Raw genomic sequence first — 101,527 nt, 5'->3', positions numbered from 1 at the left:
TGGTGAAAGGCAGTTCAGTTTGTGTGAAGTTCTGTCCTCAAACATAATTTTTGTCTGTCTTCAGAGTGTGCAATGAAGTTCACTTCCTGTGTAGTTACTATAGTTAATCAGCAGCGCTATTTTCTCTGTTCCAACTCAACACTAGATTAGAATCTCGTTTTCCAGTATGATATTATAACATATAGCATGGAATTTAAATATGAATTATCAATATTTGATTATCTTATCACTTTTATAAAATCCATGCATCTAAGATCAATCCATCATTTCTGTCAATGAAGAGAGGAAGGAAACTGTGAAAAGGGCTTTCCTTCGGAAACAATACTCACAGACACAGACAAATACACGTGTTCTTTTGAGTATGTGGTTACATGAAACTGAGGCATGAGTAAGAGCTCCTGGCAGTTCCTCTTCTGGAAACTTCTCTCTTTTACCATTCAGTTATCTCAGTTTGCCCCCATGTGGTATGTGTAATTATATACGAAAGGGTGCCCCCTCTCTTTGATCATAGGTATTGCATTGCATTGCTTCTTAAATTTGTCATTTAGAAACACCTCTTGCCGGAAAGTGTTTGTGAAGCTAAGTAAACACTTTTGTTATAATTCTACAATGGTTTCTGATTCTGGAAGTTCAGGTAATATTATTAACTATACTTATAACTACTAAAACTGTACAATGAAAAACAACATGAACATTACTATGATTATGTTTATTATGTTATGTTTAAATATATATATATATATATATATATATATATATATATATTAGGTAGACCCGCTTTTAAAGCAGGAGGTAAATATACTGGATAGAAGATTTATCACATCTGAAAATGCCCCTGAAATCAATGATTGCTTCCAAGGTTTCTTTTTGGTGGAGGATACATCCTCTGCTTGGCGAGTATTTTGCTCGTTGACAATTGCTGAAAAATAATAAAGGGGACAACAAGTATATTTGAGTGTTGACGTACCTTGTTTACCGACTGCAGGGGTCTGGTTCTGGGAAGGTGTTGAAGCACAGTGCTTTTTCATGTTGACCTTCTTTGAATGCTACATAACAGTTATTTGCAGATCATTCTACTTAATTAATCAATACCATATTCATAATTAGTATTGTTATTTTTATGACACATGTATCTTTCAGAATAGTTGAAACAGATAACTGAATGCTGATCTCTTCTTTTCCTTTTCATCGGTCTGGAAGCCTAGCCGGGCTGGCCTTGTCACTGTCAAGTGCATTGTCTGAGGACAACTTGGTCATGGAGGAAGGTGACATAACAGATAGGTTATCCAGAACCTGACTGAACATTATATTGTCTAACAGGTTTTCTGTGTCACGATAAACCTGTGAGGAACTAGTTGAGGTGGCAGAAATGCTGTGGATAAGCATACATAGATTGAATCTACCACAAAATGAATTGAACATACATAGCTCCTGGGTAAGGATCTTGAATTCAATGGACAGTAGAATGATTGTGAGTGTAAATCATTCTACTGACCATTGAATTCAAGATCCTTAGCCAGGAGCTATGTGTGTTCAATTCATTGGAGGTTTACAAGTACTGATATATTACACAATAGTTTATTTCTGAATAGATATTTATTGGTATCACTACGCTCTATTATTTGTATGAACTTGTTTTTAGCTGTACCTCTTGCTTCAGACCTTATTGCATATTTTCCTGTTGGTTGGTTTATGTTGTCCACTCCCCCTTTTTTCTGTTTTGATTTAAGTTGTCTGTACATGATGTCTCTTTTGTGCACCCTGAAGAAGGCTTTTTATTGCCATGATATTCTAATAAAGGAGTTTTTATCATAATCAGAGAAGAGTGCCGTGGATGTTTTTGAAGTGCGGTCATACAGTGGGGAGAACAAGTATTTGATCCACTGGTGATTTTGCAGGTTTTCCTGCTTACAAAGCATGTAGAGGTCTGTAATTTTTATCATAGGTATACTTCAACTGTGAGCATCTATTAAAGAAAATCAAATTTTAAAATAATTAATTTGCATTTTATTGCATGACATAAGTATTTGATCACCTACCAACCAGTAAGAATTTCGGCTTTCACAGACCTGTTAGTTTTTCTATAAGAAGCCCTCCTGTTCTCCACTCATTACCTGTATTAACTGCACCTGTTTGAACTTGTTACCTGTATAAAAGACATCTGTCCACACACTCAATCAAACAGACTCCAAGCTCTCCACAATGGCCAAGACCAGAGAGCTGTGTAAGGACATCAGGGATAGAATTGTAGACCTGCACAAGGCTGGGATGGGCTACAGGACAATAGGCAAGCAGCTTGGTGAGAAGGCAACAACTGTTGGTGCAATTATTACAAAATGGAAGAAGTTCAAGATGACGGTCATTCTCCCTTGGTCTGGGGCTCCATGCAAGATCTCACCTCGTGGGGCATCAATGATCATGAGGAAGGTGAGGGATCAGCCCAGAACTAGACAGCAGGTCCTGGTCAATGACCTGAAGAGAGCTGGGACCACAGTCTCAAAGAAAACCATTAGTAACAATCAATCAATCAAATTTATTTATAAAGCCCTTTTTACAACAGCAGTTGTCACAAAGTGCTTTACAGAGACTAATAATATAGCAGCGTAACACCTTGGACACACTACGCCGTCATGGATTAAAATCCTGGATCAAAACCCCTGCTCAAGCCAGCGCATGTCCAGGCCCTGAAGTTCTGAAGTTTGCCAATGACCATCTGGATGATCCAGTGGAGGAATGGGAGAAGGTCATGTGGTCTGATGAGACAAAAATAGAGCTTTTTGGTCTAAACTCCAATTGCCGTGTTTGGAGGAAGAAGAAGGATGAGTACAACCCCAAGAACACCATCCCAACCGTGAAGCATGGAGGTGGAAACGTCATTCATTGGGGATGCTTTTCTGCAAAAGGGACAGGATGACTGCACCGTATTGAGGGGAGGATGGATGGGGCTATGTATTGCGAGATCTTGGCCAACAACCTCCTTCCCTCAGTAAGAGCATTGATGACCCGAAACATACAGCCAGGGCAACTAAAGAGTGGCTCCGTAAGAAGCATCTCAAGGTCCTGGAGTGGCCTAGCCAGTCTTCAGACCTGAACCCAATAGAAAACCTTTGGAGGGAGCTGAAAGTCTGTATTGCCCAGCGACAGCCCCAAAACCTGAAGGATCTGGAGAAGGTCTGTATGGAGGAGTGGGCCAAAATCCCTGCTGCAGTGTGTGCAAACCTGGTCAAGAACTACAGGAAACATATGATCTCTGTAATTGCAAACAAAGGTTTCTGTACCAAATATTAAGTTCTGCTTTTCTGATGTATCAAATACTTATGTCATGCAATAAAATGCTAATTAATTACTTAAAAATCATACAATGTGATTTTCTCGATTTTTGTTTTAGATTCCGCCATTCACAGTTGAAGAGTACCTATGATAAGAATTACAGACTTCTGCATGCTTTGTAAGTGGGAAAACCTGCAAAATCAACTGTGTATCAAATACTTGTTCTCCCCACTGTAAGGTTATGTCTAAAGCTTCAATTGTCATGAAATTATTCATACCCTGCTGTCCAATGAGCACCGCTCCTACATAGTCTGATGCCAAAGCAGCACTCTTCCTTCTAAAAATCAGTACTTGTGTTTAAAATATCTAGGCTGTTATTTACAATGCTAATCAAGCCTGAATGAAGGTTCCCATTAACCACAAGTGAGGCTTTGGTTTGAAACTCCTCAGTACATAGTTTGTCAAAACGTAGAGATACATGTGACTAAGTTCCCCGTGTATTGACAGCACAGCCATAAAAAGATGAGTATGATCCGTATGCACCAAGGTTGTCCAAAAGCTTGGACACGTCTGCTGTATCTTCTATTGGACACGTCTGCTCTATCTTCTTTTAGGATGCTGAGGCATTCCTCCATGGATTCCTCAGAGTGATACACAGTGAGGATCTGACTAATAACCTTCTTGGTGCTAGATTCAAGGTCTGGCTGGATCTTCTGGGAATCACTGCTACACACCATCTGGTCATCTAAACTATCATGCATTTGGTTAGAAAGACACTACACAGTTTCTTAATATGTATAACTTGAAGACTCTGGATTGTCACACAGACCCTTCTGTTGGTGGAATGGTCCTCCAGACCAAATGAAGAAGTCAACTCAGAGAGATACTGCTCATAGACTCAGATGAAGCAACTGAACCAGTGAGATTACTCAAGTCAGCCAAGATGCCATCCACAAACACGCTAAAGACATTTCAGAATAACTCCCTTCAACAGACAATAGGTAGTCCTTCATCACCTCAGACTTAGATAAGACCAGAACCTGGTTGACAATCTCTTCAGCGGTGTCAAAGAGGACTTGGTGTGTATAGACATTTTGGAGGAGAGACTGTGGCACAATGTTGGAACCAGCGTTTAAGTGGCATCACAAATGTATCTGAGAAAGCTCCTTTTTCTGACATGTAAGAATCCGCCTCAGGGCATTCTTCATACTGTTTATGGCAACCAACAGTGCAAGACCAGATCTTAATTTGATGAATTTCAAGAAGGACCTGCTCTCTCTGTGGTGGAGAACAGGATGACCTGATGGACTGGGTGAGACTGTGCGTCTTGGTATTTAACAACTTCGTGGCATCAGAATAATTATGGAGTTACTTTCCAAAAGTTTTCCCATTTCTCTTATGCTGGGTGTTGATATAGATGATGTAGGTACAGAACAACAAGACGCGTAATAGAAGAATCTTCTTATAACGTCCCTGATCGAGTCAATGGCCTTGGTCTGAAACTCCTCAGTGAGTAACCTGTCCGTACCTTGTGTTTGTATTTTTACAGAGACAGGGCACATTAATCAACGTTTCAGTAAAACGGCCAGTTTTAGCCAGCTGGCTAATGTTCAACCGCTGTCCCTGGTTGACAGACTAATGTGTGTTGACAGACTAATGCTTTATTTTGTGACTTTGACACTGATATAACAGCCTTCCAATAAGTCTTATGCGTGATATAGGCATTGGAGGTGTAGTGCATATTCCATTTACAATGTCCAGACCTTTCCTTTGAGTTATTGCTCAGTTTATTATTGTTTACTACAGTTTATTATTCCCATTCTGTATAAATACAGTCCCATATAGGGTAATGCCACCTAGTGGTACAAAAGTAGATTACACAGCAATTAAATGGTTTTTACAACTGAGGTTAGACTGTCCATATTTTAGCGTTTCATCAGAACACTTAACGCAATGCTAATACTTTTGTATTGTCAGATCGGTTTTCTGAGAGCTGTCCTCCTCCCCATTATTCTCCCCTTCTTTGTCACTACAGATCAAAGCAGTGTCACTAAGGGCTGTCGTGACCTGTCCAATTAAATGTAATATGTCTGCCTCAACATCATCATTTTTTAAAACAATGTTCTGCTCCCCAACGCTCTGTCCATTAAGGAACGTTTGAAACACAATGGAAGTACCAGACACCATCACCTTGGTAATAACTGGACCCTTTTGCCCAGTAGAGCTGGGAGTGGAGGGCAACAGAGATTATGGAGTTGACTTTGTTGGACACATTGCCAACAATAACTCGGAATAGAGTTTGTGTGTCTAGCTGGGCTTCTCTTTGGACGACAAGGAAACTGCTTAGCAACTCTCTGAAGGAATCTTTTACACCAATAAGGAGACTGTCCTCAGTGATTCCAAAAAGGTCACTGAGTGTCTCAGATGATTTGAACCCACTGTCTCCCTGAGTCCTTGGTAACCCTGTCTGTGACCTTTATGAATACAAGGCAGACAATATAATAATCATTTTTGACACTTTTGTCATGTAAATACATCATTCAGTAATCAATCAGTAAAATGTGTCATTACATGTTATCCACATATCCAAATATATGTCCTCCACATTGGTTTCAGAAATATCATGTTACATAATTAATGAAGTTACCCATTAGAAGAGGACCTTGATGAGGGGATTGAAAATCACTTGTTTTTGCCACTCTTGCAGATCTTAACATTGCTCCTTCTCCTCTTGGTTGATACTGAAGAAACAGGCTTATATATTCGAACAAAGCGGTCAACTGCCAGCTCGGTGTCCCCCAGGACAGCCTCGGACACAAAGTGTACACTCTCCGTAATCATCCCTGCGAGTAGTGTCTTCATCACATCATCCAGCAAGCTTTTGGTTATTGATCCGGTAGAGGCTCTCACCCAGGCTACCCTGCCACCCTAATGCTAATGTTGATGATTTGTAAATCAATCAAATGTATTTATAAAGCCCTTTTTACAACAGCAGTTGTCACAAAGTGCTTTTACAGAGACACCAGGCCTTAGACCACAAGGAGCAAACAACAGTAGTGTTGAATTTCTGAACCTAAATCAAGAGCTTGATGTTATTGATACATTCTGAAGCAAGTATGTTAAGGACATTTACTATCCTCAGAAAAACTTGTAGAGGCTGAAAAGACATTCCCAATCTATTTTCTCACCTTTTATCAGAATCTTGCTCAGTCTGTGGCAGCAGATCCTTATTATACTGCTGATGTGCAGTTTAGGCCGATTTGTTGGTCATCATATTGATTAACTAGTACAATAGATAGGTTATGTAAACAATAAGGCATGAGGGGCGTGGTATATGGCCAATATACCACAGCCAAGAGCTGTTCTTAGGCACGATGCTGCACATAGTGCCTGGACACAGCACGTCTATCGCCTCTAATACATCATTGGTAAGGCACATTCACTAGTAGGAAATGGGTCAGAATGGCTTTTTGGACATTATATTTTGTGTATATCGATCAGTGTAAAGCTCGATTGGCAGTCCCAACTCCTGATGCTATAACGTTAGGTAGCTTTTTCAAGTAAGCTGAGGCGGCCTAGAAGAGTGAATGACTTACTGAGTCCACCCGTCCCTGAATGACTGGCTGTCTGCCTCTTGCTAAATAGCATAGTGGTTAGCGACGCGGGGTACAGAACAACAGGTCCCGCGTTCAATTCCTGTAACAGTCACCATAGATTATGCCTGAGGTTCAGGACAGACAAAAACTTCGCTGGCTGTAACTCTGTAACTTATATAATTCAATGATGGCATTTATTTTGGAAAATCTGAGTTAGCGCTGCTAGAATAATATCCTGCTGCTAGAAGAACGGCCATCACTAGTTTACTGTTATATTGCGACTATTTCTGGTGGATTTTCGAATCATGACTTAGCATTTCTTCAGGATAGTCAAACACTTCACTGGCTACACGATTCTCTCATCTTTTCACTTAACGTAAAAGTCTGTTATCGTCACCTATATTGATACAGTAATTATTGTATCAATGTCATTCCCGAATGGGAGATAAGCTGTTAAAACGGCCAGTGGCTGTTTGTTGATGAGGTCAACTTAATAAGAAAGGTTACTAAGTTTAAGACAATGCGTAATGGTGTCTAGCAACATATTACTGGCTAATAAGCTTTTAAAACGGCCTGTAGCAAAAGTCATACAGATCATAGATACTATTTGTGGAGAATGTAAACTTCATAAGAAACTTTACTCAGTTTAACCCTCACAGAGCCATGCGTCAGCTGATAGGCCCAAAATGAATACTTGTACACTGTTTTCTGAGTGTCTTTTTTACTCCCTGAAGCTATGTCCATTTTCAACGATGTATAAATCATTTTCAGTGCTCATTTCAGGTGATGAAAGATTATTTATTTCCCTGAACCATTTGGAAACGCCAGTTTTCTGCCCAATTAACACAATGGTTAATGGTGTCTAACAAAATATTCAAACATTATATAATGTGAATATGCTATACTGACCTCCGGCAAATGGTTGGCTCTGTGGTGTTGTGGTTAAAAACACAGCCTTTCACTTGAGCGACATAGGTTAGAATCTTGAGAGAGCAGCCATGACCAACAATTTCTATTGCGGGCCGGCTGAACTGGGCTTGCCTGGTTTCTTGTTTACAGTGGGCTGCATATTACATTTGACACAACATGCCTTAATCTCAGTATAAAGGCCTTGTTTTATAGTTCAATCTTACATCAATTCATAACAATAATCAGTGCAGCCCTACATTTTACATGTAGAGGGGTTTTATAGCAGTTCTGGACCAGAATTTCCTTCAGTAATGTATAATGACATAACCATACAATAGTAATCCGTGGCTCAACAAACCAAAAACGTTATATTCTAGATTTAACTAATTCTGGCCTATTTAACTTTAATTAAACAGGAGATGGACCAGGAGATTCAGGTGGTAAAACAGAGGTTAAAACATTCCAAATATAGAGAATGTACTTTGTATAAACTATAAATGTTATTAGTAATTTAAAATGCATTTAAAAACTTGCAGCCTAGGGTGGTTGAGTGGTCTATTCCGCTGCCTCAGGTAGACATGCATTACCATAGTAAGGGTTTAAAAATGTCCCACTGCTCTTTCAGCAAAAACAGTTTTTTTTATCTTTCAACACTGTCAAATAAAGAATATAAATGCCCAGAAGAAACAGGATACTGGCTTCATTTATATACTGTAAAATTAGACAATATAAAGTTGTTTCCACTCCCGTTATGATGAATTGCTATATTGTAAATATATGCAAACACAAAAAAAGGACAAAGGAAAATTGTAATAGGCCTTAGAATAAGGTTCTGCCACAATACCTGGGCTCAATTACCTTTTACACTGAATTACAGGAAGAAGTCATATTATTGGATTTGGACTGTGCAAATCAAGATGATCATATATATATATAAACATTTAATTGAGGTAAAATTGTTTCAAAGAAAAAATACATTCTTAATCAAGAAGTAAATACATTTTTAAAAGAGATGTGTCACGAGAAAAAAATGGCACTCTGGCGTTTAGTGCATTTTTCCTCCTCTCCTTTTCAAAATAAAAACTGTGCGTTTTACCCCTATGAAGTTTAATGAGGTGGGAGAACTCCGCAGAAATATGTTTAGAAAGCACTTGCTATGAAAATGTCTCACTTAAGCATATCTGGATGACTCACTACAGATGGGTTTCAGTACCCTGTCAAGTGTTACGCTGGAATAAACAATGTCAGGTGTATGATACAACATTAAAAGCTAGTAACTATTTACATTTTTGAATGATTTTCCATCCTTGAAGTACACTTCATTTGCACTAGAGGGCGTCTTCGTTCTATGGGACATCTGATATTGGTCTAGGGAGCCTCACACACATACTGTAGATATATGCATAAATAGTTCTGGCAGCTTAAATCGTTGTATTTTGTGTTTACATTGCTTAATTGGCCTGAATATTTCAATGTCCTACCTCATATGTCCACTGTCAACTCTAGCCTAAAATTTATGCTTAGATTTATTTTATTTTATTAATCTTTACCAAATCACCTAAGGGGTTGTGTTTAGGTGAAGCAGACCCTTGCCCACTGATTATCAGACAGCGGTAGCAAGGGTTGTAAACTGGGGTCTTATCACAATGTTCTCTTTGTGTCATGTCTCCTTCTTCTCATAAGTATGCACTCTGGAGTTTAAGAACACTACTTCCTTTGACTGTTTGCAGACAAATTTAGCAACATCTGTGAAATGGTGTCCCTGGGAGAATCTGGACACAGAGAATTGATTGTGCTCCTTTTATTTTTGGCATCTGTTGGGCATTTTACATTTCCTTGTGGTGCAGTTTTGGCCCTCTTAGGACAGCCTTAGTGGAGATTTCTGTAGGCCTCTCAGCACTGCAGCTGTGATGTGTCTCCCCTCTGAAACACCATATTCCCCCATTCTTCTGTTTGGAGTAGGCCAAAAGAGCCTGCCCTGCAGATGTCAATTAAGTCATTGTTCGTTGTGATAGAAAACACGTACCGTAGTGTTTGACATAGAAGTAAAATAACAAAAATATATTGTTGTAGCAAGTTGTGAAAAGTATTTTACCCTCTTTCTCGGACACTGAAAACGTCATTGTGTATGTATAGTAACCTAAAAGCATGTGCACTGTGTTGTATCAGTGGTTTTGCTTTTATTAGCTTTTTATCAAATGCGTGTTGTCAGAAGGCCCCTTTATCATTGTTTGCAAGTAAATCTATGTTTCTCCTCTCCTGCCTCTCTCAGTACAATTCACATTGCTTTATTATTACGACATTACAATGCACATATTCTCTCTCTGATTCGCTCGCTTTCTCTTTCTCTCTGGTTCCGTCTGTCACCCTCTCTCTGTTTCCCTCCCACTTGTCACTCTTTCTCTCTCCCTCTCTCTGTTTCCAGGGGACCACTAACACTCTCTCTTATTGCCTTTCTCAGTCAGCTGAGGTCCTGGACTATCTGCAAACAACACCAACCTCCACCAGGCAATCAATGTCTCTTATTCCCATCTCAGGCTACACGTTCAAACACACACACACACACACACACCACATCGTTAGCAGCAGCAACATGTCTGTGTCCATACGACGCACTCCACAGCCTTGGCTGATGTCCACAGAAGAGGTCAGAGGGAGACCCTGCTATTGTTGACTCTTGTTGGTATATTCATAGTTGGGCATTTTACAAGTACAGCTCTGCTGAGCTCTACTGTTCTGTATTGTCATTACTTCATTTGTGGCTTCTTGTGGGGAATAATAAGTTAGTTGTTGAGTCCCAGCACCTGCATTACATCTCAGAGGGGAAGGCCAGTGATGATAGCTATGTGAAATTATAATATTATGTTGAAAAAAGATCCTTGGAGATAAACTGACAAAGGCATGCTTTTACTAATAATGTTATGAAGATTGTTTTGAAACAAGCTTTTTGTTGAATACGTGCATATGTTGCAAAGCGATAGACTAATCACTTAAATATTTTATATAATACACATTTATTTACATGTTTCTTCCTGCAAACGTCAACGTTTTACATTAACATTAAGCGTATTACAATGATCTTTCTGGAATTGTTTCAATAACTTTTTTTATATTTAATTTACTCACGCTGGTCAACAATCCTGCTTAAGCACTTAACGTGATAACACAAGGAGAACTATAGCCGTGAACAACACAATTGTGAGCATTCCATTGTTTGACGTGTGCTTCTCTTTTCATTGTGTCCTTGATGCGAACCCCTGATATGGCTGAATGACGTCCTGTTGATGTGTTCTGTAAAGCCACTGTGCATCTGGAGAAACCTCCATGGAACCTCTCCCCAAGCTGATGTCATCCTCTCCAAAGCGACGTGTGGACTCCACCCTGTCAGCTACGGATTATCTCATAGCCTATCTATCGTTTATTGAGTGTAGAAGGCCTAGCTAGATTCTCAGCCTTTTTTCATCCCTTATTCTGTCCTGGATAGCTGGATATATTAAAGGCCTATATCAATAGCTCTAAATCAATATTTCCAACTTTTCCAAATGATGATATAGGGAAATGGACTTGGACTAAGTTTGTAATAAGGCTTTGGAAAAGTCGAAGTGATTGTTATAACGTTGTTGTACACAGGCTATACGCGTTTTCAACGAGGGAACTGCGTACCAGCATGCAACTCCACAAAACAAAACATCGACTCCTTAACCACAGCTTTTGGCACGCCCAAGTAGGAGGCTTGTCTCTGAAAGAGGTCATTGTGTAGAGATGTGATTGTGTCTGCGATGCTGTGTGGAGTGGACAAGACTCTGTACTGTATTAGTTGGTCAGCACTGCAGGGATTAGTTTCCTACACAGACGGGGATTGCTAAGCCTGAATCATGCTCATCGTCATACAACTAACTGGGAGTGGAGCCGAAATTGTGCAAGATACAGATAAGAGATTTCTTTGGACCTAAAGATTGCTCGGTTGTTGCCCGGAGTCATGTTCCCCGCAAGTCCACCATTCAGTTATAATGCTTCACGAGGACTCGACTTTTTTGGAACCATCGTGATTTGCTGATGTCCACACGTGTTTTTGTTGAAGTGGCCAGGCTTGGATAAAACTGGATCAAAAGCTAAACATTTTCGCGGATATAGTTTTTTTTTTTTTTGCTTGCTGGGATTTGCTTAAAGTCAAGGAGGAAGGTGTGGACGATAGTTTTAGCTAGTTGTGATCCAGCAAAAAACATTCATAGACATGGGGAACGCAGGGAGTATTGACCAACAAACTGATTTCAGGGGACATAACATGCCGTTGAAACTGCCTATGCCGGAGCCAGGTGAATTGGAGGAGAGATTTGCAGTCGTTTTGGTATGTTCACAAGGCCTTTTATTGAACTCTGATAAGTTAAAAAAAATGCTGTCTTTCGGTCACGCCATGCCTTACTTGCGCTTGCACAGACAGCTGTGTTGGGCTGACCACTATGGTTTACCTATTCCCAGCCATTCACGATCATCCCAACTCATGCCCGTTCATCTTTGGAATTGACTTAGAAAATAAATCGCTATCTACCAAGGTTGAGGAGTTGAATGCATTCTAATCTCTCTTTCATTATATGTATATATTGTATACGTCACCTGGGAAACATATTTCATATATTTCTGTACATCTTTCTCTACTGTTGCTCTTTATTTTAGTGGAGGGGGAACATATGCCAAAGGCATCTACACTGGTTCTATATTTGATGTGAAGGGCACCTGTGTTTACTTAGAACCACCTGCACAATTGTCTTGACAAAATGTTTTGATTTAATGTTGCTCTATTTATCAACAATTTCATTATAACATGAGAGACAAAACGCTCTACTGTACACGTCTCCATTTTTGAGTACTGGAATGGGTATGGGTATGTCTTTCCTTACATACCAGGCACAAAATTGAAAATTCAAATGCGATGACAAAGGAAACATTTTCTGGTGAGCCACTGCTACTCTACTTCAGTGGCACTGTACAGCACACTCTTACAGACAAGGCACATGGAGACAGAGAGGGGTGGGGGCTGGTGTCTCATCCGAGAGCTCGGGACTCTAAAGGCCCCGTTTGGAAAGGTTCTGTAGATGTGGGTCAGACATTGTAGTCAGACCAAGTGCTCCACTAAATGGAGGCTCTGCTGTGGGACCTGACTGTCTTCAACACTTCACTTAAGTCTCTCACTGGCCGAGGTTATGCAGTGTCCTGTGTTTTCAGAGCAACTGTACCTGTCAGAAGGATTGGTTCAAGAAGATTCCTTTTAATAGGCAATAACTGTTACAAAATCTGTTTAGTTTCTAAGCTAAGGACTGTGGCCTAGTCTGTAAGCTGAGTGTGCTGTTTAAGCCATTTGTTCTGTTATTAGCCTAGCTAATGGAGCAATTTTTTTTTGTGGGAGTCACTAACGCGTATCACAGCTTTCACGTTGGGGCGTAATTGGTGCGTGTTCCAGCCAGATGAATCTCATTCTGTTTTGCATGAAAGGGAGGCAGGGACCAAACCTCTGGCTATTAACTGTACAGCCCAAAATGGCACCCTATTCCCATATAGTGCACTATTTTCACCTGAGCCCATTGGCCCTTGTCAAAAGTAGACTAAGCACTTTGTAGGGAAAAGAATGTCATTCGGAAAGCAGACAGGGTTGACGTCACAATGCCGAGGCCACCAGAGGATTGGAACCTTCCTTTGAATCCTGTCTGTTTTTAGGATCACCTGGCTGCTTTTCAATGGTCTGTGAACATCACCAAGGCCTGCTTGCCTTTAACGCCTTCCTGGTAGTCTAGAAAAGCAGGCTTGAGGAACACAGTTAAACCGCCCACATGGGACTGCTTTACTATAACAAACCAAACGTGCTGCTCATTACTCATATTTATTTCCCTCTGTAAATGTCTAGGTCACTGGTGGACTAATATATGTATACAGTATCTCACAAAAGTGAGTACACCCCCCACATTTTTGTAAATATTTGATTATATCTTTTCATGTGACAACACTGAAGAAATGACACCTTGCTACAATGTAAAGTATTGAGTGTAAAGCTTGTATAACAGTGTAAATTTGATGTCCGGGGTCGTTATCATGTTGGAATATTGCCCTGCGGCCCAGTCTCCAAAGGGAGGGGATCATGCTCTGCTTCAGTATGTCACAGTACATGTTGGCATTCATGGTTCCCTCAATGAACTGTAGCTCCCCAGTGCTGGCAGCACTCATGCAGCCCCAGACCATGACACTCCCACCACCATGCTTGACTGTAGGCAAGACACACCTGTCTTTGTTCTCCTCACCTAGTTGCCGCCACACACGCTTGACACCATCTGAACCAAATACGTTTATCTTGGTCTCATCAGACCAAAGAACATGGTTCCAGTAATCCATGTCCATAGTCTGCTTGTCTTCAGCAAACTGTTTGCAGGTTTTCTTGTGCATCATCTTTAGAAGAGGCTTCTTTCTGGGACGACAGCCATGCAGACCAATTTGATGCAGTGTGCGGCGTATGGTCTGAGCACTGACAGGCTGACCCCCCACCCCTTCAACCTCTGCAGCAATGCTGGCAGCACTCATATGTCTATTTCACAAAGACAACCTCTGGATATGACGCTGAGTATGGGCACTGAACGTCTTTGGTGGACCATGGCAAGGCCTGTTCTGAGTGGAACCTGTCCTGTTAAACCACTGTATGGTCTTGGCCAGCGTGCTGCAGCTCAGTTTCAGGGTTTTGGCAGTCTTCTTATAGCCTAGGCCATCTTTATGTAGACTCATACATTGTAGAGCAACAATTATTTTTTTCAGATCCTCAGAGAGTTCTTTTCCACGAGATGCCATGTTGAACTTCCAGTGACCAGTATGAGGGAGTGTGAGAGCGATGACACAGCATTTAACAAACCTGCTCCACATTCACACCTGAGACCTTGTAACACAAACGAGTCACATGACACCAGGGAGGATAAATGGCTAATTGGGCCCAATTTTGACATTTTCCCAGGAGTGTATTCACTTTTGTTGCCAGCGGTGTAGACATTAATGGCTGTGTGTTGTGTTATTTTGAGGGGACAGCAAATTTATATTGTTATACAGGCGGTACACTCACTACTTTACATTGTAGCTAAGTGTCATTTCTTCAGTGTTGTCACATAAAATATGTAATCAAATATTTACAAAAATGTGAGGGGTGTACTCATTTTTGTGAGATACTGTATATGTTTCCAATTAGTTAACGCTGCATAGGTGAATCCCTGTCTAAAAGAACTGTGGCCACTTTGGGCCTGTCACTAAAGCGGCGTTGATGAGAGAATGTGGGAGAATCACATAGATTGTTCCCCGGCATGGCTGGCATGTTACTCTAGCCCACTGCCTGGATGATGTCTTTACTGTTGCCACAATGCGAAGCATGCAGCATTAGAGAGTCTTGTGTTTTAATCGCAGCACTTAGGGTTATTTACCGCTATTTAAACCCTGTTGCATGTCAGGAATGCTTGGTGCCTGTGTCTCCTGTAATTGGCTGGGTGAGAGTGTGACACAAATGACCTGGTGTCTTCACTCAAACCACCATGCATCAGTCACTGATAGGTAAGCAAGGGTTTATTTAAGGGCAGCAGTGCTGCGTAATAGCATCATGGTTTGGACGCTGTGACCATTCGTTTTTTTGCAAACCCGCCAAGTCTTTCCAATACCCCTAAGTAGGGGTAGTAGTATGTAAGAAAAATTATTAAAAAAGATATCCCTTCCTGAACTGTGATGCTGTTTTGTGCTAGGCCTAGGCCTATATTATATAAGGCCTTTATTGTGGTTAAGAGGCAATTGTGTTCGCAAAGGAGCTCACTCCTAATGTGAACATGAATGATCTCCAGTAGGTTTCTGGGAAGCTGCTAAGGCCTGGCCTTGCTCATATTTTAAGAAACCAGGTAGATTCAACCAGTCTTTGTGAAAGCATTGACATCTCCATTGGCTCTGTGATTGTCGAGCCAGGACTCCTGTGTCCCATGCACAGCTCAGCTCCCTGCTGGGCTTTTGTAGGAAGGTATGATGCAGCTTAATTTAGATTTATTGTGTTTGAGGTCACAATTTAGTGTATCAGCAGTGTAATGTTGTCACACAGTCTCATAAAGGGCCTAATTGCATCTACATAGCAGTGGGCGGAGCCTCATATGGAAAACATCTTTCTTTGTCTAGCTATCAGTACTACCTAGTCAATGTGGAACAGTGGAATATATTGTATGCTTACTTTTATTGTAATCTTAAGAAATAAGTCAATATTAAGAACAGATTTAGTGCACTGCAGGTAGTCTTTGCCTGGAAAAGTCAAGGCTGGCTGCTCGCTGATTCCACTAAGCCTAGCCTAACTGTTTCCCCTTACAAAGCAAATTGCCCTCCATTGATACAGCTGCAGTAGGGGACTTAAAGAATTCCTAGAGTGATGGCTGATATTTAAACTAGATATAATTGAAATGCAAGGCCTCTGCCAAGATAAAGCAAAGTATTTCTCTAGCATGACCTTGACCATGAAGAATAACTGGTAGTCTGTATAGCAAATGTCAGTTATAAGTAAACCTCAATCAACTATTTTAGCCTATGCTACTATTGATATTTCATATTGATTTAATTCAGTAGAAGTAATTTAATTTCCAAGTACACAATTTTAATCAAAGAGCTGTTTTCACCTTTTCTCTTTCTCTCAATAAAGTCCATTTGAATGTTTTTTAATTAGTCAGTTTAACTAGTCAGTTAAACTGATTCGGTTATAGTTTGTCTAATGTACCTCCCCGTTTCCAAAAAAGTTGTGACACTGCGTAAAATGTAAGATTGAAATTGAGAAATGTTATTGTTTCTTGAAAAATATGTGACCACTTGGGACAGAGGCAACAAAAGACTGGAAAAGTTGTGTAATGCTAAAAAGCTGGTGGAATATCACACAACTAATAAGGTCAGTTGGCAACAGGTTAATAACGGGATTGGGTTTTAAAAGATCATTCCAGAGAGAATGGGTTGGTCAGAAGTGAAGATGGGGACGGGTTCACCACTCTGTGAAAGACTGCGCCGGCACATAGTTTGGGCACAATAAAACTCTATCATGCAAAGAAAAAAACATATATATACAAGATCCAGAGTCCAAACTCATTTAAGATGGACTGAGGCAAAGTGGAAAACTGTCCTATGATCTGACTAATCAAAATTTGACATTATTTTTGGGAATCGTAGACGCCACGTCCTCTGGACCGAAGAGGAGAGTGATCATCTGGCTTGTTCGTGATGGTATGGGGGTGCATTAGTGCATACGGCATGGGTGACTTGCAGATCTGGGAAAGCACCATTAATGCTGAACAATATATACAGGTTTTGGAGCAACGTTTGCTGCCATCCAGACAATGTCTTTTTCAGGGAAGGCCTTGTTTATTTCAGCAAGACAATGTCAAACCACTTCCGCATGTTTTACAACAGCATGGCTCCGTAGTAAAATAGTCTGGGTGCTAAACTGGCCTGCCTGCAGTCCAGACCTGTCTCCTATTGAAAACATTTGGTGAATTATGAAATGAAAAATATGACAAAGTAGACCTCGTCCTATATCAAGCAAGAATGGGAATACATTTCATTTTTCAAAACCACCACATTTGGTCTCCTCAGTTCCCCAACGCTTACGGAGTATTTCTAAAAGAAGAGGTGGTGAAACACAGTGGTAAACAAGCCCCTGTCCCAACTTTTCTGTAACGTGTTGCTGGCATCAAATTTAAAATGGGCGTATATTTTTCAAATTCTTTCCCAATATCTTTCCACAATAACATTTCTTAGTTTCAACATTTGATATGTTGTCTTTGTACTATTTTCAATTAAATATAGGGATAAATGATTTGCACATCTTTGCATTCTGTATTTATTTGCATTTTACGGAGTGTTCCAACCTTTTGGGAAACAGGGTTCTAACTGTAGTCTATTCCAAGTCCCATGCAAAGCATTGGTTTCTTGCATTTTCTAGTTAGTCAGTTGTGCCATGCTAAATGCTGTGCTGTCTTCAAGCATGAGGAAGACAGCACATTACAGTACACTGCAAAGCTCTGTTTTCATAGAAAATGTACATATCCATTTTCTTGGAACACCAAGGAGGGAAACGATAGGCCTAAGTGAATGTTTGGCATTTGATAATATCTTTCACTTTGGAGCATATCTGGAAGCTCTTGTCTGGTTGCCATAGCATCCATTACATGAGTACTGATGTGCTAATGAAATCCCAGAGATGGGTCTTACTAGACTAAACGTTTGGAGAACACTAAACCCACATGTTTTCCTGTCAGTAGAAACAAGGTTTAGCCCTAGATTTTCTCTTGAAGGGCAAACGTTTTTTCCCCATTGATTTAACAATGTGTAATTTCTCATCAAACTTGATACAGACAATTATCATACGGGCAAATGTAGTTGGATCAACAAAAACACAGTTGATTTTGTGTCTTGTGAAATGCCCTGTGTCTGGCGACTGTTACTATTAAATCCATTGAAAGACCACCAACCCTCCCCAGTGCATGTAAGTCACATGTAATGTGTATGCTTCACCTTGGATCTCAGGAATTTGACTCGATACAACAAAAATGCGGCCTAGTAGCCCTATTGACTCCATTAAAAATAACCATGGGCTTCTCCTGGAAATACTGTACTCATAATGTTAAAAACGTTGATGTATTGTGTTTTAGACTACTGTATACCCTGAATTGCGAAACAGGCAGACAGTGAAGTTTGAGGCAGTTATGTTGACTTGCTGAAATGCCATATGGAGCTGAGAGCTTAGCTTTTGTTGTAGTTGGAGTTCTTAATAGTCCGCCCAGATTACAAATAAGCTGCTTTGTTTAAAGGCAGCCAAAGGACTATGATCTTGTTTTGTTATTCTACCCTGACATAGGTTAAATCTACATTTTGGTTAACTAGGGCCACAGTTTGAAAAAAGTGTAATCTCCCTTTGGTTCTGCATCTATCAATTCGAGCTTCCTTGGTCAGCCAGCTAGGCCCATTCTAAATTAGCCCTTTTTAAGTAGGCATTGCTCACTCAGTATAGCCTGTGTTTTAAGAAAAGAAATGCAAACAGGGGTGAATTAGAAATAAATGAATAGCCAGCATTCTTTACATTGTTAATGCTGACTCTTCATTAAAAAGGAGAATAATGGCTATTCTCTGTGTAGCAGAGGGCTAACAGTAGCTGGGTCCGGTACAGCAGAGCCAGGGAACAGTGCTGCTCTTTATTCTTTAGGAGGATGGAGCCTGGCAGTAACCCCAGACTGCCAGGCAGCTAGGCCTGTGGCCGTCCCTCCTGAGGCCAGGGGCCATGTCCATCCCTGGCCCCTGGGATTGGATGGCTACTTCCCTCCAATCACTATTGGGGGGGTGGGTACTTGGTCATTCAGGAGATTGATTGTGAAGCAACAGGCGAAATGATGTCGCAACTCCGGGATGGTGTCAGAGACTGTGGTCCCTAATTAGCCGTGGCAGCAAGGAACACCAACTGTGACTGGAAAGAAGTAGTATGTCCCCGTGATCCAGCCAACACCCCATTGGCCAGTCAAACCCGTCTCAAGTCTTCGGCTGTTGTGTGTGGGTTGTGCTTTTAAAGACTTCGCTGCAGGCAGGCAGCAGAGCTTGAAGGCCTAAGTCTGTCTTCTTCCGCTGGCACTGAATTTGCTGGTACTGTGAGGGCCATCCTTTTGACTGTGTGCAATGAGTGATGTGTCTAAATGGTTGGGGGCCTCAATGGTTATTTTTGGGCCCAATTAGATTTTGACATTTGTGCCATAGTGGTGGTTTTGGGTATTGACTACTATTACATGATACTGTCGCTGGTGGTCAGAGAGGGTTAGGCTAATGTTTTGCAGGGTGTAAATGACATCTACATTTGCAAAACATGTAGCATAAATCTGGGCTATAGCTTACTAATATACATTTGTGTAAATTAGCCAGGAAATATAGCAACCCTATGTGACCCCTACAAACTCAGTTGTTGTAGCTGGCTGTAGAATGTGCTCACCTACAAGTGCAAAGGTTATTTCCTGGTTGAACAAGCAATGTGATGACAAGCAGAATAATTGCGATGTGGACAACATTAAATTGCGCGGGAAATGAAATAATAAAAGATCATAACTGCCTTCATTGATTCAAACTAGACTCACTTCCCCGTCTCTTTTTTAACACAACAACATAGCGCTTAACATTTTACACTGCAGTGTATTCTCACATTACGCATTAGACTAAACATAACCTACAACTTTATATGTGGGTGTGCATTCTGGATTCAGGTTGTCCCCCCCCCCTCGTGCATGTAGTCTTTTGTTTTGATTCTTTCTTGGTCGTTGGTGTTCCCCAGTGTAATGGGCAGGTGGAGGGTGAGGCCAGTTACACATGGTCTGGCTCCAGTCCTTTATGTTGAACACAGCCTAGTTACAGCCAGGTCCCCTGTGTGGCCCAGCAAAGCGGCTTGCACAACAACAAGACCATAACAATAGTCACTGTTGGCACCCTGCCCCTGAATTGAACTGCATCACAGAGTTGTCCTGAGTCCAAGGTGACAGCTGTTTGATACAGCGCAACACAAGACACTGTTTAGACGGGCTCATGTTCAAGTGTGGGCGTTTGGTTTTGTTTCATTTTTAAACTCAAATATATCTGTAGTTCTGTGATTAAAGAGAACTATGTTCCTTCTTCCTTTAAAACAGTAAAAAACATTTTACACTGAGGTCATTCAGATAAATTGCTATCTGTGTGCTGGCACCAAGAGGTGTGTTATCCTTTGTTGCCATTTTCATTTCAAGGCTGTTTGAAGAGCTTATGTCTGACTCTCTATTGGCCGCAACCTCACTATATTTTCACGATGCCCATGTGCCAAAAATGTATCTGTTATGAATCGATTCTTACAATTCTGCATATAGTTATACTATATTGATTTTGTTATAATGATATAATGTTCCAAATATGTTGCTCAATGTTCACTGGCTCTTTCAAATAGTACCACACCATTTACTCTTCATTTAAGATCGATGCACAGCGAGTCTTGAGATAGTTGTTGAAGCCTGATACTGTGTTTAATGTATAAGGAGGGTTTTGTATGGTAATCTATCGCCAGAAGCAACATCTGCAATTAAAATGGGATGTCCAGTATGCCTTGGCTATTTGAATGTCAGCTTTTGGGGTAGGCCTCAAACAATTCAGCAATTTGTTGATACAGGTCTGAAGACTGATTTCTCCCGCTTGGGCTTGCACTTTATCACACCCAGTGAGAATGGCACTGACGTCAACATCCTGTTAGTGTATCAATTATTCTATGGGCCCATGCTTTAGTATGATATTTCAAAAGTACCATGTTATCAAACTACCACCTGTAAATCGCTGTGTGATACGGGTGCCTTTTTTGTGTCAGTTATCTCTGTATGGATAGAGGCAGAGCTGTGTTTCTTACTGTTTGTAAAGATTTCCTCAGACTTCACTTTTTAAGAGATGAATGTGTGTCTCATCTGTCGGCTCGATCACTGACGCAGCATTACAGGGTTAATGGGGTCCTGGAACCTTTATATGTGTTTTGACATCCTTTTATTAGAACTGGGGCCTCTGGCACTCTTAGAACTGTTAGCAGAGCTGCCGGGATGAGTTTGGAGAAGACACCACTCTAGGGGCAGAAGGCTGACCAGCTTCGTCCTCACAGTTTATGCCTGTATGGGAAACTATTTAGCTGTTCTAATGGAGGACCAAACGCCCACATTTGTGTTTAGTTATGTCTGGTTAAATGAACAGGTCGAAGTGAAATAATGTTGACAGAGATTAAATGAGGAATTAACCCCTGGCTATAAATCTCAACTGGTACAGTATAACCAGGTGCTGAGTCAACGTATATAATGATTGGCCATCACCTCTCTGAACATCCCAGCCAGAAGAAATGGTTGGTCACAAGTGAGCAAGTGTCACAGTTGGAAGCTGTGCTGCCACAGACAGTTTGGACCAGGCATTTCTGGGCCCTCCTGTGACAGGATGTCTGTAAAAGCGGGCATTAACTTAGACATTGCATAGAAAAAACTTTTTTCAGAAAACTTTCATTGTGAAAATTAGCCAGTACTGTTTGGTCAGTCGTTGTTGTGCCAACATCTTATTGACTTCATTAGTCGGTAACCCAATTGGCTGATATCCATGTCAGTTTAGAACTTCAGCAAATTCCCTGTGAAGTAACCTTAGCTTTAAGTGGGTAAATTAGTCACTATGCAATCAAAGTGCTAATGAAGATCCCAGGCAATGTTCCTATTGTTTCCCGGATATGAGTGTACATGAGTGTGTATCTGTGTCAGTAGTTCACAGCGATAAATCTGCCGAGCCGCTGTTACCACATGACTCATTCCAGGTACAGCCTTTGATGAACCTTTAGAGTCAATGAGGAAGTAGTAGTGCCGCTGAAGTAGTTTACCAGGCTTTGAAAATACTTGCTTTGCTGTAGACCAGTGCACAGAGGTCAATGAGACAAGCAGAGGAAGCAAATTTGAGCCCTTTTTAATCTTCTGACAGAAGTAACGGACACACTTTATGTCAGTGACGGCTGACGTAATCGCAATGCAGCCGGGGCCCACAAAGAAGTAGCCGTCTAGTGTCAAAGCCCAGTGTTGGTTTTGTGGGAGCTGCCATAGGTCAGTTGATGCCGTGCTGTGCTTGCGCTGTACCTTTGGGATGACGCAGATAACAGGAATAAAATTAGATTAGGAATCTTTAAAAGGATTAAGAGCTCGCATTATGAGGGCAGAACCTCATCGGGGGGCATTGCCAGAAGAGATGCAAACAAGTTGTTTTCGTCAAATTGATGTTGTAGGGTTAAACGTTTTACATCAGTGTGTATCATCTTTCGTATTCATTTGCGATTCATTTACCCGAATAGAGGTTGACCCTACTTCTGTTCCAACGCATAGCCTACTTTTGTTACAGTACTGTTGAGCTTAGCTGCCAGGACCCTCCTCTTTTCAAGATCTCTCTACAGGCAACTTGAAACCTTTCAGCAATGTGTTTCTGGTGTATCAATTATTTTGACGTGCAACTATCTTTGAAGTGAGATTGAATTAGTTTATGTAAGGTCTTAGGATAGTTCGAGGCACTCTGGCCGACTATTCACCTGGGAATGATCTGGGCCTCCTCGTAAATGGAGCAGACTCATTATACTCAATTCCATACAAAAAGGGATTTGATTTCTTAGACAAAGGAGGCTATAGCCTAGATTATGTTTGGAAATTCTGTCCGGGAGAAAAATTGAGTACAGTATCATGTTATGACAGATCGGCAAATGTCTGCACGTTCGATTTGGCTACATTCTTATGAAGACACAAACAAACAAATGCAATGGCGTGTCACAGTGGTGGATCTGGGGGGTTGGGCCAGGGACCGGCCAGGGGGTCCCCAGGATTACACAGCTAATCTGAGGACAGACGGGAGACACCTGTGCTCCCTGAGAATTTAGACTGGGGGATTATGGAGCCACACTGCACTAATGAAGGGTGCACGCTTGGCTGGCCTCAGCCGGGAGCCAAACAGGCAGTCTGGGATAACGGAGGTAGGGACTCCTCAGGGAGTAACAACAAAGTGCTGCGTGAGGGCCGTCTCTGCCTCTTGCTCTCATGCACAGCGTTACGACTCGACAGTTGCAGACGGTTTTTAGGGAGAACATGGCGCACAGTCATTTCCTGAACATTGAGCAACTCTTGGTTCTGTGTTATTGCAACGAATAGTTAACATCGGAACTATTTTTCACAGCGTCAAAACTGCATGTTGTGGCCTGCCAATGGGTTGGTCAAAAAGCCAGAATAGATGGGGCTGATATCACAGTATGAGATTAATAAAAAAAATGCAGCATTGAATGGCTTTGTACTATTACGCTATAAAGGGGAATTTGATAAGTAGCCCTTGTGCCAACATCAGTCTTGGAGTTTTACCCCCTCCTCCCCTAACTGTCTGGTCTGGTGTGCCTGGTCCAACCCACTCTGACTGAGCTTCAGCTAAGAAACCTGTGTCTCATTGGTCCTGGCCTGGAGAAAGACAGAATGGAAACGAAGCAGCTCAGGAAACGCTGAGGAAATACAGTAATGTGACAAAGCCAAGCAGAGAGAACCGGCTGGCTGGCTGAAGAGGAACCCACTCATTCAGGCACAGATTTAGCCTTGTGTGTCTGTGTAACAGCTGAGCAAACAGTCCAGCCATTTCACCAGACCATGCAGATCAGCAAAGCACTCTCCCAGTCTGTCCCATACCAGCTATATTGTACTGAGTATCCTATACTTAAGTAATAATGAGGTGTGGCCATAAGGCCAATAAACTCCGGCTTAGAAGTTTTCTTATGTATGACGCAACGCGGAGTGCCTGGACAAAGCGCTTATCCATGGCATATTGGCAAACCACAAACCCCGAAGATGCCTTATTGCTATTATAAACTTGTTACCAATGTAATTACAGCATCAAAAAGTGATATGATGTCATACCCTTGGTATACACTCTTATAAACAGGGTGGTTTGAATTCTGAATGCTGACTTTTAGCCATGGTGTATAAGACCGTATACCATGGGTATAACATCACATTACTTTTATCTATGCTGATTGTTGTTGGTATAGGGCCAATATACCACAGCTAATAGCTTTGTCCAGGCACTCCGCAATGCATTGCCAGGTATATACGTTACCTCCAGTGTGATTTATATACCACAAAGTCCCCTGTAGTGTTTGTATTTGACAATATACCATTGCTAAGTTCTGTCTCCAGGCTATCTGCATTGTTACTGCACTAAGAACAGCTTTCAGGATATTGGGTGTATACTACACCTCCAAGTGCCTTGGAGCCTTTTTACAGTTTTTTACAGTACAATAGTTTCATCTAGATAACTGTTGCCAGATTTGCGCCTGGAATACATTTGTTATTGTGTAAACGGGTGAAAATATCATTTGTGGCAAGTCACCTTCCGAGGTAATCTGGGACACGTTTCTGACAGATATTCCCCAGGGCTACTGAGATCTAAAGACACTGTCTCGCTCATTGTGTGTTCAAGAGGATTGAGCAGTGACAGAGGAAGTCAGCTTCTGTAGGTTCTTCCAGCTCCATAAACAGCATCAGAAAAAAAAAATGTTTATCGTTGGGAAGCAACTACAACCCTGTCTCCAAAAAAGTTGGGACACTGCGTAAAAGACAAATAAAAACCGAATGCAATAATGTGCAAATAATGTATCCTTATATTTAATAGAAACTGTACAAATAGTGCAATAGTAAATATTTTTCATATCAAATGTTGAAACCGAGAACATTTATTGTTTTTGTAAAAATACATGCCCATTTTAAATTTGATGCCAGCAACACGTTTCAGAAAAGTTGGGACAGGTGTTGCATCACCTCTTCTTTTAACAATACTTTGTAAGCGTTTGGGAACTGAGGAGACCAATTGCTGTAATATTGAAAGTGAAAGGTTTTCCCATTCTTGCTTGATATAAGATTTCAGCTGCTCAACAGTTCAGGGTCTCCTTTGTCGTTTCATAATGTACCAAATATTTTCAGTGGGAGGCAAGTCTGGACTGCAGGCAGGCTAGTTTAGCACCCAGATGTGGTTTGGCATTGTCTTGCAGAAGTAAACAAAGCCTTCGTTGAATAAGACATTGTCTGGATGGCAGCATATGTTTCTCCAAAACCTGTATATATTTTTCCGCATTAATGGTGTCTTTACAAATGTGCAAATCTCCCTGCCATATGAACTAATGCACACCCAAACCATCACGGATGCTTGCTTTTGAACTATGCGCTGATAACAAGCCGGATGGTCCCTCTCCTCTCTAGCCTGGTGGATGCGGCGTCCGTGATCATACCACAGGACAGTTTTCCACTTCGCCTCAGTCCATCTTCAATGAGCTTGGGCTCAGAGAGGGTGGTGACCTTTACATGGTAGAGTTTTAACTTGCATTTTTGAATGCATAGTTGTACTGTGTTCCCAGACAATGGTTTTGGGAAATGTTCCTGAGCCCATGCAGTGATTTCCATTACAGAATTGTGTTTTTAATGCAGTGCCACCTGAAGGCCCAAAGATCACAACCAGCCAGCATTGGTTTTCGGCCTTGTCCCTTGCATACAGAGATTTCTCAGGAATCCCTGATTCCATTTTCTGTTGAATATTCGGTTTAAATGATTTGCACAAGTGATTTGCACTTTTTTCTAAACAGGGGTATAGAAATATCTCACACTGAACTAAACAGTTGAAGTATCAACAGCAAGAGTAGTTTTTCGACAGATAGACGCCATGTTAGTTACCAGGGAAACAGCATTGTCAGTGAGTTTGTTGACCTTCCAGGTCAGTTGCCATGTGTTGAGCCTTATAGTGCAGCAAGAGTTTCTTGTTTTCAATATTGTTAATAGAACATTTTAAACTTTCATTTAAAAATAGATAATTAATTCAATATAAATAAACATTAACATGGTCTGGTAGTATGTTAGTGCTGTAACACGTTAAATGACAGTGATACCTGGTCACTGTGTGTTGGAAGGATGAATCCATTCAGAAATAAACATAAACTTCTGAATTCTATTCTTGGTCGCAGACATTTTCCTATGAGTCACTGGTTTGCTCAGTAAGGTAGTCATCAGAGACTCCACAGGCTCTGTTATAGACAGATCACAAGGCTGTGTCAGAAGTTGGCATAAATGAGTTGGCTGTGGCATACTGTTTGTGTCAACATTTTCACCCTATAAAAGCTTAGGTCTTACACTATTAACATCCTCTACCATGTAGAGAAATGATCCTAATTGAAATACCTCTGAATGGTCTCTGCTGGAAGTGGTATTAGGTAGGAGGCACTCTTCCCAGTATGACCATAAAACCCCAATACCCCAGATAGTGAAAGGGACATTGCCCTGCATGGGGAGCCCTCATTCAGACTGGACGTTCAACACATTTGTCCTGACTCTGTGGTCAGAAGAGTGGGACCAGTGCCCTGGCTAAATTCCCAACCTGGCCTCATTTCCATCAACACTGTTTCCCCCCTCATTCCTAATTGGCATGTATCAACCCTCACCTCTCCACTTCGCGCTGATGCGTGATCATTTGTGTGCTTTCTGGCACAAAATGGTCATCGTGCCGCACTCAAATCCAGTCGAAGGTGGAAGAGGTGATCTTCCCCCTTAAGGTCTTTGGGTGTTGCGCTACATTAATTCAGTCAAGTATACATTTTTAATTATTATTGGTCTGTGATGACAGAAAATTAAGCAACATATACAGCTCTGGGAAAAAAATTAAGAGACCACTGCACCTTTTTCTTTCCTTTCCTAAAAAGTTGAAAAGGAATCTTTTGAGTGAGGTACAGAAGCGTTCAATTTGCAGCGTTCTCTTAATTTGAACCCTTCTGTTCCTCACTCAAAACCTGTTTTTGACTTTTTTGGAAAGGAAAGAAAAAGTTGCAGTGGTCTTTTTTTTTCTGGAGCTGTATACTAAAAGAAATGACTAGCTGTGCAAGGAGGTGGTGGATGGAGGTGGTGTATTTCAGACAAGTGCTGTCCTTCTCTCTACCTGGCCTGTGTGACTCATATAATGGGAGGCTATAGGCTAACTTCTATGCCCCTGGTGGCTGTGCCTGGCACACTCAAATCAAATAGATTTCTCAACCGTTTATTTAAACGTAACGTTGTTAGTCAATTGAGGTTCTTATTTGTGGCCCTCAACCACCGGAATAAATGTTTATGTTTTATGTGTTTTATGAATTAAATAATGGAATAAAAAAATATATATATATGACTAATACAAATCGTCTGTCAACATATTTCCATTAAGGCGTCTAAAAAAATGTGTTCAACATGACTTTTCTCTGTGGATTGGAATGTTGTTGCAGACCCTTGACCTGGGATTGACCTCTCTTCCTTAGAAAACCGACATTTACATAAAATTTGACCTGTTGCTAACACGAGTATGCCTCAATTGTTGTAGACCCTTCCAACTGTTGACCAGCCTTTTTAACAGTATACAGTTAAGACCTCAGGTTATCATCCACAAAGAGATGACAAGCATGTTTAGTTCTGCCAAATGTACTGATTTAGATCTTTCTGCCTTTGACTATTTTTAACTTGTATAATGCAGCCTTTCATTTACACATCAGGGACTGTGTACACAATGGTGTATTCACGGCCACTGGGAGCCAATTAAGAGAGTAGTGCAATGATATCCCTGTTGGGTATATTTTCTTTTGACTATAAAGTTCATGTGAAAATTTTCTCGCAATCTTTTATCTGTAGATGTGATCTACTTAAAATGAGTACCTAAGAGTAGCCCATAGCCCAGAAAACAACCACTAGTGTTATTGCAATCTGAATTACTACGGTATTTGGGAATTTGGTTGTCTCTTTGGGTGTATCCAAGTGTATCATAACTATATAGCCAACATGTCTCCACAGTTCATTCATGGTTTCTTGGATTCTTGGTTTGATTGAACCACAAATAAAACACGTGTCTGAACTAAGAATGGATGTTTACCCATTTCGTAGATTTCAGAGGGCCAGTTCAACACCTATCCCATTCTTACACACTTTCTTCAGTAGCCCACCCACCCACACACACACACTCAAACACATAAACACACACACGCACACAATCTCCTGTAATCCAAACACAGACACAGCCAATTTCTCCAGTAGCCCAACCACACACATGTTGTCCAGTAACCTACAGTGAGTGAAACCTGAATGTGTCACATTTGCTAGAAGTGGTCTCGGTTTGAGTTGGAGCCCTACCAAGACAGGAAGCCAGCCCGCAGGGCTGCTAATTTAATTGCACCCACGTCAGTGTCGCTACCACCAACACATCTGGCAAGGGGCTGTGGTCTGCTGCCCAACTCCAGGCACAAGGCAGACGGCAGGAGAAATTGACTTTCATTGATGGTATTGTCTACTTACCAAGCGTGTCATCTGATTGATGTATAGGGGTTGCTTTTCAGCGGATCTGTGGATATAATACGCTTGCCGTTATTACTTGGGGGTTTATGTCACTTTGTTGTGACTGGCTAGGTAGGGGGTGGCTACTAGCTACCGATGTTAGCAGTCTGGTTCCTGGCCAGACAACTCAGGAGACTCAAGTTCCCTCCAGTCAGCAGACTTCTCAGAGCCCCTCCAGAGCGCAAATGTGACTGTATTTTCTTTACCGTGGTGTGGTGCTGTTAAGATCATGAGTGGTTGAGTTGTGTATCTGTGGTGAATCAGACACGAGCCGTTCCTCTGTGGCAGCCAACACCATGAGATGTTGTGCCCTTTCGGTCCACCCCTGGATGCCGTTCAGATCTCACTTACCTGAAGCCTAGTCTGTTGACTGGCATTGGACGTATGTTCATCACTAAAGGCGCCCTATTCCTGATAGTACACTCCATTTGACCAAAGTAAGCAATGGTAAAAAGTAGTGCACCTACAGGGACTTAAGTGTCATTTGGGATGCAAGTGATGGCTCCCCCAGAAACTTGATCCCTACCATCAACTTGAGGCAGTAGGGCATTTTGCCTTATGACTCATCTTTGCCTTGTGATTCATCTTGAGTTCAATCTGAATCTGCCGTTCTATAAGTACTAACATGGGACCTAACCAATCAGAGTAGGCCATTTCTGGCCCAATCCCAGGCATTTCTGGGACCAATCAGAAGAGTAAGAATGTGTTTGCAGGCCAGACATGTTCAGGGAAGAAGGCAAATCCAAGAAATATTGGTGTATATGGCATTTAGCTAGAGGTGCGTTGATGGGTAGCCAGGCAATATTGGCCTTGGAGCGCATATGGTTATTTCTATCCAGTATCCAGTATTTGGGGAATTATGTAAAACAAAGGTATCATTTTATCTGTTGTTGTTAACTCATTTCTAAAGTAGACAATCTGATTGTGCTTGTTCCTGTTTTCCAGCTAACGCTATGTTGTGTCAGTGTCTTTGGCTTCCTTCCCAACCCTGGTGCCAGCTGTGTAGCTCTCCCCACACACAATATTAAGACACATGCAATGAGGCGTGGGTTAAATCTCCATCTACTGTATCCTAGGTTCCCATGGAAAACGACGCAGTCCCCTGATATTCCCAATTCATCATCCAGTCAGTCGCCTCACTGTGCGGTTCTGGAAAATTCAGTTTCAGAAAAAAATACACAGCCTAGCTTTGTCCCACAGTGCTGAACACACATTGACAGATGATTCCGTCGATTGAATGGGAAATTAAAGTAGAACCCAAAACTGCACTGTGCCGTCAAATGGCCACATTCTTTCTGCATTAAGCTGTGGAAAACTGGAAAAATTCTGTCTGTAACGCTGCTAGTCTGTGACGTCGGCTGTAACGAAGATATGCCCGGCAGGATGTTGCATAGCCCTGTGTTGAACAGTTATAATCACTCAAAAGAAACTCTGACATTTCTAAGAAATCTAGGTCTACTTATTTTCTGATTTAACCAAGAGTGTAGACTACTTTGAAGGTTTCTGGTCATAGGGTGTGTTTTGTATCGGTCAGTGGGTGTAGGCCTACATGTGTTACCCTCATGGTTTTCGGTAGGTGTTGCAATTAAGCACCGGCTAATTGTTTCATTCCTTTGTAATGCGCTGATGGGCGGGTATAGTTGGAGCTGGGGGAACGGGGGTCATTACATGAAGCAGATGTGTGAAAGTGGGGCTAGCCAACTAAAAAAGAAAGTGATTGTGTAATAATGGACGATAAAGGTCTTGTTTCGACACATGTAGCGCTTTAAAGGGACATTTCAAACAATAACAAAGAGGGTGTGGTAAAGTCCAAAAATGGATGTAGCAATTCTCCTTACAGCATAAGCTTTGGATAGCATGGATAGCACAATATAACACATCCCTGTCTGTGTCAAGGCCGTTCAAATTCCTCCCAATGAAGGTTTCTGTTTCCCAATTACCAAACAAAACCTAACAGACCGTTGTCTCAGTGGCAAAACAACTGGGTTGGAGGTTTTTCATTAGTTGTTCAGTTACAATAAAGACGTATCCGTATTCTCCATAGGTACAATTTCGTAGAATGATGATGCGTCGTCACAGGTGGTGCTGTGGCTTGTTGGGGATGTCTGGAGGATTAAGGGAAGCTGAGTGATTGTATTTGATCTTGTTTATTATGACAGAGGGGGATTTGTCTCTGAGAGATACATGGCTCCAGCTTCAGCAACTGCATTAACCCCATAGATGATAATACACACCCACTATAGTAGCGAGTGGCTGTTGTTGTTGTGGTGGTAGTAGTTGGAGTGGTATTAGTAGGAGGAGCAGTTGTGTAGTTGTAGTACTAGTAGTATTAGGAGTATTTGTAGTAGTGGAGGTAGTAGTAGTTGTAGTAGTGGTGGTAGTAGTAGAAGTAGGAGCAGCAATAAAACCACCCATTTAGGATGCAGCCTAACCATTTCAATTTCCCTAGCTTTCTGCGTTATCATCTGCCATTTTTTGTCAACATTTCCTCATGGTGCGTGTGTTGTTATTGACATTTGATAGTAATTGTGATGGTTCTCTGTTTCAGAATTCTATGAACCTTCCTCCAGACAAAGCAAGACTACTGAGGCAGTACGATAACGAGAAGAAGTGGGAGCTCATCTGTGATCAGGTGGGATATTTTATTCACCCTCAAGATATTTTTTCACCCTTTGTGATATGATGCCTGATGTTCCAATCATTTAGTTTAGAAATCAACATCCTTACACTGATATTTTTCTTCCAAGAGGTCCCATATTGCCCTATTTTCTTCACCACACCCCCATTATTAGCCAGCCAAATAAACGTTTCTTACAAACCCCCCTATTTCACTGGGTTGAGCATTGAACAGCCTATCTGGCATTTGCCCAAATTGCCAGATGGCTGATCCATTTCTGATTTGAACAGGGTGAATGTACTCCGGTGTATTGCACAGGGCGTAGGGTGCCATTTGTGACACAGTAGAAGACTTGGCCAATTCAGGGCGGTGATTAACTAGCATACCATTGTCCAGGTTCACGGACCAGAGTCATCCGATTCTCACAGCTTGGCGTCCATGCAGTATATATGAGCCCTGGGTGAATTAGGAGTTTGTTCAGAGTGCATCTACGCCTGCTAAGAACTCAGGTGGCAGGCTGGGCTCGCTGGCCTCGTTACCCCGACCGGGGCTGGCAGTAGGTAGGTTTCAGGTCACTGCTCTTGCGGAGCGTCAGAATTCACCTAAAATGGAATAGGCGGAGGGCTCTGATCACAATGAACCCACGCAACGGGCGATGGCGCAGTACTCCATGCCTGCTGCCTGGCTGTGTCAACATGGGGTTTGATATGCAGCATCCATGGATGTGTCCCTAGCGTGTACCCTGCTTAGTACACTATGTTTGTTCCTCACTGCATGACTGAGTGCGGCTCGGCTGCTTATCCGTCCTAATCACAGGAGAAAATGACATCTCCATGCAGGAAGGGGAGCCCGACTTCATGCTCTGGTGAAAACAACAGAATATTACCAATGTAACACTGTCTTCTGTCACCGACAGCAGGGGCCATGGGTACGCTCCAAAAGCCACCCTATACCCTCACACCCCACTTTTGACCAGGGCCCACAGGGTTACCAAAGGGCTCTTGTCAAATATATCAAGCTGCTGAGGGAATTGGGTGCCATTTGGAGTACTCCCATGGCCTCCCGTTGTCAGGGACAGACAGTCTGCACATGTAGCTGGATATACACGCTGGCTCTAGTAGAGAACGCAGACGAGATGAGAAAAGGGCGCATATGTTGTCTTTGACAACCATAAACGGCCTCTATGGTTGGAGGGGAGTGATCTGGATTTCATCAGGAACCTAGAATCACCAGTCATCTCCTCTCTGCACCTGCAGCTTAGGGGGGTCGGGGGGGGGGGGGGGGGGGGGGGGAACTAGGAGGGTAGGTAGGGGTTAAAACAGCGTGGGAGTGAGGGAGGCGAATCGGGCGGGGGGGGGGTTAATCGGGTGCAGCGCCCAAAGCTTATGTAACATCCTGTGTGTGTGGAGGGAGACGGGCTTGGAATAGCCCTCAGATAGAGGAGGAGGAGGGAATTCATGGTAATTAGAACGGAGTGTGAAGCCCTGAGTTAAAATCCCAGGAAGCGCCTCTTCCTCCCGTCCCCTGAGACAGCTCTGCAGTGCGGAGGCGAGGAACAGAGGAGGGGAATCTCTCGCAGTTCAAAGGGAGAGAGAGGATTCACGGAACGTTCAGCAAGGCGAGCAGTCAGGCAGCCGATACATCAAATTGTTCCAGCTCCCTTATGAAAGAGGAAAGCAGAGATAGTTTCAGAGGCACAGTGCTTCAATGGCCTTCCCTGTCTTAAGGATGAACATGAATCACCAACAGGACCGCAAATCTCAAAAAAGGACTCAACATTCCAGACACACGGCGTTTGACGAAAAGCTTTTCGTCTGCCTCTCCAGCTCAAATGAATCCGCATTTCCGATATACTCCTCCGGAAGTAGCAAAAGTATTCATATTCCCTTTAGAGGCTAGTGAACTTCAGTAGTGTGCTATGCAGGGAGCAGGGCTCCATTTGTGATCTAGCTGGGAGAGGTCCACTGTGAGCCTGAGAAAAGGATCATCTGGCGTTCCTATGTGAAAACATGTCTTGTGAGGGCATAAATCCAATGTGCTCAGGCTTACTTTTGAATGTCTTCACATTTTTTGTCGCAAGAAGAATTATACAAGGATCACTATTTTATCGATCCTTGTAATTATCCAAACCTTTGTTTAATATTTTATATCTCAACCATCATTAATGTTTCATTTCAGGAGAATCAGTGCTGACATTTTGTTGTTAGTGTGACATTGGAAACAGAGTACTGACAGAACTCAGCTTAAACAGCTTAAAATGTCAATGTTAAACATAAAGAGTTCTATAAAAAGTTAACAAAACAGTTCCTTCAGACAACCTTTAAAAGAGATTTAATGTGAGGCTCGAGTCTCATATGACACTATTTAATACACGGCCCAGTCCAGTGTTCAGACAGTGACACACAGGTGGTTGTTTTGGCTCTTGATTCCAGCTCATTGATTTTGAAGTTAAAATGTTAACGTGCAGACTGTCAAGTTCATTTTGAGAGGATTTACTTTGTATACATTCTCCCCCCAGTTTAAGGGACCAAATGAAATTGTACAAATTAACAGAACTATGAGTAAAGTTGGAATATTTAGTCACTGCTCAACTCTTGACTGGTGAAAGGAGCTGCAAGATAGTTATTTGTGCGTGTGCCAGATTAGGAAACAACTGGAGGATGTTTAGTTTATAAGGCAGTATTTATTTTACCATCTCTAATCCTGATCAGGACAGGGACTTGCTATTTTGATTAGTCCCGACTTGACTTTTTATACTTGCCATCGTTATTGTCGAGCCCTGTTAGTACTTAGTTGCAAATTCTTCGCATGTGATGACTGCCTGAAGTCTGCAAGCCACAGACTTGACCAGACGCAGGTGTCTTCCCAGGTGATGCTCTCATACCGCAGCCATCTTTTTGTTTCTTGGGATTTTTGCCTTCAGCTTTGTCTTCATCACGTGAAACGCATGCTCATTTGGATTCAGGTCGGGTGACATGACCTGGCCACTCAAGAACATTCCACTTTTTAGCCCTTTATAAACCCCTTGGTTGCTTTAGCAGTGGGTTTGGGGTCATTATCTTGCTGCAAGTTTAAGTGCTGTCCAATGAGTTTTGAGGAACAAGTAAATGTGGTGCCATTGAGAAAGGCCAGTCATCAGATGAGGTGTGAACCTGACAGAATCATGAACTAGTCCATTCACAGTTAAAAAAAACAACCAAGCAGAAAATTGCATATCCTGCCCACTGCCTCTTTTCTGTTTAGGGAGGCTGCGTATCAATGGTATCCTTATCCTGACTGACTGCTTGGTGGTACGCTCTCTACTCGTTGTTTCTTTCTGCTCAGGGAAGCACAAAACGCACTGGTCCTGTCACAAATGGCAGCCTATTCCCATATACAGCGCTGTACTCTTAGGCCGTATCAAAAAAGGGACTATATTTCCTTCCTAGTTTGCTACTATTTGATCAGATCTAGATGGACTCTGGTCAAATGTAGTGAGACTAGAAAGGAAGGGGGTGCTCTTCGGGACTCTGTGGGCCACTGAGAGAACTGAGAATGTCTGGGTTTGTTTTGTGTCACTTCATGACAACAGAGGAGGCTTTCTTTCTGACACAACCTGTGAGGCAGCTAACGGCGGCCTGAAGCTAGACTTTTGTGTGGACAGACACTACTTTTGACCATGACTGGGACTCTAGAGGGGTTGAGTCATTCAGACAGTTTCCCAGCTCCCCCGGGTCCTTTACAGCTCGTTGTTTGACAGTGGATCCAGTTTTAATGTGAACAGGGGTACGAGTGTCAAGATCACCCACTAATGTAATCGCTCTCCACTTCACTGCAGGAAGATTGTTGTTATTTTCCATTCCCTTTCCTTACTTATTGGAATTGGGAATCATAGGGAGGCAGTTTAAGAGACTTCGGGGTGGAGACGAGTATTAAACCCTGGACTCCGATGGGCGGTGCCTCTGTGCGTAGAGCCAGGAGTGCTACCACTAGAACACGGCTCGGCACCGCAGGAAGACCGTTTAACCACTGGGCGGTCTCACACTGAGGCGAGCGAATCAAAACGACTCTACGATAGTGAAGGGGCTGAGAGTAATGGTCCTGTGGTCATTGATTCGATTGCGTGTTCATATAAAACAACAACATCAGTGTGGTTCAGCACAGTAGCTAGGCTCGTAAATGCTGCTAAACCCAATTGTCAGCAAGTCAAATGTAATGTGGTGCCAACACAGTTAGATGAGGAACTGTAGAGTGTGGGTGAAAGTGCTCTAATTACTTTTTGTCCTCTCTCTCTCTCTCTCTCTCTTACTCTCTCTCTCTCTCTTTCTCTCAACGGCTTACAGGAACGATTCCAAGTGAAAAACCCCCCTCACACGTACATCCAGAAGCTGAGGGGTTATCTGGACCCGGCAGTCACCAGGAAGGTGAGAGAGAAAGTGTTGACATTTCCGTCCAACTGTTCCACTCCGTCAGCTTTTCCCTCTTCAGCTCAACATGTTGTATTCATCATGTTGCAGAGACAGCCACTTAGCAGGCCGTGCTAGAAGGAAGAGCTGTGGCTCTCAGAGGGAGATGTCTGACCTCCCCAATGTAACCTTCCCCAATTTCACCCTCTGTTCTGAGTGCACTACCTGTTACCGGGGCTCATGGGGGTGTATGTGGAATGAGCTGCCATTTGGTCTGCGGCCATAGATATGGCTTTTTGTGATGAAAACAAATTAGCCCAGTGACTTTTCCAGAATATCATGAAATGAGTCCTGGCAATTTAATTACCCTGACTGACTAGAATAAAAGAGACATCATGTGCTTTTATTAATAATGTCAGGGCGACACGATGCGCAACATTTGCACGAGGTGAAGAGAGCGAGGGAGTAGATCTGTATCGTTGATGGATGCGACGCCTGCTCAGCCACGCCCACACCCTCCTCCAGCGTAGCGGCGTTGGACTAACTACTGACGGTCTACATTGATTTATTTAGTGCATCAGGCCACTTAGAAATGTCATGCATTTTGTACATCCTCATATCGTTATTGAACCACGTTACCCTGGCTAAAAGGATTTCAGGCCAAACCTGGCCTGTCCCACAAGACCCTCCTCGTTGTCTTACTGTACGACTGACTTTAAAATCACCGCTTGGCATCCGCCCTTCTCGTCGCCCCTCGCTTCTGATCTCCTCTCTTCTCTCGTGGCCTCATCGCTCCTCTCTTCTCTCCCCTTGCTTCTCTTGTCTCCTCTGTTCTCCTCACTCTCTCTCCGGTGTTTGTCCTCCTCATCTTCTCTTCCTGTGGAGGAGCTTTCATCTGCCAGTTCCTGCATCGTCTGAGAACCCCACTAAGGCGTCATCCCAAATGATGCCCCACTCACTCAGTTGTGCCCATGATTAGATTTGATTACAGGCCTATTCCATGTAGTGCTCTAAATGCCAAATAGTATGCAGATTTGTTTGAGACAAGGCCATTGTTATTTGGAGGATGGCTCCCAAATAATAGTAATGACTGGTCCAGTTTTAACTCTCTCCCTCTCTCTTCTTTCTCTCCATCAGTCTCTCTCCTTTTCTCTCTGGGTCTTAGCATGAACGTGGCTGAAGTAAGGTTTTTAAACAGAGCTGGCACAACTGTGATCATCGTCTGTGTTAGAACTGTTGGCCGTGGATAGGAATCTCTTTCGTCCCTTTATTCAAATATATCTTTGTTCTCCGGCTGGTGGTTTGAGGACAGTTTTACCTGGCAGGCCATGTTTATCCTCACATCTGAACGTAAGGACCGTTTAGGGACTATGAGGGACTATGATTGGGGCCCAATTAAACCCATTTTATTTTTTGGACAAATCTGATAAATTAAATTTTTCCCAAATTCCATAATATCTTTTTTTTGTGATTCAATTATTAATATTACACCTCCTTGTAATCACCCTAGGCAGTACTGGTTCGCTAGTCAGCTGTCTTTTTTCACTCACACAGGCCCATAATCCCAAATAAACCATCCGCAACCACCAGACTATATAGATAAAGAGAAATTCTGAAACCCACACCCGACTCTAAACCCTGCAAATATATAAAATGCTGCTGTAACATACCGTTCACCTCAAGTGGTTTAGATCAAAGCCTTCACACTGTTTGAGTGACAGAGAGGCGCGCTCTGGATGCTGAAGTGTAGCTTACTTTGAGAGGCACACTATGGCCTAATTCTCTAGCTCTCATAGATTATTGAAACATTTAACCCGCCAACAGCCCACACACCCTTAATGGAAACTACATTTCATGACCTTAATCCCGCTAGCACCGTGGATATGACCGTAGTTATGGTGAGTCATCTAGTCTGGTAGGCAGGTAGACCGGCCAACCGGACTAGTGACCTCTCTGTGTCCGGCATTGCCCAAACATAAACAGAAACTGCTGTTATGTAGATGGTTTGATTCAGTGGCATGGCGCTTTTTCACAACAGTAACATTATGCAGTGAGTGACTAGTTCCACACTACCACACCACCACTGAGTAATAACACATAATGCATGCAGACCTCAATGTTCTTTCAGATTCGTGGAACATTTACAGTCGGCAAAATGCGTTGGTCATTACATTTTCATATAGATTTCTTTTAACATATATATATATTTTTTTTTTCTTTTTTCTTTTTTGAATTACGTGTTTATGTCTGGATTCTGGGTTTCTAACCGCGTCCTCCGCAACGCAGAAATTATAGAGCTCTATATGAAACCCTTCTCCAATATCCCTGAGAGAGTCTACTCGCTTAGTAGTGCCTATAGCACCGTCCCACAACAGTCCTTATGTCCCTCAAGAAGGTCAACAGCCTGTACGAGAGGGAGAGGGCCAAGGGAGAGAGACTGAGAGAGACAGGGGAAAGGAAAGGGAGAGAGAGAGAGGAAGAGTGGAGGGAGAGACAAGAGGGAGAGTTATGGTTTTACATTCCTGCTCAACCCCCATTTCTTTAACAATTGCCACTTTGTGCCTTAGTGGAGAGCCGGTGCTGGAGGTCACTGCCTCCGCTTTACATATGCAGACCCCGTGCATTCCTCCAGACAGGGCTTAGCCAATAGGCAGCCAAGGAGGAAGAGGTCCGTTCCAAAAAAAAGTCCCCAAGAATGTATCAGCCATTGATTTCTTTCCAGGATGACCCCTCCGGAGCGCACACCGCTCCCCGATCGTCACAGCTCTTCTCTCCAGCTCTTTTCTCACTCTCTCTCTGCTGCCTCTTTCTCCTCCTGTTCTCTCTGCTCTTCTGCTCTCCTTTCCATGCTTTATTTCTATCGCCCCTTTCTCTGTTTCTCTTCTGTCTTTCTCTGTTTCCATCTCCACCACATCTCTGCCACCCCTCCCGTTCTCTCTCTCCTCCTGTTCTCTGTGGATCTGCGCTGCAGCTGGTAGTACTTAGTGAGGAGTGGTGTGTGTGAGGGTGAGTGTGTGAGTGTGTGTGTGTGTGTGTAAGGGAGTCTGCGCAGTACCGCTCACACCCGCTCAGCTTTTCACACAAATACACAAAGGGGCTCCTCCCTAATAGAACACTCTGTTTCTCATCTCTACTTGTGCCAAACACACACACACCACCGCCCAGCACAGTACTACAGGCCTAGAGGTCCACAAAAGCCCTGGCAGTGACAACATCCCCCGTACTGGCCCTCTCTCGCTCTCTCGCTCTGCCTACATCTCTCGCTCTCTCTCGTCATCCCCTCTTTCTCTCGCCGTTGCTAACACAGGGCCTGGCTCAGATTGTTTCCTCCCTGACAGACACAGACAACGTCCACAATGCCCCCCTATTCCATGCGCACGTTTGGCCAGAGCTCAGTGGACTATGTAGGGAATAGGGTGTTGTATGGGACTCCCGCAGCCATCCGGGAGCGCTCCACCCCAGCCAAACTGGGTGAATATGGGTACTGGACGCCTCCCCCTCTGTCTGTGCTGATGCAATGATTTCACTGTCTGCCATCAGGGAGGTTCTTTTTTGCGTCTGAACCGGTAGGCTAGTGATCAGCATTGGCTCTTCTGGGCGGTGATTGGGAACGCAGCTAGCGAGAACCGTCCCTCGCGCCTGTTTTCTTCCCCCGTAGTTCTCCAACTGTTGCGCAACGGTCCACAGGGCCTTTGTTTGGAGTTGCAGCTTTTTTGTGTCTGAAGATGAAAGCAAACAGAGAGCAGGACTGAGAAAGAGAAAGCAGAGAGGGCAGAGAGAGCGGGACGTGGAGCAGAAGAGAGGGCTTGAGAGAGCGAAGGAGAGAGAGGCAGAAGTAGAACGAGAGAGATGTAGAAACAGGAAAAGGGGGCCCTCCCAACAAATACTAGTGTCACTTCATGTCTGTAGCCGCAGTCACATACTCTCCTAGAATTGTACCCATGGTAACTGTGTGTGTGTGTGTGTGTGTGTGCACGCGCCCGTGCGTGTGTGTTTGTGTGCCTGACAGCTCAAGTCTGGGCCAATTTGGTTTGATTGTGTCTGCGTCCCAAACATCTCCTCATCCCCTATGCAGTGTTGTACATGCGAGCGAAAGTAGAGCCCTATCTAACGAATGGTGTCTTTTTTCAGTGCAGGAGAATTATACGAAAAGAAGTTGAAATGTCAATAAATACCATATCAGTAATCAGGCACATGTGGGGGGGGGGGGGGGGGTGCACTATCCCCTCCTGGCAGGGGCAGGCCTGCCACGCCAGTTAGATCCAACACCTCCTCTCCCTCATTTGGAACATGGACACCTGTTTGTTGTTATTGCCCACACCTGTGTTCCTCATCACTGTCCCTATTTAGGTCCTCCGTTCCTTGTGGATCTTGTTGGCTGTCGTCTTGGATTCTGTTCCTTTTCGTAACGTTCCGTTTTTTTCTGTTTTCTCCAGCTGTATTGGCAGCGTTGGTGCCTGTTGTATAAATTAGAGATAAACCACCTAAATAGAGTGATGAAATCTGCATACTGACTCTTTCTTCTCCCACCAGAAATTCCGGAGGAGGGTGCAGGAGTCTACCCAAGTCCTGAGAGAACTGGAAATTTCATTAAGGACCAACCACATTGGGTGAGTCATAATTAAAAGGCCGCCCAAATGGCCCTCTAGAGTGGGGAGTGTTCTAAATCAGTGCACAGTATAGGTCGTCATTAGGGACACAGGTAAGCTGTGGTCCCAGGGGGTAGGCCCTAATTAGGCCAGGTAGCATTCTGGGAGCTGGAGGCACGATGAGGCAAGATCAGGGAATAAAACGTGTTAATGTGCTGCAGGAAGCAGCAGGTGTTGATAGGGCTTGAGTGAGATGACTGGTGGCATGACAGGAAGACAGAGGTTTCTATGTTCAGTGGGTATTAAGAGTGTCATGTGCAAGTTGCCATTTTAAACCTTAAATAGCCAGTTGACTACTGTTTTTTTTTTTTTACTGTCAAGTCAGTGCTCTGCTTTTTTCAAACTGTTGCGCGAGGGTTGTTCATTTACCTGTCTTATATCATGTCTACACTCAAATGGGCAGGGTGGAAATATTTTAGGAGTGTACTTAAAAACATGATCCAAAGTGCTAATTTCAGGCAGCGCTGGCAGAGAAATTATAGACCGCCAGAGCAGGTTTTAGCATACAGGCTTATGGTATGAATTTTAGCAGAGCCAATATGGAGCTACATTAGACATATACACGTGAAACAAGATGCAGCCCCCCACCCCCCCATTTCATTTAATTTGATAAAAAACAAACAAATCTAGCCTTAATGAAGGATTGTTCTTTATTTCCAGCCCAATGCACTGACCGAATAAAATGGTTTGGCTCTTGAGACAGTTTAGAAATACATCTTTATCACCAAAGGTTTATAAAACAATTCTGTTTCACAATAGCGAAATTGTGATGAGACATTCCCTTTTTTTTTTGGGCTGTATTACTGGGAAACATTAGCTAGGTAGCATTGTAGTTAGTTATTTATGACTCTTTTCCTGTAATAGCCTAATGACTTGTTTTCCTTTAAATATGACTAAAAAGCCATGCCCTTCTATGCCGCACTCATCCTAGACCTATAGGCTTCTGTGGCTGGTTTGCTGCAATGTGCCATATCTATTTTATCTTGCCTATTTCATTCTTTAAATATATTTTATTTTATTAATTTTTTTAAAGATTTTTTTTCACAGGATTAAAACCAAACATGTTAGAACATTTCATTGTGAGAATGTCAGGCTCAGTAACTATTTCGACAAAGCTGTTGTTCTATTTAAAAAATATGTATGTGTATATATATATATATATATATATATATATATATATATACATATATATATATAATTTACTTTTTGTCAATGGATTTTATATTTGTATTGACAACATTTGGTGCAATTTACAGAATTTTTAGTTAGCTCAGGGCTATTCAACTCTGGTCCTGTAGGGCTGAAACCCTTTTTTATCTTCTCTGTCTAATCAGAGACTGATTCTGACCTGGGACACCCAGAAACACTAGTAGGTAGAAGCAAAAATCTGAAGTGTTTGGTTCCTCCAGGACCGGACTTAAATAGTCTTGACCTAGCCCCTTAATCGGTGCGGTTGCTTCAAACAAAATGGACTGCAAACAAATTCAAGTTAAAGTATTTAGCCATGATGGTATTCAAGTTGCTGTAAGCTATTTAACAAACTATAAAGAATTTGATTTGGATTGAGGCAATCACACAGCAAAGATTGTGAATAAACAACATGAAGCAACCACAATATTTAGCCACGGAGCGTGTTCTGATTGGCCGGTTAGGGTTCAAGTCTCAACAAAGCTACAACTTATTTATTCATCATAACCCAGCCAACGCCTACACGGTGCTCGTCAGATTTGGTTGTGAAAATGGCGAAACAGTTCTGACACACCATCGAGTCTAATGCCCTCAAATGTTCCATTATGTTTGGTTTGTTAAATATTAGTGCATTCGGAAAGCATTCAGACCCCTTCAATTCTTCCAAATGTTATGTTATAGCCTTAGATTTTCAGTCTACATACAGTACCCCACCATGACAAAAACCCAAACAGTTACTGGATTTTTTAGCAAATGTATAAAACAGAAATGTTTAGACCGTTTGCTATGACACTCAAGATTATGCTCAGGTTCATCCTGTTTCCATTGATCATCCTTTAGATCCTTCTACAGATTGATTGGAATCCACCTCTAGTAAATTCAATTGATTGGACATGATTTGGAAATCACACACCTGTATTCATAAGATCTCACAGTTGACAGTGCATGTCAAAGCAAAAACCAAGTCATGAGGTCAAAGGAATAGTTTTTTCTGATCAGATATAGGATACTTTCAAGGCACAGATCTGTAGTCTACCAAAATAATTCTGTAGCATTGAACATCGCCTACAACACAGTGGCCTCCATCATTCTTATATGGAAGAACTTTAAACTAACAACACTCTTTCTAGAGCCAGTCTGATAGAGCTCCAGAGATCCTGTCTGGAGATGGGAGAACCTTCCTAACGGTACCCCATCTCTGTAGTACTCCGCCAATCTGGCCTTTATGGTAAAGTGGTCAGACAGAAGCCACACCTCAGTATCTTTTGCACATGTCAGCCTGCTTGGAGTTTGTCAAAAGGTACATCTCTGGTCTGATGTTTGATCTCTTTGTCCTGAATGCCAAGCATCACATCTGGAAGGAACTAAGCACCGCTCATCACCTGGCCAATACCATCCCTACGCTGAAGCATGGTGGTGGCAGCATCATGCTGTGCAGTTGTTTTTCAGAGGCAGGGACTGGGAGACGAATCAGGATTGAGATAAAGATGAACAGAACAAAGCACACTCTGATGCTTGACGGAAACCTGCTCCGGAGATCTCAGGTCCTCAGACTGGTGCAACAGGACAATTACCCTAACACACAGGCAAGACCACACAGGAGTGGCTTTGTAAAAAGTCAGTGAATGCCCGTGAGTGGCCCAGCCAGTCAAGGAAAAAGTCAAGGGGGTCTGAATACTTTCCAAACGCGTTGTAGGCTGCGTCCCTACATGGGCTCTACATAGGGAGCATTGCTCCATTTGTGAGGCAAAAACAGAATGGAGACCAAACCACAAGTCACGTACCAGCCAACTATGCACTCAGTTTTTATCGAACCACATTGTGTTCACTAAGGTTGACCCAAAGGAACCTAGTGTAAAAAACCACCCTTACACAACAACAGTCACAGGATCTCACAGTCCTAACAACACGCGCTCTCTCCCTCTTCCTCACACACACGCAAACAAAACACGCACACATTTATCATACACACACACATACACACACACTGAACCACAATTCTAAACAGGATACTCAGAGGACAAGGTCTGTCTGTCACAACATAGCCAGGGAGGGGAAGGGAAGCGTTGTTTAAGTGGATTTTTTTATTTGTGTCTTGTTTTGGTGACCTTCTGCCGTTCAACTAGATTCTATTAATGATCCACCTAATCTAGATTAGATATTAAAGCATTACATTTTTTCCAGAAAGGGAGGGAGGGAAGGGAAAGAGGGACAGATGGATTTATTTAGCAGACACTCTTATTGAGAGCTGCTTACCGTTAAGTGCCTTGCTCAAGGGCCCAGAGGCATGTGTGTTGGGGCGCAGACCAAACAAAACACTTGATTAGTAGGTTGCATCACAATCAGTCCTTTTTTTTTTTTTTTTGAGAAGCAGGCACCCAGTGGCCATGTTGTTTTCACACTGTGCAACGGTTGACAAGTTACATTGTCAGAATCTGAATGAAACTGTTGTTCTCATCCTGTGGTCATGGTTACCACGTGTCTGTTTCAGGTCGTGACACCTCCACACCATGGATGGGTTGACGCCTTATGTTCTTTATACTTCTTTATGGGACATTTTCCTGTTTCAGTTCATTTTTAGTAGGGTTGGTGTCCACTGAACGGGACTATGATTTCCTACAAGGCTGTCCCGTGTCTGTGGTAATTGTAGTACTTCTCAAGGCCTGGCTGCGTGTCCTTCTGTTCATTGGATGTGTATTCTCTGTAATCACTGTGCAATCACAGCCTGTTAAAGTAATAATCCCCGTAAATAGACGCAGTGCTGGAGTCCACTGAAAAAAGGTCCTGGAAAATTATTCTTTATAAACACAGACAGGCGAGAGACTGGGAGAGAGAGAGAGACAGATGGGAGTGTCTGCCATTAGTCAAACACGTGCTGTATCGTCCCTCCAAAAAGATGGCTCCATTTTCCACCGGCTTCCAGTGCAAATAAATGTGCCAGCATGCTGAGTAGGTAAGCAACGTTTGCACTGGTGGCAGTGGGAATACTGGAGTCTTTTGATGACAGGGCCCTCACAGGGGAAGAGGTGAGAAGAGTAGAGCTGCCTGCGTGTGTGTGTCTGTGTGTTGCCCCATTCCAGGGTGTCACCCGGGCTTTGAAGTCACTCCACCAGCTCATCACTATTCCTCCCAGGGAAGGAAGGTTGAAAACAGAGAGATATTGTGGGGAATGTATCTCTGCCTCACTCTGTATTTCTGTATCTTTCTCAGTCTCTCTCTGTCTGTATCTTTCTTTTCACTGTCTTTGTCGTTTGTCAATTTGAATTTAAAGGATGTTATGAGTTTGGGAACATTTGTATAAGTTGGAAAATATTTAAAAATAATACTGATATAATTAGTAAAAAACAAATAATTAATAGTAATTATACAATAATCTGAAATCATTTAAACTACCCAAGTTTCAAAAGGATAAAGCCTCATCTCGCTTCTCTGTTGATGTAACAATGGACATACTGCCAAAATGAAATTGTTGTTAACTTAAACTATATTAAAATACTACTACTACTACTGATAATACTATTAATACTCAACATTGTCCAGAATATATACAATAATAATGAAATGGTTTGTAGCTCTTTTATACACTGTCTCTCTCTATGGCAGGCAGTAATGTAATTCACTTACAAGCCTCAGTTTTCTGCATCATCTCTCCAAAATTTAAGGAGCCTTTTCTCACAAGATTGGTCTTTGAAAGCTTGAATAATGGTCTCAAATTTAGGGAAACTGTAATTGTTTTATATTGTTCAAATTTTGTCAGGAAATGCAGTTCTGTATCGGGCTCTGATCTGGAGCTGTGATTGCATGCTGTCTGTCTCACTTTCTCTATTTCCTATTTATCGTAGCTAGAGATTTGCCTAACACTCTAACGTCAATCACAAAATGGCTGGACCCAAGATGGTTGTCTCTGGCTTTGTAATGTTTCAACATGCCACACGATGTAGGCTTACGCACTATCTGTGCCTGGTACAACTCTTGGACTTACCCTGACTTATTTCTCATTCCAGGTGGGTGAGAGAATTCTTAAACGAAGAAAACAAAGGCCTGGATGTGTTGGTGGAATATCTCTCTTTTGCACAGTATGCTGTCACGTAAGTCACCCTGGTCCTTGTCACTCAGTTGATGCCCTCATAGAACGCAGGAAAGACAATAAGCACAATGAGTCTTCTTCTGCCTAATCCAACGTGGCGTGCGAATGGCTCCCAAGACACTGGATCACAAATGGCACGCTTCTACTCACTGTAAACTGCTTTATGGGCCCTGGTCAGAAGGAGCGCACATCAGTAGGGAATAGGGTTATGTTTGGCACGTCTGCATTCGCTCTGTGTGGCGTATTGATTGTGTTGTTAGATGGTGCAGTGACTTGGGCACAAGGTTTCTGTAAAGAGCCCTTGGCATTGACTTTCTGTCCGTATGTTATTGGGGCTTTTCTAATACTGACCCGATCAGTTAGCGTTGACCTGGATTCCCCTGTACGAGTCCCTTGCTGTGCCATTAAAAATAAGCACAACTCTTTGGGAATTCGTGTAAGCGTAGCCAAGAAGAGTGGATGTCTCTTACTGAGTGATTGACTGACTGACTGACTACCCCTTGTTAAATACCGTAGTTGTTAGAGAATTTGACCGGCGAACTAAAGGTCCTGAGTTTGCATCTCCTCGCAGGCGAAGCGAAGTACGCATTGTGAATTATTCCGTAGTGACGAAAACTTTGCTGGCTAAAACCTGCAGTGACTACTTTATAGTAAGCCTGAAATAAAACTGTTTACGTTTATAGTGCGACTGTTTCTGGTGGATTTTCGAAGTACGCATCCGTGCATGCGTTTTGGGTCCGGATAGACAAACAACTTTTCTGGCTACAACACAGGCTACAGGAGTTACATTTCAGTGAGCCTTAACTCAAACTGTATACGGTTATATTGTGACTGTTTCTGGTATGGAAAAGTTCATCTTTAGTCTCGCTAGAAATTGCTCAATTCTTATGATTATTCTAAGAAGTTAGTAGATACCAGTAAGCCTTACTGGCTAATAAGCTGTTCAAACGGCCAGTTGCAAAAGTTAACAGTTCATAGACGCTTTTTGTGGTGGAGGTAAACTTAATAAGAAACATTAGTCAGTTTTACACAATGATCAATAGTGTTTAGCGACAGGTGAAATGTGTAATATCGTGGTGTTATGATTAAAGACAGTGCCTCACGTGGAAGGCTCAAGTTCTAATCTATTGTGAACAATGACATTTATTTATTTTATTTCCACGATTCCACAATTTTGAGCCCTGCCTTGTCTAAAATAGTGCCCTATAAATGGAACAATGTGCCAGTTGGGAAAGTATTGTTGGACTATGGTCAGAGAGTGCAGACATGCTCTGGGCTCTTTAAATCCTCCTGTCCTGTTCAATGGGTGTTCCCCTTTGCAGGTTTGATGGTGACAGCATTGAGAACAATCCGGAGAACTCGGTGGACAAGTCGAAGCCATGGAGCAGGTCCATAGAGGACCTCCATGGAGTGACCAGCCTTCCATCCCCGGTCACTGGAAACAGCATCTCCCGTTCAGGGAGACACTCCACGTTACGGTAAACCACACACAAATCCTTAGAATGCCCTACCTAGGACATACCTAGAACTCTAGACCTAGATTGCCATACCTAGGACATACCTAGAGCTCTAGACCTAGATTGCCATACCTAGGACATACCTAGAGCTCTAGACCTAGATTGCCATACCTAGGACATACCTAGAGATCTAGAACTAGAATCCCATACCTAGATTGAACCTCATACCTGCAACACTATACCTACAACATCAGGTAGAATCTTGTCATTTTTCAAAAATGGCTGGGTGTACCCGCAGAAATTCCATTAGGAAAATTCCTGGGAATTAGGAATAATCCTGGGAATTAGGCTGGAAATCTGGAATTCTCCAATTAGGATTTCTGGACAACCTGGTAATTTTGATAAATGTGAGTGTTACAACTCTAACCATAGGAGACCAAAGCTACTATATAGTAATACCACCTTCATAACAAATTGTGTATTAACCAGCTGGGTTTGTTTTTTCTGAAATTATTTGAAATGTCATAATTGTTTCATTTCATTTGGTTTGTTGTGGTTCCCTTGTTTGATGCTAAAGGTTTATTCTTGTGTTTGTATCATGTGTTTGTATGTGATGGTTTTTAAAGTGCACACATTTCATGTGATGTCTGAAAAGACTCTTTGTTGTGGTCATGAGGCCTTTAAGTGGCTTAAGACACGGTTCAGTGTAGCACGGAATGGTAGGACAGAGGATGGGAGGGCAGTTGTTTTTCCAGGTCTCGAATGGCACCCTATTCCCTATATAATGTATTATCTTCTAGCAGAGCCATATGGGCCCTGCTCAAACATCACTTCCTAGGGAAGAGGGTGCTATTTGTGACCAGGCATTTCGTTGGGTCGTGTGACTGGCTTCTTAAGACCCCTTGCTGGTTGCTGTGAAATAGCACATCCCTGTCGTTGACATTTTGGCTTCTGAGAATCCGGGGAATCCCCTTTTGTTACACTGTCTTTTCCACCCTTATTATAGGAATACTACATGTAATGTCATTAATATCATACAGTTTATACGTATTCCTAATAATGAGACAAACATTGAAATTCGCCAACCCAGCTTCTTAGAACCAGGCAGATTTTATTCTGATTATAGGCCACAAATATAGTTGATGCATACAGCTGTGAAAGATTAAGGACACCCCCTATGATGTTGTCAGTTTTTTCTTTGACATATTTGAATACATGGGTATTTGAGCTGAACTCCAACCACATTCAATGATAAGGGTAACCTCATTGAACATATTATACTTGGAAAACCATTCAGGTTTCACTTATAATATACTGAAATGACATTTCCGGATGTGGAAAAGGTTAGTGCCCATCAGTCTTGAAAGGGGCGCAAAGGAGTTTCCAAGCAGTTTGAAATAAGTCATTCCACCGTCGAATGGATCACCTACAAATGGAGATCCAGACCACTGGCCGTCTACACAGGAAAGGTGGTCCCACCATATTCAGCCCAAGAAGGTGCTCACAGAAGTCTCTAAGAACCCCAGGGTAACATCAAGGGATCTGAAAGCCTCTCTTGCCATGCTCCATGTTAAAGTGTCTGTCAAAAAGAGGCCTACAGGGCAGGAAGGAAGAAGTCTCTGCTCTGTCTTTGAACAGAAGAAGCATATACCAACTGTCAAGCATGGTGGTGGTGGCATTAGGGTTCAAGGCTGCTTCGCTGCCACAGGCTCTAGCAAGCTTGGCATCATTGAGTCTGCCAAGAATTCTATGTTGCACCAGAGAATTCTTGAGCAGAATATGAAGCCATCTGCAAAGCTGAACCGAACATGGATCTTGCAACAGGACAAGGATCCAAAACACACAAAGCTACAAAGCCAACAGAACGGCTCAAAAATAAATGGGGGGTATGGAATAGCAGAGTAAAAGCTCAGATCTCAGTCCTTTAGAAATGCTGTGGAGGGACTTGAAGCGGACCACGCATGCAAGAAATTGTGGAAGCAGTACTGTAAAGAGTTGGCTAAAACTCCTTCCAGTCAATGTAAGAGACTGACAGTTAGTTACACTAAATGGCTACATGAAGTTATTTCAGCAAGTTATTTCAACCTTAGCTATTAACACCAGCTTTTAAAGCTAGGGGTGTTCTTGTTTTTTTCTACATTATGAAAATACATTTTGGTTGATTTATGGTGGGTAAAGGATTAATATTTCAGTGTCATTTCCAAAAGTTTGGTTATCTTTATCTTACATATCAGTATGTCTGAATATGTATAAAAAATACAACTTTCCAGGGGTTGTACATAATCTTTCATGACTGTAGTATCTCATGTGCAAGTATGCATATTGCGTTGTAATCCGGCTGTCGTTTTAACCATGTGATGTATGTTATTACCATTAACTTCTGACAGAAGCTAATCCTTTTGTCTGGGGTAACTTGCAGGTTTTATAAGAACTGTTATACAAAGGGAACCATTGACACTATGTAACACGTACTCTCAATCCCAACTTTATCCTAACCCGCATATAGTGGATTACAGGGCTATTGAGGATTTTGGCAAGGAAGCCTTTTGTATTAATCCTCTGAGTCACAGGAAGTAGAGGTCAACATATATGCATCTGTGTTCTGTTTGAATGCAGCAGCATACTAGCATTGTTTCAGTTGCTAAATCAGAATGACTGAAGGTCAATGGGAAAAGCGTGCAGCTAGTAAACATTGAATCATGACCTACCATCTTGAACCTGGCTTGAGCTGCTTAAACGGGCGTGAGCAATGCTGACTGTGCTGTGTGGAAAGAATTCCACCCCCCCACCCCCCCAGCCCAGGCTTCATTGAAAATTGATGGGCCACCCAGCCTGCGAGCACCTTAACTCTGGGGAAGCAGATCCCTTTAAACCTACAGTACATGCCAAAATCCCTTTAAACCTACAGTTCATTTAATTTGAACTTACCACACATAACTGTTGTTGTCAGTATATATAGGCCAGTGTTTGTGTGCTTTATGGAACCCTATGAAGAAAAATTATGACTGGAGCTTTACAAGCCCTGTTCTAAACTAGCACACTAGTTCTGGAATAGGTTGCAATTTTCCCCCAATTCCTCTGTTATGAGAAGTAGTGCAGTGTATAGGGAGCAGAGTTCCAATTGGGAGTGGGGTGTGAATGGCAGTTGTATGGACTTGATAGGCCGACGGTGAGAGCTGTGTTGTTGACGATGTTCTGTCGTGGCCTTCATCCTCAGTCTTCTGTTCCGAGTCCCAGACTTCAGCAGCAACAGCAGGCAGGTCTACTCAGCGCCTGCAGAACCCCTGTGCTCCATTCCCTACCTGTCACAGACATGTGCCAGCACAAACACACACACGCACACACACCTCTCCCCGCTTCTGTTGCTAAGCTGTGTACATGTGTGGAGTGGAGGGAGGGAGTTTGGCCTATATACAGCTCTGGAAAAAATAAAGAGACCACTGCACCTTTTTCTTTCCTTTCCAAAAAAAGTTGAAAAGGAAAGTTTTGAGCGAGGAACAGAAGTGTTCAATTTGCAGTGGTCTCTTAATTTGAACCCTTCTGTACCTCACTCAAAATTTTCCTTTTCACATTTTTTGGAAAGGAAAGAAAACAGTGCAGTGGTCTCTTAATTTTTGATATAGCCTACAGCTGCTTGCCTACCTTTACTGTATACATGGAATTTCCCCTCCCAATTAGAGTAAACTATTGGTAGTGGTGTTGTCTCTGGCCCACTGTATATTGCTTTAGCAGGCTACAGTATGTACTTGTGGAAGTAGTAGCTGGCTACAACCAACCCCCATGTACTTGGATGCAACCACAACAACAACAGTGCTCTTATCTGTAACTCTTTAGTTACCTCCTCATGCAGACTGACAAGTCAAGGTAATCGACATTAGTGGTATCAGTGTTTATATTTCCAACTTCCAAGGAAAAATATTGTCCCTCAAAGAGAATTCCTGTGACAGACCTGCCAACCTGTATTCATTTTGTGTAGTATTTATACAGTTGAGGTTTAAGGTATCCTGGTATCATTTTAAACTATTCGAGTCCTTGTACCCCAAGATACAGTGGCCTCCAACATTCTTAAATGGAAGAACCTCAGAACTACCAACACTCATCCAAAAGCTGTCCGCCAGGCCAATCCGAGCAATCAGGGGAGAAAGGCCTTGGTCTGGGAGGTGACAAAGAACCTGATCGTCACTCTGACAGAGCTCCAGAGTTCCTGTGTGGAGATGGGAAAAACTTCCAGAATGACAACCATCTCTGTAGAACTACCAATCTGGTCTTTATGGAAGAGTGGTCTTATGGTAGTCTCGCCTCTGTAAAAGACACATGACAGCCTGCATGGTGTAAGGTTACTCCAGTTTAGCAGGATGACATCCTAAAAGGCCAGAAAAGAACAGCGACCATGTCTGCTTCCGTTGTAGCCCATATTAAACTATTTTAAAATAACTGTGTACTTTATAAGGTCAAGAGTTTTATCTGGATTGGTTACAAGATCAGGAATAACTACGGGCACCAGAATGTGTTTCTTCTTTACCACATTAATCTTTGACATGTGGTTCCACCTCTTATGGTGACTGAGAAGGATGAATTATGAATGATGTATTATGTTAGGGATGGAGAAGGACGAATGATGGATTATGTTAGGGATGGAGAAGGACGAATGATGGATTATGTTAGGGATGGAGGAGGACGAATAATGGATTATGTTAGGGATGGAGAAGGACGAATAATGGATTATGTTAGGGATGGAGAAGGACGAATGATGGATTATGTTAGGGATGGAGAAGGACGAATAATGGATTATGTTAGGGATGGAGAAGGACGAATAATGGATTATGTTAGGGATGGAGAAGGACGAATGATGGATAATGTTAGGGATGGAGAAGGACGAATTATGGAATATGTTTGGGATGGAGAAGGACGAATAATGGATAATGTTAGGGATGGAGAAGGACGGATAATGGAATATGTTAGGGATGGAGAAGGACGAATGATGGAATGTTTGGGATGGAGAAGGACGAATGATGGATTATGTTTCGGATGGAGAAGGACGAATAATGGAATATGTTAGGGATGGAGCAGGACGAATTATGGATTATGTTAGGGATGGAGAAGGACGAATTATGGATTATGTTAGGGATGGAGAAGGACGAATGATGGATTATGTTTGGGATGGAGATTTGAAACAAACTGATATAGTATGACATATAATACATACAAAATACATACAGAAAAGGTAAGTGAAGAAGCCAGTGTACATGTCCACTATGTTATCCACATGAAGACTACTACTGTATAATCCATACCCCTAGAAACATTTGAGGGTGTGGATGGTGGAGTAAGACCACCTCACAATGTATTCAGGATCCAAATATGGCTAAATTGTATGAAGTAATGTAGGGGTCAGGACACATTTTCCTGTTTTTATGTATTATTTATTTACTGATGCCCTCCGGACTTCCTCCTACCCAACATCAGGCCTACACCAGCAATATCTTGAGTTGTTGAAGAGCAGCCAGTTACCAATAAGTTATAACAGTCTATAGCATATTATAATTCCCCCTTACGCAGCCTTCTGACAACATCACTACAAGGCTGAAAATGACACATGTCGTTTTGTTGTCCGAGGCCTGGCGTGCTGTCACTCAGAAGTGCTGCTCCTAAAAATTAGTCAGGTTTGGCAGGTCTCTTGTTTGGCTGGACAGGTTGTCACATTTCTAACATTCATCTTAAAAACTGTTTGTGCTTTCTTTTAAAACCTCACTGCACACTTGAAGGACGCCGAGCTCTTTGAAATGCCCCAAGTGTTCGCAAGGACGATGGTATGTCTAATTCCCCCCTCACACCTCCCTGGACATCCTTAGGCTAGAATGTCGTACTTTAATAGTTGTGTTTCTAGTTTTCTTGTGATGTAGCGAGATGTGATCTAAAGTAGCATTTTTTATGTCTCGAATGGCTCCTTTATTCCCATTATAGTGAAGAATTTCGGACCTAAGCCTTACAGAGAGTAGTGAACTATACTGGGAATAAGGTTCCATTAGGGCAGTGGTCCTACAATCCAGACCTCGGGACCCAAAGTACTGCTGGGTTTCATTCTAGCCCTCTATATATTGACGTATTTAGACCTGGGACACCAGGTGAATGCAATTAACTATCGGGTAGAATAGGAAACAAGCAGTAGTCTGGGTGCCCAGGCTCGGAGTTGAGAACCCCTGCATTAGGGGATCAAACTTAGTGGTGAAATAAGTACAATTAAAATGATCTGGCTGTGTAAGCAAAGAATGATGTGTAATTTCCTGTTTGAAAATATGTCCATGAGAGACTGGTGTTGAAATAACACCCATGGAAACATAGCTTGGAGGCCCTGAAGCATCTTTTGGTACACATGCCGGCCTGTCAAAACAAGTCTTCCATGCCTGCACTGCATCATGGAGAATTACTTTCTCTTTTTACTCATAGTCCTGTCAGCACACATCATCTCCTCTGTGTACAAGAAACATGATCCATGTCCCAAACAGAAGCCTATTTCCTATTTGGTGCCCTAGTTTTAAACTAGGTCCTATAAAATTAGGATACTTATAAAGGGAATGTGGTGCCACTTGGAACATAAACAGTCGCCTCATGTCTCTTTCCTTTGAATGTGTGCCATTCTCCCAATGATGCCCGGTGGCTGGAAGGCTTAAATGCTTGAATATCATTTTTGTAACGATGGGAAAGAAGACAATAACTCTTAAAGAATGCCGTCTTCTGTTCCTGGCTGTGTGTGAGGCAGTGTTCACATTGTGTCACCATCTCATGAAGTGTGTCATGTGAGGAAATCTGTTACGTTCTGTTTCGTTCTGTGTAAGCATTCACCTAAATGGAACAAAGAGCATAGGTAAACTCACACACGGTGTAGAGACACACACACACATACACGGTCACACGTAGAGACACACACACACACACACACACACAGTCACACGTAGTGACACACACACGGTCACATGTAGAGACACACACGGTTTTGTTGCTACTTTACCTACTACCCACAAACATTGTAACTCAGCCCATAAAGCCCATAAATCAGCCACCGCTTCAGATTGGTTAGACAACTTACTACAGTGACTCTGTTAATCTGTCCCTATTTGCCCTCACTTCAAGTTCTTATCAGAGCTTAGTCACACACACACACACAGACACACACACAATCCACCCCTAAACAGGACCTTAAAGTCAAAGCCTTAAGGCAAAAGTGCTGACATGAATCAGCATGTGTGTGTGTGTGTTTGTGTGTATGTGTTCATCAGAAGCCTGAAGACACCTTTTCCCAGAACCAAGGCTGTTAGAGAGAGCCTTGTGACACACAGAGCTGGAAATAACCTGTCGTACGTCCCCGGCTGGGCTGACCTCTGCTAGACTAAATTCAGTAGCGTGCAAACACACACACACAAATACACTTGCCTCACATTTGCTCTCTCACACACTCACACACGCAACTGTAGTGTGCTACTCAAGCACTTTCCTTTCATAGCAAGGGAGGTGTCTGAAAGAAAAGCCTCTCTGCCCTCCTGTCTTGACAAAGGCAGAGCGATCACTGCCGTGCATGCAAATGAACTGCTGCCATTGTACCAGCCGTTAGTGATATCTTTGTGCGGGATGGTTCAATTAAAACTCAGCCTCTCAGCCTCCCCTCTGGCCTCCGGGCGAGGCTGGATTACACAGCTCTTTGTGTGTCCATGTAATGTGCCATAGACGTCGTCAATGTTTGCTTATAAAGGAATGTCTGACGGGAAAATGTGCTGTGGGCTGCAACACCTCTCAGGCGATGTGTCTTTTTGTTTACCAAGCCATGAGTGTTGTTGCAGGTTCAAACTGTAGATTTCTCCTCACCCCCCCCACACACACACACGTATGTTTCAGTTGCAACACCCTGCCGAGCCGGAGAACTCTGAAGAACTCCCGGCTGGTCTGTAAGAAGGACGACGTTCACGTCTGCATCATGTGCCTGCGGGCTATCATGAACTACCAGGTGAGAGCGTCCTAAAGTCTCCATGCTGACCCCATTCATATGGCTGTCCCAAATGTCACCCTTTTCCCCTCAATGGCTGTGCACCGTGTGGACACGGCCATAGGATGGAGGGCAGAAACGTGCCTGCCCGAACGCCCCTATCCTCAGTCAAATTAAATTTGTCGTTTGACACGTCTTCAGCCGACGCGTTATTTTCAGTGTTCCCTTTTTCTTGTCACCAGAGTTACTCTCTGTGTTTTACCAAGCGGCCTGTCTCACTCCTCTTTCTCTCTCGTCCCACTGATCACCCAGTACGGCTTCAACATGGTGATGTCCCACCCGCATGCTGTCAATGAAATTGCACTTAGTCTCAACAATAAAAATCCAAGGTAAGCCTTTGACGGTCAGAACCTCCACTGTCTCTGTTTAAACAGCTCCTCTAGTTCTTAGTCCTGATCTTGGATTAGGTCTCTTTTGTTCCTTGTAATAATATGAATGATGATCTTAAAGACAAAACCTGGGTCATCACCCTGAGTGGCTTTATGAGTACAGCCCCTTTCCGCTTATTGCTGCCCAAGCTCTGTTCACCACTCCAGGTGAGGACACTGCGGGGCACCCCAGGAAAACACTGGCTGCTGCTCAGGGATCTCCTGGCCCGCAGGAGTCCCTCGTACAGGCCTCTGGCGTTTGTTTACGTAAGCGTGTGTGCGAGTGTTCGCACGTCTGCCTCTGCTTCAGCATTGGGTGTGTTTAAGGTGTGTTCAGCGCAGGGTGTGCATGTCGGTCCCGGGGATGAGCTGCGTCAAATCATCCGTCCCCTCCTGTAATCTTTGATGCAGTTTAGGAATTCCTCTAGGATTACAATGGAATACATGCTATTTAACAACAGAGCAGAGCAAGTCAGGGTGAATGAGCTAATGTTGCAGGTTACCAGTCGCAGGGATTACGGCTGAGTGATTCACTCTGTAATATGTCTTGCATTTAATCCCCGGGATCAGATCCACGGACCTACTTAACATATAATTCCATTGAATTGATGATGTCTGTTGACATTTTGGATCCAGGAATATGAGTTAGACCTGATGTAACCTTGGGTGGGTCCCTATCCCCTCCATACTGTACCACCATTTACCAGTGACCCTGGATTTCTTTTCAGAAGTAGAGTGCTATGAGGGGAATAGGGTGCGGTCTTGGAACGCAAACGTAATGTTACCTTTTCTCTCAGGGTGTCCAACATGGTTGGTATTCGCACCAACATCAGTCCAGCTTAACCGATCACTGCTCTCTCTCATTTCTCCCCTCAGAACCAAAGCTCTGGTGTTGGAGCTACTGGCCGCAGTGTGTCTCGTGAGGGGGGGACATGAAATCATTCTCTCTGCGTTTGACAACTTCAAGGAGGTATGATATGGAGGAAGACGTCACAGTGATATTTCATCTGATATGTGATGGGAGAGAATTGGAGAGTGGTAGGAGAGTGATGGGAAAGAGTGAGGAAACTGTATAAGGGTAGGTTTTATACAAAGCAGAGGTTATAGTATCTAGTGCTGCATTTTTACACAGTCCAGCATTGTAATGGGAAGGCATCCCAAATAGCCTGCTATTCCCTATGAAGTGCACTACTTATTTTCCTGTAGGGTGGAAAATCACTCTCCTTAATTTTTAGGACCATGCATGGAGGGAGGACCATGCATGGAGGGAGGACCATGCATGGAGGGAGGACCATGCATGGAGGGAGGACCATGCATGGAGGGAGGACCATGCATGGAGGGAGGACCATGCATGGAGGGAGGACCATGCATGGAGGGAGGACCATGCATGGAGGGAGGACCATGCATGGAGGGAGGACCATGCATGGAGGGAGGACCATGGCTCCACACAGAAGTGCACTACTTTTGACAGTAGCCCTGAGAGAATAGGGGGCTTTATTATTGGCTGTTGACAAGGTGGTGAAAGGTGAATGATTGATGGATACGTTTTCTTACAGGTGTGTGCTGAGACCCAGAGGTTTGAGAAGCTGATGGAGCACTTTAAGGACATGGACAACAACATTGACTTCATGGTAAACAGCGTTTTCACTGGACTAGCTAGAGCTTGTTAGGCTAAATCATATTCCTCAAAATCACTTGGTAACCAATTCATTCATTAATACTCAGTTGTATTGGTTCCTACATACCCTGCCAGTATGTATTAGACAGCAGTTTGTGTGGTGTGCCCCAGATTTCTTCTTTCTTCTGTGAGTCAAACGGCCTTAACTTCAAGTCTGGCCCATGGTCTGTGCTCGTTGTGTGTGTACGAGAGCTCAGCGGGTGCCATGCGTGTTTGAATAGTCCTTGTGTGTCATAAGTCACAAGTCCACTAAGCCATTTGGTTCCGGGCCAATCATTTGACAAAAGCCCAAAGGCAAACCGATTTGTCAGACAGGGCTGGCATCTCTCACCCAGTTGACTGCAAGCTCCTTAAGGAAGTCCATAAAGCCAGTATTAGAATGGTGACAGGAATGCCTTGCCTCCGTGGTGTCCCACTTATGTACATAGATCAGTGAAGTGTCTATGTAGTCCACTACTTTTAACCAGATCACTGTGGGTGCAGTCTGGGAAACCAGCAGAAGTGACTTCGTTCATCAGTCCATTTGGCATAATCAATGCAGCCTCATTTACATACATACTCACGCTTGTTTACACACGTACACTCCCCATTGGCGCCCTATTCCTTTTGAACTGCCCTTTTGAGGGCCCGGTATGGATGCAGGACTTGTCCCATGTAAAGGCATATTGGGTGTGGCTGTATGACTTCTCTGACCAGCTGTTCTGCTTGCTGGTCCCTGAAGGTGGCATGTATGCAGTTCATCAACATCGTGGTCCACTCAGTAGAAGACATGAACTTCAGGGTTCACCTACAGTACGACTTCACCAAGCTCTGTCTGGACGACTACTTGGATGTAAGTAACCTGTTATTTCGAGTCTGTTATGGAGGTTGTTTCAATGTCTGTTTACTTAATGGACTGAATTGTGGAGTTGACCCCAGCCCTGCTATATATCACAGACAATACTGTTTGTTGAGATGCAAACACAAACTCTCACTGGTGTTGACTGGCTGAAATCATCTTGAGATGTTACCCTGTGTTCAGTGAGTCAGTCCTATCCATCCTCTTCCATGTCTTTCTGACTGCCAGTCTGTGTGTCTGGCCATCTGTTTGCCTATCTGTCCATTGTTTGTTTTGGATGAACACTCTGGGTAGTGGTTTTTGCAAATGTTATCCTCCTGTAATGGTAATGGGTTTGCAGTTTTATCCTCCTGTAATGGTAATGTGTTTGCAGTTTTATCCTCCTGTAATGGTAATGTGTTTGCAGTGTTTTTCTCCTGTAATGGTAATGTGTTTGCTGTTTTATCCTCCTGTAATGGTAATGTGTTTGCAGTTTTATCCCCCTGTAATGGTAATGTGTTTGCAGTGTTATCCTCCTGTAATGGTAATGTGTTTGCAGTGTTATCCTCCTGTAATGGTAATGTGTTTGCTGTTTTATCCTCCTGTATTGGTAATGTGTTTGCATTGTCTTCCTCCTGTAATGGTAATGTGTTTGCATTTTCTTCCTCCTGTAATGGTAATGTGTTTGCATTGTCTTCCTCCTGTAATGGTAATGTGTTTGTGTGTCCGTAGAAACTGAAACACACTGAGAGTGACAAGCTGCAGGTGCAGATCCAGGCGTACCTGGACAACGTATTCGACGTGGGAGCGCTGTTGGAGGATGCCGAGACCAAGAACGCAGCACTGGAACGCGTGGAGGAGCTGGAGGAGAACATGTCACATGTAAAGAAAATCACAACCCCACACACCCCGCACACCTACTCTGTCTGCATCCTGAACCGCACCCTATCATATTTACAGTGCACTTCTTTTGACTAGAGCCCTATGGGCCACAGTCAAACGTAGTGCACTAAATTGAGAATAGGGGACACCGTCGGCCTGTACCCGCTAACTTCCGTTTGACACTCCAAACCATAGACTGAACTCTTGACCCGACACTACCTCTCCGCCCAGACTCGATCACTGATTTAACAGTCTTGGTTACTCAGAAGTGAAATGCAGCCCTCTCTTAGTTCAGGTCACTGTGTCCTGCCTGCTCCTGTGAAGTGCTTGTACTTCATCTGTTTTGACATAATGATTACAATCCAGTGCAGATGTCAGCATGTGGCACCGTAACGCACTGTTAAAGACAACATTTACAGTGACTTAAAAGGGCTGTCCCACTGGCTTTGCACCACATCCCCCTCTCTCGCACAGCCCTCTCTTTCTTTCTCAAAGGCCCTTTAGATCAGTCCCGTGTTACACAAATAGACATCCCCACACACACACACACACACACACACACACACTGCACTAGGCAACACATTACAAAGGGTCAGTGGACGTCCTATCCTAGCCACTTACGTGTTCAAAGGTCTGCTTCTTGATGTTCACACACATCTAACAGATCCAAAGAATTTGACATGAATGTCTTTATGGCTAATGCCCAGACATATACCTGTAGCATTGCGACACTAGACACACAATTAAAAACCGGCACAAATATTAATCATCTTTGTATTAGCCATCTGTCTAATCTTGACTGTGATGGTATATATTAAGGATTGTAAACGCTGTGGAAATGTGTGAGGAAATGATCGTTCACCATGATATCGTTAAGCAAGGCATATCGTTATATCGCCGCGTTTTTCTCATTACCCCCTTTCATCTGACCCTTGACCTTTGATCTCCTAGATGACAGAGAAGCTGCAGGACACGGAGAATGAGGCCATGTCCAAGATCGTGGAGCTGGAGAAACAGCTGATGGCACGCAACAAGGAGCTGGACTCCATCAGGGTGAGACAACACATCTTCTTAATTCTCTGTTCTGCCTCACGTACACCTTAATCTATAAACACCTTAATCTATTCGCTGGATTGGTTTGAGTTATATGTTTATTTCCACTATGAGCCTGAAATAGTACGGTGACATTTTGAAAATAATCATTATGCCCTTTGAATGTAAGAGCGGTTTGAAAAGACCACCTGAAATGTCAGCCAGTTTTTTCTAGGATGGAGTTTTGGCCTTTTATTGCTCAATGTGTCAGTCCCTGTCACCTTTCCAGTTTGAAGGGGATGTGTTAAAAGTGGAGATAAAGTGTCCACTGGACCTTGTTTCCATTTAATTACTGGGTTTATAAAATAGATTGATATTGATATTTAATTGAATCACGAGGTGGAAAATGTGTTCTAGCTCAATCCTTGCCCCCAGGCCGTTCTAGCAAATTCATGCAGTTTAAATGGCCTGATTTACATTTCTGATTATTTGACCTGAGAACGATCACATTAATGTTCCCTGAAATTATTCAATATTGAAACAAAGACGTCTGCATTGGGCCTTTTTGATAATGTCAAAAGCATTAAGGTCCTATTATTCATTACGGTGGTGTCAAAGATCACATTTTGTCCTTACAAAAAGAGGTGACTGTTTAGTCATGTAACTAACATTTGCCCCCCCCCAGGAAGTGTACAAGGACGCCAGCTCGCAGGTGCACACGCTGCGACGGATAGTGAAGGAGAAGGATGACGCCATCCAGAGGCAGTGCCACCTGGAAAAGAAGATCCACGAGTTGGAGAAACAAGGCACTATCAAGATCCAGAAGAAGGGCGACGGGGACATCTCCATCCTGCCCTCGCCTCCTGCCCCCGGGGGTCCGCTGGTGGCCGGAACGGAGGGCGTGTCGGGGATCTATAACGGGGGGTCGAATGGGTTGTCGGGGATGCCCGGGCCGCCCCCCCCTCCCCCACCACCTGGATCCGGAGCTGGTAGGTGGAGTTCAGAGTTTAGGCTCAGTCTTGTGTTCAGCCCGAGCCGGGAGCTAAACAGTCTGGATTGTTAGTTGCTACTTTCACAACAGGCCCTTTAATTTCGCCCAGTGGTATTTTGAATTATGCCTTTTTCCAAAGCTCATCTTATATTTGAGTTGTGACAAACAGAGCTGGGGAGAAACCATCTGAGAGGAAACCAGGGAGCAGAGCAGCACCCCAGAGGAGCAGCAATCTGCTGAGAGACTTTTCCTGCTGTCATCTCAATTCCACGCTGTCTTTCATTCTCTAGTCCTCTCTCTCTCTCTCTCTCTCTCTCTCTCTCTGCAACGGCTTGTTTTCAATTTGAACCTCAATTTCTCTCCATCTCTTCCAGTGCCAAATGGACCACTCGCTGGCCCTGCCGCACCTCCCCCTCCCCCTCCTCCGCCTCCTCCTCCCCCACCGCCACCCCCCAGCCCCATGGAGGTGTCCGTCCCCCTGCCCCCGCCTCCACCGCCTATGGCCCCCCCACTTCCCGGCTGCGGATCCCCCACCGTCATCTTCAACTCAGGATTAGCGGGTAAGATCAGCCCACCCAGACGCCACCTGCGTCTGAGACTGCGGACCGCATCCCAAGCAGCACCCCGTGCCCTCTGTACCTCCAGTGAAAAGGAGTGCAACTGCCTAAGAAAGAGGGTGCCATTTGGGATGCCCTCTGTGTACGAAACACACCTTACCTGTGAACCCATCAAAGCGGTTTTTATGATAAGCTGTGTTTCTGTTCATGTAGGGTGATGGTTATCAGCCAGCTCAGTGACTGAACTCTTTCGGGTGTCTTTACAAACCGTCATTATCAAGCATTGCAATCTGGAGGATTTTCCCAGCCCTTATCATAATGACTCCGGGCATACAACGAGTGCTTTCCTATTCTTCTGATTTTTTTTTTGTATCTACGCCTACAGTATATGACCTCATCAACTGAGCAGTCTTTGTGTGTGTAGGTGTGAGACAGACAGATGTAGAGCATGAGCCTGTCAGCAGATGACTGTGAGTGTGTCTGATGCTCTTTACTCACAGTGTATTTCAAGCTGTTTGATTTCCTGTTCAGGGTTGTCTGGGGAATGGGCTGTCATGGGTGCCTCAGTGACCGGTCTCCTCCTCAACTAGTCACTCTGCAGGCTTTAACCAGTTACAACAGGAATGCAGTGTGACATTGTGACAACAGTACCATTACAGAATTAGACACTTCACTATGAATATAGGACTGTTGATAAAAATGAAACTAATCTGCTCTAAGTTCTCAGAACTCAAGAAAATACATGGCTAAAAACAACGTTTTTAGGGGCCGTTTAAGGGCAGGGCATTCAGATTTGTCCCCTTGGACAGTAAATGTAATTTGTGTTAAGTTTTATAAACTGCTAATTAAAATTTAATATTGTGGCAAAGCGCTTATCCCCATATACATTTCACAACATTATTATTTACATATCCAGACATACTTGCTGGATTCTTACTCTTGTGTAAACGTCATTAAAGCCAGTGATCAATCTTAACATACCGTACAAGTGACAACAATGCAACAAAATAGATGAACCAGAGTGATATTTACTCTCACGGGTGGTCGAAAGTGGTTGAAAATGCCTCTACTAAGCCACGTCTCCAGTTTATCCAGTTCTCTGGTCACCCAGCATAAAGAATCTGGCAGTTATTTAAGGAAACAACCCAACACAGTAAGCCAAAGCCTGCATCCCAGCAGTCGGCTCTTCCAAATAATGGTTTTGGTAGAAATTGCAATAGTACACTTACATTTTAAAGGTTGTTTTGACCGTACAGGAATAGTTTAGTTTGTGGTCCAAGTAGGGATGTATTTTGTGACAGATCTCTGTCTTTCCTTTATGTCATTCCTTTGTGATTAATCATTTCTCTGGATGCTTTTTTCTTTGCTCTGCCAACCAGAGGGACCCATCAAACTGTTCTGTAGGTTTTCTCTGTCATGTATTTGTTTTTCACGCTTCCTCCCCTCCCCTATTTTGGAAATGGTATTTTTAGTCTCATCTTAAATGTGAAGACAGTCCAGACACACACACACACACACACACACACACACACACAGACACACACACACACACACATACACACAGACACACACACAAAATGAAGGTCCACAAGTCATGACCACTTATGTCCTAGGAAATGGCTAGACTAAAAATGATTTTTTTTTGTCTAGCCAAGCATGAAATTGGATGTTGTGGCATGCATTTTCTTTTAATTCTCTTGCAAACCCTCCTAAAATATTGGTTATTCTCTGCTGCTGTCCTGGAAAAGGCTAGAGCACAATACATAACATTGACCTGAGGAGTCTTTTGTCATCATTATGGGATGCTGAAGTGCTGGTCCTTAGCCTGTCAAATACTGGTTAATTAGACTAAACAGAATTCAATTCGGTTTGTCTTACTTGACAACTTTGATGTACTGAAAATGCCATATTCCCACCTGCTACCTGTACAGTACTATGTGCCTGTGTGATGGTTATTGTCTCGTTAGTGTCTGTTGCATGCTGATGTGCCCACAGCTGGCCGGCCGAAGATGAGAGTGAGATAGGAGAATGTTGATCAAGCCCTGAATGCCCTGACAGTCCCACTTTCCAATCTGTGTCTTTATTTCTCTGTGACATCGTCTATCTGTCTGTCTGTCTGTCTGTCTTGTCTGTTAACCTGAGGTGAGGCGGTCAACCTGGGCTTTTAAACACAGCATTGCTGTATTCTAAGTCTATATCAGCACCAACTGTTCCACTGATGACCACATGGCCATGTGTAGATGTATGTAATAGAGCAAACTCAATGTGACATCCCCCCATTTACACTCGCTTATATAAATCATTTGTAGTGGCCGTGGCTAGCAGTGAAGAGTTAGCCGGAGTCCAGGAGACTATGCTATAGAGCTCACTGTGGGACACCTTGAATGTGTCCTTATGGTCAGTCTGGTTTAGACCGTTTTCGTGATGCAGTCTCCCCCTGTGTGTCACCCCCCCCCAGCAGTCATGGATTAGCCATGGTTCATCATGACTGCTACCCTGCACTACTTTTGACCTGAGCCATAAGTACCCAGGTCCAAAATAGAGCCAAATAAAGGGATTAGAGTTAATGAATTAATAGATGCTGACAAATTCCTCTGTGCCCCATCCAGCCGTGAAGATTAAGAAGCCCATCAAGACCAAGTTCCGCATGCCCGTGTTTAACTGGGTGGCACTGAAGCCTAACCAAATCAACGGCACGGTGTTCAATGAGATCGACGACGAGAGGATACTGGAGGTCGGGACGCTTACAACAACCAACACAGTTACACTACTCTCACACAGTTCCCAGAACCATGCGTAAATTACACACGGCAGCTGTGTGTATTTTAAGGGTGTTGTTTGACTGATCTGAGAAATGAAATACATAGACATGATTAAAACCCAGCTTCCCATACATTTGTTACGCGACCGTACCTCGACCTAAATGTAGGGCCCCCCACTATGGGACTGTCAGTTAGGATTTCAACATAACCGCTTGGCATCTCCTCAACCATCAGGACCTGAACGTGGAAGAGTTTGAGGAGATGTTCAAGACGAAAGCACAGGGCCCGGCCTTGGACGTGAGCATGAGCAAGACCAAGATCATCCAGAAGGGTCCCAACAAGGTGGCGCTGCTGGATGCCAACCGGGCGAAGAACATGGCTATCACCCTGAGGAAAGTGGGCAAGGCCCCCGAGGAGATCTGCAAGGCCATTCAGCTGTAAGACATTATAAGAAAGTGCATACCAAATGGAACCCTATTCCCTTTATAGTGCTGTACTTTCATCAACAGTACTCACCTACATAGGGATTAGTGTGCCATATGGTATGCACTTTCTTCACTACATGAACTTGTTGACTTTATCTGCGTGGGACTGAAAATGACAGTACATTGGGCTGAAGTGAAGTGTGTGTGTGTGTGTGTGCACGCACGCTGGCTGTCTCAAGTTTTGAGTAACCGCCATCTTCCCACCCGCCTCCCTCAGGTTTGACCTGCGCACCCTGTCAGTGGACTACGTGGAGTGCCTGATGCGTTTCCTGCCCACGGAGAACGAGGTGAAGATCATGCGTCAGTACGAGAAGGAAAGGAAGCCGCTCGAGGTGCTGACAGACGAGGACCGCTTCATGATGCACTTCAGTAAAATCGAGCGGCTCATGCAGAAGATGACCATCATGGCCTTCATCGGCAACTTCTGTGAGAGTGTCCAGATGCTGACACCGGTGAGGATGGGCGTTTCTTGGTGGTGTCCCACGTTCTCCCCAAATCCCTACCTAGCACACTCGGTTCAAATGGAAACTTTGGGTAATGGTCAGGAGTAAAAGGGATTTGAGAATTGTAGGCAATGAAAATAGGAGGATTATTTTTCTCGCTAGTTTGACTTTTTTCTACGTTAGATTCTGCCGTCATCTGACGTTTGTTCTGCTGTCTTGTTTTTTATGCTTCACAGCAACTTCACGCGATTATCGCAGCGTCTGTGTCAATAAAGTCCTCACAGAAACTCAAGAAAATTCTTGAGGTAAGCAGCTCTTTTGTCACTTGTGGTGTTTTCTAATTATTCAAAAAGTCTTAAAAAGTTATATTCTGTTGTCATTCTCATGTTTCTGTTTGTTTCCCTCCAGATTATCCTGGCTCTTGGAAACTACATGAATAGCAGTAAACGTGGAGCAGTGTACGGTTTTAAACTACAAAGTTTAGATTTGGTAAGAGCCTCTTAGTGTATAGTGTATGACCTGCTTCAAAGTCCTATTTGGCCGGATCAAAAGTAGTGCACTACATAGGAAATAGCTCAATAGGGGTTCATTTGGGATGCAGGCACAACCTTTACTCTTCATGTTTTCCCGTCATTTCCTCCAGCTTCTAGACACCAAGTCGACAGACCGGAAACTGACACTGCTGCACTACATAGCCAACGTGGTGAAGGAGAAGTACCACCAAGTGAATCTGTTCTACAATGAACTGCATTATGTGGAGAAGGCTGCCGCAGGTACGATTCACAGTACAGCCCGGTCCATGCTTAATCACATCAGGCCCCTATCAAAATGTGTGCACTGAACAGGGAATGTGGTGCTATTTGGTGCCATCTCCCTAATGATCAGACATGGCAGCGTATATGGACAGGATGGGCCATGTTGTTGCATCTACAGGCACTTCTATTGCATTGTTATTGCAATAATTTGCTGTCTTTATTTTAGAGAGTGCTTGATGTGGTTCTGTGTTTGGGACATTGACTCCACGCTATGGTGTGCGTTCCCCTAGAGCGCCATGCTGTAAACACAATAAAGAATGGCCCTTCTCAGGGAGTACCTCGCTCTAAACAATATCTAATTATGTGCATGCGCTTGTGTGTGTGTGTGCGCGTGTGTGTGCAATTTCAGTGTCGTTGGAAAACGTTCTGCTGGACGTGAAGGAGCTCCAGCGTGGCATGGACCTGACCAAGCGGGAGTACAGCATGCATGGCCACAACACCATGCTGAAAGACTTCATCACACATAATGAGGGCAAGCTGAAGAAGCTGCAGGATGACGCCAAGATCGCACAGGTAACCCCGTCACCTCACAACACAGTTAATCTCAGTTTAACTGTTTTCACACTGAGCATGTACACAACTGCAAGTTATACTTCCAACTAGCGCATCCTTTTTTTTTTTTTTAAGGTTTACATTTAATTACCCACTAACTTAGCGTTTACAGGTTTAAAAGATGCTAAAGAAGGTTGCTTTTGTTCTCTTGCAGGATGCCTTCGACGAGGCTGTCAAATTCTTTGGCGAGAATTCCAAAACAACGCCTCCGTCCGTGTTTTTCCCGGTGTTTGTGCGCTTTGTCAGGGCCTACAGGGTGAGACCGATGTTCCTCTCACACACCCCTCCAGACTGTCCCAAAACATTCCCCTCATCCCACCCCCCCACCCGGTCCTGATCAACCCGCGTACACCAATGTCTCCTCCGTGTAAACACTTTAGAGGCTCTACGACACACACACTGAAGAGGCCAGACGAAGGGCTCTGGTGCAGCTGTGTGTTGGACTTAATTACGTGTTTATCTGTGTGTGTGTGTGTTCTCTAAGCAAGCGGAGGAGGATAACGAGCAGAGGAAGAGAGCAGAGCAGATCATGATGGAGAGACTTCTGGAGCAGGAGGCCATGATGGACCAGGAAGACCAGAAGGTAAGCTTTCCCTCTTTCTCTAACGCTTTCCCTCTTTCTCTAACGCTCTCTCTAACTCTTTCCCTCTCTCAAACTCTTTTCCTCTTTCTCTATCTCTTTCCCTCTCTAACTCTTTCCCTCTTCCCTCTCTCTCTAACTCTTTTACTCTCTCTCTTTGCCCAATTCTCATGAAATGTTTATTCTCCCGATACACTATTGGTATATAGTCTCATGTATAACAGGTTTCTGCTAATCAGCAGTCAGGTTTGGAACCAGACAGTTTATTATATGTGCTCAAGACACTTACTGTGTCAAGTCAGTATCATATTAGTGTGAATGGCACCTTATTTCCTATTTAAAGCCATTCTGTATTCCAATGAGATGCAACTATAATAGTGCTGTGGCACTGGGTTTTACTGAGCAGGAACATGCCTTTGGACTGTCATGCTATTTTAATAGCCTATAATGGTTCCTGGGAGTTAACTGTCAGTGTCCTTGTCTAACAGGTTTTGTTCGTCTCTATATCCTTGTCTGTGTGCCCGTGTTTTTAATGTGTCCGCCTGTGTGCGTGCGTACCTCTGTGTGTGCGTACCTGCGTCGGCGTGCGTCGCCACCAGTCTCCATCCCATAAAAACAGTAGGAGCAGGAGCCAGCAGCACGAGCTGATAGCTGAGCTGAAGAAGAAGCAGGTGAAAGACACAGGCAGCCGCCACGTCTACGAGGGGAAGGATGGAGCAATCGAAGACATCATCACCGGTAAACAGGACCTGGGGCCAGTCACCTTCAGTCACACACACACACACACACGCTGATCACTTTGCATGAAGGTACCTTCCTGTGTTCCAATCCAGTCTCATGCAATCTTTAACGTACGTTTTTAAAACACTAACACGTACGTCTTAACTATTCCAGTGATTGAACTGTCAATGATTAAATCTGAATGCTTTATTTAACCAAAGTCATGGATTCAAAACATAAATTGATAATCCAGCTAATGTGATGTAGGCATTTGGAACTGACTCAAATGTGTGTATGATCATTTTCTGCTGTCTGTTGTTGCTTTGTAACAGTATTGTGAAAAAGGCCAGGCCTATAACTTAGGTTATAGGTGATGGGTTTTTATGGTTTGCTTCCCAAATGGTACCATTTTCCCTATGTAGTGCACTACTTTTGACTTGCAGGGTAGTCCACTTTATATGGTACTGACTGCTATTTGGGACGCTGTCCATATATGAATCTCTTTTATTAAAACCATTAGTCAACACAAGGAAAACTAAAACACATTTTATTTGGTGAGCCGCAGTAAAATGTTCCTCTAGCGAATTGTAAATTTGTTGTACACAACCCTAGGTCATTTACAGTGAGCGTAGAGTGGCAGTTGCTCTGTAACTATTCATAACAATCAACCATAAGAGCTGAATGCCTTTAAAAATGGTTAAGTTGGCGCTCCATTCGTTGGGTTAGCTGCAGTGAAACAACCCTAGGTTGGCACATTTCTGGTATCTGCCAAAATTCCTGGGTCTTCCTGAAATCCCAGTTGGAGGATTTCTAGATTACCTGCTTATTCCCTACTGATCCCAGAAACGCTTCCAATCGGACTTTCCATTAGGCAAGAAATGTGTGAATCCTCCAACAGGGATTTCTCCATTCTGTTACCTTAAGCAGCCCCTTAGACTTGTAGTAACCCCCTGTAGAATGTGCTTATGTGTCACTGCTCCGGTCTTCTGATGCTGTAGGCTGGCTAACCTGTGCTAAACCCTACATAGAGTGCTGCACCTTACTGTCTTGTCTTGGCTGTTGTTGTTGTCTCAATGCAGTGCTGAAGACAGTGCCCTTTACCGCCCGCACAGCCAAACGGGGCTCACGGTTCTTCTGCGAGCCCGCTCACAATGAGGAGCACCATTACTAAAGCTTAGATCTCTCTCTCTGAAAGGTTTCTGTAAATACCCTGCTCCATTCTCTCTCCCCCCCATTCACTGACTGTGTGTTCCCTCTCACTCTCTCACACTGTGGGTGTGTCACTGTCGGTCACGTGTGTGTTATTTCTTTTGGGGGGTGGGGGGGTGGTTGTGGGGGGGGGGGGGGGGGGGGGGGGGGCACCGTCTTCCCCTCCTAGCATGGGGGGGGAGGCGGTTTTCGGGACACTCCAATGACCCTGCATGAGCGCGTGCCTTCCCTGTCACATACTACCTCATCCGTTTGTCACCATCAACCGGAGCAAATCATAATGTCACACAACCGGGTCCCAGCGGGCAGTACCGTTGATATTCGCCCTCAGGCTTCATTCAGCAGCGTTGTTGTACAGTTCATAGTGTGAGGTACTGCAGGGTGAGTGCCCTCTGCTGTTAATATAGCCAAAGTGCATCTGTGCAACTGTGGCTTAACTGATGCTCACTAGTTATCATCAAAGATGAATATATTGCATTATGTCAGCTAGTATTAAGAGCAATAGTTCTATTATAGTGTATGGCAGTTTTGCATTAGTAGCTATGTAATATGGATAGTTATCATGTATGTCAGCCTGTAAAGATATAATTAAGCCATAAGGCATGAAGTTGGGTAGTATTGGCCAATATACCACAGCCTGAGGTGTACCTATAAACCAGTTACCAATCCTATTAGAACAGTAAAAAGTACTTTTATTCCTGACCATGGTATACGGTCTGTTATAAACCGCGTGGTTTGAATACTGAATGCTAATTGGTTGAAAGTTGTGATATATGAGACCATGGGTATGTAGATCATGCGTATGACATCACAACTTTTTCCCTTTTATAACAGGATTGATAACAGTTTTGTGATCAGAATAAGGCATCTCAATGGTTTGCGGTATATTTCTAGTATACCACGTGTAAGGGCTGTGTCCGGGCACTTGCAAGGTGTCGTGCCTAAGAACAGCTCTTAGCTGTGGTATATTGGCCATATACCATACCCCCTTGTGCCTTATTGCTTAAATATACCATGGCTTTCAGACACTTCTTTATTCAATCACCCAGTTTACAATAGTGAATAATGTTGTCTTTTACAATGTGTTCATAGTCTTGACTTAAATGTTCAAATGGCTGTGGCATTATATGCTTATTGCGTGTTCACCTGTCTAAAACGGAGGGTTGTCTTTGTCATGTATTTGGTGTACTGTTCACTGGGTTCCTGCATGCTTTCATCTGCTTCAAACCCACAACATCCCATATTCCAGTTCCCCTAGCTCTGGTCCAGGCACCTTAAAGCAACACTTTACACCCTGGATAAGAGCTAAGGTTGTCTGTACTTTGTGCTTGGCTCTATGTCTTTGATGGTTGATCCCATTTGTATCACAGGACTTTGTCGGGTCACTTTTCTAACATATTGCATGAAGAATGAATTTTTATTTTATGTTCTCAGCCTTGGATGTCACATTCCTTTCCATTGTGTGTCACTAACATAGACCTAGACACGTCATTTTGTAATTAAGGAAACTCTTTCTGCATTTTCCTAAGTTGAATTCACAACGTCCCATTCACTATGTCCCTGGCTGAATGCATGCGGTGCTTTGGTTTTTTGCCATATTCCATTTGATATTCCTTTTTTTCTTTGTTAAAAATAATATTTCTGGTTTAGTTGGTGAACTGTTCCAAAGCCTTTGTGGGAAGTTTGAGGGTTGGCTCTATTTGCTCATGCTGATTGTCATTCTGCAAAGCAGCCTGAGTTTTGAGACAGAAAGTCAGAAACAAAAAAAGCTTTTTTTGCACCTCCCTTTGTGCCTGCATATTTTAGTAAGCCCTGCCAATCTAACACCCTAGTCCTGTCCTATCTTGTCCCCTGATATCTGCCCCAGCCCACCCTATTGGCCGCTTTGCTCGCTAAGCGCTCCTGCCACTGTAAAGCCACTGTGAAAACACTAGAGTGATCCCTCTGGGTGAGCTTCTTTTAACCTCCATTTGTGTCTTCTCTTCATCCATCCAGCGCTAAAGAAGAATAATATTACTAAATTTCCAAATGTCCACTCGAGGGTAAGGAATTCCTCCAATAGCACCCCTGTGGTGGTGGATGTGTCCCAAACCTGGCAAGCATTTCTCCTTTTTACCTCCCCTTAAGTGATTGCTTTCCATACTTCAGACTAGAGTGCCTTTGTTGGTCCCTCTCCTCGTTTCTAGTTCACTTTCTATTTCCTAATACTGTTAATAAGAGACAAATGTTGCATGTCTTAGATCTAAGAATGCAAATCTAAAATGCTCTATATGTAAAAGTATGACTACCCCCCCCCCCCACCAACCCTTGTTTATTACACATGGGCAAATGTACAAATATATATTTAACCACACTACATATTCTTTGACATGGCATATTTTTTGGGGCAAGCTGTCAACAGCTTGTTTTTTATAAATAGTGAAAAAAGGATTACTAAATAAAATTGGAAAGCAATGCAATTCACTAGGCCTTTCCTCTGCCCAGAGTAAACTGTAAGAGAACTCAAGCTGCTTTGCCTGATTGGCTGCCAACACAACCAGCCTCTGGGCTCGACTGAAGGCCATGACAAGCTGACTAACTTCTGTTTTATCCCCCCACATCCCAGATCTTCGAAATCAGCCTTACAGACGAGCCGACGCGGTGAGGAGGAGTGTCAGGAGACGCTTTGACGACCAGAACTTGCGACCGGTCAATAACGCTGAAGTGGTCATGTGATGAGGGAACAGTGCATGTGCTAGGGGAGGCGTGAGGAGGGGGAGGGACAGGGAAAGTCTAGCAGCCTCTCTCTCTGAACCACTAAAGGAGAGGAATATTGAAAGAGAAGAATGGACTGAAAAAAAGATGAATGGACTGAAGGAAAGAGATAGATGTGTCTGAAAGTTCAGTTATAGGGAACCTTAGACAAGCCAAGTGCCTAAAACATACTTTTTATGTGAGAGTTTATTTGTCTTTTGTCCGTCTGTCCGTATTTTTTTTCTTCTTCAAGCAATACAACTTGAACTGGCTTTAACTGTATTTTCTTTTTATGTGTAAACTGGACACAGACGTCTGTAGGGGAATTCCTGAAAGAGATTTTTCCTGAGAGAAGTGTAGAATGTATACGGGATATGGTTCCCTCAGCGGTCGAGAGGTATTTCGCCACAGGTGGTGATATTATATAGTTTGTATCTTATTTACATTCCCGGTGCTACTGCCATTGCTCTTGGAATTACAGAGTGCTCGAGAGGAACTTTTTAAAAACTCATTAGCTTTTCCATTGTTACTAAAGGGCTAATGGACTTTTTAAAGGGCAAATGTCATAGGTTAGTATTACAAAGCAAAGATCCAAAACTAATATGCTTAATGAAAGTACTTAAGCAAATATGGGGTCACGTATGTATGCCGACGTGACCACAGTTAGGGAAATCATCTTAAAGATAATATAAAGAGATCTCTCAAGTCAAGACCAGGTTAATGTGAAAGTGTATATAGACAAGCCTCCTCAATATTACGGTTAATACGGAATTAACATCTCATTCATCAGTGTTATTATGGTTAGTGGACCAAGCCGTAAAATATTAGCTTTATCTGGATAAACTACATTGTGTGCTCACATTGACCTCAAGTGCCATTCACATACCTTTCTGTTTAGTGGTTGGTGGGTCTCTGGTGACTTTAGGATTGGACGGCCAAACAACCATCCAGAACTAAAAGTGACTAAAAGTGAAAGATAAATATGCTCCAACAAAGACATATCAGCAGCCAGGTGTAGACACTGCAAGAAAGGCACATTCAGCTACTTGAGGAGCTTGACATTAAAACTGGATTCCCAGGGGGTTTTTTTAACTCTGAAAAATCACCTGATTGATCTCTAGGCAATGGTCTACTCACAATAATTGTATGTTTAATGTATAGTATTTAACCACTCAAAACTTTCCATTCAGTTGTGCTCATCTGACCCACTTTGACATGAGCGTCAGTCGTTTCTGATGTGTTGATTTCAAACACGGTAGAACAGAAAGTACACAACCGTTTTCTAAATGTACAGATATTTTGCTACAGATTTGTTGCATTGTTTTTTACGTCTTAATCCACTCATTAACATATGGTTAATACTGTACATATTGTTTAAAACAAAGTTTGCAACACCCTGTTCTATACAATTTGAATGTTATTTTAACTTATAGTTTATTTTTTTCTTCTCATTTTGTATATTTAAGCAAAAACCCACCTGTCTTCTCTTTAACAGAAAGGATCTAGTGTGTGGAGCAGAATGCTTTGTTGTCACACTTGCCTGACAGTAAAAAGGCTTTTTGATTAGAAGCGCATCCTAAATAGTATCCTATTCCCTGTATAGTACACTACTAACAGATAGGGCTCAGATGTAGCGTCTTCATAGGAAATAGGTTAACATTAAGGATGCAACCAATTGATGTTCAGACAAGCATTCTGCAGTCTCGGGACCATAAATGTACATGTTGAAGCGTGTGCAACAAACCACTCATCTCCATATTTCCTACGTGATCTCTTGACCACTCATCAGCTTCATTCATTAGACTGGATAATACTGGCATGTTTTCCCTTTTCAAAAAAATTTATTTTTAGACCTTGTGTGCTTATTACCATTTTTTTTTTTTAAAGTTAGATTCTCTTAGATTCTCTGAGTGATCAATGCATCTGATCAAATAAACCATTTACACTATTGTGTTTTTACTTTATTTTCTGTTAATTCTTTGAATTAATTACACAGACTTTTGAAGAGATTTACTCCGTTTTTCTTCGCATTCTCGTTGATACAAACATTGTACCATGTTATCTGTGTATGGACAGTAGAAATCATTGATTGGTCATTTCTATTGTAAAGGATGGCTTAAAGGACAGCAACCAAGATTCTTCTGTTGTTGTGTATTGACCTCCAGAGTGCTTCAACTCTGCTGATGTACACATTGCATTACAAATATTAAATACACTAGCATTTCACTGATCCACAGGAGGTAAAAAAAAAAATAGCTGTATATTATGGTATAAAGCCCCGTGAATGAGTTCTGAGGATTGGAACTTCTAACAGGCGGCCTTATGTGGAAACTTACTGAGCTCCAATCTCCAGTTGTGGCTGCTGTAGGTTTTTTAACAGTCAACGAAGACAAACATGTCCATGTAAACCTTTTTTTATTACATTTTGGATCATATCAGAACTTCCACAATTCCTCTAACAAAACAATCATGGACATACCATTAAGATTAATTTAAAAAGGTCTCATATCAGAGACACGTTTAACAAAAAAAAAAATAAAGCATGGATTCTTCAGTAGGGGGCTTGAGTCTAGATGCACACCTTTTCCTAAGAGTTCTACATCCGTCTAACCCGTATGGGGGGCACTAGTTTGGATCAAAATGAGTGCACTAAAAAGGAAGCAGGGTGCCATTTCAGATGAACAAAGTGTACAGAGAACAGTAAAGAGAATGGCATTAAGATGCACTTTGAATCCATGTTGATATCAAACTAGTAGCAAAGAAAAACAATAACATCCAACTACAAATGTCTACAAATGACAGTGAGAAAGCATATTATCAAAGGCAACAAAAGGCCCAGAGTGTGTCTCTTAATGTCCACACAGGTGACCATGTCTTGATATCCAAGTAGTCACCACTCAACCTGCAACCACTTCCCATTAGGGATGGAAACAGACCAAATATTATCCAGGCATTCGAGCGCCGTTGTGGCCAGTTCATACCATTATATGAAAGAGGGGAATCCTGTCCACAGTCCAAGTTGGGCTGCGACAAACTGGTAATTCCCCAAAATCCCAAGAACCTTTTCAGCATAGCCTGGGAAGTTGGGAAATGATACCTGAAATGCTGTAACCCTAGGTCAGTTGACAAGAGGCTAAAAAAGAAAGTCAGGGGGGAATGCATGTAGGATGAAGTGAAACAGAGAAGACGAGGAGAAACTGAAGATCAAGGAGCATCCAGCTGCTCCAGGAGAGTCCTCCTCCTCTTCTCCAGCTCTCCTTCACTCAGCTCACTGCCTGATGTGTCCCAGCCTCCCTGCACATGAACAATAGCATAAGGGTACCTGTCTTAGTCGAACCTTGAGAAGCCTGGATGCATGGCTGGCTATGGCCACCAGAATGGGACCACTCACCTCTTCCTTGGTCGATTTCCTTTTAGGCGACTTCTGCTTCGATTCGGAGCGGCCCTTGGCCCGGGACTTGTCGTTCTCTTTGTCTTTCTCCTGGTCCTTCTCACGCTTGCTGTCCCTCTCCCTTCCTTTGTCTTTCCGCTCCCCCTCTGATTCAGGAGATTGCTGAAACAAAGTCAGTAAGGCAAGCACGGTCAGCCTGCTCTCTTTCCAAGTGGCACTAAACATTCCCGAGGAAAGTCCAGGTCGGTCTTAAGAACCTACCGACTTGTGACGCCTCTTCTTGCCCTTCTTCTTGTGCTTCTTGGACTTCTTGTAACTTCTCTCTGTTGACCAAATGGAGCGGGATTAACGAAACGGGCCAACACACTATTTCTTGCATTTGTAATTGTGATGTTTAGTTACTGTGATACAGGTATCCATTCCTCTCAGCACAACATGCAGTTTCCATCATACCAGATCATAATCTTAATATCACAATATCAATAGTTTACTGGTGGTGATGACAAATGCACACAGGGGAGAAACCACAGACCTGATTCGCCACTGGAGGAGCGCTCCGATGGGGACTTGGACTGTGAGCGCTTCTTCTTCTTACTGTTGTAATCGTCCTCGCCTTCTGACTCCGACCCCTTCAGACAGAACTGATGTGTAAGTGTCTGCAGCAGTACCTCACAACCCTTTACCTCAGGGACCAGCAAAACATACAGTATGATGTTGGAGAACCGGCAAGCCCGATTCAATGGCTTGGTGCTGTGACCGGCTGAATCACGTGTGCCAGTTGAGGACTGCGACTAATGTGACACAGCCTGTGGTTCCTGAGAAGACGTTTTGGGGAAACCCTGGTCTGATGAGATGCTGACACACTGCCCCAATCTCAAATGGACCTCTAGATTCTACACCCTATGCCCACAAACATCTGAGACAATATGATTAGTAAAAGCAATGTGGTGAAAATTTCACCTAGCCTAACAAGGTCAAGCACAAGAGCTAGTCCCATATTTCTTCCACCTAACAAACCCTCTAATTTCTCCACTAGTGCGAATGGACTAAGGCAGGTTTATTCATCTTCAGTCCTGGAGGGCCCAGACAATACTGGTTTGATCTGGGGTTTTTGTCCGGGCTGAGCCAAGGCCTACTACTAACCGATCGAGAGCGGGAGCGCTTCCTGTGATGCTTCTTAGACTTCTTGGAGTGTTTCTTGGTCTTCGAATGATGATGCTGGCACTCGTGCTGCAAGCAGAACAACACATCCACCAGGTTATGGCACGCTGACAATAACACACTGGCCTATTGTACACTTAACTAGAGCCCTGCATGCACAATATAAGGAATGTGCTGTCATTTTAGATGCAACCTACCTCCAACACATGCATGAAATCTTTGAATATTCTTTTCCTCTCGGACTCCAAAGTGACGTCTTCAAAGGCAGATTCTTTGAGGAACCTTTCACGGACCTGTTACAACAGCACGGGAATAAGTCAGATAATTGGTTCACTTTTAACTAGTTACACAATGATCATGTTGTATGGCAGACCGTAGGCCTCTGATGACACCGGTGTGTGTTAACATTAAGCCCAGGACATACACTCTCCCAGCTGGCCTCTGGTTCCAGGGCTGGAGTGGCCTGCTTCAACATGCTCTTGAAGGCTGCCTCTTTCCTCTTCATCTTCCGGGCCTCCTCCTTCTCCCGCTCCCTCTCCCGAGCCTCGGCTTTCTCCAGCAGCTACAGAAGGAAGGGAGGGTTAAGAAGCAGCAGTGAAAAGTTCAGAGGCACAAAAGGCACCCTATAACAGTCCAATGGATTTACTAATCAAGGAATAAATGATTAGTAGAGGAGTTGTGCTCCCGAATTCATCTAACACATGGAACGGACGGGGGTCCCCAGGAAGGATTTGAGAACAGCTGTATTAGGGAACAGGTTCTCGTGTGGGACTCAACCCAGTGTAAATGACCAAGCTCTTACGCTGTTGAAGGCCAGCTTGATGTTGCCTGCGTCCAGCGTGGTAGCTCTCTTGTCCGAGCTGATCACTGTGCCAAAGTCTTCAAAGCTAGTGTTGACTTCCACCAAGAAGTTTTTATCCTGTGTGGAGGAAAGATAGGTTTTCAAAGAGAAGCATTAAAAATGATGGGGCATTAGAACTAATTGAAGGGGATACAGTATCTGAGCTGTAAAATTGATGGCCCCCTTACTTCCCGCTTCATGTGCTAATTTAATCAGTTTCCATATAGGCTTAAAGAGGTGCCCTGAACAGGTAACAGAGTGCCATCTGATTCTCAACCATGATCTGTAAGGTGGTAACATCTCACACCTTCAGAATATCTTTGATGATCCTCTTCTCATCGTGGTAGCGAGCCTTCAGGTCCTCCACGTAGAACTTGAACAGGTCGAGCGGCGTGGAGCCTGCAGAATAAACACCATAAACTAACATGCACGCGTTATTCAAAGATGTGCTCCGACAACACATGGTTATATCACAACTCCAAAGGCTGGAAAAAGGCAAGGGCCAAAAGCCGGTTTGACAACCATCACCGCAGCACAAGTGGCAGAGGATAACTAGACAGTCCATCGGTGTGTGACTCAGTACATGCACATGCCGAGCAAGGGGTGTGCCCGTGTGTGTGTGTGTGTGTGTGTGTGTGTGTGTGTGAATGCCAAGGGAGTCCTCGTACCAGGCTGGCCGAGCATGTTGGCAAAGCGGATGTCTGAGCTGACTGTGGGGTACATCTCCATCCAGGCGGACATGGAGTGGAGCTGGCCGTGGTCATGGAGCTCGTCCAGGAATTTCTAGGGGAGAAACAACATGCAGATTAGGTCAGCAAAGCAACGGATCTGCTTGGGACACATCCTAAGTGGGCCCCTTTTCCCCACCCAATGCCCTGGCTCTGACATCAGGAGAAATATGAGGCCTTTTGGGACACATACTCTCCCACCTTCCCAGTTTAACAGCTAAACTCCTGCCACTGTCCGTTACAAAAACTGCAATTAACTGCTTATCCTTAAGGTCTGTAGCTCTCCCGTCGTCGTGAGGCAGACAGCCTAGCTCCACCATGGGGGGTACTCCTCACCTGGAAGGCCTCTCGGTTCTTGCGCTGTCTCCTCCTCTCCCTCAGCAGGGTCTTTTGTTTTTCGTCGTCCTCCTCCTTCTCCAGCGCACGGATGTGCTCCTCGAAACAGATCAGAGCATCCTCTTTGTCCATGTCTAAAGCAAGCAAGATGAGAGGAAGTTAGCAAGGGGTCGCCCTTTTTCCAACAGCTAAATCGCGTCGGCACATGCTGCAAACCTGTCAATCTGGGACAGGCCAGTCATCAACTTCATTCTTAATAACAAACAAGTGATGACCATGCTGCCGTAGTCATATTAATGCAGAGCTCTCAGCTAGCTTCTGTCCCAAATGGTACCCTATAATCGATTATAGTACACTACTTTAACCAGACCCGACAGGTCTCTGGTCAAAAGTAGTGCAGTATGTAGGAAATAGCGTCCCGTTTGGGCGACAGTGGGGTAAGTGAGTTGCTCTGCGTACTCTGGAGCTCCTCGTCCTCAGCGAAGGTGGGGTTGTCCAGCAAGTACTGCTGAGCCTCGGACCAGGTGGTTCGGTATGTCACATTGGCCATGTTGTCCAGGATGTTCTTCAGAGCCTCCCAGTTCCTCTTCCTCAGCTGCTTGGCCTGCTCCTGTAACACGCACATACACACGTCGTTTGGATTGTAAGCCGTGTCAATGAAGCAGGGTTTGAGTCGAACAGACTCATCCAAATGCAGTCAACAGCGATAACATCCTTGCAGCAATACTCAGACAGCTAAAACACATCGATTTCCTCACTCTACATTCCTTTTCTAAATTGGAAGGCTTCCTTTGTAGTGAAAGGGGGAAAGTTAATTTGGTTAGGGTAATGGCAGAGAATTAGATAGTTTGAAAAGGCAACCTAACAGAAAAGGACAACAGTAGTGCACTATATAGGCCCTAGGATGCAATTTGGAAGGGAGGTGGTGACACTGACCTTCTCCTTCTTGGCTAGGTAGAAAAGGACGTCTTCATAGATCTCTATTCTGTCTCGTTCTGGAACGGTGCTCCACACATCCAGGTCTGAAAACATCTGCTCAGCTTTCCTGGTTCAGACAGTAAGAGCCAATCAGAAAGAAAAGACACAGATCACACAGTTTAGATAAAGTCACAGTATACATAATAAATGAATTAAATACAGCCATGATTCTGTAGGGTTAATCACTGCATGGGCTCAGGAACACTTCTGAAAACCACTGTCTGCGAACACAGTATGTCGCTGCATCCACTAATGCAAGTTAAAACTCCACCATGCAAAGATGAAACCGTATATAAAGAAGATCCAGAACCACCACCGCCTTCTCTGGGCCCACGCTCATTTAAGATGGACTGAGACAAAGTGGCAAACTGTCCTGCGGCCTGACAAATCAAAATGTGAATGCCGTGTCCTCCGGGCTGTCTTGTTATCAGCGCACAGTTCAAAAGCCAGCATCCGTGATGGTATGGGGGTGCATTAGTACACATGGTGAAGGCACTATTAATGCTGAACAATATATACAGGTTTTGGAGCAACATATGCTGCCATCCAGACAACATATTTTTCAGGGAAGGCCTTGTTTATGTTCAGTACTTATTTCATGCCAAACCACATTCTGCACATATTACAACAGCATGGCTCTGTATTCAAGGAGTGTGGGTGTGAAACTGGCTTGCTTGCAGTCCAGACCTGTCACCTATTGAAAACATTTGGTGCATTATGAAATGAAAAATACGACAAGAGACCCCGAACTGTTGAGCAGCTGAAATCCTATATCAACCAAGGATGGGAATTAAAAAATCATTTCACTTTCAAAACTACACTAGCTGGTCTCCTCAGTTCCCAAACGCTTACAGAGTATTGTTAAATGATGAGGTGATGCAACACAGTGGTAAACATGCCCCTGTCCCAACTTTTTTGAAACGTGTGGATGGCATCTAATTCAAAATGGGCATATTTTACAAAATCTATAATATTTCTCAATTTCAACATTAGAACATCTTTGTACAATTTTCAGGCAAATACAGGGATTAAATGATTTGCACATCATTGCATTCTGTTTTTATTTTCATTTTACACAGTCTCAACTATTTAACCAACATCTGAAACAATGCATTTGTGAGACACGTGGTCATTGTGCTACTTTATTATTTTGGAAACACTAAAATACAATTCACATGGAGCCAATAATCAGCCAAAAAGTGGTTTGTCACATAGCTGACCGCACATTTTTATTTATTTACTAAACCAAAGCAGCCCCTTGGCCCAAACCACCTATAAGGTTGTGAACGTCCTGTAAGTCTCCTAAAAGGACCACCAGGAAAGGTCCTACAATCAGGAGTGAATACATTGAAAATCCAAAAACCAACCAAATGTAATGGCACTTAACTCCACATGGTGGCAGCATTACAGAAGCATATGTCATCACTCCTCACCACGCTCAAAGCACTGCTCTACAGCTGCCATTGTTTGACACATTCTCGTAATAGCAGTTGTTAAAAAAAAAAAAAAAAAGACAGCTTGACTTAAAACTTAGAAAAGTATCCTAAACATGGAAAAGTACCCTAGAATTCCTTATGGAACGTGTGTATGAAATACCTCACAGTGCAAATAATCCCTATGAAGTTAATCATTATTGTACCAGTGAGGCTAGCACACAGGTTTTAGAGTAGTCCAAGAAAAACAAGAAATGCAGTGACACAGTCAAACAACCCTGATGTCACCATCCAGCTGTTCATGTGCAGCCAGACCAGAGTGCACACAAACACACACAACATGGTCCCCACAACAACACCAGCCAATGGCCTCCAAAACTGGCCGGTTGTCAAGGTCAGCAGTTGATCACTTCCCTGGAGCCATGTCAGTGACTTTCATACCCGGACAGAAAGAGAAAATGAGGCTGCATGGCAATGTGGCGATTTACCATGCCGGAGACATCCAAATGCTACAATCTATCTGATGGAGCTACTGGCGTGTTTAGGGATGGATGGGCAAAGTTCATAAGCCAACCTGCCTGTGATTTATTTGGGATGAATACCACCAGTGTCAGCATATCCACAAATAATAAGTCTGGCGTAGCCAGATAACAGCCATGGACTGACCACGATAACCACACCAGAGAAAGGTCAGCGTGGTTGATTAACTGGCAGGATTCTGAGGCCCAGATGCACAATAGCCAATAACTCACCCATATCACGTCCCTGTCTCTTCATTGATTACATTACAAGGAGTTTGGCAATGAGGTTTCAGATACTCGTAGATACCATTTGTACGGATCTGTGCCATATTCAAAAGAAGTTAGTTGCATGCTAGATGTATCCAAAGACTTCCAGTAACTGCCCCTACAGCCGGTAGTACAGGGACCAAGGCGGAACCCTCAAATGGTACCCTGTTCCTATGGGCTCCGTGGAAAAGTAGCACGTTTCTGCGCATTCCAAGAAAGGTACGTACTTGTATCTCGTTGTAGACGTCATTTTCTCGTGGTTCTCCAGAAATCTCTGGTAGGTTTCCTTGGACTCCTTGTACTTTATCCTAGCCTCCTCCTTCTCCTCCTTCTCCGTCTGCACTTTGTAAGCGTTGAAGGCCTGCTTCTTCTCGCTTAGTTTGGGCAGGGCGCTTCCAAAGAGAAATAGGGAAATACATCAGGCCACTTAGTGAAGTGGTGTAATATTCCTAACTGCATTTGTTCTGCTGGGTGCTGGGGTACCTGTATCGTGGGTCGTTGATGATCATTTTCATGGCTTGTTCCCAAGACGCGTTGGATGAAACACCCTGAAATTAAAGGAGGATAATGAGCATTAAGAGGGTCTATATATAATTATATGTACACACACACACATACACACTCCAAACTACACCATCCCAGCAGCATCATTTGTAGGGACACGCTTTAAGTTGCGCTACAATTATTCTATTTGTTGAACGTATGCACGTGTATAGGAAAGCATCCATGCATGTGTAGCCTAACTGAAAATGGCAGTGGTGCAGAGATTCTCTGGCTAGTTCCAGACTAGACGATACAATTTATTAATTACTAATACACTCAGAGGTTAAGAGGGATGCTGGCAATAATTGAAAGGAACCACTGAAGGCTTACGCAAGTGGCCCTTCTGCCTGCATGTCTCCAGTAGAGCGACTCCATCATCCATTATGAGTAGATGATTTCTGTGCGCACATTTACCTTCTTACAGCTAGCGTCCCAAATGGAGCCTTATTCCCCATAGAGTGCATTATTTTGGCCATCGGCTCTGGTCAAACGATGTGCACTATGCAGGGAATAGGCTGCTTTCAGAGACTCAAACAGAGTTCTGAGTTATTCTAGCCCGGTGGAGCATGCCACTCTCCACTGTCTTAATCTGGACATGTGCTTTCATCCAATAATGCTAATCATAAAGACAGAGCCATTAAGATCTCGCCGGGACACGGCAAGGAGCAATCTCAGACGAGAGCTGTGTGTGTCAAATTAAAAAGGCCTATAAATAGCCGCGCCGAACCACCTCGGTCAAAAACAACACATCCGCTGCTACAGCGGCATCCAAGGGCTCGGCTGAGGCTCCCAAATCGCACTAAGACCTGAGAGCTCCAGATGAACCACACGGATTAACTAGTCCTGGAGGCCCATATTGGTAAACAACCTTCGGGTAGAAGGACATCATCTTTATTACATTCTGGTCATAACAGGCTTTGAGAATCTTATCAAGCCTGGTTATCTCACAGAGGTATGTGGGTGTGATTTATACTGGCGATTAGCTAGGAGTGCTGCAAGGCTTCATAGACACAGTTGATAACTGTGCTTTCCTTTATTAGTACTGTCTGCTCATATGATGGTCAAATTGTAGTACCTAACGATCACTGGGATGATGCATGCAGGAGCCCTGACTGAGCAGCCGAGGAGTAAAGTAACCCTATCTGGAATCCTCACCTTCTCCTTCAGAAGCTCTTTAAAGGCTTGTTTGGCCTCTTCTTTAGTGTTCCACTTGTATGTCTTCTTCACCAGCTCTGGCCTCTCTTCCTTTGAGACATCCTTACTGAGGAGAACAAAAGAGAACGGGGTGAGGGATACAAAACTGTGTGTAAACAAACCACTGCCACCAGATATGAAGGAATATAACAGAGTTACGCAGTTGTAAAAGAAGTACAAGGTTAAGAACTGCCCAGTTAGCAGATACTTTGAGTTAGGGTTAGACCTGTCCATTGATTTTGAATGTGAGACAGCCTAGAAATCGGAACAATGGCCCTTCTGGGTAAAGTAAGAACCACTATTGAATACCAGAAAATAATTGTTCTGATGAGACTTTCACAAAGTTGAGACAAAAATGTATGGAAACTGTTTTGGGTTTAAGTTTGATTGAACTGTATGAAAATATGAGAAGACTGAGCCCCTTTAAACAACTTAAATGAACTTTAACGCATGAACACATGCAAATAATAGAAAATTATTAACACTGTTCGTTGTTTGTCACCATTAACAAAAAAAAAATTCTTTCCAGAGCCTCAAAAACATCCAAACCGAGTACTGGTAACTGTTTTGTGCTTGACTCCCAGAGCTGTCCATAGTGCTTCATAGGTACCTTTTCCCAAAATAGCAATGGAGAGTAGGCTTTGATGTCATCAATTGTGTTTCCTGGTCACTAGTCTGAATCCTGTCTACCAGCGGGTTACTACACATCCGCAGACATGATTCGCTGCTCCAAGAAATTGGAAATCTCTCTCCTGGCATCCCTCATCCCTGTCTTCCACTAAAAACCCAGAAAACAAGCAGACCAGCGGTATCTCCTCTCTGACACTCTTCTCAGAGTGGCCCTGAGCTGCGTGTGCAAATCCAGCAGTGTGTTGTGCGCCGATATAAAAGTGTTGTTGTTGCATGAGGAGAGACAGAGCGAGACATGACATTCAGCAAGAGGGACGCTAGCCTATTAAATAATGATAGAAAACAGACGAGATAGCCAACACTTAGAACCACGTACAGTGTCATTATTTTATGAATTAACAACATCCATATTCTGTCCCCACTAATCCATGTTTGTAGACAACCTCTAACCACCATGCCTACCATTCACCTTTGCCTATTATTCAAGAAGCAGTATTCAAGACTGATATGTTTCATACTGTAGCCAAACATTCATACAGTTATAATACATAATGTATTGATCAAGAGCACAATGGTAGATGTCAGAACAATAAGATCAGAGACCAGCTATTTTATATTTAAATGGGCTACAAAGAGACAGGGACAGTTATTGTGGTTATTTTTGGGGGGACATTTAAGGTCTGTGACACACTGGTCAAGTAAATAGACAGCTCCTCCACTTAATTTTAAGTCGATCCATTCGTGGTGAATCGGTTCCCCAAACTCACGGTTCGCTACAATACGGTATATTGGTGTCACGGTTTGCTGCGATTCGATACATCTACAAAATAAATGCCTGAGAAATATGTAGTTTGCATTGAGACCTTCCACCTATTATAATAGTAAATATTGGTAGCTTGAATTCCCAGGAGCATATGGAAACAAAAGGACAAAAAGAAACAAAAGTGTACAAGTCTTAAGCTATTTACCACAGGTCTACTTGAAAAGAGTACAAAAGCAAATTGCTTCCGTTTTGCGTTCTTACGGACACCATGCAAGTTTTGGTTAACTTTATTGCATTAGTGTCTTTATGCTTACTTCAATGTTATATCCATTTTCCTTTTACAAATAAACTCCTACTGCTCAGATAAATGGCTTTAAATAATTTTCTCAGGAAGCTTAAGACCTTTGCAAAGTATTTAAAATATATATTTAATACTCTCATCCCCATGAAAAACTGTATCAAATAGAAGGAAGCTGGGTTTAAAACTGTAAATGTTTTTCTCCTCTTAACTGTAAAATGTGTGAGAGCCTCAAAAATGCTCTGTCAGAGATTATGCCATTGGCCATGCCCCTAAGCCAACATAACCACTGCTGCAGAAAAAGTGAAAATCTGTATTGTGAATTTGACCAAACATTTTTGGTTCACGGAAAATGCTTTAATTTTCTAAAAGGTGCAATTGATAAGTACGTAAATACCGTCAAACTATTGTCACTGTATAATGTCTACATCCAAAGTTTTTCGGGACAGATAAAAACAACGTTTGTCACTGCCCAAACACCTTTACACCATAAAGTACATTTTCCCGCTGACAGGGGAAGCAGACGCATACTACACATGCGTTTATCCAGTTAGTATCTTAGGTCTAGTCCTGGTTCAGGCCATTGCTGCCGGTCTTTCAGAGGAAAGAGGCGGTCTTCAGTACCAACCTGGCTGGGGCCTCCATGACGACGGCTTCCTCTGCGGAGGTGACAGGTGTGTCAGCTCTGACCTCGGCCACATGCATAGGCACCTGGGACATCTGCTCCACAGCCACTGCTGTAGCTGGCACAATGGCCGGCATTTCCATCATCATGGTCGCCATGGCAGCAGTGCTGTCGAGCTGAATGGGGGGGGGCATGACAGCGGCGGGGGCGGCCATCTCCGGGGTACTGCAATCAGGTCGTTATTGAGAGAAGGCGGACCTTTACACCGCATCAACTGTCAGGTTCTTAGACATAACAACAGGAGTGCCTCTAATACCTCAGTAATAATTGCATCCCATTATTCACCAATCTTAGAAATAATAGACTTAGATTAAAGGAGATGTCTGTGATCTTTTCTTCAAGTCTTTTCCTTTTGGTAATACAAAGTAAATAGCTGTGATTCTAAGTAATTGGCTTCGGAACACAAGACTGCAGAGTAGTGGTAATAATAAAGTAATAAGCAGCTCTTACCCGTTCTCCTCTGCTTTTATCATGGCTACAAGAAAGAGAGGTACATGCGCACTGTTAACAAAGCCTGGCGGGATGCTTTGAGGAACGCATTTCCATTCTCAGAATGAATAATGTTCATATGAATTCATGCAACGCGTGACGAGCTATGGACTGGTCTATCAGAAGTAGTAGCTGGGTCTCTACAGTACCTGTTATTTACATGGATCTAAAAGAAACAAGTGCCTCTGGCAACTACTTCTAACCAAGGAGATTTACAAAAGGATCATGAATGCACAGGCTCACCTTCCAGATCTTCAAGCTCTTTGGGTTTGGTCCATCGGGACTCTTTAGTCTGAGAGTTGTAGTAGTACGCCTTGCCATTGTCTGATTTATACTCCTTCCATGGGCATTTAGACAGCATTTGCTGCAAAGCACAAGGCAAATAGTTTGTCTAGACACGCTCCACAATACAGTGGAGACACATTTTGCCAACAACTAGACAGCCAGGGAATGGTCATTACTGTAATGAGTAAGATAATGCCAGAGTCCTAAATTGCACCATATTCACTGTCAAGTTCACTACTACAACAAAAATCTATGGGATTAGGGTGCTACTTGGAGAAGTGGTGACAGGGGTTTGGTTCGTAAGGCCTTACTTCTGCAGGAGATTTCAGGTCATCTGGCTTCTCCCAAGAAGACTGCTTAGTCTCTGTGTTGTAGTAGTACGTCTTCCCATCCAGAGACTTGTGTTCTGTCCACACAGACTTCTGAGGATGACCACAACACTTTGCCTTTACTACTCAGGTTAAGAAAATGGACTGGTGATAAACATTCAAGATTCCCCAGAAACAATAATATAAGAACAAATCAAGCAGCTTCGCTAAAATGTTAGCACTTTGCACTTTATGTTAGCACTTTAAAATGTTAATAAATTGAGGCTATATCTTTGGGCAAAAAGACAATGAGAAAGCACCATCGTATAGACACTTTTACAAACCTTCTTTGGTTGGTCATCTTGTGGCGAGCCATTTGTGGTACCCTGTTAATCAGTAGATATTATAACAAAGCAGATCATTAAAACTCTTCTAGAGATCCATACATTAAAATACATTAATGCAGAGATAAAAAAAAAATACATTGACAGGTTAGGCATTGTGGATTTAAGACAATATTTTTATGTTCGCAAGATCCCATTCACACAAAAAGGGTCCTTTTTCGAAGAGTTCTTGACTACATTAAAATGGTCAACAGCAGGTAGACTGTACTTACAACGGTTCCAGGTACAGCAGGGACTACAAAAAAGGGGTACAAAAATGCAATAATAAAAAATTATAATAAAGAAAATTCAATTATTTTGTTTTATTTAAAAATGAAATGTAAGGTTTGTCTAGATTTCAGAATATACTGTTTCAAGCCTTACCAGTGGTGTCAACGCCAGGCTGTGGAAGAGATTTCAATAGTTTTTATGACCTGCATTTGCTTCATTAACAGGATAACATCGTACCCCTAGGCTTCAAACTTGAGGACAACAATCTCTGGAGCCTTGATGCATCAGAGTTGACAGGTGGAACGTTTATTTGACAGCTAGCAGCTCTAAGTGCATTGAGTAAAACAGCTGGCTGCTGTCAGAAGTAAAACACATCAGACGGAAATGTAGCCAACACTTCCATAACTAGCTTAACCATCTACCGGACAAAAAAAAAAGTTTAAGGACATCATGCTCCATTTAACAATGTTTCAAGTGTCAGGAAACATGGTTTCCATTGCCTTTTCTCCAATTCATGATGGAAATGCCCCTACCCTCTAAGAACTTTGAATGTCTGAGAATATAATATTGCCTTCAGCATTCATTGAAAGGAAAAAGATATAGTAATTCTAATCAGCACACAGAAATGCGGTAATACATTATTGAGGAAGCAATACAAGAGGAAGAAACAATCAATGTTGCATCAAGAATACTTGGACATTTTAGGAAGAAATATGCTGGCAAAATAAAATATACCGCGTGTGTAATTAATCTGGAGATGGTTGTGTGAAGAATACGCAACACATGTCTGTATCTATAGCCTATGTCTATATCGGTAGGTGATCCTACACTTAGCCGTGTTAGCTATGCAAATGTTGTCAGTGCAGACAGCTTGCCGGGGTCTATTTTTAAAGTGTGAAGCAGAACCGTGAGGTGGGGAGGAGGCAGGCGAGTGAGTTTACCGGTCCTGTCGGCTGCATCGCCGCAGCTGGCATTCGAGGTGGCATCATCATCCCGGGCATCATAGGTGGCATCATGCCTGGCATCTAATAAAAGAGCATCATGAAATATTCATCTGACCCGTTCACTCCCCTACCGCCTGGCGCGCTGGGTATTAATACACAGTGAGGGGCGTCGTGGTGGCCGAGAGCGGCTGACTCTGACTGGGAGTCCTTTACAGTGCAAACAGAACCCCAGCTTGTGCTCTGTGAAGCAGTGACGTCCAATCTGCAGCTCCTCGCCACCTCCTGAGCCCCAGTTCTCAGACAGGCAGCTGGATCAGACATATCCCTAATCACACCGTTTTCATAATGACAGTGGATATATGCTGGCTGCAGGGAGTACGACTGAAGTGACTGAAATATTTGTGTGCCCTGTCTTGGGAAAAGTGGGGTAATTAACCAGAAAGTCAACCAAAGCAAAATACCCACCCAACTTCAACATTTTATTTTATAAAGGTCAAGGGGAAAATGTCAAGAACCAGCTTTTAATTAAAATCGCATTATTACACAAGATTACGTACATTGATTGGAGCTAAATTTAACCGCTACAACAACTATATCTTTTTTAGATATGAATTATATATGAATAAATTGGTCTAAAGCTTGGTCAGTCTCAGTTGAGAGTAAGACCATACAGTATGTAAGAGACAGACTCCCCACAAATAGAAAACAAAGCATTCAGTTATTTGAAGTGATTTGAAGTGATTAATAGCCAACAATAGTTATTAAGTGTGAAAAGATCCTATTTTTGGAGCAGCTCAATCAATTTATATATACAATCGTTCAAAAGTTTGGGGTCACTTAGAAATCTCCTTGTGTTCCATGAAAACACAAGAAATGAGTTTCAATAGGAAATATAACAAAAGGAATAGGAAATATAGTAATTGAAACCTGCAAAATGTCTGTTTCTCAAACTAGACACTAACGTATTTGTCCTCTAGCTCAGTTGTGCATCGGGGCCTCCCACTCTTTCTGTTCTGGTTAGAGACAGTTTGTGCTGTTCTGTGAAGGGGGTAGTACACAGTGTTGTACGAGATCTTCAGGTTCCTGGCAATTTCTTGCAGGAAATATTCTTAATTTCTCAGAATAAGAAAAGACAGAGATTTTAGTAGAAAGCTCTGTTTCTGGCCATTTTGAGCCTGTAATCAAACCTACAATTGCTGATGCTACAGATTCTCAAATAGTCTAAAGAAGGCCAGTTTTATTGCTTCTTTAATCAGTGCAACAGTTTTCAATAGTGCTAACAAAATTGCAAAAGGTTTTCTAATGATCAACCAGCCTTTTAAAATGATAAGCGTGGATTAGCAAACACAATGCACCATTGGAACACAGGACAGATGGTTGCTGATAATGGGCGTCGCCTACCTTAGATATTCCATTATAAACCAGCCATTTCCACCCACAAAAGTCATTTCCAACATTAACAATATCTACACTGTATTTCAGATCAATTTGATATATATAGATTTTAATGGACAGAAATGTGCCTCTCTCTTGAAAACAAGGACATTTGTAAGTGACCCCAAACTTTTGAATGGTAGTTTACATGTATTAAATGGATAATCCAGTTGTAAACTTTGTTCTAAGACAAAAGGAGACTATGACATCTAAAAGCTTGAAAGTTAGCTCACCTGTCCCATCGGTGGCCCGCCCATCGGTGGCATCATGCCAGGCGGCATCATGCCAGGTGGCATGGGAGCCATGTTGGGAGGCCTCTGTCCCATGGGAGGCATTCCCATGGGTGGGTAATGAGGTGGCATTCCCGGCGGTCCCATCTAGACAGGAGACAAGCTGTGAGATTCAACACACTCAATCGGACCCTATTTTGAGATGCCATTGGGAACACGGAGGAGACATTTTTCAACACCAACTTACATAAGGCAACTGCATCCCTGAGGGCTGGACCCCAGCGAAAGAAGGTGCTTGGCTCTGACCATTATTGCCATCTGAAGACTGGACATGAACAAGAGACCGCCACACATACAGTTAGGCTTCAACTATAACCTGTATTCTAAAACTTCTCTGTCCTGTACTGCTATGTGATAGTGAGACGAACAATGGTTTTACATTTCATTTTAAATTAATACATTTGCTTAGCTCTTTAACATTAACTTAATTACAGTGGAGTGTGTATGAAAGTCTGTATAAAAATATACACATACAGACATACGCACAAAAACACATACACAGATTTAATTTAACAATACCACTCGTGCATTTTAACAGTTAATTATTTAAAAGATATTTGGTGTAACAGATATGAACTTTCCAAAAATATTTGATTATCTACGATATATTAGCATTCATTTTCAGTCATCATATTACATTAAAAGAAAACATGTATTGCCCTGGAAATCAGAAGTGCAGAACAAATAAAACACATTTGGGATTTTATATTGACATTCCTATAAACACTTTGCTGTCAAGAATACTGCTGCAGTCTTTCCCCTAGGATTATCTACAGCAGCTGTGGCAAAGTTAGCAGGGTGCTCTCATGGGGGGACATTCTCCCATTATACTTTGGAAAGTTTCTCAGGCCACAGAGGCAACATTTAGTACATGTAACAAATGTTTGTAAAACATTTGCATTAACTCACTGGAATGTGTTTCCTTGGCCAGCACTTGGTGGAGTAAAAAGAAAAATGTAACTAAAATGTGCAGAGTTGGCTAATGGTATATTTTATTGGAGGATTCTTAGCTCAAAGGAGAACCCATCATTGAATTATATCCTCTAAGCTTAGTTATTGAAGCCGATAACTACATATACTTTATACAAAAACAATTTAAATATTAGAGATGAAATGAAACAAAAAAACAGGAAAGCTTAGTTCAGCCGGCCGCAACAAAATGCGTTCATCGCGGCTGCCCTCTCGAGATTCGAACCCGGGACGCACAGGTGAAAGGCATTGTCGTTAACCGCTAAGCCATCGAGCCACACAGATGCCAGGCATAAGTATAGCCTCTTTTCATTATATTATGTTCACTCATTAACATCACGGCAAGTTTGAATATTTTGTTAAACACCATTAACTAGCGTTAAACTGAGTAATGTTTCTTATTAAGTTTACCTCCACCACAAATAGTATCTATGAACTGTATGACTTTTGCCACTGGCAGTTTTGAAAGCTTATTAGCAAGTAATATGTCACTAGACGCCATTAAATTGTGTTAAACTGAATAATGTTTCTTATTAAGTTTAGCTCCACCACAAATAGCATCTATGAACTTTATGGATTTATATACGATAACTAGTGATGGCCATTCGAGGCTTCATTGGCGTTATTTTAGCAGCAGGATCTTATGCTGGCAGCACAGTATAAGGCAATATATCTAGTCAACAATTTAGTCTGTGTTAAAGGAACAGACAAGAATAACATTGGAACAGACATTAAACATAAAATGTACAGACAAGATAAACTATATTAACTTATATAGCTCAATGATGGATTTTATAAAAAATAAAAAAAATAATCTGAGTTAGCACTGTTAGAATAATATCCTGCTGCTAGAAGAATGGTAATGAAGCCTCGAATGGCCATCACTAACGATAACTGACTTTTTTGTCAAGTGGAAAGACGAGAGAACCAATCCTAATATCCACCATTTTATTACAGGCTACCTATTACGCTGCTACGTTTTTTCTGTCATGAACCTCAGGCTTAATGAATTTTGACTTACAGGGGGCGAAAGCAGGACCTGTTGTTCCAGAGCTGATACTGTACAGTGAGGGAATTTCTTTTTTTATCCCCTGCTGATTTTGTACATTTGCCCACTGACAAAGTCTATAATTTTAATGGTAGGTTTATTTGAACAGTGAGAGACAGAATAACAACAAACAAATCCAGAAAAATGCATGTCAAAAATGTTATAAATTGATTTGCATTTTAATGAGTATTTGATCCCCTCTCAATCAGAAAGATTTCTGGCTCCCAGGTGTCTTTTATAGAGGTAATGAGCTGAGATTAGGAGCACACTCTTAAAGGGAATGCTTCTAATCTCAGCTTGTTACCTGTATAAAAGACACCTGTCCACAGAAGCAATCAATCAGATTCCAAACTCTCCACCATGGCCAAGACCAAAGAGCTGTCCAAGGATGTCAGGGACAAGATTGTAGACCGACATAAGGCTGGAATGGGCAACAAGACCATCACCAATCAGCTTGGTGAGAAGGTGACAATTATTTGCAAATGGAAGAAACCTCAAAAGAACGGTCAATTTCCCTCGGTCTGGTGCTCCATAAAGAGTTCCTACCCAGGGCAAGGACAGAATTAGAGCCCATTGCCCATAAAACCTTTTTGCCAGAATCTAAACACACATTTTTCAAAGAAAGCATACTCAAAAGTAAATGAAAATGTAAACATTATTTATAACCTCTTAGGCATTATGTATTGGGTGTTCACATCAATATTATATGATATAATATTATAAGTCCTCACCTTATATTAGCCAATAATATAAAGTGAGAACTTTAAATGTAATTGGAATTTTTATGCTTCAAAGACTTTGATCAGTGCCTTTCTATGAAAATAAATTAATCTGTCATGATAGCTGCAATGCATGAAAAAGTATACGTTTATGAATATTTATGGTTATGAAATGTAGGAAGTGCAAATGCAAGCTAAACCCGGAGAGAACATAGTACAAATGTAAAGTTAGCCTACTAGCTGGATGCAGAACTAACCCCCTTTTTCCAGAGTAGCTAGCTTTTGCAGTACAGGCAGTTCCAGTGTGGTTCCTGATTAAGTAATCTTATAGTAAAAGAAACCACCTATGTAGCTCAACTAGTTGTCAATATACAATCTTGAGATGAGTATTGAACAATGCTAGAGAAAAATATGGGGCCACTGAATGACACAACGGGGAAAAGACAATGACTTGCAGCAAACGGTTCAGAGGTTAGTAATGGAACATGGTTGCATTGGCTTGTTGCTCACTAGCGACTCCATGTGGTGGCTAGGCTGCCTGTGCATTCAATCAATGTAAAAGCCCTGATAATGTGGGTTACCCAAGTATGCTGGGAGTTGCTGCAGTGAAGCAGAGCTATAATGATGAATAGGATATCTCGAAAATGGGAGGAGAAAACCTGCAGAATCTGTAGATTATTTGATTGAACTGAACAATTAACATACCATCTGCATAACTGAGCTAGTACTGTATTGAGTGTTAGGTCATTGGTTGTATTCTATAACTTTTCATTTGAAGTATGAATTTGAAGACCCACGAGTGGATAGCAATAACACACAAAAAACACAAGTACAACCAGGTAAGCGGTTTTAGAATTGCTGTTGGAGAATTGTCCTTGCCGTTTGTGACTCAATGTTGTTACTTGCAAATCCAGTCAACACTGAGTATTCCTCAACTCGATATATTAAAACGAGTATTGAAACTCGTGAAGCAAAACATGCTATATAGGTATAGCGAACTTGACTGCTTGACTTTAGGCTATTCAGTGTCCATAGAGATTCACTCCAGCTACTAGTAGTAGTACCGACTAGTGCTGTAGCTAACTCTTAGTTAGCCATCAGTCATTTTCCGTCATTGGCTAGGTCAGAACTGCACTCAAAGTTACCGCCAAAGGTGCTAGCAAACATATAGCTAGGCACAGTAGCTTAGCTAGCTACCAATTCAAAGCATGGACGAATGTTACCTAACTCCTAGGTTGAAACCGGCTAGGCTAGCAGCTAGCGCCATCATTGTCGTAGTCACTGCTAACGTCTTGTAATTGCTACCAATTTGCTAGCCGGCTAACTATTAGCATAGTCAATATAAGTTGATATTTACCGCTAAAGTTAACCGTTAAGCGAGGCAAGATAACTAAATATTAGCTACATCCAGTTAGTGTAGTGAACAAATAATGTGTAGCCATTTAATTTGGCGGCTAAGATACCTAGGTATATAACTAGCAAAGTTAGCTAGCTAGTATGACTGGCCCTGTCTGGTACCAACTGTAGCAAGCTAACTAGTCGGCTAACAGCACTTACAGTCAGAAACATACTACTACGAATTACATACATATGAATAAGGCTCGGTGGGTTATTCCTTTTCATATAACAATGTTTATGGCAAGCACGTCACACAGTGTGCGATTTAAATTAGTAACAATTCAAAACATCAGTAAACTGTACTCACCATGTTGACGAGATCACGGTGAGCATCAAGACAAGCCACGCTACGCTACAACAACGTGCAATCTGGTTGGTTAGTATGCCTCGGCATGAAAGGGCAAATGTGAAACATCGTTTTTGGCGAAGCGCACAGATTGCGCAAACACTACTACGTGTAGTTAGTGGATGAACCGGGATGATTTTTTTTTTATAGCCACAATTCCCAAAACCATGCCTATCACAATACATCTGCTTTTAAACATGAAAACGTGATAAATATTGTATTTTTTCAATTATGTTGACAGAAGTCTTTGCAATATCTTTAGGGGGACGTTTTATTATTATTATTATTCTCCAGGTCCATTTTCAGAGGTCCATAGCTTGGTTCCCTCTGGTTCAAAATGCTCCAAACTTTGCCTGATTGTAGACGGCCAAGGTCCGAAGGTCTGGGGCTCCATGCAAGATCTTACCTCATGGAGTTGCAATAATCATGAGAACGGTGAGGAATCACCCCAGAACTACACAGGAGGATCTTATCAATGATCTCAAGGCATCTGGGACCATAGTCACCAAGAAAACAATTGGTAACACATAATGCCGTGAAGGACTGAAATCAAATGTTTGTAGGAGGAGGAATGCTGCCTATAACCCCAAGAACACCATCGCCACCGTCAAACATGGAGGTGGAAACATTATGCTTTAGGGGTGTTTTTCTGCTAAGGGGACCGGACAACTTCACAGCATCAAAGGAACGATGGACGGCGCCATGTACCGTAAAATCTTGGGTGAGAACCTCCTTCCCTCAGCCAGGACATTGAAAATGGGTCGTGGATGGGTTTTCCAGAATAATAATGACCCAAAACACACGGCCAAGGCAACAAAGGAGTGGGTCAAGTAGAATGACATTAAGGTCCTGGAGTGGCTTAGCCAGAAGAGGACTGGTCACCCCTCTGAGCCTGGGTCCTCTCTAGGTTTCTTCCTAAAATTCGACCTTCTTAGGGAGTTTTTCCTAGCCACTGAAATTCAACACAACTGTTGTTTGCTCCTTGGGGTTTAAGGCCGGGTGTCTCTGTAAAGCACTTTGTGACAACTGCTGTTGTAAAAAGCGCTTTATAAATACATTTTGATTGATTGACCTTAATCCCATAGAAAATCATCTGTGGAGGGACCTGAAGGTTTGAGTCGCCAAATGTCAGCCTCAAAACCTTAATGACTTGGAGAAGATCTGCAAAGAAGAGTGGGACAAAATCCTTCCTGAGATGTGTGCAAACCTGGTGGCCAACTACAAGAAACGTCTGACCTTTGTGATTGCCAACAAGGGTTTTGCCATCAAGTACTACGTCATGTTTTGCAGAGGGATCGAATACTTATTTCATTCATTAAAATGCAAATACATTTATAACATCTTTGACATTTGTTTTTCTGGATTTTTTTCTGGTTGTTATTCTGTCGCTCACTGTTCAAATAAACCTACCATAAAAATTATAGACTGATCATTTCTTTGTCAGTGGGCAAACATACAAAATCAGCAGGGGATCAAATACTTTTTCTCTCACTGTACATTGTGTAGTGATGCGTCATGCCTGAGAAAAGCTCTTAGCTGTGGTATATTGGCCATATACCACACCCCCTAATGCATAATTGTGTACATATTCCATGGCTATCAGCCAATTAACATTCAGAATTCAAACCACACGATTTATTAGACCTTCTTTGTCAGGTGTGAATGCATCTTTTTTCCCAACAAAGGTTTTGGGTCGTTGCTATTAGTTTTCTTTATGAATTTCACTTCAGGTGTTGCTATATTTATTATTCAGTTTATTCCTCAACTCATGGATGTTGTTTGAAGTATGAGGTAAAGGCCCTTCTTAAATCCCACACAACCACAACTTTTGGTCCTTTAGAGTCAAAAAGCTGCCAGGTCAAATGTCAAAAGGTTTAGGCTCATCCCACACCAGACCTAGCCTTTTTCGACCGAAATACAGCACTGTTGAAATATTCTATCCTGTCTTTGTTACTATATTGGATTACATGTGTGGACAGCCTGCTACTTTGACTTCATCAGTCTATCTTAATATAAATCTCTAATGAATACTGTAGATGCTGTATGATAGTGTCATAAATCTGTGGTTTTCACTAGACATCAAGTCTTCATTGAGCTCTGATTCACACCCAGATTCTTATTTTTAAATGTTATCATTATTTTCCCTCTTACTTTACTTTACCAGGTTAATTGATGGACAACACATTCGCATTTATAGCAACAACCTGGAATAAATATAAACATGGGCACCAATGTTTTTTTAATTCTCTTGGATCAATCAATCAATCAAATGTATTCATAAAGCCCTTTTTACATCGGAAGTTGTCACAAAGTGCTTTTACAAAACACCTGGCCTTAAACCCCAAGGAGCAAACAACAGTAGTGTTAAATTTCAGTGGCTAGGAAACACTCACTAAGAATGCCAAAATTTAGGAAGAAACCTAAAGAGGAACTAGGCTCAGAGGGGTGACCAGTCCTCTTCTGGCTGTGCCAGGTGAACCTATTAAGATTACAATTGTAATACTTAATAAATGCATGTGGGCTGAGTTAAACTTAGTCCAGGTCGGAAACATGACCAGATGGACAAGGACAACACGGGGGAGGGGGGAGGGGGGAGGTGTCAGCACAGTGGCAGCTGAAATCGTCAGGCATCGTCTTGATCTACAACACAACCAGGAGGACTTTGGACAGGGACATCAACCGGTCTTTCAAGCCAGGTACTCCGCAGGTGTGGGCCAGGACCTCATGTCCTCCTAAGTTCAAAACGGGAGGAGACTGGGAAAATTCAGAAAATGCATTCCTCATATGGATCCCAGTTAGCTGGCAACAGCTTGTGTTCCTCACTACTGAAGTTAATCAAAGTGGGAGTTATTCAGTAAGCATTTTGTCATTATGGTTTAGTTATCATAACATGTCAGGAAATAAAGCATGACATTTGATGTCAAATAGTGTAGAATTGCGTACTGAAAATGGTGATGAATTGTAGAACAAGCCCAATTTTCCTTAAATACATTTCAATTATAAAGCTATAGGACTTGCATCAGGACATAGATGGTTTCAAACGGGTGTGGTAACTTCTGTCTGTAACAGACTTGTAAGCATGGTGAATCAGCTGTCCTATTAATATTTTTTCAAATGCAGTTTAATTTATGTCTATGCACATTCATTTAATCAATTCTCATTTGTAATGGATTGTTAAATATGCATTTTGATTATCCATAGAATTGTATACCCCAAACAGATACAACTTCTGTGTTTTTCCCAAACCCTGGAATATGTTGACAATACACAGGAGAATTCTTCACACGAAACAAGGTCAAGCAGCTCACGCATTATCTGATTTGTTGTTCAGACAGAAAATGTGTTAAATGACCCGATAAAAGCATGGATTTCTAAGAAAAAGTACATACTTTTTCATTTCGCCTTGCACAAACATACCAAAATGATGTCAATAAGGCTGCACTGAACAGATATTTGTAACTTTATAAAAAGAAAAACGTCTACGTTTTTGTTTGAATATCTATTGGAGTGTAACTAAAGCATATAACACGATTGTTCTGAAACAGATGTCCCCACAAGGGAGCTCCACAGCCATAGACAGACTGATCATATAAGTGACTCCCTATCCATCAGCTAACCAAGCCCAGAGGTTTGTAGTTGGCCTGGCTCCTGAACAAATTATATGGAGAAATAAAATAAATCAAATTGTAGGATATGGGTGACGTTCTCTCTTAACTATTATAAAATGACTAATCTGGGAAGAAAATAGGTTACAGGGTTTTATACAAGTGTATACTATTGCATATTTCATTGCTTGGTTTCCAGCATTGAGTGACCTTTAGTTGTAACAAGCCCATAGGGACATTTAGAAAGCGGGTGCATTGTTGCAACAGAAGGCCTCTTTGGAGCACATTAGTCCTATGTAGGCCTTTCAGGGTGTCTTTGTGGCTTTCCTAACCTTGACATATTCGATGTACAGCTGGTGATTGTTTTACATTCCTTGTCAATAATAAAGTGCTAATACATTTTTGTATGGTTTCCAATGTGCCATTATATGCAATATATATATCACATAAGTGAGTACCCCCCTCGCATTTTTGTAAATATTTGATTACATCTTTTCATGTGACAACACTGAAGAAATGACGCTTTGCTACAATGTAAAGTAGTGAGTGTACAGCTTGTATAACAGTGTAAATTTGCTGTCCCCTCAAAATAAGTCAACGTACAGTCATTAATGTCTGGCAACAAAAGTGAGTACACCCCTAAGTGAAAATGTCAGAATTGGGCCCAATTAGCCATTTTCCCTCCCCGGTGTCATGTGACTCGTTAGTGTTACAAGGTCTCAGGTGTGAATGGGGAGCAGGTGTGTTACATTTGCTCTCGCACTCCCTCATACTGGTCACTGGAAGATCAACATGGCTCCTTATGTCAAAGAACTCTCTGATGATTTGGAAAAAAAAAGAATTGTTGCTCCAATAAAGATGGCCTAGGCTATAAGAAGATTGCCAAGACCCTGAAACTGAGCAGTTTAACAGGACAGGTTCCACTCAGAACAGGCCTCCCCATGATCGACCAAAGAAGTTGAGTGCACTTGCTCAGCATCATATCCAGAGGTTGTCTTTGGGAAATAGACATACAGTGGGGAGAACAAGTATTAGATTTTTGTTTTAGATTCCGTCACTCACAGTTGAAGAGTACCTATGATAAAAATTACAGACTTCTACATGCTTTGTAAGTGGGAAAACCAGCAAAATCGGCAGTGTATCAAATACTTGTTCTCCCCACTGTATGAGTGCTGCCAGCATTGCTGCAGAGGTTGAAGGGGTGGGGGGTCAGCTTGTCAGTGCTCAGACCATACGCCGCGCACTGCATCAAATTGATCTGCATGGCTGTCGTCCTAGAAGGAAGCCTCTTCTAAAGATGATGCACAAGAAAGCCTGCAAACAGTCTCCGCCGATTTCTAACAAATGACGACCCCAAACACACCTCCAAGACGACCACTGCCTTGCTAAAGAAGCTGAGGGTAAAGGTGATGGACTGGCCAAGTATGTCTCCAGACCTAAACCCTATTGAGCATCTGTGGGGCATCCTCAAATGGAAGGTGGAGGAGCACAAGGTGTCTAACATCCACCAGCTCTGTGATGTCGTCATGGAGGAGTGGAAGAGGACTCCAGTGGCAACCTGTGAAGCTCTAGTGAACTCCATGCCCTAGAGGGTTAAGGCAGTGCTGGAAAATAATGGTAGCCACACAAAATATTGACACTTTGGGCCCAATTTGGAGATTTTCACTTAGGGGTGTATTCACTTTTGTTGCCAGCAGTTTAGACATTAATGGCTGTGTGTTGTGTTATTTTGAGGGGACAGCAAATTTACACGGTTATACAAGCTGTACACTTACTACTTTACATTGTAGCAAAGTGTCATTTCTTCAGTGTTGTCACATGAAAGATATAATCAAATATTTACAAAAATGTGAGGGGTGTACTCACTTTTGTGAGATACTGTATATATATATATATATATATATTACTGTTGCTATATAAATAAGAATCCTAATGAATATACATACAGTGGGGAGAACAAGTATTTGATACACTGCCGATTTTGCCGGTTTTCCTACTTACAAAGCATGTAGTAATTTTTATCATAGGTACTCTTCAACTGTGAGAGACGGAATCTAAAACAATTTTTTTTATAATTAATTAGCATATTATTGCATGACATATGTATTTGATCACCTACCAACCAGTAAGAATTACGGCTCTCACAGACCTGTTAGTTTTTCTTTAAGAAGCCCTCCTGTTCTCCACTCATTACCTGTATTAACTGCACCTGTTTGAACTTGTTACCTGTATAAAAGACACCTGTACACACAATCAATCAAACAGACTCCAACCTCTCCACAATGGCCAAGACCAGAGAGCTGTGTAAGGACATCAGGGATAAAATTGTAGACCTGCACAAGGCTGGGATGGTCTACAGGACAATGGGCAAGCAGCTTGGTGAGAAGGCAACAACTGTTGGCGCAATTATTAGAAAATGGAAGAAGTTCAAGATGACGGTCAAGATCTCACCTCGTGGGGCATCAACGATCATGAGGAAGGTGAGGGATCAGCCCAGAACTACATGGCCGGACCTGGTCAATGACCGGAAGAGAGCTGGGACCACAGTCTCAAAGAAAACCATGAGTAACACACTACGCCGTCATGGATTAAAATCCTGCAGTGCACGCAAGGTCCCCCTGCTCAAGCCAGCGCATGTCCAGGCCCGTCTGAAGTTTGCTAATGACCATCTGGATGATCCAGAGGAGGAATGGGAGAAGGTAATGTGGTCTGATGAGACAAAAATAGAACTTTTTGGTCTAAACTCCACTCGCCGTGTTTGGAGGAAGAAGAAGGATGAGTACAACCCCAAGAACACCATCCCAACCGTGAAGCATGGAGGTGGAAACATCATTCCTTGGGGATGCTTTTCTACAAAGGGGACAGGACGACTGCACCGCATTGAGGGGAGGATGGATGGGGCCATGTATCGCGAGATCTTGGCCAACAACCTCCTTCCCTCAGTAAGAGCATTGAAGATGGGTCGGGGCTGGGTCTTCCAGCATGACAACGACCCGAAACACACAGCCAGGGCAACTAAGGAGTGGCTCTGTAAGAAGCATCTCAAGGTCCCGGAGTGGCCTAGCCAGTTTCCAGACCTGATCCCAATAGAAAATCTTTGGAGGGAGCTGAAAGTCCGTATTGCCCAGCAACAGCCCCGAAACAAGGATCTGGAGAAGGTCTATATGGAGTGTGCCAAAATCCCTGCTGCAGTGTGTGCAAACCTGGTCAAGAACTACAGGTATGAAAAGTATGGTTTCTGTACCAAATATTAAGTTCTGCTTTTCTGATGTCTCAAATACTTATGGCATGCAATAAATTGCTAATTAATTACTTAAAAATCATACAATGTGATTTTCTGGATTTTTGTTTTAGATTTTGCCACTCACAGTTGAAGAGTACCTATGATAAAAATGACAGACTTCTACATGCTTTGTAAGTGGGAAGACCTGCAAAATCGGCAGTGTATCAAATACTTGTTTTCCCCACTGTATATATGTATGACTAACCATCTATGAGTGAATTTTTACATCACTTTGAATAATGTATAGATAATAGAGTCCTA

At 42.8% G+C, this 101,527-nt stretch overlaps 2 protein-coding genes across 10 annotated transcripts; one reads left to right on the top strand and one right to left on the bottom strand.

Annotated features, from left to right (window-relative positions):
• Positions 1 to 11,198: 11,198 nt before the first annotated feature.
• fmnl2a (formin-like 2a) lies at positions 11,199 to 73,724 on the top strand. 8 transcript variants are annotated; one of them, XM_029113384.2, is made up of 29 exons: positions 11,199 to 12,123; positions 31,269 to 31,352; positions 35,660 to 35,740; positions 40,256 to 40,332; positions 45,564 to 45,647; positions 46,969 to 47,124; positions 50,321 to 50,359; positions 52,869 to 52,913; positions 54,994 to 55,102; positions 55,394 to 55,470; positions 56,386 to 56,479; positions 57,066 to 57,140; positions 57,909 to 58,019; positions 58,737 to 58,886; positions 59,838 to 59,939; positions 60,604 to 60,907; positions 61,284 to 61,469; positions 64,076 to 64,200; positions 64,463 to 64,665; positions 64,931 to 65,165; positions 65,393 to 65,461; positions 65,565 to 65,645; positions 65,800 to 65,929; positions 66,321 to 66,484; positions 66,678 to 66,779; positions 67,008 to 67,106; positions 67,703 to 67,841; positions 71,028 to 71,127; positions 71,638 to 71,743. In XM_029113384.2, coding segments are annotated over exons 1-29 (3,336 nt in total). In that variant the 5' UTR covers positions 11,199 to 12,009; the 3' UTR covers positions 71,639 to 71,743. The 8 variants fall into 8 exon arrangements, with proteins under 8 accessions (XP_028969217.2, XP_034142634.1, XP_028969218.2 ...); XM_034286743.1 differs by having other exon boundaries at positions 11,200 to 12,123; positions 71,028 to 71,074; positions 71,638 to 73,724; XM_029113385.2 differs by lacking the exon at positions 71,028 to 71,127 and adding an exon at positions 68,903 to 69,018 and having other exon boundaries at positions 11,200 to 12,123; positions 71,638 to 71,722.
• Positions 73,725 to 74,163: 439 nt separating this feature from the next.
• On the bottom strand, positions 74,164 to 94,438 carry prpf40a (PRP40 pre-mRNA processing factor 40 homolog A). Of its 2 annotated transcripts, none has more exons than XM_010890786.4 (27): positions 94,340 to 94,438; positions 90,086 to 90,163; positions 89,842 to 89,985; positions 88,172 to 88,255; positions 87,384 to 87,402; positions 87,233 to 87,255; positions 86,961 to 87,002; positions 86,620 to 86,730; positions 86,267 to 86,387; positions 85,985 to 86,009; positions 85,478 to 85,699; positions 83,120 to 83,225; positions 81,905 to 81,969; positions 81,649 to 81,813; positions 79,159 to 79,267; positions 78,682 to 78,832; positions 78,223 to 78,356; positions 77,827 to 77,941; positions 77,466 to 77,578; positions 77,120 to 77,236; positions 76,742 to 76,879; positions 76,515 to 76,610; positions 76,300 to 76,386; positions 75,689 to 75,785; positions 75,418 to 75,479; positions 75,157 to 75,318; positions 74,164 to 75,059 (listed from the first exon to the last, which is right to left on the bottom strand). In XM_010890786.4, the coding sequence occupies exons 1-27, from the start codon at positions 94,340 to 94,342 to the stop codon at positions 74,970 to 74,972; spliced, it is 2,679 nt and encodes an 892-aa protein (XP_010889088.1). In that variant the 5' UTR covers positions 94,343 to 94,438; the 3' UTR covers positions 74,164 to 74,969. The 2 variants fall into 2 exon arrangements, with proteins under 2 accessions (XP_010889088.1, XP_010889089.1); XM_010890787.4 differs by having other exon boundaries at positions 77,466 to 77,557.
• Between the last annotated feature and the right edge of the window lie 7,089 nt (positions 94,439 to 101,527).

This window comes from Esox lucius, chromosome 16 (assembly GCF_011004845.1).
Source record: "Esox lucius isolate fEsoLuc1 chromosome 16, fEsoLuc1.pri, whole genome shotgun sequence".
NCBI lineage: Eukaryota > Metazoa > Chordata > Actinopteri > Esociformes > Esocidae > Esox > Esox lucius.
Note: the sequence above shows the minus strand (reverse complement) of the source record. Positions and strands in the feature narration are given on the sequence as shown.

Excerpts from the sequence above, each read along its gene's own strand:
- fmnl2a (XM_020054980.3), top strand. The coding sequence starts at position 12,010 with ATGGGGAACGCAGGGAGTATTGACCAACAAACTGATTTCAGGGGACAT. Across the intron at positions 61,470-64,075 it reads CTTCAACTCAGGATTAGCGG|CCGTGAAGATTAAGAAGCCC; the intron begins GTAAGATCAGCC and ends TGCCCCATCCAG. Across the intron at positions 64,666-64,930 it reads ATCTGCAAGGCCATTCAGCT|GTTTGACCTGCGCACCCTGT; the intron begins GTAAGACATTAT and ends CGCCTCCCTCAG.
- prpf40a (XM_010890786.4), bottom strand. Across the intron at positions 86,010-86,266 it reads AGAGCTTGAAGATCTGGAAG|CCATGATAAAAGCAGAGGAG; the intron begins GTGAGCCTGTGC and ends TCTTTCTTGTAG. Across the intron at positions 77,237-77,465 it reads TCATCAAAGATATTCTGAAG|GATAAAAACTTCTTGGTGGA; the intron begins GTGTGAGATGTT and ends TCCTCCACACAG.